The sequence below is a fragment of the Adelges cooleyi genome, unplaced genomic scaffold (genome assembly GCF_023614345.1).
Source record: "Adelges cooleyi isolate 19-005CV unplaced genomic scaffold, UGA_ACOO_1.1 ACOO_flye_CR_arks_rails_tigmint_CR_PRNA_191, whole genome shotgun sequence".
NCBI classification, from domain to species: domain Eukaryota; kingdom Metazoa; phylum Arthropoda; class Insecta; order Hemiptera; family Adelgidae; genus Adelges; species Adelges cooleyi.
The window spans coordinates 64472-208650 of NW_026095851.1; the positions used below are offsets into that span (position 1 = coordinate 64472).

Below are 144179 nucleotides of genomic sequence, written 5' to 3' on the forward strand. Positions count from 1 at the left end.
AGAATATTTTTACAGAATTGAAATTCGATCATCCGTAGTAGGCGTAACTATTTCAGGTCTTTAGATCTAAATATTGGTTTCATGTACTACTAAAATGACCAAGTCGTAGAAAAAATTTGTATTTACTAAATGCAATACTATGCAGCGTATACAAGTTACAAATGAACCTGAAAACAAATTGATATGGTCGAAATTTATTAAAACCCCTTTTTTAAATTAAATATTGCCTATATAAAACTGATGCTTAAAACCCGCCCGCTTTCAATCCCCATAATATTGTTTATGCCCGAATAAAGGCATAAGAATACAGATATCATAGTTTAATTAATTACACAAAAATATAAAACAAAATATAACCATCACAATAATCTTAGAGCATGTCATTTTTCCTTAAATTTTTGTGCAACCAATCGTCTATGGCCGCATAGGTACTGGCCGCTGTACTTTGTCATTTTAATCGGCGCATCGTGCATCTGCCCGGTTGCCAAGGGTGTACACGGATCGATCAATACAGGTGTTGAACGGTATACTGCACTTGTGCAAATGCATTCTAGGCTCTAATTCCACAACCTACCACCGTCCCGAAGGCGTCACGTTGGTACGAAACACAAAATCTTTGGCATCAGCACACAATTAACGTTACGGTAATTATAGTACAAACATTTATAATTATTAAGAAAACAGTTAGGTCAATAAAACGTTCAAATAACATAAAAAAATTATTCGATATTTTCGAATAAAAAATTATTTAATATTATGTAAAGATAACATATTTTGTTTATTTATTCGAAAACGACAAATAATCGCGGACAAAGCTACACTTTAATGGACACCCTATTTTTTTCGTTTTTTTTAAAATTATTATTCGATAGTATTTTGCATGCTGATTACGAATATGTAAACATTTTGCCCAGCTCGCACTTAGTTTGGAAGTTACGGATTAGTTTTAAAGTTCGCCGACGTCGACAGACGCGCGCGCCCGGCACCGCACGTCTACCCGCGCCCGCTGGGTACTTTGTCCGTCGATCGCCGCTCTCGACACGACGGCCGCCCGTTATACTGAATACCTCTTGAGGGGAACGGAAAGCGCTATTTATTAAGGAGCAAAGGATAGGCAATATTTGACAAAAAATGTATCTCGTAGCCATTGTTCATAAGCCTATTAATTTCAAGGTGAACGTATATTACAATTTTCTAATTACAATACTTTTAAAGTTATTTTTCTCCGTGTTATGACGAAAGTTTGATAAAAAAATTATGTGGGTCTCGGCGGGACCCGCGGCAGAAGTGAAACTTCAAAACGGTGTGTTGCTGAACTTAAAAAAATTGTGTAATAAAAGATACGCTATTGTAAAGATTTGTACATTAATTAAAATAGTATAAAGTTGGAAAAAACAAAAATGTATTTCTTAGTGGGGGCCGATCATTGACGTCTTCGCAACTTGAATGCATTTTGTACTGTTATACGGCAGATGCAGTGGACTTATATGTTTTAACGCCAACATACACTAACATAATATATCCACATACACTCATAAAATAAACGCATTCTAGACAGCGCTCTTGAATTGAAGAATTTTCACAAAATTACATACTTTGTCTATTTGTACTTCTTAATGTTTTACATTGAACGTGGTGAATTTGTTTGAATACACAATACGAGATAATCAAACTAACTCGGTGGTTACAATCTGTTACTTAATTATATTATGTTGACGCAACCAGTTAGTTAGTTTGTTAATTATTATAACAATAAGTGTTTGTTAACGAAGAGGCAAATCATTAGCTTGTACTTATATATACATTAAGCCAACAAAAATTAGTACATCAGAATAATCAAAATATGAAAAATAATAATATATTAGTCAGTCAGTGATATTAAAAAAAAAAGATTACAACTTAACTTGTACTTGTCATTATTATAAATTCGGACTTTTTTTTACGTTTTGTCGTGTCCAAACTACATTTTAATATGTTTTCTTAGCTAAAAATAACGGTTTTAATCGAAGTTAATGCGTCGTAATTATAATCTTGTATATTAACACATTTCGTTAAAGTAGTCTTGAGTTTAATTTTTAGTCTACAACACGACTAGGTCGGCTTGGACAACTTTTTAGACAAGATATTTTGCCATCCTGGGGAATTGGGTATGGTGCGGTTGTTTCCCGTTGTCTTCCGCACCGGTAAGGATAGGTTAAAAAAAAATGTTTAAATTTATTTTTTACTCGGTTTACTATGTTAAAAGCTTTTTAGTTGAAACTGTGTAGTTATTCAAAGTAAAAGCAACACAAAGTGCATCTGTAAATGAAGGCTACAGTAAAGGCCAAATCGCATTATGGCATTATTGATCTTTAGTTTTTTCCTACCGTTGGTTAGATTGTATGCGCGTACCCAAAAACAAAAGCATCTAATAGCAGATAATGTCGTGTGTAATTGTTAATAATAATTTATAACAGACGTGCTCCAGTTCAATATATCACTTTAATCATTTTTACAAACTTGATCACTTTACACTGGAAAATTAAAAAAATATATTTGAGATTATTTCAGGGTTTAATAATTAACTGCAATCGTTTTTTTTTTCTGTTAGCTTTGGCCTTAGCGACAACGACCGCCACCACACACCGAGAACACAATAACGTCCAACTGGTCCAACATGTTATCCGTCCGCGGATTGGACCTGGTCATCACGGCCACGGTGGTTCTTATCTTGGCGTCATATTTTTCATCGTCCATATCCGTCCATGCGTGAGTACAGTGTTTTTCTAAATAAAGTGGTACAAATCATTTTTACACCATTTCACAGAAAAGACAAATGCAAATCGAAAATGTATATTCAACACATTACGGGAGTGTCATTGATTGTAAATTATGTATAATAATATAGCATACAGGGCGGCCCACATTGATTTGACAAATGAAATAACTTTTGTTCTAGTGAACATTTTTTTTTTTTTTTTGATAAATAAGTAAAGGTATTTTATCTGCGCGCATTTCTCTACCGCACTCCGCCTCTTTAGTTAAAGAATTGTAAACGAAATATTATTTTCTGAAATCAAAATAACCGCCAAACTACAATAACTGAACTTTAAATAGCAATAAAAAAACGTTCAGGTACACATATGACCTTTAAATTTTATGTTATGTCTATAAAAAGCATAATAAAATTAGTAATTTATAATTTTTTCGATATTGGTTGGATATTTTAAAAAGGGACTTTTGAGCAACTAGAATTAATTTTCGGACCACTGCGACAGCAGCTTTGATTTGAAGAGTGTAATATTGGCAAAGTAAGCGCGGATCTCTCACGTAATGCCCAACTATGATATAATATTAGCACAAGACAGTGTAAAAACTGAACGTCAGAGTACTCAAAAAAAAAAAGGTACCCGAGTTTGATTGATTTAATTATTTTTGCTTATAGAAAGTGCACCAATTATGATACAGCGGATCATAACAGTCTGATAAAAAGGCTAATGTGGCAAACGGAACCTTGTCGATATAATAGTTTGACAAGGCCAATACCGGAAAGCGGACCGACGAGGGTCTGGGCCAGAGTGGACAAGTATATTATCCGAAAATCTTCTACTGCTCGACAGTTGGTTAGTTGGCGCACAGTTGCCCGTTTCCATATTTTTTACTATCATTATTCACTTACTGGAATTTCATCATAACACTCCAGACACTCCAGATAAGTATAAAACCCCGAGCGAAAAGCGCTAATCCAATATAATAATATCTCGGGCTTGTAAGACGAGTGATTTTAATCTGGTTTAAAAGTAATATAACAATGTTGCGACTTGTAGTAGGCCGAAAAAGGCGCTGGCGCGTTTTAGGATCGAACATATCTCATTTTTCAACTGTCATCCATTTTACACTAGATAGTTTTTAATCGAGAATTGTACTTATCGACCGTGTGTACTATTTGACCGTTTATTTGACGTAGAATTTAACTCCAGACGTGCTGATAAAATTTCGGTGGCGCGACAGCCGTCTGGCGCATTCTTTATCCAATTTGAACGTACGAGGAAAGGACAAACTTAAGCAGCGAATTTGGACTCCACTCGTTGACATAGTCAACTACGACACGGACTCAGATCCCCAAGACATCCTGGAGACGGTGCAACCGGACGGCACGGTTGTCTATTCGGCCAGGTGAGATATAGTGTATTATATTATTTTATTATAATTGTTAACTGTGGTGTTTGACTCTGGGAGTTTTGTCAAGACGTACGTTGGTTGCAGGTTGGAAGTGCCGTCTGAGCTGTGCACGATGAACTTGGAAAAGTTCCCGTTCGACAAGCAGAAATGTTCCCTGTTACTGCAGAGTCGTGAGTAGTGTTGTCCGGTGGATGGATTTCTGATTGAGTTATATCGCGTGTCTTGTGTTTTCTGCAGTGTTGTACAACAATACTGATTTGGAACTGTTGTGGGAACACGTTTCGCCGGAGGAGCTCAGGAGCAGCTTAGAATTTACCCAATACAGCTTGGCGTCGATTCGGACGACCGTGACGGTCAGCGACCACTACGAAGAATTGGGTACAGACTAAAAAAAAAAATTCCAGTTAGAGTGGGTTCAGGGCATAGTGGGGACGAGGAGATCACAGGTCTACAGAAATTATTATAACTGAAAGCGATAAAATCACTTTTCAATAAACGTTTCGATGCAAATCTGTAGAGAGTAGGTTCAAACCGGTACAGTCCAAACTAAGTACACTATATAAAATTAAGCACAGCAAAAAAGTATTATACGTTAGTAAGTATAGCAGTAATTGTAATTATTATTGAGTAAGTAAGGGAGTTCTAGTGTTCGCAGTTAAAAATTACAAATGTCGATAAAAACATTGAACCTAATGGCAATTACGTGCTTGAATATTAATTTTTCGTATTACAGTGGATCGATTAGGGTTGATCGTCTGTATGTTAAAATAAATGTCCATAGTTACACATTAATCATAATTAACTCACGCATAGCCACATGGAAATTTGGCGTTTTTCTCAATTTTTGAAGGGGAAAGGTGGACTTTTTAAAATGTTTGGCCCAATAAAGTACCTTTCAGGTATAATTTCTGATCTATAGAGTTGCTATATGAAGACATCGGTTCAGCGGCTTAAAAGATGTCCAGACACAAAAATTAAAAAACAATACCTTCTCAGTTCCGCATCGAAGCTAATATAACATATTTTATATAAGTAACTCACATTCGATTACAATGGTTTATTGTAGTTTTTTTTTTGTACCATTTTTTTCATCAAGCTGACAACTACAGCCAGTTGAAATTATACTATGAGCTGGGTCGCAAACTCGGCGTTCACACCGTGGCCTACTACTTCCTGGGTTTTTTTATGGTAGTCATGTCTTGGGGGTCGTTTTGGTTGGAGCCGAATGAAGCCTCCGGCCGCGTTAATATAGGTGAGACACCCTTTTAAAGTATACCTTAGAATAGATTGTATTTTTTTTTTATCTTTGTGTCTCCTACCTACTATAAAGGAATCTATCCGATGATGGCGTTAATCGTTCAGTACTTGTATTCGGAAAGACTGCAGCCAATATTGTTGAACATCAAAGAAATATGGCTCCTCGTATGCATTTCATTTATAGTCAGCTCTTTAATGGTGTCTGCGGTTGCGCACTTCATATCGCGGCAAAAGTAAGTAAAATAAAAAAAGCAATTTACTGTGCTGCAATATGTTGCTTCCTATTTGTTATTCCATGTTTCGATAAAAAAACATGTGGCAATCCACAAACGAATGTGGACACGGCTGAAAAGTTAAATTTTTTTTTATACTACGCAATATATATACAGGGTGATTTATTAAGGATAAGACACTCGTTTTCTCGGGTTATATTAATATTTTAAACAATAATTTTTTGGTACACGTTGTAATTTTTATGACATTTTTTTATAAGCTTCTATTGGCCTAATACTCTAATATAAGACCTTCATTTTTTTGAAATTTTTATTAATCATATTTACCCAAAAAATAGAGGTTTTTTATGTTTTAATTTTATTTGTAAGGCACATTTTTCACTTTTTACTCCTAAAAAATAAAAAATATCAAATTTGACCAAGACATGTTTTATATATATTTTTTTTAATAAAAAAAACTGAAATTATACATTTATTTTTTCAGATTTTGAAAATTTTATAATTAAAAAAAAAAATAGAAATAAATCTCGGCTCATTTCCGTTATTAGACCAAACGATTTGATTTGAGTCTTTGGTTTTATGATAAAAATTTCAGAATTTTAAAACAGGTCGAAATCGATTTTTTGAGAAAAATAACATTAAAAACCTCTATTTTTGGGGTAATAATGAGTGATCAAAATTTCAAAAAATGAAAGTCTTATAATAGACCAATAGAAGCTTTGACTCGGAATGCCCATGTAATAAGCCAGGGTTACTTATATTACATTAATTTACATATTAGTATAATATAATAGCTAAGCTTTTTTTTTGTATAATGGTCAGTCAGTTTATTATTGTCTAATATTCAGTCAGTTACTATGGTCAACCAGTGACTCTTAAAAGTGTTTATAATTAAACAGTTAAACTTATCTTTTAAAAAGTGTTTATTACTTCAGTGTCTATTTCATCTTCATTCTTTTTTTTATTGGCTCACGACACCCCATATATATATTATAATATATTGTAAATGTGTTAACGTACAGTATTTTTATTTCAGCAAACAATTCAAACTGACTTTAATTCCTCAAGTTCTACGAAAGTTGTTATCCATCGTTGGTAGCAAATTGGACAAATTCGAATGGAACAGGGGTGTGGACGAAAACGAAAGAAGTACTATTGGAACAGCAAACGTAGGTTCTAGTTTTATCAGTACTCTAAAAAAATGCATTAAGAGGATCGCATGCGGTCTTTGTTTAAGGAGTTTTAGTACAAGCAATATTTATAAAAATAAGGTTTTAATAACTTTTTGACCGTGTCGATTAATTTACCGGTTAATTCGTATAAGATTCGAGGTATTATTTTTATTTTAAACAATCTTTTCTATGAGTATAAGCCATTTTGGTTTATTTTAGACCAAAAAGCCAGACAAAATGTCCACTACATAGGATGGTCTGTAAAGAGATTCATTATGTATTCGAGTTCTTTGACAACTTAACTATATATTATCATGTAGGAAGCCGATTTTAATTTAAAAATTTCAGTTTCCTGTAATTAAATATAAATTAAAATGGCAATTTTTTCAATATTAAAACCCAATTTTTTATAGAACAAAAGTAATACATCAAAAATCGATTTCCTACATAATTTAGTAACCAATTGCCAAAGAACTCCCATCCTAAGTAGTCGACATTTGGTTTGGCTTTTTCGTATAAAACATAAAAAAACAGACCGCATGCAATCCCCTTAAACAAACAACACCTGCTTATCCGTGCATCTTCTAGGACCTAGGTTGTTATCGTCCTCTTCCCCTTTTCCACACACACACACACACAAATGGTGGTTTAGGCCAGGCAAAACTCCTTTTTCTCTCTCTCCACATTACTCTGTTGACTGACCACATTAACTGAACGAATTCGATAGTTGTTGCGTTACAACACAACAAAATCGCTTAAACATAAACGATTCAAATAATTTTAAATCATTAAAACCAGAGGACGATATATCAGGTTTTTTTTTTTATTATTTCGCAGAGAATAGAAATATTATTTCTCGATTATTAAGTCGATTGTTTTACCTGATTTACAGACTGTGGAGCACGTGATGACCTCACAAGAATTTGCATTATGGATGGATCGACTAAGTCGCGTCCTTTTCCCGGTGGCCTTTCTTCTATTTAATTGTATCTATTGGTTTTACGTTTATGTGTAAATCCACCTAAAAAATTGGGATTTTAACGACAAAAAGATAAACAGCCATGTTCATATTTCTTAAAATCGTATAAAAGGTAGAAAAACAATTACACATAAAGAACAACAGTATGTTTTTAACGAAAATTAGAAAATTAGTAATACAACTTTTATAACAATATATCTATCGTCGTTTTTCCCATTTAAATAATTTACTGCTTTTTTAGACTACTTATCTCATGTTTGATTACATTTTGAAATCGTTTTTTGCGAATTCATAATCATAAACATGGACGGATGTACGCTGTTAATACAGCCATAGCCGTCCGAAATCCACACTTATTCATTCATTAGTTCATTTTAATCATATTTTATATTGCATTTAACAGAAAACAGTTAGACTTAAATTTTTTAATATTAAATACTCGGTAATTATTAGCGTCTTGAATGGTTTATTCATATATTATCAGAGTATTTTTCTTAACCACATATATCTTTATGCGTTGTCCATTAAATGAAAACCGTACATCGCCGGACTGTCTAGGTTCATCATTATGGAACTTACTGGTATTATCATATAATAAGTAAAATGTGCAAACATTTTAGTAATAAGAAAAAAAGTAAACTAAATCCATGGACAATTTTTAATAAAACGAAAATGCAACAATCCATTATAATATGTAATAAAGTAGTTTATAAAGTATAGGGATTTATTGAATAAGCTAATGTATATGGCAAAAAACATATGTTATGGTACTAAAATTATTAATTCACGAAATAATTTTAAAATAGTTTGGAATCTAATCAAATATTATATTATATTATAGAAAAGTAGAAAAAAATGTTAGTGAAATAATAGATGACAGAAGGAAGACTGTTGACCTTTCTCAAACTATTGTCATGATGCCCCTTTAAATCGCATAATGCGACTAGTAAATAAAAATAATATTAATTTATTTGTTAAAAACTCGTTAGAAGATTTTGTTAATTATTTAAATAATCCAATTGTGTAAATATTGTTTATCTTTATCTATTATTTTGTGTTGTTGAAATCCATTGTATTTGTCAGCTATTATGTTAATCTGTATACTTTTATTTTTATGTAAATTCTATGTTTATGTTCCTATTCTTCTCTTATGTGTAATTGGGTTTAAAAATACAATAAATAAATAAATAAGTGTCTTTTCTTCAATGTCTAATAAGTAAGCATGCAGTTCCCAATACACGATCAATCAAGAATATCAATGTATTATTTTAACTTAAAAATATCTATTTGTATCATAACCCTTTTTTTTGACATACGAAAACCCTTAAAAATTAAAAAGTTTGTTTTTAATTAACTTTGAAATTTATAGAAAATACGTTACATTTTTTATGTAGCCTTTGCTACTAGGGAGGGTATTCTAGAGATGGGCTCTCCCTCCTTTAATTACACCTATGGATTTGTATGGAAAAAATCGCCTTCGATGATGTATCTAACCTATGTTTTCAAACAGGGTTTTGAACCCAATTTGTATTTGAACTTCACAGTGATAGTTTTCAAAACCGATTATGAGTCATTGAACAATTTACCAACACAACGTTAACCGCTATATAAACAGCTGTACAATGTATTGTACCTACGCTAGGAAATGTGTCAATATTTTTGTAATCTTCAGTATAAAAACTCTCATACATACATACATATGAATATCGTAAAAAGGCCTTTGAATAGTATGTTCTTTTTCGAATTCCAGCAAGCAAAATAATAATTTCAACCATTGCATCAGCCCCTAACCTAACCCAGCCGGTTGTTTTTTTTAATTGTTCTCAATTGGCAATGTAAAATATAAACAGATATTTTATCGAGCGTTTCAATTGAAATTCTATTAATTTGCTGATAAAACTAAATTGTTATTGTGTTTTCTGCTGTTGTTGTCGTTGTAACTGTTCTTATTTGTACACATTTTTTTATATGCGAAAATATTTCACTGAAAAACAACTTATTTTTTTTGTTCCACATAGGTCGGTACTATTAGTTTTTATAACTTTATGCGAATTGTTGTTTTCAATATTCCACAGTATTTTTTGACCCTGCATATTATTTTTCTGTTCGAATACATGTAAAAGCAATTTTCATAGATCAAATTGATTAACACAATACAGTATACCTTGGTAGCCTGTACTTTAAGTATAATTTTAATTCCTAAAACTACAAATAAAGAATAAAGATTAATTAACCCCACTATTTTTCAAAACGAATATGCTTTGCTTAAAAGTTAATTTAATATAATATAAGTTGGCGCTTAATTATCAAAATGTAATCTATAATACGTGATAATTACGAAACGATTTAAAAGTATATATATATATATATATTTTATTAATTGAATACAGGGTGATCATATTATCGTGAACTATTGTATATTGTATTTATACAATGCAATTTAAATTTTTGTAATGGATTTTTCTTAAGTATGGCTATCGACGGAGCATATCCGTCGATAGCCATACTTAAGTTTAGGCTACTATTTGTTTTACCGACTATTAAAAGCAGTAGTTGTGAATGAATAAAATATTTATGTGCGCAAATCGATATCGATATCGTAAATAGTATATCTAATTAGATAACATTTTCAAGTTTTGACTATTTGCTATGACCTTCGAATTTTCAACGTAAAAAGTAACACTAAGATGTGTACAAAAAAAAAATTTGTAATTCGAATATCGACAATTTTATATATTGTTTTTGTCGTTCGATCGATGTAATCTTCTGCTTAAAGGATGGCAAAAAAAATGACTAACACATTCTCATGTGTGCACAAGTGCCGAAATTGTATACTTTTCGAAAATATTTTCCATTTATTATAACCTTAGCATTTTTAAATTTGGTAAAAAGTTTTTACCAAATTTAGTTTTTAAAAAAACGTATGTTTTTTTTGTGCTAAACATAGTGTTTAAACTAAGGAAGAGAGGGGAAAAGAGAGGAGATATAACCTAAAGTACCACACGAATATTCGTTGTTGACGCCATCAGTCTTAATACATCATTATAATAAAAAAAAATACATTTTTTTAGAAATTAAAGAATACTCTCTGCTCGCTTCACATCGCATAAAACAAACAACAAGTCGTTTTTCGATTTATATAAGAAGTTCCCGTTTGACAGTTTAAAATTTGAGTGTTATACATTTTATTATATTAATTTTTTTTTTTTAATTCACTGTAAAATCGACAATCGTAGAAAGGAACATATTATTCGTTTTGTAGCCTAGTTAAACTTAAAACTAAATTAAATATAAAAGTGACTTGGTAATTTTCTCAATAATTGTTAGATGTTATTCATGTTTATTATTTTATTTCTAAACTATAACAAGACACCATACTTTATACTTATTACAACTACTCATTTACGTATAACACTTTCTTATTGTGCTTGCTTTATACTAAATTGGTTTTAACCTACTACCCACAGATTCAAAGTCGTAGGGATTTTAGTCTATATTTTTGAACTTAGATTTACAGCGCTCCATAACTTTATTAAAAATAGTCGAATTAGTTTCAATGATATATAGATTATTCTTAAGACATAGTACTACCGTTAAACGTTTACAACCCAAACGAATATCACAGTCCCCCTCCCGTAAAATAGATAGTATTTTTTTTCTTTCTTTCACTTTTACAAGTTTTAGGGATTTTAGTCTGAAAATTTGACAAAAGGTAGATCTAGAATTAAACTATGACTTCTCAATAAATGTTATTATTGATGTTTATTTTTTTATTTCAAAAACTATAACAAGAAACCATATTTTATACTTGCTATACCATACTTATTACAACTACTCACTTACGTATAATACTCTCTTACTGTGCTTGATTGGTTTTAATGAGAAGTGTTAATTCGAAAGTAATTTTATCACTGCTTGTCGTAATCATTTATATAGATCTGCGCGTTCCTCTCACCTCAATATGCCATGACCTTAATGTATTTGTTCAATTTATTATTAAACAAATCAAAATTGACCAATACAAAATATTATTCTATCATAAATAACTAGAAATTTATGGGATTTTTTTTAAACGTATATTTGAATTATAATAGTCAGTTAATAATTATAAAATAGAATTTTATAACTTTACAGATTTTGTAATTTTATAAAATGTATTTGACAATAGCCATTATAATAAATTGCGAATAAATGTTGCGGCTGTGGATCAGGTGTTTCGAGTTCTATGTTAGCTGGATCTTCAATTATTCTAGACTGATAATTCCTTTTACAGTATGAATTTGATTAAAATTTTTTTGGAATTCGTTACGGTACGTACGTAACACGGTCTATGGTACATACCGCATCGTCCTCGAAGCCAACAGAGGCCCAGAGTTCAATTAAGCTCGAGTTGACGTTAAAATCTATCCGATTTTTAATTCGTCGCATTACTACATTGGGCTGAAATATTCCACGCATTCTCCGGATATCCTGCCCGATTCCGGCAATTACAATGTCTTTATTAGGTCTGCAAAAATCATTATAGAACTTACCCAAGCTTCGTAAGGCGGTGTTCATATTATTTTCGGTAGCATTGATTATTGAGTCGTGGTACATTTTGTCGCGTGATGCATTATTGAAAAACAAGGTGCTGTAGAACCTCCTGAACTCTTCCATCGTTTCGGACACCGCATTGTCGTACGTTGTTATTGGGAACTCATTGTTAGTTAACGAGAGGTTGGCCAGAACGAGCACCGCCATTTCGTCGATTTTTTGGATCATTTTCCTAAACTTGGTTATACATACCGCGGTTGTGGTGGGATTTTCAATTGTTTTACACACGAGTACTGCGGCCAAAGTGTAATGGTAACAAATGTTTAGAGTGCTGGCATACTGACAGCTGAAAAACTGATGTGCTTGACGGATTTGCTTACGTAAGTGAGTAGTTGTAATGAGTATGGTATAGTAAGTATAAAGTATGGTTTTGGTAAGTTTAGAAATAAAATAATAAACATGAATAATAACAATTATTGAGAAAATTGTACACGTCATAGTTCAATTCTAGATCTAACTTTTGTCCAAAAAGTTATGAAGCGCTGTAAATCTAAGTTGAAAAATATGTGGTGAACAACGACGATCATATAGACATCGGTTAAAATTGTTTTTGATACGCTTCAATCGGGTTGGCTGTATATGAATATTTATTCTGATATTGCTTCGAGCTTGAAATAAAAAAACACGAGAAAAATTGGTGTCTAAAATGTACATTTTTTATTCTATTATAAAACGTGTAAAAAAAAAAACCATTGAAACGGCATTATTGTTTTCTTTGACGCGTGAAAGATATTTTATATTTACATGGCGTAACCCCAATGTTTGTTATGTCCGTATATTTTAGTTATAAATTGGTCACTGACTGAGTATGTAAATATTCCTCTCTTAATGTTTTTTTTTCTTCTAATAAATCCTATTTGTCGAATAGATATGGTTTCTGGTATTGTGATTGTCATACCTAATTCTCTAAATTATGAACACTAGATATAATATATTGTTTGGTATGGACAAAAACCATCAGTGAAGGTGGAATGGCCATAAATAGTTATCACCTAAAATTCTGGTGTCTGGCTGAGATTTAATTGAGTAGCTTAAAGATAAAACAACAAGCATAATTGCAAAGTATTAAAAATAATCATTTGGGAGCAGGTTTAATCTTTAAATTGAATTTCCTCAAAAACATGATTCGTACTAATTGTATGCAATAATTATTGGCTAATTTTAAGTACATTATTGCCTTCACATTGCTCTTACCAATACCTACTTCATATTTCTACTAAATAAAATATACTATCGACGACAATGTCACATTAACAACTTTATGCCTTTTTTATGAAAATCATTTTATCAACTAGCAATTGTTTTCGTCTTAACTTCTTCCGTTTATCTTTCCTTTAATCCTAATTATTTTTATTACAATTTTCGCCGATTAAATACTTTTTTAAAACACTATCGACATTTTAAAATTAACAGTATTTGCTTCGTTTGATTGTCAAACCGCAAAAAACTCCATCACACATCCTGATTCAACACACAGTGATAGTTTTTATAAATAGTTTTTCCAATATGTACTGTTTTTTTTTTAATTAGTATAACTCAGTACATTTTTAGGACACGCGGTTCTAACTACTGGCGTTTAGAATACCATGAAAAGACTTTCGAGATCGATTATAGCTATAGTAAAGTTTTTACTTATAAAACAAAAAATAGTTGTGTTTACTTAGTATACCATAAGTTTTTTCTAGAATGGGGCACATAAAATTCACTTAAAAATCTGTAGTATAGTTTTGTTTTATTAGGGAAAAACCAAGTTAAAGGGGGGAATTACGACGTTACGGTATGTAGGTATGTAGGTCGCAATGAGTAAGGGTGAATCAAAAGTCAACAGCTGGTATCTGAAATATATTTGCATTATGGTGTAGGTTTTTTCTTTGTCTGTATAGACTGCTACTTTTTTAGGGGTTTTCAAAATTGATAGGTCTATTTTATAACTTCGATATGGAGCAGCGAAGCTATTGGATTTTGCAATGATGTGAGCTTTTTTTTGTATCTGTAAAAATTGTAACTTTTTCAATACTGGACCAATTCTTTTTAGTTGCAACTCTATAATTCACAAAATGTATCTACTTGGTATTGAGTCAGATAGACTTTAAATTAGAGTTTCAACATTTACTGGCTCTAATGTTTATTTTTATTTAACAAATAAAAGATCAGAGTATGGCATAATATTCTTGAAAACTAATTGGGTTTTTTTTTTTTGTTACATCGAGATGCAAAAGTCAAATTACGGTAGCATATCACATGTGTTTTGTGTATATTTAAACAAGCCAAGGTTAGACGACGAAATGTGTTAACACCAACAGTGAAAATAAAATATAGTAGATAGTAAACCTATGTAAAAAAATATTTTACAGAAAAATACTTCAAATATTATGTTATTTGCAAAACATCCATGATGTTCACCATATTTCATCTTACTTCCATTTAAAGTATTAACCGCACGTTTTCTTGGGAAATAATGCACATTAACCATTATAACAATTTATTAAAACTAATTTTCTTCATAGCAACAGTATAAGTGATTTATTAATTAAATAAGCCGCTGTCAGATTATACTGATTTAATAGTGTACCTATGTATACAGGGTGACTGATTAATTATGACCCAATCAATATTATAAAAAATGAAACACTTTTTAATTAAATTAAATATGACTGTGGAACGCTTCCAGTATGGATTATACAATATGTTATTGATATAAAATTGACCTCTATCTTCTGTCTAATTTTCAGCTTTTAAATATTGAAGGAATTCACTTTTTTGGCTTTTAATACCTTTCTCAGGTCCTCGTGAAGCTTATGTGTATTATTTGCTATTATTAAGCTAAGCCAAGTCCGCTAAGGTTAATTTATATTTTTCATCGTCAGAAAACGAGTTATTTACCATTTTTATAAAGTTTTAATGATTTGAATATAATATTTATAAATTACACAAGTAATAAAGCAACCGATTAAAACAAAAATAACCCACACACCCATTAAAATGTTAAGAATAAATACATAAAAACTAAAAAATAAGATATCAACATAGTAAAGTGATTTTTCTTTTTTTTAAGAGACAAATTAAATACTTTAGTTTTTCTTTTTGAATTCACTGAACAACGGTAGATGTTGTAGTAAATTTGTAGCCCTGAAATATTGATATAATAATTAATTTGCAATGCGATAATAATACATTATATGAAATTATATATACAACCCTGTGGGAAACATTGACAAACCAATAAATAATCAAAAGCCGTTTACTACCAGAAAGGGTGAAAACAGTATCTATATTTCTGTTTCTGGGGGTAGAAATAAAAAGTGATTTTTTTATTTACGGTTATATTAATTCCTTAAGACCTGTGACCTCCCATATCATAACAATATGCTCCGTCTCCATTATGTCCGATCCCGCTGTACTGGCTTTTTATATTTACTATTTGTTGAACTAATAATTAACTCAAACAAGCCTAAAATATGTGGAAATCTTTATTTCTATTTATCGTATTAAAAAAAACAAATACAGCTAAAATATGTTATAAAGAAACTCAAAATGTATTATTAAAAGGGTGAAAAATATTACTTGCTCAGAGGCGGCGAATTTATAAATCCACTCTATTCATAGTAGCTTCAAACTCGTCGAATGTCATATCTTCACCAACTAGAAATCATAACAAAATTATTTATATCAAAATTTACCAAACTATATTATTGTTGACGGGTTGCAATTGCTATTATTATTATTTCGTTTTTATGTACAATAATTGGCCCTAACGGGTATAATTAAAAGTCATCAAGAAACATAATTTTGTTTGTTAACTTCTTTAGTTTTTAGGTAATCTAAAATCGTGTCTAAAAAAAATGTCACGTGGAATTACATAAAATTAATAATCCAATATTAATTACAATGAGTCAAATTGTTATAAAATTGTTTTATAACATATCTGGTAGAACAGGAAGATACGATTGGGTTTACATTGTTATATCTAACTTGTTTCTCCCAACTATTTTTACAGACGACTTCTGAATAATATTATAAGTCTCCCTCAGATAACACACTACCTAGTACCTATCGATAATAATTTTTGTACAACGTCAAAGTAATTATTAGTTATTAACATTTCACATATATATTTTACAATATCTATTACTCAATCATTATTTAACGTACTCGGCGGCAATTATTCTGTTATCGTCTCCATGCTTTCAGGTGTTAGTTGATAATTTTTATATTTTTCGTCTTGACATAAGTAAAATCTAACTTCAAATCTGTTAACTTTTCCCGTAAAATGTTCAGGAGAATCAAGATAATATAGCAGATGGAACTGTCTTAAACTAAGCGCTTTGGCGCCATAATAAATGTCATGCAATTGCTAAAATTCATTAAATTTTTGTTGTTAATATACATTTTGAACACTATTATTACAGAAATAATAATTTTTTCTAGTATATAATTCACTAGGTTTATAGAGTATTTAGTTATTGTTATTATTATTATTTTAATTTATCATACATTAAGGTATGAGATTATTTAATTACCTGATTAGTAAATCTTGCTGCGTTTGTTACTTGAAAAAAACAAAACAAGAATAATAAGATATTGACAATTTGTATTTTTTTTTTTAATCGTATTAAAAAAAAAACAACTAAAACTAAAATATGTTACAAAGAAACGCAAAATTTATTGGTAAAAGGGTGAAAATATTACTGAATACTACTACTCACATACTATATTCATAACATCTTTAAATTCCTCGAATAGGACATCTTCATCAACTAAAAATCATAACAAAATTATTCATATTGAAATTTTCCAAACTATATTATTATGTTGTAACGAGTTGACTGGTTGCAATGAGGAAACAATAATTTTTTTGTTCAATCTTTCAATTTTCAAATAATCTAAAACGGCGTCGAAAAAAAATCATGTAGAATGTCATAAAATTAATATTCTAATATTAATTACAATGAGTCAAGTTGTTATAAAATTGTTTTATAACATATTTGGTAGAACAGGAAGATACGATTGGGTTTACATTGTTATATCTAACTTGTTTCACCCAACTATTTTTACAGACGACTTCTGTTTAATATTAAAGCACCTCTCAGATAACACACTACCTATCGATAATTATTTAGGTACAACATCAAAGTAATAATTATTAGTTATTAACATTTTACATATATATTTTACAATATCTATTACTGAATCATTATTTAACGTACTCCCCGGCAATTCTTCTGTTATCGTCAGCATGCTTTTAACTGTTAGTTGATATTTTTCACATTTTTCGTCTTCATATAAGTAGGTTCTTACTTCAAACTTGTTAACTCTTCCCTTTTTCGAATTTTCAGGAACATCGAATTCTAGTGCTTGGAACCGTCTTAAACTAAGCTCATTGGTGCCATCATAAATTTATCGCAGTTGCTAAAATCATTACATTTTTCTTGTTTATATACAATTTGAACACTATTATTACAGAAATACTACTTTTTTCTACTATATTATTCACTAGGTTTTTAAAGGATTTAGTGATTATTATAATTATTTAAATTAATCATACATTTTTAGGTGTGAGATTATTTAATTACCTCATCAGTAAATCTTGCTGCGTTTGCTACTTGTAAAAAACAAAACAAGAATAAAAAGATATTACCATATTTGAAATACATGATGATTTTTTTTTTTAAAGAGAGACTTGTTGTTTAGTAGGAATTTAGAACTTTAATGGTTCTTATTATTTTGTAAAGGCTCACGTTATAGCGATTTTAGTGTAAAACTTTCTATCATATATATATATATATATATATGCTATTTGTTCAATATACATTAATGTGTACTTATAATAGTCATGGCTGTCAATCGTAAAAAATAATTATTTTACCGGTTTGACAAATACAAAAAAATTACCTACTACTTCTTTACACGACCGTCGTATGTATATACTATGTACTATATGTAATGTACTTTGATGTTATCGCTTTTGAAAACCAAACATTTTATAGAATAAATTGATTTCCATATTACTATTGTTTTGGACGTTTTATTGTTTTTATTAGGTTTCTTCGAAATAAATACACCGGTAAACTTACCAGTTATGCTGAAAATGCTTGATTTCATTCACTCTGTAGTTTTATAACCCGAATAAAGAGAGGCTTAAACGTAATACTAACAATTGGATGCGATAATAATTCAGTATATAAAATTATATCTACAACGTTGTAATATCCTTCGTTCGGGGAAGTGACTGGTCTAGATTAATAATTGTTACAACTAAAAATAACGAATTTACTCTATATAAAAAAAAACGCCTTAGAAGACAGTAATGTGCAAAAAATTGTATTTACTTTTGATGATCTACTCTAACTAAGCAACCTAAAAATTTACCCCGGTCAAAGGGTAATTTGTGTCCTTTTCTCTTTGGAGCTTATAACCCCACTCTAGATCTATCTTCAGTCAAATTGTCGGACCTCAGTCACAAAACTATAAAAGTTAAATTAAAAAAAAAAACATGATAACTCTTTTACGGCGATGTCATAGCACTTCTATTTCTGGAGGTAAAAATAAAGTGATTTTATTGTTTTCGTTTATACTGAGCGAGTCGGTTCCGGAATGCGCTGTTGTCGCGGCTATTCGTGTATATTATTCACTTTTCTAATAATTGTAGTTTATAATCATATAGATGTTGAAAATATTCACGGTAGCCCACGTGTGTTGAGTGGTTTTTCTAGTAAGTATGTTTTGTTATTGTATTAACCTACTTAGGTAATAAAAATGGCAAAAAAACATGGCGCAGGTTACCGAGTGTTTCAAACAGAAAAATGTATCTTTAAGTTCTAAGCAGTGTTGGAAAAAGATAACTAAATAATTATTATCCAGATAAGGTATTAGATTATTAATCAAAAATGTATACAGATATGGATAAAGAAAAACGAAGCTATTGTTATTACTTATAAGAAATCTTACTAACACAATATTTATAGAAAACATAAAAGTCAACACATTAAATCATCAATTATTATATAATATGTTTCAGTGATTATAAAAATCACACTTGTTTAATATTTCTATCTACGTGACAAGTGTGGTTTTCATCACCGACAAAAAAATCGGTTAAGTGGTCATAAATCAATAATTAACAAAAATAGGGATTATCCAATTTTCTTAACATTCTTCCCTGTTGGTGGATTAAAAAAATTCGGTTATTGATATAATTATTATTTGTTAAAAACTTCATTATTTCTGTGTAGTTTCATTATAAGTCTACTATAAATTGATTTTGTGTTTTTCTCATGGCCAGGAGAGGAGGGATAGGGGAGGAGAAGTCCCACCTTATACTCTCCTTTTCTCTGTAGCCTATTCCTGTATTCCACCCATCCTCCCGCCCTCTGGATATCTATATCTCTCTATTTTAATCTCTTGAAGATGCGGTGAGTCATATCAATATGAACAATACTAACCCCGTTAGGAAATTACCCATGAAATACATCTGTATATTGATATTAACAATCGCCCGAACATCTGAAAACTATAGTAGGTATTGAAATATGGCTTATGTTTGTTTTTCGCAGTTGTTGTTTTTACTAAAAAAACATGTTAGAAATACTGCAAGTACTCAACGCGAAAAACATAACGCAAAATTGTTAGAAACAGTTTTATTTCCAAGCACACCACGTACATAATAATTTATTCCACGTACATATTTTTAATTGCAGTATGTTTTTAAGTAGTTTTACAGTACTTTTGTGTTTTGCATGTTTTATTGGGGAAAATGATGCGTCAATCGAGACCAATTCAACGGAGGTACGTAAATAATATATATTATCTAAAGCTTTTAAATATGAAACAACTTGTAGTAAACGGGGTCAAAAAAATATTTTTTCTTACAACAAAACATTGATAGTAGAAGATAATAGTATACGGGTACAATGTAATTGAATTTTTACTAATAATACCAAACAATTAGCAGCACAGAAATAAACCATCGTGGAAATATTTATTTTTTCCTTCTTTTTTTTTTAAGAGTTTTTTACTAGTTATAAATGGTATATTTAGACAAAATGATAGTCTCGCAATGATATCGACGAAATGTATACAAAATGTCTTTGCACTGTTTGTTCTACACAAATTGGTCGTGTTGTTTACCACAAAATGTATTCTCATATAATACACTTAGGTTGTGATTCCGAGCGAGGATGTGAACGATGGATGGCATGAGAAATTTCATATGTACGACCAAAACAATGATGGTTTGATCTCCGCAATGGAACTACAGCAAATGTTGTTCAAAGAGTCAATAGGACTCGTTACTATTCGCCAAGCAAAAAGATATATATCTTTATTGAATAGAGACGGTAATATATTTCAGAAAAAAAAAAAAATATATATATATATTATAAACATATACACAGGATGACCAACTTATCGTGAACCACTCAATATCTCACTGGTTTTAATAAGTAATTACATTTTTTCTCTACATAATATTTTTATACGATGTGATCTTAATTGTTCACAATTTTTTTTTGGTTTCACCCTCCTCCCAACTTAGTTTTTTCGATTACAACTTTTGAAACTTAAATGGTAACGCATACATTTCATTATTTTTTTTACTTGATAATAATGTACTAGAATTTTTGTCTGGTCGATTAACAGTTTTGTGTTACTATTTTTGAAGTTATTGAAGTTTCAAGTTCAGTACAGGAGGAAATGTGGAGTGCAGTATTGTTTTTATCTGCGCGAATTTCCCATTCGCACTTCCCCCCACCCATCCTAACATTTAAACTCTATGCGTTACCATTTAAGTTTCAAAAGTTGCTATCTAAAAAACTAAGTTGGGAGGAGGGTAAAAACAAAAATAAATTGTGAATAATTGAGTTCACGTTGTATACAAATTGTATGGAAAAAAAAATTGAATTATTACCTAAACCCAGTATGATATTCAGTGGTTCACGATAAGTTGATCACCCTGTATTTTGTATTAATTTCACTCTACAATTGTAATAAATATTTTCAGGTAACGTGCAAATTAAATTAGAAAAAATCAAACCGATAGTGGATATTATGACAGAGGTTAATTCCGTTGTATTATTGTTACGCTATATTATTATTATTTTTTTTTTTTCGTAATTGTGATTTCCACATTGTGGTCTACGATATATCTGTGAGATACTTAGGACGTAACAGACATTATAAACTCTAAATGAGTACAGTGGGGTCGAGGCATAGTAGGAACGGTGATTTTTTTATCGTGTGCCACTCACTGGGTTGAATTAAAATTATTTTTTTTCATAGTGTTTTTATGTAAAATTATCTCAATTTCTCACAAATTTTCATGTTTTTATTCTCCTCCAAAATTAGTTTTTTTGATAGCAACTATTGAAACTGAAATAGTAACGTATATACCTTATTTACTTTTTAAATGGAGGATAATGTACTGAAAATTTGTCTGGTCTATAACCAGTTTTGAACAACTATTTTTTAACTTTTAAGAGTTTAAAAGTTAAAACGGGGGGAAAGTGCGCGCAGATAAAAATAATAATACCTCAAGAACATCAAAATTAGTTATCCAAAACTTGTTATGGACCACTCAACATTTGTAGTATATTCTTCTCTATTTAAAAGTTAATGAAATGTACTCACATACAGAGCAATCTAAAATTGTATAAGACGTCGTAGTCCCCTTTTAGAATTACCTTCGGTATATTTTTCAGACCTTAAGGCCTAAAATTTCATTTAAACAATAGAAATAAACAAAATGTTTCTGGCCCTTCAATTTTTATATATTCCATACAAATTTAGAAGTAATTACATTTTTATTAAAACTATAGAGCGCTACTATTTTAATTTGAAACTACGAGTATGTACATATTTTAAAAGATTTTTTAACGCATACTTTGGATCGAATATAAATATGAAATTGATTTTAAAAACTTATACGCGTCTGAAGTTTTTGTGTTTTCAGTTTTGTTGCAACTTATTAATAAGGAAGGAAAGGAAGAATGAATGAAAACTTAAAAGAGATTTTACCCTGATACTGTTTCGCTTTAATTCATAAAAATGATATAATTAAATATAATCATTGTTTTTAAACATTATTCAGATACACACAAAAACTATATATATATATATATACCGGGTGATTGGTTAACTATGGACCACTCAATATCTTAGAAGATATTAGACTTTTTTAATTATTTTTTTTTTGTACTATTATAGTTATTAGGTGGGACAAATTTAATGTATTTTTCAAAATTTTAACACCATCCCTTATGCGTTAAAACCATATCAACTTTAGATTTTTAAATGGTAACCCCCAATTTTTTTTTGATGATCGTGTTTATTTTTTTTAAATTTAATTTTAGGCGTAAAAACTAGCTAAATCGATTGAGTAGTTAACGAGCTACACAGTTTTAAAATTAAAGGGAGTGTAAAAAATAAATTAAATATCTTGGAGACGCTAACATATTATGTGACTGCTCTCTGTTATTATTTATTGACAATTAACTTTAACAATAGCTATTGTAGCGTTTAAAAAGCATAACCGTACCAAACACTATTTACTTTAGGTAAATAATTCACCGATAGTAAATAATAATGTAAAGTTCCTCGCAAGTTCGTGGCCTTTGAGTACTTGTACACAAAAGGTTGAAGATGGTATTGAAGGTTTTAAAAATGAAAAGAAACTCTCAAAGACAAAAATAAAGTAAGTATTTTGTAATTTCAACGTGTATAAGTTTAGTGTACAAAACAGTAATCGTGAATGTTATTGTTGCAGGTATCAAAATACGCAGCCAAAACACTTCTGAGGATCGCATGGCGAGGCGGCTCGTATTTACGTCAAATGGCCGTCCGATCGTCGTGGAAGGAGTCGTCCTTTGGCGGCTCGTTGACCTCTCCCAAGTGGTGCAATGGCCAATCCTCGAGTCCGGGTTGCGGGTGAATGGCTGAGCTGTTCGTTGTTAATTGTGGAACATTGTCGGATAGTTGATTTATTAAAATGGCTTATTCGTGTGTTTTTACAATCTCTTTTTGTACAAAGTATATGATTTCTATAGTGTATAAATAAATCGGTTTTTACAATTTATAATTGGAGTTTACAATTTATGCCATGGTTTTTACCCTTTGGCTAGGTACAGAGTACACGATTTCTTATAGTTGTATGAATACATTGGTTATTACAATTTATAATAGGATTTTACAATTTATTACGTTGTTTTACCCTTTGGGCTACAAAGTAGAGAAAAACCCATTTAGGTCGTGCATTATTAACGTTCGAGGAGAAATCGGTTATTTAGTTAGTTGTAGCAACCCATTACACCTTCCTTCCAAAAAGGAGGTATATTGTACATCCGTAAACGATATACCTTCTTCATCATTGATTACGTGTTTGTGTATCATTACATAACATTGAAAATTACATTCGTTATAAAAGTTATACATTTGAGTACATAATGAATATAGTAGGTTAATGGTTAGTATTACATAAATTTTTTTTTTTTTTTTTTTAAACATTTAAAATTATTGATTAGTATAGATTAGTATTTAACATCAACTACAATTTATATATCTATTATTATTTTTTTTTTTTTTCATAATTTTACAATTACAGTATATATCTTTTCATCAAGACACAATATAATATATATATAAGTTTTTTTTCAAAGTACAATCACAATATTTTTTTAAGTAATGAATTACAATATTTTTTTTTTTAAAGTACAATTACAATTTATTACCATAGATAATATCTTCAGTTAATTTAGAATCTATAACAAAAGGAACTTTACCATTTTTAATGATTGATCGTGTCACAATCTTATTAATTATTATTAATCATAATCTATTTGACGCTGGTGTGTGTCCTTGAGCTCGGTGTGAGAAAAGACAAGTCCTGCCTTCTCTTGAACTATTGCGGAACAAAACACTTTTGTCTTCATTAAACGAGGTACGAGCAATTTATTTTATCCGAGGAAAGCCAGACTCGACCAAGACAGGGCCATACCAGTTCGGTGTGAAGAGAGACAAATCCTGTCTCCCTTAGAACTTTTTAGGCACAGCCTAGTCTATGGTCTCGTCTACGGTGTAATCCATGTTGGGTAGCACCCCCGTGATTTGTGATACTAGAAAATCTTTATCTTGGATGGCTATGACAATTGCCATGCTGGTATTGTATGGTCTTAGCTTATTAAAACGATCCCTAAATGCAGCCTTAAATTGGGTTTCAGTACGTTTGAGGAAACTATCGGAAAAATCAATGGTATTTGCCTCTACCAATATGTCCCAAAGTGTGCGCCTCATTTTGTGTATAGTACAGTTTTCAAATGCTATTCTTAACACATTAGTGAAGTAATTTACTTTATCTGATGTATTTTTATATTCAAAAACCGAATCTAATAAGTTGTCCCCATCTATTGCGGAGATAACAAGTGCCATTGAAATGTTATATGGTCGTAAGGGTCCATAAAGTTCCCTCATTAATTTTGTAATATCTTTTTCTACGCTTTTTAAATAATAGTCATCAAATTTTATAATTAGATTTGAGTTTACTTCAGCTATTATTGTATGTAATGTATGTTTGGGCGCTAAAGGGTTGGTACAATTGTTTAAAGCAAGTTTTATTACTCGTTTCAAAAAGATTATCCGGGGATTGCTCGTACTCATTGTAATGTCTAATGTATTAATTCTAATGTAAGTAGGAAAGATTTCCATTACCTAAAACATTAAAACATATATTTTTAGAATCAAATGTTAGTGATACTTATATAATTACTTAATTCTATGTTAGTCACTATACTACAGTCTTTTTTTTGTTTTTTTTCTCTTATTGTTTTTCTTTTTTCTTAACCTAGGCATATCTTTAATTAAACGGTAAAATTTTATGGGTCTTAATCTATTAATTATATAATTTAAAACACAGCGGGAAGCAATTGTGTCAAAAATAGGATTATGATAGTTCATGTGGGGGGGGTGTGTTTCTATACACGTTAACTCGTGGGCTTCCCGTAAGTTCAGATCTCTTCCCCCCTTCCTTACTTCCCCCAAGAACTCATCGTAATATATCTTCCCGGTATCCATGTTTATAAGTTTTAAATGGAACCGCCCGTCATTGTTATTATCCCAGGCGGTCATATTTAGATATTTGTAGATATTAGTCACTCCAAACTGTTTCAATATTTTATAATCATGGCTACCGTTCCAAAATACCACGATAGGCTTTCGTGATCCTTTATGCAAATATTTTGTAATGGAGGGTAACGTCATTGTTGAGGGTTCTGTTTGACACAACCCCTTCTTCAACTCATTTAATAATGAGTCGAACGCTGGTTTGGTAGCTTTAAATCTATTACACTGCCTTATTAATGACTTGAGTTCCTTTTGACTAGCTGCTCTAGGCGCACAATGGGTGGTTACTACTACGGGAAATCCCGATAGTTTCACAGGAATGTTGTTTTTGTGCGTCGACAGCAAACACCCCGACACAGCGATGTACTCACTGTGTGCTTTTGGTAAGAACTCAAAGTCAGCAACAATGATTTTTACGTTGGCACTAAAACAGGTTTTATTACATTATTACAGATATTATACGTGCATTGATCGTCCTTCACCGTGGTTATTTTAATATTTAAATTACTATGCTAGACTTATAAAACTACTTTCTATCTGATTTATTACTAATATTTTACATGGGTATTTCCTCGTCGGCGTGCACAGCTGGCCCGATCCTATTGGCTCGTGCTCGCCTTAAGCGATTATACTGTAATATATCGTTTATATATAGTACTACTAAAATTATCATTAAGTTAGCTACGCTGAGACCTAATAAAACGTATTCATAAATACTTTGTATAAATGGTACATGAAAAATATCGGCTTCTGCTTCGAGCTGCCTTGTTGACTTTCCGTTAGTTAAAAGATCACTAATTGAACGAGCTTGTGTGTGAAAGGCATTTAAAAAGTGGTTATTAAACCTTGAACTCATATATGTTGGTTCAGGCATAGAGAAGTTAGCGATAAAATCATTGTATCCTTCAGAAATAATTTCTTTTCCCGGTATTAATACATCTTGATCGCTATAAGCTCTACAGGAAGCATTTAAACTTAGTATCCCATTATTTTCTAATTGTATTCGATCTGCGGGACGTTCTCCGCAAGCGATGAAAATGGTCTCACCAGATGAAATATACAACCATTTATTTTTGTTTATAAATTTATAAAATATTGTACTAGTTATCCTGTTGTAAAGGATTTTACAACTACTAGGTACTGTTCTTTGTTGTTTCAATAGTAAAAGCTCACAAACTTGCAAATTGCTGTAAGCATGGAGTGGATATAATTCATTACATAATAAGAAATTTGAGCTTCTTTTACAGTTTAGCTGATCAATTTTTTCGAATGTCGAATATCGTTCATGATTGTTTGTTACAGCTATATAGTGAAATTTTGGTTTGATATACATACAAGTCTGGTTATTACAAAATGGCAAAGGAACGATGTGGTACAAAAGTAGCCGTTCCCTTAAAATTACAGGTAAGTTTATCTTAAATACAATTTTTCCATCGGCATAATAAATGATAATTTGTGATAATTTAATTGTTTCAGCTATGTGGTCAATACTAGTATCAAATGGAAGTTGAGTGTTTGGTCCTAATTGGTTTGCGATAACGACTAGTTGTGTTTGGAGTTCCTCAATACTTATTAGGCTAGAATGAAGCTGACCTAATCGTGCTAATTGTAGTATTTCAAATATGAGATTAGATTCGTATATGTATTGGGATAATAACAATTCAATTTCGTCTACATTTCCTAGACGAAATAGCTCCATCATACCGGTGGTAAAGACATCGACTGGAGGTTTTATTTGTGGTGGCAAAGTTTGACCAGGTTTGACACTCTGTGATATTTTAAATACTCTAGTATTTTGCGGTAAAGCAGTTTCGCCCCCATCTAGGTAATTTTTAATGAGTGATTCAGATTTTTCCAAGCAAATGTCGCTACAGAGCCCAAAGATAGTTTTTGCCGTTTTGACTAGGGCACCCCATGGAATAGAACGTCTAGACTTAGAATAGCCTACAGATTTCAAACTTAGGCCTATTTTTCGCCCGACTTCCTCGCGAATAAAATCTATTTTATCTGCTATAAAAGTACATCGTTGTGATAAGGTTTTATCATTGGTAGTAACATTATTTACAGAATTCCATTCAAATGTTCGATTATCATAGTTTTTACAATATTCCCTTAACTCGGCGATACGTATTTTTAATTGATCTGCATTAGAATTATAATAACTTAAATCTAGGTATGCTGTAAGGTCGAAAGCTGTTTGTTGAACTCTCATCTCACCCAAACTTTCGTAAAGTAACCCCGCAGTGGTTAACAATCTGTCATCTTGATAAGGCGTGGTTGACTTAACAAGCCGTATGGTAATTAGTAGCGGTAGTGTTCTGAAATTTAACCGTATTCTTTTATTATTAAAGTGGTTAAAACAAAATTATGATCCAATTAGTAAAATAATTGATCTACTCTTTTCCCGTTTGTCAAAGTTATTGAAAAGAAGTGGTATAACAATGGGTTGGGAGACACTTTTAATATACGCTTGTTTTAAATTATATAAAAATATCATAATTGTTTTTGAACCGTAACCTCGACAATAAGGTTTTTTTTTTTTGTAAGGTACCCATTATACAGAAAATATCAAACGGTTATTATATTTGAATGTTACCGTTCATGGTCAGCCCATGTTATTCGTTTTATACGGTTAAAACTAGTTATAGTGATGTAACGTATGTACCTTAAAACGATCTTTAGGTAACATCACAACGTGGCAACGCTGTACAACCCCACAGGAATGTGGTTTCAGTGTCGACCTTGCGTTGTTCCATCGGATTTACCTGTGTCGAGCAGGTGATTAAAAATAATGCCGAAACAAACTGAACAGACCTACACAGGTTTTTTGGTTGTTGGCCACTGCTTAGTATATAGTTGGCCATATTCGTGTACCGTTGTCGGAATTTTATAAAACGTTTTGTGTCGATTAAACAAAAATGTTTATTATTTTTTTTCTTTTTAACTTAATATTGTTAGCGTTAATTTAAGTTTAATTTCTGAAATACATTAATACATATTTTCTTTTTAACGTTAATGTAATTGCATAATGTAAAATAACTCATATTTAAAATATGCGTCTGGCGTCATTACGTTATTATTATTTTTTTTCTTTATTACTTTTTTTTTGAATAAAAAATAAATCATAGACCTACTCGGGGAGAAAAATCGCACACCTAATTCCGGCTTTACTAAGAAAATTGTTTTAAGAGTTTATAATTACACTCATCATAGAGCTTCATCTATAATACAGGTTAGTAAAAGCTATTTTATTTATGTGTAGTGTTTTAGTGAACTAAAAGTGTTTTTTTTTTTTTTTTGTTTATTAAAATTAACTTGATTAAAAGGTGTAACAGTATAAAAATGTGACAGTCTTAGTATTACTCTTCCTCATCGGAACTAGGACTGAAATATTTTTTTACATTATTTATATGAACAGTCACGTATTTGTTGCCCCTTAATATCTGTACGTTGTGAGATCCAATCACTTCTGTGACCTTGTATGGTCCCTTCCAAAGTGGAGCTAATTTATTTCTTTGAGTATGGTCTAATAACAAAACGTCGTCCCCCACCTCTAATTCGATTGGATTAATTTTCTTATCATAGCGTTCCTTTGATTCTACTTTTTTCTTTATTAAATTTTCCCTAGCTATTTCGTGAGCTACTTGCATACGCTGCTTTAAATCAAAATAGTAATCATCATAATTATAACGAGGTTCTGGTTCGCGTTGTAATTTAAAAGGTATTTCTATGGCTCTGCCATATACCAATTGATAAGGGCTATAGTTAGTCGACGTATGCACAGTATTATTGTAAACAAAGATAGCGTACATTATATTTTTATCCCAATCATTTAAGTTCTTATTTGAATAAGCACGCAGATATTCAGCTAAGTTCCTATGGAGCCTCTCCACCGAGCCAAGGCTCATGGCGTGATTAGCCGAAGATTGAGCTTTATCTATATTTAGTAATTTACATACATCTTTAAAAGTTTTTGATAAGAAATCCGTTCCTTGATCAGTTAAAATTCGTTCTGGGAGTCCATGTAAACACACAAAATGTATTACAAGTGCTTCTGCGACCGTATTAGCTTTGTGGTCGGGTAGGGGAATTGCCAAGGCAAATTTAGTAAGGTCGTCTTTGATCGATAAAAGATAACTGTTTCCTAAGTCAGTGGTTCGCAAAGGACCGACTATATCTAATTGAATGGTCTGGAAAGCTCGTGAACTTGTACTAGTAATAGCGAGAGGTTGTTTAACGTGGTGGTTCGATATTTTGTTGCGCTGGCAAGAATCGCATTTTTTAATATATTCTTTTACCTCTTTCTTAAGCCCCTTCCAGCTAAAGTATTGCTGTATTTTTTTAAGTGTTTGACTTACGCCTGAATGACCGCCGGCAAGCTTTGAGTCGTGATATTGCGCAAAAATAGTACGTTTTTCTTCCGGTGTAAACTCTACGCGTGAACAAATAATAATTACTATGTCGGTATCACGGAAAACATACCGTATCATTGACCTTACGTGTGACCAGTCTAAATCGTCGTCATGACCTAATTTATTCATGGCTAGTTTGTTCAAGTTGTTTTCTTCACAGAATTGCCGCAATGCTACTAACGTTAGAAACAGGTTTTCACACGTCGTTACCTGCTGATCGCGTGTCTTCGTTATTAAGAATATAATGTATCGGTCGTTATTTTTTATGAAAGTCGTCCCACCAATATCGCCTGCTTGTACGTTTTGGTCGGCTCCGAATTTTTGTTTTAACTGATAGTTAATACCGGTTCTAAAATTAAATTGCTTCGCGATCTCGGACACTATGTGATATTCGTCGGGTACGTCTATTAGTTCTCCCGTTACTTCAGATACATTTTTATTAGTAATCAGCTGTGTTTCGAATTTCTCAAGGAAAACTGGGTACGTTAATTCTTTGACTTCTGTAATACTATATACTCGGCTTAGCGCGTCTACGTTCGAGTTTTGTACCCCCGGTTTATAACGTATTTCATAATCGTATTCTTCTAATAATATTCGCCAACGGGCTAATTTTGATAAAGGGTCTTTTAAGTTAAAGAGCCACTGCAAAGCTCTGTGGTCTGAATATATTGTGAACTTTCGTCCATAGAGATAAGGCCTGAACGTTTTTACCCCAAATACTATTGCTAAACATTCGAGTTCGGTTGTTGAGTAATTACTCTCACTTTTATTTAAAGTCCTAGAGGCATATGCTATAGGTTTTTCTTCTTTAGGTTCCCCCTGTGACAATATGGCTGCCAACCCTTTTAAACTAGCATCCGTAGTCAATATAAAAGGCCTAGTAAAATCTGGGTATTGCAAAACGGGTTCTGAACATAGTGCATTTTTTAGTGTATTAAATGCTTCCTGACAACTATCTGTCCATACGAATTTTACCCCCTTTCTTAATAGATTAGTTAATGGTTTCGCAATACTACTATAATTATCAATAAATTTTCTATAAAAACCTGAGAGACCAAGAAAGCTTTTAATGTCTTTTGGTGTTCTAGGGACAGGAAAATTTAAAACCGCCTGGACTTTCGATTTGTCCGGACGAATACCGTCAGCTGAAACAACGTGCCCTAGGAAAACACATTCCCTTTGAATAAAATGACATTTATCCGGTTGAATTTTTAAATTATGCTGTCTTAACCGATCGAAAACGTCACGTAACTTAGAGTTATGCTCACTAAGCGTGCTTGAATACACGATGACGTCATCCATGTACAGTAGTGCTTTAAGTCCTATTAGTCCTGATAGTACTGTAGCCATAAGACGTGAAAAGGTCAAAGGGCTTCCTTTAAGCCCCATAACTGCACGATTGAAAATCATATGACGAGCTCCGTGTCTGGAGTTCATTACGGTGAATCCAGTGAGTTCCCGTGACGCTTCTGATAAGGGAATTTGATAAAACCCCGATGCTAAATCTATGACGCTAAAAATCTGACTTCGGCCTAATTGGTCAAGTATCTCGGTAATATTAGGTATCGGATAAAATTCATCTAATGTAACAGCATTTAACCCCCGAAAATCAACTACTATACGGTACTTTTGAATCCCACTAGCGTCTAACTTTTTCTTTACTAACAAAAGTGGTGAATTCCAAGGAGAGAAGCTTTCCTGTATTATCCCGTCCTTTTCCATTTGCGATACCTGTCTACTTATTTCTTCTTGCTGCGCGAAAGGCAATCTATATGGCCTTAAGTACACGGGCTTTTGATCCGGTTTTATTCTAATTTCGTGTTCTATTGTATTAGTACAAGATAATTTATCTCCCTCTAAATAAAATATATCTGAAAAATCCCCACATATTTCTAGAATAGATTCTTTTTCTTCAGCGTTCATATGATCGCTCCTAATTAATGTTTTAATCTTATTGACCCTGTCTTCTTCGTTATTTTCTACATTAATATTATAAATACTATAATTGTTTTGTCCTTCGTAAGTTATTTTACTTAAATCGTGACTACTTAAACGTGACTCGGTTTCTGCGATATTTAATAGTCCTACTATAAACCCACCGTCCTTGACAAGAGAAATCGCGCTACTACAATATACGTCTTTAATTAATTCCTGTTTATGCACTAATATCTCCTGCCCGTCCAGATCAGTGATTGGTACCGTTATGACCGTCTCTGACCTCGGTTGTAGTATTACATCATTATTCTTGGCTACCTGCCCATTTCCCGTTTCGTTTAGTTTCATGTTACCTATGTTTCTTATTACCCTGTCATCTAAATGTAATTTATTACATATATTTTTTACCAATTCATTTACATTTATAACATTATGAGCCCCGTCTATATCGACTAAATCCTTGTTCTGTGACCCAATACATTCCAATGTCGTGTTTTCTACATTTATTTCCCTTGCGTCATTCGCATTTAAACCTATTTTACTACATTTGTCATTTATTTCATCATAACTAATATTCATATCCTTTTCGTTTCTACCTATGGCAGGGTGTTCAATAATATTCGCCGCTTGATGCGAACATGATACACTCTGACGTAACCCATTATCATTATAATTAATTTTTCCAGTTTTTTCTGCTAAGGGGAATTCAACTATATCCTCACTTAATCTATTCCTACTGGCTATATTCCCATCAACTACATTTTCATTAATTATACTCCCATTGACTAGAGTGACTATACACTCATCAATTATTTGCTCCCCACTAACCATTAAAATACTCTTAGTATCTGTTTCACCTAACATATTTTCCCCAATTACATTGCTATCCATTTTCAAGCTTTCTTCACCTAATACTTTATTATTCCCAACTATACCTAATTCTTTTTCATTTTTTAAAATATCATTTTTCCCATTTTGCTTACCATTTCTACTTAAAACATCATCATCATCATCATTATCATTTATCAAAAGAACATTATTACCCATATCTATCACCGTGTGATTTTCAGTAAGGAATTTTTCCCCCAAAATACCATCTTCCTGCATTATACAATTGTTACCTACTAAATTAAATTCTGTGTATATTTCCTTATTATTAATTATTATCGGAATAACTATAGTACCATAAGTTGGTATAATTTTTTCATGAATTCCCTTAAGATAGACTTTATTCAATTCGTTAACCATAATATCATCTTTTACCGTGCTAATTTTTAAAATATTAATCTGAGAGCCAGTATCGACTAGCAATTGAAAATTATCGTTTTTGCTAGCGTTACTATTACAAAAAATATGTTTATTAATCATTGTCGTTCGAGTGATTCTGAAACAGTCTGCGATTCCACGGCTATTTGTCTGACGACGCGCGCCCCGTGGTTCGCGGTCGGTTCTAGAAAATTTTCTGTTTTAATCGCGGCGCCTCCCATATTTGCACGTTTCGCGTCATTTTCCCTTTTATAGCAAACAGACTCCCCGTGCCCGATTTTGCCACAATAATTACAAACCATGGGACCCGCATTATTCGAATTAAAATTTCCCGATTGATAATTAGTATTTTGCCTATTTTGCTGAGGTGGAGGTCTATTATTATCATTGCCATTGTTAGTGTTTAATCTACAATTATAGGATAAATGACCTACTTGATTGCAAATCCTGCAACGTCTATTATCTACATTAGGACGATTACCATTAAAATTGTTACCCCGATTATTATTATTATTGCCATTATTCCTTGGTGACTGAAAACTCCTATTCCCGTTGTTGTTTTGACCCGTATTAAAATTATTCCCTGAGTTTTGCGATTTAAACATATCCTGTACCCCTCTGTAAGTGATCAAGTCCTTTTCAGCTAGGACTGCGGTTTGCATAGCACTATCAAGTGTAAGAGGATTTTTAGTTTTAACTTCAAATTTAAGTTGATCATTTAACCCATTAATATAACTAACCAGAGCCTGTGTTTTTACATTTTCGTTTATAATTTTCGCGTCTTCCTTCGATTTTCCTGCAGCTAAAGCGTTACATAATTTTTGATAAACTTCATCTACCCGTTCATTATAACTATTAACTGTTTCATTTTTGTTCATTCTTATTATATTTAATTGAATTTGTAAGTTAGCCGCTGCAAAAGGTGTTTCAAACGCGTCAAGCAATGATTTTTTCAACTCCTCCCAAGATGCCAAAGTTTTATATTTAGTACAATTAAACGCACGGCCCGTAAGCTTGGTGCTTATAACCATTTTTAACAAAAGCGGTATTTGATCGGCACTAACTGAATTAATTATTGCCTCACATGCATTTAAAAATTGATAAATATCCGTTTCACCGGAATATTTAGGAGTTAAATGTAACGCGTCAGTTAAACTTAACGTGGGAGTTGAAGACATCATTGATTGATTAGTTTCTATTTCTGGTGTATTAGCCGTAGCTGTTGTGTTAATTTCTTTTACCTTAGATTTTGTTTTCCAACTGGTTGTAGTTCAACATGCACTACACCTCGTGTACTCCTAGTGAGTCGCCTATCTGCTTCCCTAAATGTTCTGTTTAAAAGGTCTATCGGGTCAGTTTCAGATTCCTGATTAATAATAATAGAACTACCGTTACTTTCGTCTAAATTAATCAAATTAATTTCATCAGATTCTAACGTAACTTCAGATAAATCTAATTCTACCTTAACATGAGAAGTGCCTAACTGCTTATTATTACTCATACAATCAACTTAATTAACTTATCTTATATTCTTATATTATAGATTACTCACAATAGAGCGTTCATGATGAGTCGTCTGGTCGTGTTGAAGATCAAGAAGGCTGGAACTCTTCAATTGGTCTTCGGTGTGATGTTGAAATCAGTCCCGCTTTTGACAATCGTACCGCATCTGCGCCAGTGTAAAGTTCCTCGCAAGTTCGTGGCCTTTGAGTACTTGTACACAAAAGGTTGAAGATGGTATTGAAGGTTTTAAAAATGAAAAGAAACTCTCAAAGACAAAAATAAAGTAAGTATTTTGTAATTTCAACGTGTATAAGTTTAGTGTACAAAACAGTAATCGTGAATGTTATTGTTGCAGGTATCAAAATACGCAGCCAAAACACTTCTGAGGATCGCATGGCGAGGCGGCTCGTATTTACGTCAAATGGCCGTCCGATCGTCGTGGAAGGAGTCGTCCTTTGGCGGCTCGTTGACCTCTCCCAAGTGGTGCAATGGCCAATCCTCGAGTCCGGGTTGCGGGTGAATGGCTGAGCTGTTCGTTGTTAATTGTGGAACATTGTCGGATAGTTGATTTATTAAAATGGCTTATTCGTGTGTTTTTACAATCTCTTTTTGTACAAAGTATATGATTTCTATAGTGTATAAATAAATCGGTTTTTACAATTTATAATTGGAGTTTACAATTTATGCCATGGTTTTTACCCTTTGGCTAGGTACAGAGTACACGATTTCTTATAGTTGTATGAATACATTGGTTATTACAATTTATAATAGGATTTTACAATTTATTACGTTGTTTTACCCTTTGGGCTACAAAGTAGAGAAAAACCCATTTAGGTCGTGCATTATTAACGTTCGAGGAGAAATCGGTTATTTAGTTAGTTGTAGCAACCCATTACACCTTCCTTCCAAAAAGGAGGTATATTGTACATCCGTAAACGATATACCTTCTTCATCATTGATTACGTGTTTGTGTATCATTACATAACATTGAAAATTACATTCGAGTCTAGATCTATGAACTTGTCAACATTTATTGTGTTTTAAATAAAAACATTGATATTAAATATCCATAATCAATGTGAATACCAAGATGGAGTTTTGCTCAAGTGACAAGTCTATAAAACCTTAAACCTTACTTATAAAATGTATGCACATCAAATATCAAAATTAAAGGTACTTATAATAATAATATGTTATTTAAAATAAATATTATTATATTTTGAATTATGCTTGATGATATTTTAATTAAAACTTTTATTTTTTCAGTATTATGTCTTTGTTCTGAGAAACTTATAAATGTGTAGTTTTGTGTTTTAACATATTGGTATCTGAATTCAAAGAAAAAATATAAAATTTTTTATGAAAAAATTGAATCTTCAATCATCGTTTACTGAATCAATAATAGGTAAGATAATGTATTTATTGATATAGGTGTATTGTATAAGTACATTTTTTTATTAGAAAAATATAATTAATCTTTTTTTATTATTCATGAACATATAAAATGTTTTTACATAATACATTTTTTGGATTACTTATGTTTATCATACTTAATATGTTTAATTATAATGCGTTACCTAAAACTTAACGTTTAACTTAAAAATTATCATACTTGTATAATTATAAAAAATATATGTGTATACTGATATTTGTTGCTTAACCATATGATTATTTAAGTATCTAAGAAACTTATTTAATTTATTTTAATTATATGTTTCAGTATGTTCAATATTAATATGGACTATCTCAACTTAAATTGATATTTGTTATTGTCTACAACTACACTTCTACCAACGTCAAATTTGGTGTATTATATTATTGTAGTCAATCAGTCTAAACTAATTCCATCAATACATTGTCGAATGTTGTGGTATTCAATTTTCAGTAAATTTATAGGTGTTTTATTTTAAGGTAAAATATATAAGATCATCAGCTTGCAATAATTTAGTTAATTTCTATGAATTCATCACTAACAATTTATTATTATTATTATTTTTTTTTTTAGTTACTGTGGCACACTATTGCAGATAACGGTTTTCCATTAAGTCAGTAAGAAGAATAAGATGGATTCACAAGTTCAAATCAAATATTAGACAACTATATATATTTATTTATTCAGCTAAAAATGTAATTCAATAAAATAATTTAAAAGTACTTTATCATTTTAAAAGTGACATAAAGTTTTTAAACTCTAAGTATTTAAACACACATATACTTAACATATTTATAATTATTAATGAACGGGCCGGGGGCGGACAATAGTAGGCCACTTACCCGGTTACCAACTACTTTACACTTACCGATCAGTGCTGTGTGGGTAGTGGGGTAAATAGTCTCACTGGAAGTGTGAGGGATCGCCTACACAAGACCAGTGAGCTATGTGGTGCAAAAGTGTGTTTAGTGTGTATAGTGTGGATGTGTAGGAAACTTAAAACTATAACTAAAAACTAAATAAATAAAACTCAAACTCGATGATAATAACAATAATAATAATATTCAATAAAATGCTATAACAAATGGTAATAAATAAATAATTAGCCCTTTTGGCTCAAGATACAATTGTGAATAAAATTCACAAACACAAATAAATAATTAGTATAAAAAAAAGATTGGTAAACTAAAAAGAAATTAATTGCCCTTTTGGCACAATAATAAATTAATCTGGTCTGTGAATAATAATCACCAGGCTTTGATTGTCAAATCTTTGTATTAACCGCCTGACAACAGTTTCGTAATTGGCGTCACTAACAGGAATTGAGCGCACTAAATCCAATGCTGATCCTTCTAAACACGAACGCAGATAGAAGAACTTTTGAGCAACTGAGTATGCGTCATCATTGTGCACCATAGCTTTAAAGACGTCATAAAAGGACGACCACTTTTGAATATCGCCGTCAAACTTGGGTAAAGGAATTGGCGCTAATTGAACTCGAGCCGGAACGTATGTGCCACCGTACGATTGATTGTGGCCCGTTGTATTTAATCCCTTTTCTTGATTGATAATTTCTTGGATTTGTGATCGTATTGCAAAATATTCACTTTCAAATCTATCCCTTTCCAACTCAGCTTCTTCAGTGTCATCAGAATCAATAAGTTCAATTTCGCATTGAATACCATCAAACTTACGATTTATTTGAGGAAGCTCTTCCTGTCTGAACTCCAGTAGTGATAAAGCTTGTTCGGATGGATCGAATTTTGAAATAAATGTTCGAACGCGCGTAAGTGAAGCTTTAACAACGCCTCGTTTTCGTTTTAATTCTGTCAACAGTTTTTGTGCGTTTTCGTCTAGTACCATTTTGATGAATTAGAACGAAGCAGAATAATATCGAAAAACACAGATTTTAAATACCAAATAAGACAAAAAAATAATATAAAATAATAACGAAATTGAAGTACCCAAATTGGTTAGTTACTCAGTCTCAAATTAAATCACTCAATTTTACTATTACTTTTTTATTTACTAAAGAAATTTAATTAAAAACACTATTAAATTTGGTAACGCGTTTCCAAGAGTTTACTAAAATTCACAAAATAACTCAATAGAAATGATTCAACACACAAAATAAAATTCAAAATTGAACAACAAAACACAGAACACTAGAACGGTATAAAAAATAAAAAATATCACGTCGAGGTCACCAAAATGAACGGGCCGGGGGCGGACAATAGTAGGCCACTTACCCGGTTACCAACTACTTTACACTTACCGATCAGTGCTGTGTGGGTAGTGGGGTAAATAGTCTCACTGGAAGTGTGAGGGATCGCCTACACAAGACCAGTGAGCTATGTGGTGCAAAAGTGTGTTTAGTGTGTATAGTGTGGATGTGTAGGAAACTTAAAACTATAACTAAAAACTAAATAAATAAAACTCAAACTCGATGATAATAACAATAATAATAATATTCAATAAAATGCTATAACAAATGGTAATAAATAAATAATTAGCCCTTTTGGCTCAAGATACAATTGTGAATAAAATTCACAAACACAAATAAATAATTAGTATAAAAAAAAGATTGGTAAACTAAAAAGAAATTAATTGCCCTTTTGGCACAATAATAAATTAATCTGGTCTGTGAATAATAATTCACAAACACAAATAAATAATTAGTATAAAAAAAAGATTGGTAAACTAAAAAGAAATTAATTGCCCTTTTGGCACAATAATAAATTAATCTGGTCTGTGAATAATAATTCACAAACACAAATAAATAATTAATATAGTAATGACTAGATTAAAAGGTAAGGTTAAGTGAGTGCTTAAAGCTTATGACGTTAAAAGTATTTTGATAACTAAGGTGGTTATTAGAACAACAAAAATTATTCACAAATACAAATATTGACTAGATTGAACCCTTATGGCTAACTAGCAATATAGAAGGTACGATTAACCTTATGTCTATCGCCCTAACTTGTATTTAGTAAATGAGATCAAAATATGTTCTAATAATTCACAGTAGTTAACTAAAATACAAATAAAACAAACTCAATAAAATATGGTATAAATAAAAGGTACTCACAAACCGAAGAACTGCAAACCGCTGGCCAGGGCTGCTACCTAAACCTAAATAATACTAGACACAAAGTAAAGTGAACAACAAAACAAAAATATTAAAATAGTTTTTTTTGTCCTTATGACAACTCAATAATGCCCTTATGGCTTAAAAATACAATAAAAAACAATCTTTTGTCCTTAAGACAATAATAATAAAAAATCACAGTGCCCTTATGGCTTAAAAATACTATAATAACACTTAAAACTAAAAAACACTGAAGAAAAACACACAAAAAAGTCTAGATTAATATTATACTTTAAATTCAAGAATGCAACAAGTGCACTACTAACACTGGTAATACGGGCGTGGCACATTTGTTTACATAGTATAACCCGGTGCGTATATGTGTGTGTGTGTGTGTGTGTGAACAGCTGACCGGTAGTAATGCCAGTATAGATCGTGCGGAGTAAGGCGGAGTGGTGTGGACGGCCGCGACAACCAAGATAAGAGGGCATCTGTATCATTGGCGATAACCGGCATAGAATTGCGCTCCATTACCTGTTATAGCCTCAACATCCTCCCCCCGTTGAAACCTTAAGTTTCAACCACAATACTATTCATCTTGGTTGTCTTCTGACTCGATTGGCAGTCGACAGAGTTTTACGGCGGGCCGACGGAGTTCATTATTATTGGCAGTTTTTAATGTGACTACTCGAACTGTGCCATCTTTCCCTGGGTGTAGTTGCACTACTCGTCCTAGCTTCCACTTTGTTGGTGGAGTACAGTCCTCTTTTATAATAACCACGTCTCCAACTACTAGGTCCTTTTTCTGGTAAGTCCACTTGCCTCGCACCTGAAGTTGTGGTAGATATTCGGCATGCCATCGCCTCCAGAAGCTTTGCATTAAGCCTTGCACAAAGCGCCAACGACGTAGATGTTGAACGTCCTCTTCGGGTATGTTCGCTTCTGGTGGTATCATCATTGGGCCACCAATTAAGAAATGAGCTGGGGTGATTGCTTCCGCTTCTGAAGGGTCACTGTTAAGCGGTGTCATAGGCCGCGAGTTAACGCACGCTTCCACCTGGCACAACAACGTGGTTAACTCTCCTAAAGTTAGACGAGCATCCTTTATCACGCGTGTTAAGTGGAACTTTGTCGTCTTTACTGCGCTCTCCCACAAACCACCGAAATGAGGGGCGGATGGTGGGTTGAAATGCCACTCTACTCCCTCTTTTGCCATCTTGTCGTCGATACCAGCTAAAAAAGGACTTAGCTCTTTTTGTGCTCCCACAAAATTCGTGCCGTTGTCGCTGTAGATTTTAGTGCACTTGCCTCGACGTGCCATGAACCGTCGCAGGCTAGCAATAAATGCACTACTCGTGAGATCTTCCACAGGCTCTAAGTGGACAGCTCTTGTAGAGAAGCAAACGTACACTGCGATCCATGCTTTCCTGCCACTTACTCGGCGTACTCCACTTCTAATGATGAGCGGTCCCGCAAAATCTACGCCACTTATAGCAAACGGCCTACTGCACTGAACTCGATCCCGTGGTAATGGAGCCATAATTGGTTGTAGCATAGTTGGCTTGACGCGTATGCACCTTACACACTTATGCGCCACGGAGCGTGCCATCACCCGGCCTCTTAATGGCCAATAGCGCCTTCTCATTTCAGCCAGCATGCTTTGAGGACCACCGTGCAGCAATTCCTTGTGTGTATACTCCATTAACAATCGAGTTACCTTGTGGCTAGGTGGTAAGACAATAGGGTGTCTCTGCGTATCAGGTATGTTGGCATTCTTCAACCGTCCTCCTACCAGAATGAGTCCATCCTTCAAAAATGGGTGCAAACATCTTAGCTTACTCCGAGTCGGCAACTCCTTACCGTTTTGTAGCGCTCGAAGTTCCTCCGGAAAAGCCTCTGTCTGAACTCTTCTCAATATTGAAGACTCGGCTCTTCGCAACTCACTCACCGTTAGATAACTGGTTTCATGAACAACCTTTGAGAATCGCGGCCATTGATAGTCGATGAAGCGCCAGAGCCAAGCGGTTGCTCTTTTTAATCGGCTCCACTCCGAATGATGTTGTAGCATGTCCATTTCTGGCACTATCATGCCAGTTAAAGCTAACCGAATTGTTCGCAGTTCAGGCACGTCGTCCTCTGCCATCCTTACGTTTGCGATACGTGGCCAACCACTCTCGTCTTCCGAAAGCCAGCTCGGGCCCGTCCACCATATGTTGTTGTCGACTAAGTCCTGTGGCCTTAGACCTCTAGAGACAACGTCTGCAGGATTCTCATCGGTTCTCACATGTCGCCATTGCTCCGCAGTCGATACCTCAAGTATTTGAACGACTCTGTTAGCCACGTATGTCTTTAATCTACTAGAATCACTATTCAGCCAACCGAGTACAATCATGGAATCTGTCCAGAGTTTAAATGATTGCACCTCTATTTTCCATGACTCTGCAACCTTGTATGCTAATTGCACTAACAGTACTGCTCCATTTAGCTCCAATCTAGGAATAGTCACTCCTTTAAGTGGAGCAACTCGAGTCTTTGAACACAAAAGCTGTGCATGCCATTTCCCGTCATAGCCTAATGAACGAACATAAATGCAGGCACCATAGGCTTCCATAGATGCGTCACAGAATCCATGTAACTCAACTAAGGCGTTAGCATTGTAAATACATTTTCGGGGAATAGATAATTCCTTAAGCTTTTCTAACTCAGAGTAATAAAGGCGCCATCGTTTTTGCAATTCCTCTTGAAGTGGCGAATCCCAGTCAACCTTCAGCTGCCATAGTTGTTTGAGAAATATTTTTCCTTTAACGAGGACTGGTGAGAGAAACCCTAGAGGATCAAATATCCTATTTAACTGAGATAACAGTGTCCGCTTAGTTAGTTTAGTATCTCTAGAAATGGCAATTATATTGAATCGGAAGTCATCAATGAATGGTTTCCAACCCAGCCCTAATGATTTGACAGTATCATCATCGCTAATATCCAGTGTGAAAAGTGGGTCTTGTTCATTTTTTCCAATACCTTTTAACACGGACTCTGAGTTAGAACACCACTTACGCAATGGCATTTTTGCAGAATCCAGTATTGTGCTTACTTCTTGCTGCAATTGGAGACATTCTGCTTCAGTATCACAGCCAGTCATTAAGTCGTCCATGTAGAAGTCTTGTCTTATGACACTTGATGCTCTGGGATACGTTTGCTCATTTTGTTCTGCAAGACTGATAAGGCATTGGGTGGATAAAAATGAGGCAGGTGTTGTCCCATACGTGACAGTAGTTAAACGATAGGTCTGAAGAGTCTTACTGGGATCCGCTCTCCATAAAATTCGTTGTAGGTCCCAGTCTTGCTCTGAGATTTCAATCTGTCTGAACATCTTTTCAATGTCTGATGTTATCACGTATTGATATTTCCTAAAACGGGCCAAAATAGCAAATAACTCTTCTTGCACTGTTGGACCACGCTTAAGTACATCATTTAAAGATAACCCGGAAGAACTGTTTGCTGAAGCGTCAAACACTACGCGAAGTTTTGTTGTTAAACTGGATGTCTTCAGCACTGCATGGTGTGGTAAATAGTATGATCTGTCCGGGATTGTTGTTTCATTAGATACGCATTTCATGTGTCCCATATCCAAATATTCTTGCATGAACTTGATGTATTCCGTGCGCAAATGCTGATCGCGTTGCAGTCGTCTTTCAACACTAAAGAACCGTGATGTCGCCATTGTTATACTGTTTCCCAATTTATGCACGGTTTCCTTGACCGGTAAACGAAGAACGAAACGTCCATTTTCGTTTCGCATGGCAGTTTCGTGGTAATGCTGAACAGTCTCTGTCTCCTCTAAACTCTTCAAGTTTGACTTAGATGTCTGACCATAACCTGAATCCTCTCTTAGCAGTAATGCCTTCCAATCTTCTTCAAGGGCTTCACCCACAGAGTTGATCCCTAATAAACAAGTGGCCTCTAATTCACCAGTTACTACCCATCCAAATTGGCTCTCTTGCAAGCACAAGGCTGCAGGCAGAAGCATCCGTCGCTCAGTGCCCAAAATATCAAAGAATATGCCACCGCCTATCAGAAGATCAACTGCCCGATGTTTGTCAAAATCTGGATCTGCCAGTTGTGGAATCAGCTCTGATGGTATGTTCCATCCTCCCTGAGGTTCAGCACATGATTGTAACGCGGAGACAATATTTGGTAATACATAACAAAGTAGGTCCACTTCATAATCACTTACTCGAGATGACACCTTAATATTTATGGACGATGCTGCTTGGACTTGCTTTGCGCCTATTCCACTTATTGGTAAACAGGTCTTTCTTGCCGGTAATTGTAGCAAGGTTGCCAATCTTTTAGATATGAAATTAATTTGTGAGCCACTGTCGAGTATAACTCGACATTGGCATTTATTTCCAAATTTGTCAAGAACTATAATGACAGCGGTAGCAAGAAAAACATGAGCTCGGCCATCACCAGCTAAGAGTGCAGTGCTTTGATTTGGAGAGGAAACCGTACCATCGTCCGCCTTAGGCTTGGCCACATCTTCGGGCTTTTCAAAATGCAACAATGTGTTATGGCTTCGTTTGCAATAACGACAAGTATAAATTGACTTGCATGCATTAGATAAGTGTCTAGGTGATAGGCAATTGAAACAGAGTGATTCTTTTCGCACGAATGAGAGACGCTCAGCTAATGAAAATCCCTTGAACTTGTCACAAAAATACAGCTTGTGATTTCCAGAACAGCAATGACATGATTCTGTTGCACTGGAAACTACCAAGGACCTTTTTGGCACCAAATTGCTCTTCTTAACGTTGGAGATCGTTGACGCTCCCCCCGTAGGCTTAGATCGGGTCCTTGAAGCTTCTAATGCGACACATCGACTAGCAAGAAATGTTTCGAGGTCCGAATATTTTGGCAATTTAGTGTTTTTCTGGTGCAGCAGCCATGAATGGGCGGTCCCCTTATCCAAACGGCTAGTTACAATTAATATCAACCATGCGTCCCAATGCTCAACTGGTTGATTTAACGCCTTAAGAGCTGCAACCTGAGTACATACACAGGAGTATAATTCGTTTATTGTCTCAGAGGATGCTTCTTCGACTTGAGGACAGTCGAGTATGGACTGAATATGTGACTGTATCACCAGGCTTTGATTGTCAAATCTTTGTATTAACCGCCTGACAACAGTTTCGTAATTGGCGTCACTAACAGGAATTGAGCGCACTAAATCCAATGCTGATCCTTCTAAACACGAACGCAGATAGAAGAACTTTTGAGCAACTGAGTATGCGTCATCATTGTGCACCATAGCTTTAAAGACGTCATAAAAGGACGACCACTTTTGAATATCGCCGTCAAACTTGGGTAAAGGAATTGGCGCTAATTGAACTCGAGCCGGAACGTATGTGCCACCGTACGATTGATTGTGGCCCGTTGTATTTAATCCCTTTTCTTGATTGATAATTTCTTGGATTTGTGATCGTATTGCAAAATATTCACTTTCAAATCTATCCCTTTCCAACTCAGCTTCTTCAGTGTCATCAGAATCAATAAGTTCAATTTCGCATTGAATACCATCAAACTTACGATTTATTTGAGGAAGCTCTTCCTGTCTGAACTCCAGTAGTGATAAAGCTTGTTCGGATGGATCGAATTTTGAAATAAATGTTCGAACGCGCGTAAGTGAAGCTTTAACAACGCCTCGTTTTCGTTTTAATTCTGTCAACAGTTTTTGTGCGTTTTCGTCTAGTACCATTTTGATGAATTAGAACGAAGCAGAATAATATCGAAAAACACAGATTTTAAATACCAAATAAGACAAAAAAATAATATAAAATAATAACGAAATTGAAGTACCCAAATTGGTTAGTTACTCAGTCTCAAATTAAATCACTCAATTTTACTATTACTTTTTTATTTACTAAAGAAATTTAATTAAAAACACTATTAAATTTGGTAACGCGTTTCCAAGAGTTTACTAAAATTCACAAAATAACTCAATAGAAATGATTCAACACACAAAATAAAATTCAAAATTGAACAACAAAACACAGAACACTAGAACGGTATAAAAAATAAAAAATATCACGTCGAGGTCACCAAAATGAACGGGCCGGGGGCGGACAATAGTAGGCCACTTACCCGGTTACCAACTACTTTACACTTACCGATCAGTGCTGTGTGGGTAGTGGGGTAAATAGTCTCACTGGAAGTGTGAGGGATCGCCTACACAAGACCAGTGAGCTATGTGGTGCAAAAGTGTGTTTAGTGTGTATAGTGTGGATGTGTAGGAAACTTAAAACTATAACTAAAAACTAAATAAATAAAACTCAAACTCGATGATAATAACAATAATAATAATATTCAATAAAATGCTATAACAAATGGTAATAAATAAATAATTAGCCCTTTTGGCTCAAGATACAATTGTGAATAAAATTCACAAACACAAATAAATAATTAGTATAAAAAAAAGATTGGTAAACTAAAAAGAAATTAATTGCCCTTTTGGCACAATAATAAATTAATCTGGTCTGTGAATAATAATTCACAAACACAAATAAATAATTAGTATAAAAAAAAGATTGGTAAACTAAAAAGAAATTAATTGCCCTTTTGGCACAATAATAAATTAATCTGGTCTGTGAATAATAATTCACAAACACAAATAAATAATTAATATAGTAATGACTAGATTAAAAGGTAAGGTTAAGTGAGTGCTTAAAGCTTATGACGTTAAAAGTATTTTGATAACTAAGGTGGTTATTAGAACAACAAAAATTATTCACAAATACAAATATTGACTAGATTGAACCCTTATGGCTAACTAGCAATATAGAAGGTACGATTAACCTTATGTCTATCGCCCTAACTTGTATTTAGTAAATGAGATCAAAATATGTTCTAATAATTCACAGTAGTTAACTAAAATACAAATAAAACAAACTCAATAAAATATGGTATAAATAAAAGGTACTCACAAACCGAAGAACTGCAAACCGCTGGCCAGGGCTGCTACCTAAACCTAAATAATACTAGACACAAAGTAAAGTGAACAACAAAACAAAAATATTAAAATAGTTTTTTTTGTCCTTATGACAACTCAATAATGCCCTTATGGCTTAAAAATACAATAATAAACAATTTTTTGTCCTTATGACAACTCAATAATGCCCTTATGGCTTAAAAATACAATAAAAAACAATCTTTTGTCCTTAAGACAATAATAATAAAAAATCACAGTGCCCTTATGGCTTAAAAATACTATAATAACACTTAAAACTAAAAAACACTGAAGAAAAACACACAAAAAAGTCTAGATTAATATTATACTTTAAATTCAAGAATGCAACAAGTGCACTACTAACACTGGTAATACGGGCGTGGCACATTTGTTTACATAGTATAACCCGGTGCGTATATGTGTGTGTGTGTGTGTGTGTGAACAGCTGACCGGTAGTAATGCCAGTATAGATCGTGCGGAGTAAGGCGGAGTGGTGTGGACGGCCGCGACAACCAAGATAAGAGGGCATCTGTATCATTGGCGATAACCGGCATAGAATTGCGCTCCATTACCTGTTATAGCCTCAACAATTAAACATTATTTATTAATTATTAATGATGAATTCTTTATTTAATATTAATTTAATCTAAAATGCTGCTGAGAATGTTAATATTTCTAAAATATGTTATTGTCTTAATCCAAATCTTGAAATTATTTTCATGATGGCATAGTTTTGGCATTAGCTATTACAGAATTTATTGACAATTTTCTAGTGGTTTACGATTAAGTTTTTATAAGTAATAAAGTAAATAAAATTATAAAACACAAAATAGAAAGAAAAAAAAATGTTAACTATTGGATTAAGTGTAAAAAAGTAAATTGAATGAATATACTTATAAATATTTTTTAACTTAAATATGTAAATGGAGATGGATTTCTTCTAGTGGGAAATCATCAAACAAACTTTACCGCCCTAGGTAACTTCCTATAACTACATCACTATATACAGCAATATGTTGTACCTCTATTATTTACAAGTTAATTATAGATATGTTAATTTTATTTAGTCTTAGTTTTTTAATATGATTTAGCAAATAAAAATGTTTATTCGTATCTTATAAGCGTATTATTTATCTTGTTACTTGTTTTTTTATTTTACTATTATCATAATAAACATAACATAATATAGTATTTAAATGTTTGTTAGTAATATTATTATTGAATTTTATGCTTATGACTGTTAAAAAAGCCGTACAAAAACAAACAAAATTGTACTTTATCATTCACTCTAAATTTTTGGTTATACCTCGTACAACGAGAAAAACAACCATTTATTAAATAAGAAACATACTTTTACTGTTCATATGAACACATTAAGATAAGTAAGAATAGTCAATACTATGAAATATATACAGTATAGGCTTAAGGTGGTAATATAATAAAGAGTTAATAAATAAATACAGCTTTTAATAATTAAAAATACTGAACTAGAAATAGTTAAAATTGACGGGTTACAACTTTAAATTATAAAAATGAAAATTTATTTTAGTGCACAAGTATTGGATGAACGTATTTATCATGGAATCCTTTGTTATCTAAACATTTTAATAAGCACAATAGATGCCTTATAAAGATGTTGTTTGACATCTTATGTACCTATCATAAACCAGTTCGAACAAAAATGCTAAAATAGTTTCTGTACATATTAAATTTAGTTTTTGTTTATTTCTGTATATATTCTGTACATATTATCTATTAACTGTATGTAATACAATATTATACTAAAAAAACAAAAAATTAAATGTTATTTATTAGTTTTTTTAAAAATATTTTCACTAACAGAATTAATAATTTGACTAGTTAAGACACCAGTACAAGTAATACTTATTAAGACCAAGACGCTAAATATTTAAAGTAAAAACCAAGACGCTAAATAACCATAATAATTGAAAAATTAGAATAATGAACTTTTTGATTAGTTTTCAAGTAGTCGTATTTTTATAATAATTTGTTCTGTGTTGATATTAATCTACGCTAGTAACGAATTGTTTTGGTAGAACCACGGTATATACTCTATATAAGACCGTGATTAGACCACGGTAACCTATGGTTGAAATTGAAAAAAAACTATTTACTAGGGCTTATAATATTGTTTGTTAACAGCAGCTAATGCCTAATATTCAATACGTACAGGTACACCGCACCGCTAGGAACACTACAGAAAAAACAGATAAGAAGACATTACCCATATAATATTGTTATAGATTTATTATTAGTTCGTTTTCATTGTGACCGACGACCGTCAACTATTAACTTTAATCTACAACCGTATCGTTAATCAATCTTATTTTGTGAAACGTGAGATCCGGCGATAAACGATTTTTTTCTTTAGCTGTAAAACTTATAAAAGCATCTCATATAAGCTAATATTATAATATTGTAGTACAAAGCTATAACTTTAAAAGTACTTGTCTGATTTAGCTAGTTTTTACGCCTAAAATTAAATTTAAAAAAAATAAACACGATCATCAAAAAAAAATTGGGGGTTACCATTTAAAAATCTAAAGTTGATATGGTTTTAACGCATAAGGGATGGTGTTAAAATTTTGAAAAATACATTAAATTTGTCCCACCTAATAACTATAATAGTACAAAAAAAAAAAATTAAAAAAGTCTAATATCTTCTAAGATATTGAGTAGTCCATAGTTAACCAATCACCCGGTATATTACAATTAGAGGAGGAGTGGCCGAGTGGGTAAGGTGGCAGTGTGTTAGCGCTTACTGTCGCCGGTTTGACACCCGGTCACAGGCACTCCGTTTGCTGGGCGAGCAATCGTCCGGTAAAAAGGAACCGCCATCCCCCTCCTCCGGTGACGGATTGACGACCCGTCCCGGAAGCGAATTCGTCAAGAAACCATCTTGATGGCAGCATTGGGCCTTAAAAGGCCCGCTAAGCTTGATGGTTTTATATATTACAATTAACTAAAAAGTGTTCTACTTATTGAAACCTACTCCTAGTTTTCCGTTACAAATGTTGGTCGTTTACGGTGTTTTGTACGCGGTCATCCGACCGGTGCACTACAGTGATAATTATTATGATTATTGCGTTTGATTTTGGAAATTGGGCGCCAAAACCAAAATAGGACTCCGACCGGTCATACTACTTATTATGTAGACGATTTGAGGGGAAAAAATGAAAAAAAATTTTTCTGTCGCCAACTAATTTTGGAATAATTGAGTTAAATTAAAAAAAATAAACTCCAGTACCTCAATAAACTACAGCACCGACTAAAACGACCCAAGGGCACCGGTCTCACTACTTTTCGGTTTACCCAAGGCGGTTGTGAATCACAACACGTGTTGGCAATATAGTAACGTTTACCGAAACCGGAGACCTCCGGTTTGACGGATTGACTTGTAAGTATACCGTCTTGAAAAATAATTGACTTGAGCGACGATTGACGGCGGGTGAGCACACCGCGGCACACGTGATCCAATAACACATAATATATTTTGTCAGCCAGACACCGCGCAGACTTATATGTAGACCTGTGTATATAGTTCCAAGTATATAAGTACTTGCACAAGACCGGTGACGTGTTAACGTATACAACGATTTGTTTTTAAAAAATCGATCAGCACATAAAAAAACACCACGACGTCGTCGTGTCGGCGATGATAGCGTATAATCCTCTAAACAATATTTCCTTATAATAATATTACTATGACGTATCTTAGGACAATCTTAAGATCATGGGCCGTCGCGTACTACCGCACAGCTGAAAGAATATTGTGACCCACACTGCAAAAGCGAGTACTTTGGGTAAACAACGATTTAAAAAGTTGTTGTAACAAATCGAGTTTCGTTTGCATAGAGTTGTTTTCTATTCAAATCTTTACTACTAACCTAACCGCCACCACGTGGTATAGGTAGGGTTAAGCGGGACAAATGTAAAAGCGTTTTTTTCAAATGTCAGTAAAAGTATTGAGTTAAAAGTAATTGTCGACGGTATCTAAAAATAGCTTCACTACATATGTTCTGTTGTATAACGGTATTAATAAAAAAGATCCGATAACATGCGATATTTCTACAAAATATATTTGCATAAAAAAACAAACTAGTAAACTTGTGAAACACAAAATCATTTTATGATTGTATAAGTGTTGTATATGTGTATAAGACGGGTTACGCACCATGGCTGTGGTGTACAGCTACTTGGAGTATATACAATTATTTTGTACAAAAATAATATAAGTTATGTGAAAATTGTTAATGTATGATAACATTATATGATATGTGAACGTTTCAAATGAATAACGATATAAATTACAATGACACTGACGATTATCCATACTAGAAACAGCGGCAGAAATACCATGATGGTCAGTAGTTTCAGGAACAGTGCATAAGAAGTCAATATAAGTATCAAAGGTGCAATAGCCGTGAGTAAGAGTACCAGTATGACAATACTAGCAAAAATCAGCACAATAGCTACTGCACTGACCACAACTCCGTAACACACCTTTGCGAATAGGCCTTTGCCCATTTCTCGGATGCCAGTCAGAAAGGTCGTTCCAACAACCTGTTAAATAGATTTAAAGAATACAGCGATAGAGTAAAATTCAACAATTAATTTTAAACTTACAAGTTCTGGTCGGTGGGGTAGGTATATAACTGTTAAAAACAAAATAATATGTAAATTTCTATGAGAAGTTTATTACCTGTGTGTCGACCTGCAGGATCGGCAAATTTGGTTTTCCAAATTCAATAAGTGAAGTTCTGTCAAGGTTTTTGACTTCGGGCAACACTATGCCAAAACCCGGGTAGGAAATCATATGTGCACTGCAGTGTAAATGGCGGCTGTCCATCGTCAAATTCCAAATGACTTGTTCTTCCTTATATAACTTTTTGAGAGAGGTATTTTATATTTTAATAGATTTCGGAGAAACTTTTAAGCACAAAATATTTAAATTTCTATGAGAAGTTTATTACCCGTGTGTCGACCTGCAGGATCGGCAAATTTGGTTTTCCAAATTCAATAAGTGAAGTTCTGTCAAGGTTTTTGACTTCGGGCAACACCATGCTAAAACCCCGGTAGGAAATCATATGTGCACTGCAGTGCAAATGGCGGCTGTCCATCGTCAAATTCCAAATGACTTTATCTAGTCCTGACTGGCACGTTGTTCCAATCAACACAACGACCATCAACACAAAAACAGTAAAATACAGTTTAAACATATTGTATTAGCTGTAAGAAATTCTTTGAAACAGGAAAAATTAGCAAAAACAGTTTGGAGAAATATGTTGTTTTACACTGAAAGGGTGCGGTGAAACAAATGTAATATTAACATCAATAATAACAGTTACTATACAAACAAGCCGTTTTAATACATATGTACCTATATTAAGAGTATTTGCCAGCATATAAATAAGTATATAATGTTATTTAAACAACACATGTGCTACTTTTTCTCTTTTGAGTGCCGTATTCGTATATGTTAGACTTATCTTTTAAGACTAATTTCCAACTCATAAATTCTAAAATTGCGCATTGTTTTATTTTATAAAATATTATTTTACACCGATTCCTTATAACTATAGGTATATTGTAGGAAAATGTATTTATTATTTTATCGGGTGAGCCCAGCATTGGTTCACTCTAAAAATAATTGTAATTTTTTAGTTTTTATTTTTCTAAACATTTTTTACTACAATATTGAACAATATTTAAATTTTTATCTTTTTTTGGCATTTTCTAGAGCTTTATCGACCTTTAAAACTATATATTTATTTAGTTAACTATACAGGGCGATCCAACTAACGTAAAACGCTGATTTTCTCGGAAAATATGAATATTTTGAAAAAACATGTTTTCCTATTCTCTTATGTATAAGTCATACTTCATTTTTCAATGCTTTGAACATTAGTATTTTCATCCCTTATACGATTAAAAGGGTCTAAGTTCACGTTTTAAAATGGCAACATATGTTTTTAATTCCATAAATTTGCAGGCGAAAAATTTAAAAATATGTTATCGTTTGAATTATTAGTTTTTATCCATCTAGTCGTTAGCTATGACTTTGTAAAGATATTACATTTTCTCCTAAATATTGTTATATTTCTTTTGTTTTTCAAAGACCGGGAGCCAATAAAGTACTTATTTATGATCGCATTGTCCGATAGATGAGTATACATATAACCAAACACAATAAAATGTTTTGTGATATTTTGGTTGATCAACGATTCATATTTATTGATTACCGACTTTTCTAACACACCGTCATGACAGGTAGGTTGACGGACCTATATTGACAGCGGCTAACGAATGGCTATTTAACCACAACAATCAAAAACCGAGTTGGGGGTAGTTCTTCCAAAAAATGATAACGTGTGATAAAAAATAAATGTTACATAACCATCAAAAACAATGCCTTTAGTTAGGTTCTTATCTTTATTGCAAATTGTAGTTCACGATTAAAGATAATATAGTTGCCCAACGAGCAGACCCCCACATGTATTTTTCAAGTAAGGTACTGTAAATGAATACGGGCCCTTATTATATATTAGTATTTATAATAATTTTAATATAATTTCTAACATTTTATTTTTTATTTTTCATAAGGTACCTAAAATATTTGTTACAGAGCTTATATTGCTTTTATACAACTGTAGACAGTACTACAATTACCGCCACAACTCGTGAGATTTACGGTTGTGGTAAAAACTAATATGCATGCTATGATTGCGGGTTGTTTTGACTTTGGTCCTCGATAAAAAAATTATTATCTTCTAATGCCAAAATAGCACTAGTAGGGCAGGCGGCTGACTTATTAGTTATTTCTTTTATTGTCCCGGATTTTTCCCCTTTTATTTTTTCCAAGAAATGCTTGCACTGAACGTCCTACCCACCTACCGTCCTACCGACGCCAAGTGGCCGACCTCATAAAATAAAAATATTATACATTTCGATTGTTAAACAAAATTATGTATTATAATAAGTATTATGTATTATAGTAAAAAATACAATTATTTATATACCAATATTATATAAAGATATTATAGTGACTGGAGTGGCACGACTCATTATATTTATCTAATTTAAATTAATATATTCTGTTTTTTCCCCGGACCCCCAGAGAGCCCGGGCCCCTAGTACTCACTGCCCCCCCCCCCTTGTGGGAGCCCTATGTATATATATATATATATATGTAAAATTCTCGTGTCCGCATGATATCCCTGACTTATACTATATCCTAAGTATTGGAAAAACGTATAATAATCTAAAAATAACGTTTTTATGCGCCTTAAAAAGTATAAAATAACCCTCCGGTGGTCTTGATAACCAAATAGGACAAGTGAACTAGAAAAACGTGGGGCGAATCTTTCTACTTAGATATTAAAACCTAAGCTTTCATGCAGTGTCGGATTTAACCATTGTGCCGTTTTAAGCACTAAACAAATTGCCGCCTTTTAATATAAATATTTTTCTAGTCAAAAAAATGTTATTAAAGCATACAAATATAGTTGTTTCCTTTATTACTTAAAATTTTATTGATGTAAAATAAAAATATACCGGGTGATTGGTTAACTATGGACCACTCAATATCTTAGAAGATATTAGACTTTTTTAATTATTTTTTTTTTTTGTACTATTATAGTTATTAGGTGGGACAAATTTAATGTATTTTTCAAAATTTTAACACCATCCCTTATGCGTTAAAACCATATCAACTTTAGATTTTTAAATGGTAACCCCCAATTTTTTTTTGATGATCGTGTTTATTATTTTTTAATTTAATTTTAGGTGTAAAAACTAGCTAAATCAGACAAGTACTTTTAAAGTTATAGCTTAGTACTACACTATTATAATATTAGCTTATATGAGATGCTTTTATAAGTTTTACAGCTAAAGAAAAAAATCGTTTATCGCCGGATCTCACGTTTCACAAAATAAGATTGATTAACGACACGGTTGTAGATTAAAGTTAATAGTTGACGGTCGTCGGTCACAATGAAAACGAACTAATAATAAATCTATAATAATATTTATATAGGTAATGTCTTTCTATCTGTTTTTTCTGTAGTGTTCCTAGCGGTGCGGTGTACCTGTACGTATTGAATATTAGGCATTAGCTGCTGTTAACAAACAATATTATGAGCCCTAGTAAATAGTTTTTTTTTCAATTTCAACCATAGGTTACCGTGGTCTAATCACGGTCTTATATAGAGTATATACTGTGGTTCTACCAAAACGATTCGTTACTAGTGTAGATCACGATTTAAGATAATATGGTTGCCCAACGAGCCCTGATAATGTGACCGCCAAACTGTCTTCGCTGAGAATTGCTATGTGCAAATCACTCCTAGCGCTTTTAGCGGACAAACCACAAAACCAGCATTACCACTTTTAAGAATATTTAGCTTTTTTTTTTATTGACGCCTACAACCTGTATAACAATCACGATTTAAAATAATTATTATCATCGTTCTTAGTCCTTTAGAGATAATCTGATAATATTTCAGGATCTAAATTTTTAATTGTGTAAATACTAAAGAACAATTTTTCATTATTAGTTTTGTTGTCTTGTTTTATAAAATAAAATAATACAACCCTGTTTATAAATTATTATTATAACAAACACTAGTTGCAACGTTAAATAATATCATTTTTACATTTCTTTGTATAACAAATACACATTTTTTTTAAATTTATTATAATATCAAGTGTTTACTAATTTAGCCAGTTTCTTCTTTGTTTTATTTAATTTTTTGTTTTTCTGGTTATTAATAAATGTGTACTGGCGCATTCTCATTATAATATAATGTGTACATATATCAGTCAAAACATTTTGTTTGTGTGCTGCACATGGAAAGTCAAAGATAATTTTTTGTTTCAAAAAGTCCTCGCAAATCTCCTCAAATGCATTTGGAGAATTGATAAATTGTGATATTGACAACTCCAGAGTTTTTATAATTTTATAAATAATACTATTAGGATGTGTTAGGTATCCTCTACTTTTTGCAATTATTAAATCAGCATTAGTATCATATTCAGTTGTGTTAAGATTTTTTATACTAGAAGCACATAATTGACATTTAGTTTTAACTGTCATGCGTTTGGCATGTATCTATTACAAAAAATAAATGAAATGAAATTAATACAATTTAAAGTAATTGCCTAATTAATTCCTTGTTATAATGATAAAATGTTTACAAACTAACCCAGCTAAATAATATACTATGCAATCAAATACGGAAGAGTCAGAATAGTTGTGCTCTATAAAAATTTCATCTACATCCCAACATCGTTCTTCAGTTGTTATTCAGCTTTTCTTTTAGCTTTTCGATTTTTTCAGATCTAACGGATGAGCTATCATTTAAATTTTTTACATCTCTCAAATCTTCTAACGTAATAATAGGAGTATTATCTAAAATAAATATTTTTTTAATTTTTCACTTTTAAGTATCATGCAATATTTTACATTACCTTCAAAAATCATACAGTTTCCACTTTTTGGAGGTTTTATTAAAGAGTAAAGTGAAAGCATTCTGTATAATTGAAGAAATGATGGACATGATGGGTGGTCATTTGGACCAGCTACTTGTCTCACTATTCCGAAAAATTTCTGAAATATAATATTATTTATTTGTTGTAATAATTTAAAATGATTTCATAGATACTATATTTTAAAATGTGAAATTTAGTAAAATTAAGTAACATTACTTCCAAACAATCTTGATTAAATTTTGATGTCAGTACATAAGAAAAATGTTTTTTTTTAAGTAAGTAATTAACTGCATCTATTGTTGAGGCTATTGTTATTTTTAAACCATCAGCAGTATTTTGTGTTAAAAAATTATCTTTTTCAATTAAATTCTTTGTCAAATTAAATTCCCAACACTTAATCCACTCTAACGTTTGTTTTAACACCTGAAGTTTAATAAATAAAGTAAACATTTTTTAATGGATATTTATACAATTAAAAATAAACCAGTATAACACATGCATCCAGTTCCCAAAAAGACAATTGAAACACACAACACATAATAAAAACCTCTAAGTCTTTGCTATTCTCTCGTATTCCTTCAGCAGGAAATTTTCTGTTTAAGGCATCAAACATATTATTTACTACAATGGTAAATTTGATGGTGTCTTCTGAATCATTGAAGCAATCATACTTTTTCTTTTTATAAAATTCCATTCCATTGGCCACAGACATACTAAACAACTGAAATATAATTAATATTCTATGTATTTTATATATATAACACAAAACAGACAATATTACCTGAGCAGCATATTTTACTTTCATTTTACTTAAGTTATTTAACTCAAAATGGTTTTTTGTTAGTTTTGGGCAAACTTTTAGGAGTGAATGTTCCTCAATTTTAAAAATACTGTGGTAGTGTTCCCACTTAATAATGGCATTATTAGGGTGAATCTAAGAATTTCAGTATTAATGGATATATTTAACCTTTGAAACATGTTATATGATTACATACTCTTAGTGTTTTCTTCTCATATATACGATTTCGAATTGTTTTTATAAGATGCGGGGCATCGGAGAAAACAAATATTTTTATTGTGCTATCAAATGGATTAACAAAATAGTTTTTAAAGGACTCTGATTTGGCACTTATCTAATGGTTTTAAATAAAAGTAATAAAAAGTGATATTAAAAATATAGTACATTGCATTATATAAATGTTAATTTTATAATACCCCTAATTGGTTCCACATTGTCCTATTCGTAGAACACCGTCACATGTAAGACCAATAACTTGCCCTCCAGAATCCTCCATTAACATTATAGCTTTTAGTATAAGCTTCGCTAAATCAACACCTTCATAAAAAAAAAAATACAATACTACTTCAGCATTTATAGAAACTTTTTCTTGTAGCCAAGTATTCAGTAGTTCTACAACCAATAACTTTTTTTTTCAAAAGCATTTCTTTGAAAATGAGAAAAATTGATTTAGTTTATTAACTTAATTTTAAATTTAGCATAAAGAATAGATAAATAGTTAACCTTTGACTGTTCCATGTGAGGCAAATACAGCAATAGGCTGTGCTACATTTTCTGCTAGACTTTGCCACATTAAGACCAATGCATGATTTGCTTTATTGGAACCCTCAATATTTACTTCACCACCAAAATCTTCTAGTCCCATATAAGTCAAAGTTCGGCTATTTACACTTAAACTTTCCCTCAAAAATACTTCATCTAACACAATTACACCTTGCTTTTGCTGCTCAGATTTATTTAAGAATTTCTTCTTTAGAAGTTTAAAAAAATTTTTGTCAAATCCACATCCTATTTCAACTGCTAACAAATGTCCTCTTATTGTGTTAGTACAAGGTAATAGTAATATGTTATTATTTCTTAAAAATGAATAACCAACTAGGAGATCTAAAAATATAACATTGATTGTCAAATAAAAATTTAGAATTTTGGTTTAACTTCCAATATATAAATATAATATTATCTTAAATCGTGGTGTAGATTAATATCAACAGAACAAATTATTATAAAAATACGACTACTTGAAAACTAATCAAAAAGTTCATTATTCTAATTTTTTAATTATTATGGTTATTTAGTGTCTTGGTTTTTACTTTAAATATTTAGCGTCTTGGTCTTAATAAGTGTTACTTGTACTGGTGTCTTAACTAGTCAAATTATTAATTCTGTTAGTGAAAATATTTTTAAAAAAACTTTAATAAATAACATTCAATTTTTTTTTTTTAGTATAATATTGTATTACATACAGTTAATAGATAATATGTACAGAATATATACAGAAATAAACAAAAACTAAACTTCGAACAAAAATGCTAAAATAGTTTCTGTACATATTATGTACAGAAACTATTTTAGCATTTTTGTTCGAACTGGTTTATGATAGGTACATAAGATGTCAAACAACATCTTTATAAGGCATCTATTGTGTTTATTAAAATGTTTAGATAACAAAGGATTCCATAAGAAATACGTTCATCCAATACTTTTGCACTAAAATAAATTTTTATTTTTATAATTTAAAGTTGTAACGCGTCAATTTTAACTATTCCTAGTTCAGTATTTTTAATTATTAAAAGCTGTATTTATTTATTAACTCTTTATTATATTACCACCTTAAGCCTATACTGTATATATTTCATAGTATTGACTATTCTTACTTATTTTAATGTGTTCATATGAACAGTAAAAGTATATTTCTTATTTAATAAATGGTTGTTTTTCTCGTTGTACGAGGTATAAGCAAAAATTTAGAGTGAATGATTAAGTACAATTTTTTTTGTTTTTGTACGGCTTTTTTAACAGTCATAAGCTTAAAATTCAATAATAATATTACTAACAAACATTTAAATACTATATTATGTTATGTTTATTATGATAATAGTAAAATAAAAAAACAAGTAACAAGATAAATAATACGCTTATAAGATACGAATAAACATTTTTATTTGCTAAATCATATTAAAAAACTAAGACTAAATAAAATTAACATATCTATAATTAACTTGTAAATAATAGAGGTAAAACATATTGCTGTATATAGTGATGTAGTTATAGGAAGTTACCTAGGGCAGTAAAGTTTGTTTGATGATTTCCCACTAGAAGAAATCCATCTCCATTTACATATTTAAGTTAAAAAATATTTATAAGTATATTCATTCAATTTACTTTTTTACACTTAATCCAATAGTTAACATTTTTTTTTTCTATTTTGTGTTTTATAATTTTATTTACTTTATTACTTATAAAAACTTAATCGTAAACCACTAGAAAATTGTCAATAAATTCTGTAATAGCTAATGCCAAAACTATGCCATCATGAAAATAATTTCAAGATTTGGATTAAGACAATAACATATTTTAGAAATATTAACATTCTCAGCAGCATTTTAGATTAAATTAATATTAAATAAAGAATTCATCATTAATAATTAATAAATAATGTATAATAATTATAGATATGTTAAGTATATGTGTGTTTAAATACTTAGAGTTTAAAAACTTTATGTCACTTTTAAAATGATAAAGTACTTTTAAATTATTTTATGAATTACATTTTTAGCTGAATAACTAAATATATATAGTTGTCTAATATTTGATTTGAACTTGTGAATCCATCTTATTCTTCTTACTGACTTAATGGAAAACCGTTATCTGCAATAGTGTGCCACAGTAACTAAAAAAAAAAAATAATAATAATAATAAATTGTTAGTGATGAATTCATGGAAATTAACTAAATTATTGCAAGCTGATGATCTTATATATTTTACCTTAAAATAAAACACCTATAAATTTACTGAAAATTGAATACCACAACATTCGACAATGTATTGTTGGAATTAGTTTAGACTGATTGACTACAATAATATAATACACCAAATTTGACGTTGGTAGTAGTGTAGTTGTAGACAATAACAAATATCAATTTAAGTTGAGATAGTCCATATTAATATTGAACATACTGAAACATATAATTAAAATAAATTAAATAAGTTTCTTAGATACTTAAATAATCATATGGTTAAGCAACAAATATCAGTATACACATATATTTTTTATAATTATACAAGTATGATAATTTTTAAGTTAAACGTTAATTTTTAAGTAACGCATTATAATTAAACATATTAAGTATGATAAACATAAGTAATTCAAAAAATGTATTATGTAAAAACATTTTATATGTTCATGAATAATAAAAAAAGATTAATTATATTTTTCTAATAAAAAAATGTACTCATACAATACACCTATATCAATAAATACATTATCTTACCTATTATTGATTCAGTAAACGATGATTGAAGATTCAATTTTTTCATAAAAAATTTTATATTTTTTCTTTGAATTCAGATACCAATATGTTAAAACACAAAACTACACATTTATAAGTTTCTCAGAACAAAGACATAATACTGTAAAAATAAAAGTTTTAATTAAAATATCATCAAGCATAATTCAAATTATAATAATATTTATTTTAAATAACATATTATTATTATAAGTACCTTTAATTTTGATATTTGATGTGCATACATTTTATAAGTAAGGTTTAAGGTTTTATAGACTTGTCACTTGAGCATAACTCCATCTTGGTATTCACATTGATTATGGATATTAAATATCAATGTTATTATTTAAAACACAATAAATGTCGACAAGTTCATAGATTTATACTCTAGTAAGTTATGATACTATATTATTATAATATACTATGAAATTAAGACGTACAAATCGCATGAATAAACAAAATGTGTCAAATTAACCAAAACAAATAATTGCAAAAAGCTGGAAAAATATACACAAGATATTGATAACAAATAAAACATACCTACTATTTTACAAAATAAATGTAAAAGTGTGTAGTGGTGGTATATTTGTCAGTCGATATAGCGGTTATCATTATTATTTACTATCGGTGAATTATTTACCTAAAGTAAATAGTGTTTGGTACGGTTATGATTTTTAAACGCTACAATAGCTATTGTCAAAGTTAATTGTCAATAAATAATAACAGAGAGCAGTCGCATTAATATGTTAGCGTCTCCAAGATATTTAATTTATTTTTTACACTCCCTTTAATTTTAAAACTGTGTAGCTCGTTAACTACTCAATCGATTTAGCTAGTTTTTACGCCTAAAATTAAATTAAAAAAAAATAAACACGATCATCAAAAAAAAATTGGGGGTTACCATTTAAAAATCTTAAGTTGATATGGTTTTAACGCATAAGGGATGGTGTTAACATTTTGAAAAATACATTAAATTTGTCCCACCTAATAACTATAATAGTACAAAAAAAAAATAATTAAAAAAGTCTAATATCTTCTAAGATATTGAGTGGTCCATAGTTAACCAATCACCCGGTACAGCTGTTATAAAAATGTATACATACATTCATATGAAAAACTTAATTATAAAAAATATGATATAAAACATAATGATAAAAATTATAGTAGTAAAAAATGCTTATATAATTAATTTTTAAATTATATTCAAAATGAAATAGTTAGTGCCTAGTACTCATCGGCTTTCTGCGCGACTTTTGAGTCGCATAATCATCTACTATGACATCGAAGTCCATTTTGTTCACTAGTTCTGTTTCAATTGTCAATAAACTCAGTGAGTTTAGTTTATCCCCTTCCATACTTGCTCTCAAACAATTTTTTACGCGTTTTAACGTAGAAAAAGACCTCTCGGCTGAACAGTTAGTTATTGCCATACATAAAAGCATACGTAGAGCAATATCTACGTTAGGAAAAACTGTATATAAATTATTACCGCGTAAAAGTATTGATAACTCGTTAACTCCATCAATATTTTTATTTATACTTTGAAGATATGCTCAAAAATGAACACATTCACAAGCAAATGATTTTTCTAAATCAACGTTATACAATTCTTGAAGCTTATTAGCTTTTTGAGTTATTTCTTCAGGCGAAAGTAGTATTAAATTAGTCAAAAAGTCATATTTGTCAAATGTATTAATATAAGCAGCGCATCTCTTTTCAATTTCACTCTTCACACGATCCAGTATGGTAAAATATGTTTCTATTCTTAATTTATCACTTCCAGTCATATGGACTTCATTTTCTCTTGTCTCGCCTGCATGAAGTTTGCGTTTTTTAGTCCTTACTTTATCAAACTCGTACTCTTTATTTTTTTTGTCAAAATTACATATTCATTAAAACATTCATCATTTCGAATAGATGTTATGAAGGTAATTAAAGATTTATAAAGTTCGACTACTTTTCCCAAATCTGTGTTTACTTTTTGAAGCTCTTTACTTGTGCTATTAAAACGCTCCAAAATTGCATTCCAAAATACAGTCATAAAAACTGTTTCAAAACGGTCAAGTTTGACGTCTTAAGCCAGCTGCTTCACAACGCGTCGTCGCCTTTTCAAAATCATCTTCTTCTAATAAACTTAAACTTCTCATAACACCGTCATAGTTTTGATATAAGCTGTCACAAGCTTCATGCCAAGCAGACCACCGAGTTCCGTCTGCTCTTTTGACAACTTTCTTACCGAGCGTTAGGCTAGAATTTAAAATATCCCATCGTTTAGTAGATGCAGAAAAAAAAGAATAAATATGTTGAATAGTGTTAAAAAACGATAACCCTTCTTTCACGTATTCAGCTACACAAGTCCCAGCCAAGATTAGCGAGTGAGCAGCACATGGTACGTAATACGCGTAAGGGTTTTTTTTTACTATCCTTGCCTGTAAACCCGAGTAAATTCCAGACATATTGGCGGCGTTGTCGTACGACTGGCTTCTACAGTTGTTTATATAAATATCATTTTTAGTTAAAAAAGACATTACAACCATTTCAAGTGCTTCAGACTTATGCCCAACATTTGGTAAAAACCACATGAAGCGTTCGACAGGAAAACCGTCGTCTCTAACGTAACGAATAACGTATGCTAACTGGTCTGTGTGGCTGATATCAGGAGTTGAGTCTATCACAATCGAAAAATATTTTGCACTTTTAATTTCTTTTATAATTACATTACTAACTTGTGTTGTCATTAATGTAATTATTTCATCACATGTCGTAGAAGAAAGGTAAGATGTATGGCCACTACCCGGGTTGAACTATATGATTGCTTAGAAAAGGGTTAAATTCAGATATTAATTCCAAACACATCATAAAATTACCATTATTTTGGCTTCCAAATTTTTCCACGGAACCGCGACTTCCCAGTTTTTTATAACAGCAATAACCCGTTTCAACACATTTTTCCAATAATCTATTTCATTGTTTATTTGAACACAGAGATCACTATCTATTCTCCCAATATTATTACTCCTACGTAAAAATACTATTTGACAGTTAGTATGTTCGTTAGAGACTTCATGTTGTTTTACAACCTTAATAACATTTCTCCAGTCCGTTAAACCTTCTGTAGCAAGTTTGGTAGAACCTCCAAACATTCGACAGGGAATACAAAACAATGCATTTTTACTACGAGAATAAATAAAACATTTTCGAAGCTGTTGTTCTCCATTTAAAAGTTTCCGATAAAATACACTTTTTTTTAAGTATCGCGTTTTATTCCCAAACTTTACTTTTGTTGACGATAAATCATAGTCAATATTTTGTTTTATTTCTTTTAGTAATAAGCGATCAATTGCCAAATCATTAATTACCCATTCTGCAGGATCCTCGCTGATTAAATCGACTATTGGTACATCATCTTTCTCAATATTATTATTTGAAAAACTTTCTGAGGATGTGACGTTTTGAATATAAGTAATGTCCGTAGTACTGGTACCCGAGTTTGAACAACTAGCGAGCGTTTTTTGTGTAGTGTCAACTTCATTTAAAATAATGTTTGGTTTAAAAAAAAATCTATTTTTGGGGTTTTTTGCACTAAGTTAATTAGTTTAATTTTTTTTTCTTCCGCGATTTTTTTATACTTATAGCCACTCAAACGTGATCGACCGTGCGGACCGTCAGTTTTATTAAAAAAGTCACAAATCAAAATAAAATCAAATATTCATACAAATTAGGAGTGTGAACTTCATCTGCACTAAAAAAATTAACACCGAACACGTACGTTACTATAATACTATAGAACATGCCACATGAGCTCGTTCGCGATTGCATCGACTAATGATTGGGTTTTTATTAAATACTAGAGCTTCGCTCTAGCTGGGGGCTCCGCCCCCAGGCCCCCGAGTCGGGCGGGTAGGTCACAGATTCCCGGTACTGTACCCGGCTACGCCGGGCACGCTCACGTCCCCTCGCTGCAAAGTATTTTCGGGGAGGTCACAGATTCCGAGGGGGGTGCCCGGCTGCGCCGGCCACGGTGTCGAGCCATCGCAATACGTCTTAAAGGAATGACGTCATAATTCATGGTACCTATAGGCTGTATCTAGTAATCAGAATTCATACCTAGTTATGGACAAATATTTTGCAAGGCAAGTACTGATTAAGTGTAGAGTAAGTCTAGCTATGTATCTGTAATTTTTTTAAATTTTAAATTGAAAAGAATAGTCTAGAAGTTAGACGGTTAATAAATATCAAGTGTCCGGTGTTGCTTACTTGGGTTGTTACCACTTTTACCAATTTTTATGAACTACCAATGTCCAGTTCCTTATCAGCAGGCGGAATTCGTATTGAAAACTAATAAGGACGGCAGGTCTCCGAGTGTTTTAGCATTCGCTCGCTCGGCGCCGTCGCTTCGCTCCGCCAACTAAAAATATCCTAGGTTTGTAGGCTACAGTCTATGAGGAGGTAACAGGTTTAAAATTAAGTTTAAATTAAAATTTTAAAAAGTTAAAGAGGCTTGATAAGAAGCTGGCCATTGGGAAAAAGTGTATAATGGAAATTGTCTTTGGTAAAAGTTGTAATATTATAGACCACGTCATCAATATAGGCCGGTGTCATCCCGCTTAACTTTATGAGTTGAAAACAGATAAAAATGTCTAGAGGACAGTCAGCTAAATGTCTGTTAAGGTTTGCCTTTGTGAAACAAAATTTGTTTAAACATAGTATGTTATATGTCTGTACACAGCGGTTCCGAGGGGGGTGCCCGGCTACGCCGGCCACGGTGTCGAGTCAGCTCACTACGTTTTAAAGTATACCGTTATAATTCATCGTACCTTTATCCAGTAATCATAGTTCATACTTAGTTTCGGAAAAGTGTTTTGCAAGCTAAGTACCGGTTAACTGTAGTGCAAGTCTAGCTATCTGTCAGGTCAGAAACGTCCTACTACTAAAGCGAGTGTGCTGCTTGCTTAAAGGACAATTTTTTTTTTTTTTAATTTGAATTGTTTGAGGTGTTGTTTACTTCACGGGCTTGGTAATAGCTATGGTTCAAAATAGAAAAAAATGTTTAGAGGTCAGTCTGTATATGTCTGATATGATGTTCCTATGTGCAACAAAACTTTTTCAAACGTATACGTTATATGTCTAGATATTGGTTGAATTAAAATCCTTATTTGTTCAGAAATCACCGTCTATGCCATTATTCGGTAATGACGTACTGTACGTTTAGAATGTAACCAACAGCATAATGCATTAAATATGTATATTAAAGGTCTGGTGGTTTAACAGAAGTTCATAAGTGTTTAAGAATTCAAGAGTAAATCACATGAATGAAATGTCTAGTTTATATTAAAACTTAAAAGGGAAAGAAGTGAAGAGTGATAAATACATTATTATTGATCGACTATTTGGCAGAGCTTATAAAAATGTCCAAAGAGAGGTTAAATGAAATGTCTTGATGCAAATCTTTTAGTTTTTGGATCTGGACCTTTAATGCTAAAGGTACTTTGATACTTAAGGTCTGACGTTTGTTGGTTATTAGAAGTTTAAAAGTGTGGAAGAATGATATGTTTGTGTGACGGTTACTTGGGAACTCAAGAGTACAAAACATGAATGAAATGTCTGAAATAATTTGTAGCAAATATTTTTGATTATTCGAGTGTCCGGCGGTGATTATAAAAACGGTCAGAGTACAAAATGATAATAATAATAATATTCAGTGCATAAAATACCTAAATTATTTGATACTTATCCAGACATATTTTATACATAATAGATAAATTGATATATACATTAATACTTTTTTAAGTAAACCATGAAAGGTATAAATCCATATGTTGATATATTTTTAGATGGCTAACCAACAATTCATCCTACTAAATGATAATAATCAAAAATTTTAAAATAATTTTATTTACTATACTTTTTTAGGGTGGAGCGAATACTTATATTATACTTCTATAAATAATAAAATAGTAAATTAAATGTCGATTTTCAATATAAATTTTAACCCTTTGAAGCACAGCATTTTTATCACCGATTTTCTCTGAACATGATTATGAAGGTGGTAATAAATATATACCACTGCGCGAGAGTAGGCTATTTTTTGAAAAAGTGGTATATTACTTATACCACCATGCTTCAAAATGTTAAAATGCAATAAAATGATTTGAAATTAATATTTTATTTTTATGTTTTAATTATGCCCTATGTCTGAAATCACACCACAAAAAAAAAACAAAATAGTCAATATTAATAAGTATCTAATTTAGTTCAAGCTATATCAATAGCAGCTCAAAAAAAAAAAAATATATATATATACATACATATAATATAAAAAATTAACATTAAATAGTTAGTAAAAATAAATGTTCAGAAAATTTTTTTGATTTTTGATTACTACTCACAAAAACGGTCTAAGAACACAAAATGTTGAACGCTAAAATAATCTAAAGACAACTGTTTTAAGAATTTATTAAGATGATATAGGGACTTTTGCTGAAGCTTTTAAAAAACATACCTATAATTTTTTATAATAAGACTGTGTAAAAATGCATTTATTCGTTGGTTAAATAAGTATTATAAAGCCAGGGAGTAAAAACCGAAATGATTACAATAGCATAAGATGTTGCTATGTATAATGTGATTAAAATAAATTAGATCATGTTATACAGTTATTTCTTATTAGAGCGGAATGAACACATAGATATTTTATGTCAATAATGTATATAAATTTTAAGCACACAAAAGTAGCCCCAGGTGTATAAAACTAAAAATCGATTGTTTTTAGATCTGAACAATTTTTATTCAGTGCATCAAATATACTATTATTATTATTTAAAAAAAAAATATTTTTCATTATATAAATATATTATTATTTTAACAACAATAAACTTTTTTTTAATTAATCCATGTATTATGTTATTTTTAGATAGGTAAATAAATGTTTTTCTACTAAATAATTTACAATAATACTTCCTAAAAAAAAAATTATCTGGAAAGTGAAATCACATACATGATTTAAAAAAATAAAGTTATATGTTTGTCAATTTCAAAGAATACAAACTATATTTTCAACTTTAATGACAATTATTAGATTTTTCTTAGCTTGAATTGTTGATTTCCACATAGCTTACCTACAATATATGAATTTTCCAAAGTTAAAATATTAAAACCACAAATTAAGTCAAAAAACAATTTTAAAAACCCCAAACGGTTAGTGATAGTACTCGATAGTGATCATACATATTTATATAGGTAAATCATCCTACTAAATGAAATAATTAAAATATATTCAAGTAATGCCAATTTAACGTGAAATAATATATCATTAAAAAAAAATATATAAAAAAACTAAAATAATTTTTATTCTATGTAGTGATCATAATTGTACAGCTTTAACAAAAAAATTTGAAATAATTAATGTCTTAATTATTTGTACATTAGTATCGTATGTGTGTGCATGTTAAGAAACTAAAGCGTTAAGAGAAGTCGGTTAAGACACTGTATAATGAAAAAAAAACTGTCAATTTAAATTAGGTTTGAGTATAGAGATTAGATAGGCACTAATTATTAAAAAATACTTCATAAATAACAAAAAATGAACTTCTACGGTGTAAGTTTTCTGTTGGCCGCAGGCAAATTAATCGGTGATGGCATAGGATAACAGTCTGTAACCAATGGTAACAATAATAACTACTTATTGTATTAATTAAAGACAGAGTAGATAGAAGTAGCAATCAATCTTCTAAACGGACACGCATCGGTTATGATTTCACTATAGTATTGGCCTAAAACAAATAATTTACATATATATAAAATAAGTCAGTAAGTTATTTAGTAGTCAACAAATTTTTCAACAAAAAATATGAAATGTATCGTTATCACCACACACAGCGGTTTGAAAAAGATAAGAATTTTGTACATCTAATTAATTTGATAATTTGGTTTAAGCGAAATGTAATATACTACTATACTATATATTATTATATATATTCTAAATCTAAAAAACGTACCGACATCCAACGACGCATATTAATAGGTAATGTTTGCACACCGGGAAACACGTCGATTTCTCTTGAACGAAAACCGTGAGCGAATTACGGACAAATATGTAATTAATAATAACTATTATACGTTTAATATATAATTTTACGTATGTAATATAACAAACTACAAAGACAAACATTCACCAAAAAAAAACAAAACACGCCGTTCGCCGTTTTTAATTTTCATTATTATATATATGATAACGTTTGACACACCGGGAAACACTATTGAATAAAAAACCACGTATGACAATGAACAACAGTGTAATTAATAATAATAATAATAATTTTACGTTTAATTTAAGGAAAGTACAAACTCGGCAATAAAAACAACACACGCCGTCACCGTTATTATTTGATACGATAACGTCGTGACATGATAAAAACGCGCGCCAACGCCACGCGCTGCCCAAGCCGCCTTTATGCTTGTCTATGAGCCAGATGTATTATACGAATCCCATGGAAGAGACGATTAGGCGACTGGCGGGACGTCGGCTATTTGAATTGACATTTTATTATTATGATGATTATATTTTGTGATATAGACACAGTGTCATTTCCCAGTATACACACTTATAGAAATAGGTATATTGTATAGACTTAAAAATAAAAACTGATTTCATGATTAGATACAGATAAACACACAATCGTCAACGGTCAACCCATGTTATATTTTTCTAATTTATTACCATTAACTTATTTTACGATCGTCGTATCCACTTGTCTGTTGTCAAGTCGTATAAAAACAACATGACAACGGAAAATTTATAAATAGTGCAGCAATGCTATAATTGGGCGATAGACTCTACGATTTTGAAATTGAAAATAACCTTAACAATAAATATTATCACAATCCCGTTAGTCTAAAAATATTTTATAAAGAGTAGCATTTCTTTCAGTTCTAGTTATATATAGTAAAATATTGTAATATTAAAAATTATTTGCCGCCCTAAGCACTAGCTTATAGTGTTTACTGGGAAATACGGCACTGCATGTACAATGCAGTTATTTAGGAAAAATAATTCCTATTGGACTAATATATTCTGACAACAGTATTTTATACGAGTATTTTATAAGTTTCTGATAGTATCAACTCCTTAGGACATCTTGAAAGTTTAATATCAAAATTTCAAGAAAAATATATATGTAAAGGAGTTGATATAAAAGAATGAAATATTATACTTAAAACACAAGTTACAAATATTGATACTTTAATAATAATTGACATAATAATTGACATAATAATTGTGGTTGGACCCTGGTGTTATTCACCAGGATCACTACTGTTGCGGGCCTAGTCTGGTCATGTGTCGTTCATGATGATGGTTGATGTTGATGTCCAATATGCTGTAAAGAGATTTAGTTCGACATAAAATTAGAGAAAATAATAGAGACATTAAAGATTGACGAAGAATTATTTACAGTATACAAATATGTAAAGACGAGTTAGCCGAAATAGTTAGAAATTAATATTAAATATTCTGTTAAACTAAGAAATATTAAGAATCCTCTTAAGTGGGCTGATTTCAAGGAGTTTTATTTAGGCAATAACTAAGAATAAATTGTTTTTTAAAAAATGTACACCATGTCAATTTATTGACAGATTTATTTGTAAAAGTATTATTATTGTTGGAATGAAATCCTTATTCAAAAACGTATCAAAATAAAATTGGTTTTAATATTTTTAAAATATGAAAAAAAAAATGATATACTTACTTATGTAAATGGGCCTAACACTCGAATAGTCCTGGCCGTGGCTCTCTGATACTTCGTTTCTGAAAATTAATTTTTTTTTAAATCAGGCTCATATTTATTATACATAGTTTCCAGGAACTCTAGGGTGTAAGAACTAAGATCTGAGACACAAATGTTAAGAAGGGGATAGACAACTGTAAATAATAATATACAAATATAAATCATAATAATTGTGTTGGTTTTATGCAGACTTCCAAGCTTCTGTCAGACGAAAATATTTATAGTTTAATTGGTGGTAATTTTTTAAAAAAATGTACATGAGTTATCAGGTTTAATCTAGAGCTGAAACAGTTAAATGGCTGCAGGGAAAAAAGATCAATGTCAATTATTGTTTATTCTGAGAAAATCATGTTTTTAACTTCAAAACGTAATACATTTTGCCTGTATGTCTAAATTTCCGGCGGTCGTTACTCTCGATTAATCTGTTTTTTTCCTTGATTCGAGCGCATGAAAAATACAATACGTCAATACAAATAATTTAATACCAAAATCTTATTTTCAAAAAAAAAAATTTACATTGATCTGTTTTCCCCGTAGCCCCTTCAGTTTTCAAAATAATCAACAAATAATACAAAGGCATTTCTATAGAACAATTGTGAACTCGAATATTGCATTAGGAAAACTATATGAAATGCAGTTTAATGACGTTGTCGAGTTCATAGGGAAGTGTGACGATTTAGTAGTTGACTCTGAAGAAAAGGTACATTATTCTATTTACTAGTAAAAATACTTAATTATTTTAATGAAGGTTGTATACTTAAATACAAAATGTATATTTTAGATATTTGATTTTATCATTGGTTGGGTAAGCGTTAACACGAATGAACGAAATCACTTGTTACTAGAATTAATGAAACACAAACGGTTGCATTTAATTTCAAAAGTGGAACTTCGTCAAATTTGTAATGAACCTTTAGTGAGAAAAAAACAATATTAATTTATTTTAATGATGTCACTCTAAAACTGTACGGTATTCACATGTAGGTAATACATTTTTTTATTTATATTTTGAATATGCCCAGCAGCGTACACCTCTAATTTGTTATACATAATACTAAATGTAATAGTTGAATTATTGTTGGACCGTTTGAACGAGTTGTTGTTTGGCTCTGCTCTACTAGTAAACCATATCTTATCAAATATAGCCGGCATACAGGGCCGTACTCACCTGGATACGATCTTTAAGATGAACTAAAAATGATCTGATAACGAGGTTTCTTGAAATACTCCTATTTATCCTTTTTTTGTTCACGCCATGGTTGCCATATAATTGTTGTCTGTCCGCTTCAATTGTCCTTTGTAAATTTCTCTTTTTATCTTTAATTTCTTTATGTAACCTTGAAATTTACAAATTTTATAACATTAAAATGATGCTATACTATATTCAGAATAAGAACAGGCTTCGGCGGCCGACCAGTTTTCGTCGGGCGGCGGTCAGGCACCGCCCACTTTACATTTCGTCTGTAGCCCCCACCGGCGGCAGTGTTCGTGCCGCCGAAGCCTGTTCTTATTCTGATTAGAGTATATGTTCTAACACATTTTATTTTTTTATATTGAAAAGTATATTTGCCAAATGTATTCAAATTGAGGGGAAGTAGTCATGTGACTAACAGTTCCCCCTCATTGGTTCTGTATATTTAATAGAATGTATTTAAATGTACATTTTTTGTAAATATAAAAATAAATTTGATAATTTTTAAAAAACGAAAATTTTTGAAGCTTTTGTGGATTTTGAACATTGTTTATCATTAATTAATTTTTAAGTCAAATTGCACCCCTGTCACCCCATCGAATATTATAGATTAATTACGACGTGACGGTACTTTTGTAGATGATTATATCAAATTTAGTTGTCCAACTATATTTATGTTCAGTAACCCACCAAATGAAATCCAATGAAAAATCTTTCATAGGTTTTGAAAATTGTTTGTCAATAATGAATTTATTATGAATTATGAAACCGCTGACAAAATGTCTAAAAAAACTTACCGCTCTAATTCCATTTCTGCCGTAGACGGCAAAGCGTCCTCTGCAGTCTGAAATATATAAAAAATTAAATAATTAGTGTAAACTTAATGTGTAATAATATACTATTTTAATTACTCTATTATAATTGTACAAATCAAATTGTTTTTTTTAAATATTTTACTGCAAGTGTATAGGATCATGGTACATAAAATGTGCAACCCGGACCGCTCTTATTCTGAATAGAGTATTGAAATAGTAGAAAATATCGCAGACAAGTTGGGTATAAAATTGTCAGTAACTAAAGCTTTTCGTACGCTTTCAAACATTTTAAATAAACCAAAAAAAATCACAAGATGTCACGAGGGTGATCAATACCAAATTAACAATCCTGCGGGGTCACAACCAGCAGAGTCTACAAATGCGATCGATAAAAATCAAAATTATCTACTGGATGGCAAATATTACAAAATACTGTCGGTTGACGGATCAAAAATTACTGTTAACTGTCAAATTATTTTTATTATTTGTGTTAGATAGATATACTATTATATAAACTTTGGAAAAATATGTTAAGTGTAATATTTGTTTGCGGTTTTAAAAGTAATTCATTTGTAGCAGTTATCAAATTTTAATATTTAATTCTCTGCTAAGTATATATCACAAAAGTATATAAGTATTTATATAAAATGTTCACTCATACATTTTCGTATAACATATTTTATGAAAGTTAAAATATAATTTATCTATTTTTCATCTAGATAAAATTGTATTTATCTTTTATCTTTTAACTAGATAAATGTTAAATGAATAATTCAATATCTTATCTAGATGATATATTACTCAATTGTCCGTTATCTTATCTAGATAACTTTATAGTTTTTATAGAAAAAAAAATGACCGCAAGTCAATTATGTGTCGGCTGGACGCCTCTCGCGCAAAAAAACAGGTGCGTCGAATAGCCGACAAAACGGCCCGTGCCAAGCGAACCGAGCGTAAATGTAGCCGGCATACAGGGCCGTACTTACCTCAGGACCACTTTCCAGATCTTCTATAAAAATTTTTAAATCTTGACATTTGGACAAACACAATCTTAATTTTTTATTTCTGGCCCTTGTTAGTGGGCTATTTTCAGTTACTGCTAAAAGCCTTATTTCTTCGTAATATTGTTGACATTTGGCTATTACATGTTGCTTTTCTTCTATTAGTATGTTTTTAATCCTTTAAATTTACAAATTTCAAAACATTAAAAAGATGTACAAACACAGGTTATTAGGAAATAGATAAGCATGCAAAACCAAATAGTTAATACTAATTTCATTTAGAACTATATTCAAGCTATATAAGGTTAGTAAGTACTTATGTTCTAACATATTTTATTTTCTTATTTTGAAAAGTATATTTTCCAAATAAATTCAAATTGAGGGAAAGTAGTCATGTGGCTAACAGTTCCCCCTCATTGGTTCTTTATACTTAATATATTGTATTTAAATGTACATTTTTTATATAAAAATAAATTTGATAATTTTTTAAAAACGAAAATTTTTGAAGCTTTTGTGGATTTTGATTATTGTTTATCATTAAAGAATTTTTTTTAATTTTATATAAATAGTTATTTTTAAAGAACCTGAAATTATGAAACCGCTGACAAAATGTCTAAAAAGACTTACTGCTCTAATTCCTCGGACGCTTCAGTGGCCGTGGCCAACCGGTCATTTAACGGCAAAGCGTCCCTTGCAGTCTGAAATATATAAAAAATTAAATAATTAGTGTAAACTTAATGTGTAATAGTATACTATTTTAATTACTCTATTATAATTGTACAAACCAAATTGTTTTTTTTAAAAATATTTTACTGGAAGTTTATAGGATCATGGTACGTTCATATGTAAAAACAGATTGACAGGTAAGCCAACCTATAATGACCTCCACTCCCTAAATCTATTGAAGAAGTTCAATTAGTTCTTGACGAACGCGGTGTTCAAACAAATAGATAAGAGTTATTTGTATTAATAAACAACAAGGAGTTCAAATGTGTAGTTTTCAGTTGCGTTTCTAATTTAAATACTCTTGCAATAACAAAATTGTTTTACATGGGCGGTACATTTTCATACTACCCTAATTACTTCACACAAATGTTTACAATACATGGTTTTATCAACGGCTATTATATAACACTCGTTATATGTTTACTATCCAATAAAAGTACAATATCTTGCACTTTTTGCCTAAAATCAATTTGTGAATATGGTTTTCAAAACAATATTACGATATCACCGCCCGATGTTGTAATAGATTTCGAGAAAACTATTCAATTTTCATGTAAAACTGTTTCGCCTTTAGATAAAGTTACACGGATGTCGCTTTCATCTAACACTATCGTGGAATAAAAATATCCAGCAAAACGGCTTGAGAATTGACTACAAAGATAAGAACAGTGATATTAGAAGGTGAATAGTTCAATGCTATGGTATACCATTTCTAAGCCCAGAAAGTGTATCTGAGTATTCTGTAATTCAAGTTTTTATACTATACACCCAGAAATTGTTATGTTTATAGAAAAAATAAAATAAATACAGTTAGAAACTTACATTAAATTAAATAGTTTAATTTAAAAATTTAATATCAGTGCTCTAAGACCAAACAAAAACGAAAAAATTGCAAAATATTCAATCATTTAAATTCAATAAAACAATTCAAGATTTAAACAAATATCAAAAAAAATTATCAGATTTTATGCTATCAGCGTTTTGTTATAGAGCCTCTCATTCTGATTATAATGTAACAATAAAGAAGAAGAAGAAGAGACTTACCTTATATTCAGAAGACTGTTCCAAACTTTCTACAGAAGCTTCAGCGTAATGTGTGTTTGGTAATGTTGCCTTAGCGTTTTGGTTATCATCCTAGGTTAACATAAATAATAACACATGTATAATTAGTTGAAAAAATGTAATAAAATTGTAAGCTCAATAAGTCGCGAAGCGACCGAACAAACCTTTTAGAAAACACGACAAGGTATGTACTATATACAATATTATAACACTGTGTAATAGTAAGTCTAGAGGCAGGAAGTGAGTTCTTGTAGTAAATATACACACATACACACCCCGATTAAGAGACTAATTTATAAATATTTAAAATAGCCATTCACCGCCACTTCCCCCTTGTTTTTCTTCTATTACAAATCTATTCCAAGAATTTTCCAAAATCATTGTGGGCAGAGGCAGTTAACTTAGCAATGTTTGTGTTAAAACGCACAGGTAATTCGGGTCAAGTAAGCAAATCTCCTTATGAATTATGGTTCGAAAAATCATGTAAAATAGACAAGTACATAGAAGGTAAAATATACAAATCCTATACCTATACCTAGTTTGCTAACTATCAAATAACAAAACAAAGTAGCTCATATTGTACCGTTATTCCACTTCTAGTCCTATATTACTTCACGGTAATTATATTGATCAGTGTACCAGAAAAGTTTAGGATGTAAAAAAAATATATATAGAAATAATTTAAGTAAAATTGTATGTTGTAATTATTATGATTACTTTCTGGACGTGGTTTACGGCCGTTTACCTTGGCTGACTAAGTATAAAGAAGAAAATTAACTATCAATATTAATGTTCTTATATTCTAAGAACATCCCTGTTCGCATACATACGTTTATGAGGAAAATATACAAGTAATCGACTCCTATCAGTATAATGTGTTATTTAATTAGAAATATTGAAGTCGTAAGTATAGGTAGTACCTATAATAAAATACGTTTAGAGTTTTTTGTTACTTCTGCTAATAAAATAAAATGTGATAAACTCTTCATATTTACTTTTTAGAATTCCTATTTAAAATTAAACATAATATTTGTACTATTGTTTTATTATACCAAACAGTAGATACATTTTTTGTAATTAGATCCGAAAAATAAATCTTTAATAATATGGTCTTATCTATAATTAGCTCACTTATCTCTTATCGGCGATTGTAAACTGCGCCCAAGGCACAGGTAAACACAAAATCATACAATATGTAAACTGCGACCGAGTTTTTATCAAGTGTAAAAAGGTTACATGTAAACTGTGCCCGAGTTCTTATCGAGTGAAGTTAAGGTTCATTTATACTATTTAATTTAATGTAGGTATGTTTCTATTAAAATTGCTTTTAACTTTTCTAAAAACATAAAAATATTTGGATGAGTTGTTTAAAAACTAGAACTAAAATGGGTATGGAATGACTCGCATGCATTGATGGTTAAAAATGGCTCTTCTGATGCTTGAGCCATATTTCAGGTGGATACTGACTTCTTCACACTATAATAATCTACTAAATAATTCGCAAACGTGTCACTCTTTCGTCGTCGGGCTTAGATATCATTAAATAATTTATAAAATACTCAGATACACTGTTATGAACCCCTGAAATATTTAGTATTAATTAGAGTAGTATATAAGTTATATTAATATTTCGCAATTGGAGCAACAGAGTATCATGCGTAGACGCGGTCGGCCTAAAAGAATGTGTCTATTATTTTAAAACCGGGGAAAATCTATAGTATCTAATTACAGACCAAAAGCAAAACTCGCTCCAATTCCTAAGCTTTTAGAAAAACTCATAATGTCCACTCTCGCACAGACATTTAAAAATACCTTAGACTCCAATCGACATGGTTTTTTATCTGGCAGGTCGACCGACACTAATTAGATTTGTTTTCTATCTAACTTAATAAAATCTACGGAAATTGGCCTTCAAGTAGACGTTATATATATATACAGATTTTAGTAAGGCGTTCGACTCTGTTAACCATTCAATCCTTATTTCTAAACTTAAATCCATAGGCATCTCTGATCCTCTTCGATCCTGGTTTAGCTCTTACCTGTCAAACAGATGTCAACAAGTTAAAGTAAACGACCATCTATCCTCACGTTTTCCTACTACCTCTGGAGTTCCCCAAGGCGGTCACATTTCTCCTCTCCTATTCCTTATTTTTATTATGGACATTGTTATACACAGTTAGATTAATATAAATAATAATATTCGCTGATGTTTGTTATGAAACCCAAATTACACGAATGACAAGTTGTGCCGGTGTAGCACTCGCGTATGGTAGACAATTGCACCATATGTTGCATGGAGTTTGTTTGGTCAACACTAGGCGTGTCTGAATAATTAGAAGCAGGAGATAACTCATTTTCTTTTTGGCCGTGTGGCCATATCTGATCATTGTGCCTTAGTCAGAACCATCATTTAAAACTACTTTATGAGTATTATGACTAATATTATCAGTAATTGTACCCTTCTGCCAATTTTCACCTGTTTTTCTGTAATCTTTAACTAACACACCATCCCCCTTATCTAAATTTAAGTCTCTTTTACCCCCGTTTTTTATTTGTGTTACTTGATTATTAATAACTACTTCGTTGGTGTTTGGTATTAATAAATCAAATAGTGTTTGTGTCGAATGACCCAACATGAGTTGAGCGGGAGATTCGTGTGTTGTCGGGTGAGAAGGGACTCCTGTTAAATGCCTAATACCTAGTTTTTTACAGGCGTGAAAAGGCGTGCATTCGGACTTTACTTCAACGTCGGACTTGTTTCATGCTATAAAGAAGATGGCCGTCATATGTCTGATGTAATTTTTAAAAAATGAAATGGCACTCATTTACATATCATAAAATATTAATAAAATGTTTGTACATCTAAAATATACTGAGTTACGTCTATCTATTTTTGACCCTATTCGTTGGCAGCGGGGGCACGCTGCACCTTAACTATCGATTCATTGTTTTTCACAAACGCGTCGTACGCAAACACACGGTGAACGACACTCCACTGCGCTATAATGATAACTAAATGGCATTATCTGACGGATCGAATGAGCTTATCTAGACCTGCCTACTCCCATTCAATGTTGAGAAAAACCCATCTATTTTTGTCCCTATTTCCGTGGCCCACCCTGTATTATATTGTATTAAACTTATATATATACATTATAATAATAATGTACGATTGTGTCAAATGAAAGCGACATCCATGTATGTTTATCCGAGGCCAAATAGCGAGCGAGTGCTAAAACACTCGGATATCTGCCGTCCTCATTATCAATGCTAATTCCACATGCTGACAAGAAACCTCGTCATGGCAATTTATGCAATTTGGTAAAAGTGGTAGAAACCCTAAAATGTTAATATTCCCGTGATTTTATTGATTCGGACGCTGTTTGCATTTCATACCGATGACGAGAAGCTGGGCGCAGCTTACATGTAGGTACTAACCTTTTACCACTTGATAAAAACTCGGGCGCAGTTTACACATACGTTTTTTAAACCAAATTATAAACGGGGCGCGGTTTACGTATGCCCAAAAACTCAATAGATAATCGTTTTCTTGCACCCGGCCTTAAAGGTGCGCGTCCACAAGTCCGCATCGGACGGATTTTAGTGTGCTATAGCCAATACTGGAAAAATTGTACATCCGGTTGAAACGACCCGTCCGATGCGGACATATGGACGCTTACCTTAACACGTAAAGATTGTCAGCTGGCCCTGGACAAGCGGAGTTGTGTGTGCGACCGTTTCCCTAAGTGTGACAATGAAATATTTTTGAAATTCATACGTACGGATTGTAACCACCGAGAGCAGCAATAGTCAACCAGGTAGGCACAACCGAACCCCGCCACAAATCCGCCGGCCGCATACAATTTAAGTGACATCATGTTTCACAAAATCGAGTATGTTGCTGAGACGTGATGACGAATAACGAAAAACTGAATACTGTTATAAGAATAACGAAAAACTGAATACTGTTATAAGAATAACGTAAAACTGAATTCTGTTATATAATAATAAATAACAACCAATAATACCTAACAATGATTTAAAAAGCCAATATTATTATTTAATCTATTCGGATAGCTTTTAATCAGCTGTTAAAATTCCGAGCTTTTTAAAAACCCAAAAATGTTTTTTTTAATACATTTCATAACCAATACTCTTTAATGTCTATACAAATGACCAGGCCATTATGGGAACTACTCGTCGTTTCCTGTATGCCGACGATTTAGCGATAACTGCGCAGGGGAAAACTTTCAGTGAAGTGGAACACACACTCGCACATGCGCTGGAGAAATTGGACAGATTCTATACACAGAACTCAATAAAACCCAACCGAGCAAAAACGCAAATAAGTGTATTCCAGCAAAACCAAAATAGGTTATTTTTTGTTCGCGGCTTTTGGCGATTTAAATAAAAATTGTAACATTTGAATTTAAAAAACTAGTAAACGAGTAAAACAACATTTTTTTTTACTATGTAATAGTCATAATATGTCAGTAATATGTCATAAGTGTAATTAATCATTAACGTGTATTAATAGTCCTACAACTTTACAGGTTGAATTCTAAAATAGTGCAATTATACAAAACAAATGTGTGATTCAATCATCTGTACGAGAAGTATAATAAATGATGTAAAACATAAAAATAAATAACATTTATATTCGCAATTTGAAGAAAATCCAAATTTGCCTTTTTCCAAAGACAAAAATCCTATTTATTCGAGTCGTGTTCGGAATAGTAAAAGCAGCTAAAGTGTCTACATCCAGCCGTGTACCGGATAATAAATCCTTTTGGGGTTCTCTAATGGGATTTGTCGGGCAGCACGGGTTAGGAATTTTTTACAACAGTAATTAGGGTCGACGACGTGCCTGCTAAATCAATATTCGAAAATGTTTTCATATTATATAGTCATAATTCATATATCTATTTGAATAGGTATCGTTTGGTATGAACGACCAAAGCAAATTAGACAACGAATCAATACTGGACAATACTGCATTCCAACCCATATAACGGACATTTTTCAGTTCAGTTTTTTTTAAAAATATTATACCTAAAATATTGTCATTTTGTACGTGGAAGCAAATGAGCTGGAGAGAGAGAGAGAGAGAGGAGAAGGAGGGATAAACAGGGATATTGATAGCATCGTAAAAAAAAGAAACGATCCGGAAAATATTAAACCGGAATGGGGCGAGACCATAAAATAAAGGTCTTCAAAAGTTAGATAAGGGCAGATCATGACCGAGTCGTGCATTCGGAATACATTATAGTGTTTGTTTAATCTCTCGAATATAGAGTGCACTCTTATCTTGTCAGTGTTTTAAATATATTATATTTTGTTATTTTGTCCTATCTCATAATATTCTAGTTTAAAGCCACCTTGACCGAATTCTCTGACCTAAAGACGGCGTACCCGCGACATTTATGCATTTACTTGAAAATGAATAAGAAAAAGTTCAATTTTGTCAAATTATTTTTGTTATATTACTTGTCCACCCTCTGATTGGGGTTCGTTTTATTAGTTACCACGTTCAATCGTTCTGACTGCATTTTTTTTTTTTGACATGGACATGTCTTATGGCAGGGGTCGTTCACAGTGCTGACGTCATTAAGCATATATATATATATATATATTTCTACTGTCCGTGTGTAAGTATGCAAACTCCTCTCGATTAATGACTTCAATATTTTTTTAAAATTTTTTTATGTCAACTTTTTTTGAGTGAAGTTAAACGGTTCCACGTTAAATACCCAAACAATTACCTATTAGTATGAATATGTCTTAGTGGCGTAACGGTTAACACTTTGAACTAATAATCAAGAGGTTTCGGGTTCGAATCGAGTCAGGCAAAACTACCTATTTTGTATTTTTTTTATTTTTTAATTTATATTTCAACGGTTAGAAACATTTGAAGCCTCAAAAAAAATCAATTTAACTTGACCTATCGGCTTCTAGACAAAAAAAAAATCTATTATCGTCAGCGGATTTATATTACACAATTTTTTCTTTCTCTTTAGAAGAATAACTACAGTGATCCGATCAGCCTAATACGCCGGCAAAGATAACAGATATGGACATAGGTTTTAAGTACTCATGAGCTCGACAAAACAAAAAAAACTCCCCGTCGACCGGCACCCCGTACCGGTAAAAGGGCGTTTAACGACACCAAAGCACTGTGTACTATTATATAAAGCCGTGACAAGACGTGACAGCGTTTCTCGGTGATGTCAAAAAAAAAAAAATGAGTTGGCCGTCGAAACGACTTTGCCCTAAAAAAAAAACGTCACAAAAAACCCGTACCTATCGTCGCTCAAAATCCAAAAAACCTTCAAGTACTTAAGGGCAAAGACTACGACGGTTTTATGTTGTAAGACTTAGTGGTGATAGGGTTTTTCATTTTTTTTTTTTGAGAAAACATGTACGGTAATGGTCGATTGTACCCCATATGTTACGGCCCCACTAACAATAAACGCGATTTTTCGCCATTACCCTTTGTCTTAGGGTCACCAGCCCTTTACATTAAGGTTCTGGCGCGATTCAGACAGGTCGCCGACGTCAAAATGGCATAAAAATCCACTCCTTGACCGAAAACCCGCCAAAACCAAAAAACTTACCCGGCCGCCGGCGGCCGTTGCTATGCAAAATAACAAAGCCTGAAAATTACTAATTTTCAAATGAAAATGGGAGTTTTCCCGGATTTCTCAGCCGCTAGGGCGTATAGAAGGCCGCTCGATCCCTCGTTAGATCCACGAGATCACGGTCTGTCCGACGATGCCAGGCGCGCGAAGAAACAGCGGTTGTTAGCGCCGCGATTTGCCACTAAAACTACTGCGCTTAACCACGACGTACCCTGCTAGTTTCGCGTCTTCCGCCGGTCTCAGGGCCTCGGCCTGATGTTGCTTAATGTTGCCTACAAAATGTTGTCTTACTGGCCCCACTCGACGGTGTCGAGCCACGGACAAAGGAAAGATCTCAGGGGACGACAAATGCATGTATATGCTAGTCGAAGGGTTTGATATAATATGTGCTACAGCTTGTGTCTACGGTATGTGTCTATTTTTCCAATCGTAAATCCATCGGTTCAGCACTAATTACTCGGTCGACAGCAATATGCACCTGTGTAGGTAATAACAGCTGTTGTTAGGCTTTTAGTTATTAGGCTTTTGTGCTGGCCGATTTCAGTATTAATATTACTTGTTAGCGACCTCGAGTAAACAACCAATGTTTCACCAGACGTCGAACAGACACGCAACGCGAAAGTATTTTTTGTTGTTACGAGTCAATCCAAGTCATTTCAAGTCATTCCAAGTCATTCCAAGTCATTCCAAGTTTACCGAAGTCTTTAAAGGATGTATGAATACATTGCGGCGGCATTAGCGGGCGGCGTCGTGACCGGCGCTGGTTTTCTCTATTACAATGTAAGTATCGACAGTCCAGTAAACCTACCCTAATGCCTCGGTGCTTCTTAAATAATAATAATAATAATTATAAATATAAACAGAGGAAATGCGCCGCAAAGTACGCCGCGGAGTATGAGAGATTGCGTCGTGAGCACGCAAGAGAAATCGACAACTTAAACAACGAATGGGCGCGAGTGCTTTCAAATAGCAATGACGCAATGAGAAAGCTGCATGAAGAAAAAGATAAGCTACAGTCAAGTTACAATGATGTAGTAAACAAAATGCGAATGCTGCAGCATGAAAACGAAAAGCTCGAATCGATACGTCAAAACCTGCAGGAAAAAAAAGAAAATCTAGAATCAAGTTATGACGACGTAGTAAACCAAATTCAAATGCTACTGGCGGAAAAAGAAAAGCTAGAATCGATGTGTCAAAAGCTACAAGCGGAAAAAGAAAAGCTAGAATCGATGTGTCAAAAGCTGCAGGGAGAAAGTGATAAGCTAGAATCAAATAACGCAGACATACTAAACCAAATTCAAAAGCTGCGGGGCGAAAAAGAATTGCTAGAATCGATATTTCAAAAGCTGCAGGGAGAAAAAGAAATGTTAGAATCGATATGGCAAAAGCTGCAGGGAGCAAATGAAAAGCTACAATCCAACTACGACGAAATATTAAACAAATTGGAAAAGCTGCAGGAAGAAAAAGAGAATCTTGAGTCAAAGTACAACGACATAGTAAACAAATATCAAGTACTGCAGAAAGAAATGAAAAAACAAGAATCGGCACACTTTGGTGAGATGGAGATAAAGACAGACGAGCTAAACTATTTTAAGTACAAATTAAGGAAAAAAACCCAACGCTTAAACTGCACCCAAAAGGCATTGTACCAGCTCGAAAATGGTCCCCCCCGCCGCCGCCCTAGGAACGTGCAGATGGCCAATAAGGGCGGTAAGTGAAAATACAAATAATAGCAGTTTTTTTTTTTTCTTAGGGACTATAACACACGCCTCGCTATTAATCTAATTACTACCCCTTGATGATTTCAGTGAGCGTTCAGTTATGTAATCATGAACCAAGCAGCAATTGACAACCGGCTGTTCGCACTCGGTTGCTCGCACTCGGACGAGCACACTGCTTTTGGGCGTCGACGATGTCAACCTTTAAGTTATCCATAGTATTAATATGTTTGTGACGATTTTAACGAAATTCTTGATCTGTTTGAAAGGCCGGTTGCTTATGAAATATGACACGGTTGAAACGTCGGCCGCGGCTTCGCACGGTGGCACACAGGTGCGACAGGTGGATTTTCAACGACTCTGCCCCCGCACGGATCCGGCTGAGCTCGAGCTACGGCTTGGGTCGTGTCGACTTTGAGGGCATCCGGCGATTGCGGCGACATAGACCTGCGCATCTCCGGAAAACGTCTGGCTGGGCCGATAAACGTGACCTCTGCGAGAGATAAACACGTGCCCTCGAGCCGTTCGTGCGGAACGTCCGTCGTGGCGCCGTCATGCTGGAACCAAACGTCGTCCGCGTCCGCGTGGTTGATGAGAAAAAACTGGTTATCAATGGTCTCGACAATAGAGTGCGTAACTGATGATAAACGATTTTTTTTTCAGCCGTACGGTCGTAGACTACGTGTGGTTTCGGCGGACGCCACGGCGGAAGTTCCCGGAGTTGCGGGTGTATGCTGCCAGACATCACCGATGACCTCGCAGTCAACCCGGCCCGTGCCACCGCTCGTACAGCCGGATCTATGCGGCAGACTCGTGGAAATCCGCCCCAGCGGCGGCGGACGTTTCAACGATGACATATTTGAAGAAAAAAAACGGCCACAAGAATTTCGTTAAGATTGTGTTTTTTATTTATTCAATGTACAGCTTATAAAAATGTAAATATATTCTACAAATACCAATGTAAAAATGTGTTAAATAAACCATGTATAACTGTATATACTTGTTATTATTGAGAAGTTCTTGCACGGGGCCTACCGTACATTATAATTTATGAGTATTATTGTACAAAAAAAAAAAATATACCTAATTATCACTGCATAGCAATTAATAGGAGGTAAAATGTTAGCTCGGCGGTCGAATATGACTATTTATTATTGAAGATTTCAGTTTACATAACATGATAGATAATAAGATTAATTAATATCATAGTTAATGTGTAGGTAGATATTATATATTGTATTAATGTATTAATTATTAGATATAAACATAGGTGCAATCAAGGAGGGGAAGCTTAAAGGGTCGTACTGTTTATGTATTAACACATCTGCTTATAAAAATGTTTAACACAAAAAAACCATAAGGTTAGGTTAGACATGACAAATTTAATCAACACAAACAAAGTTATTGACACATTTGCAGAACAAGCAAAGGATAATAATATAACTCTTGTAGAGGTGTATTGTTTTTTTATCACAGCATCTTGATCCAAGTTCTCTATATTAAGTGTATTATTTTACCCTTTGAACAATAGACCTCTGGTTCCTCTAACGGATTTATTTATCGACCGTTTACCTTTTTACGGTTAACTCGGAGGGGTGCAAAGAAGAAGACATATTTTGTTCAATATATTATCCGATAGGTATCTTTTACGGTTAGAGAAAACTTCTGCTGGATTTTTATTCTACCTGCCAATATATTATAATGACAAATAAACGGCAAAGCGGTTTAAACGGTAGTGACAAACAGATAATATATAAAATTTAGATTTTTATTTCAATCAGACTAGACACAACTTTGCCTATAAGGTACTATGGTTTAGTCTGTGTTAAGAAAAAAAAAACTAATAAATATTGACAAAAAAATTGCCCAATTTTGTTGAAATCTGCACGTGGGTATAAGTTACGTTTTTTTAAACTAATTTAAACCTAATTCAATTCGATAAATGAACTGAGATTATTATTTTTTTTTTTACCACGTTTATTCCAAAAATCAACATTTACAAAAAAAAACTATACAAAAACTACTGTTTTTAAATCCTAAAAAAAAACATTGCTAACAAACAAATGGCTAACGCGAAATGTCGACTTGAAAAGTCAAATTTGTTTAGTTTTGCCTTTTTGTTAATAGCTAACTGCTAATTAATAATAATTATTAGCACTTACCTAATACCACGATGGGACTTTTTTTTTTTTTTTTGAAATTCAATTATTTAAAAGAAAAAAAATTACATATCCATATAAATACAAGATGTATCGTTGAAAAAAATATATACACCAAAAATTGTATATCGTACTCGTCCATTATAGAATATAATATGCCCATTTACCTATAAATATATATATATATATATATAGATTATATACCCATTAGGACCCGTTAAGTCGTAATCCGGCTAATGTCGACGGCCGTAGAGTGGCAATTTTCAATATTTTATCCCTTGTTGGAACTTTGCCCAGTGTCTCTTGAACCCTCATTAAACCGATGTAGCAGTTCCCGAGGGAATATCCAGGCTAGTCATCGTTTGTCTACCGACCAATGCAATTAGAAAGTCTGCGAGTCTACGGTTCAAAAATCCTACCTGAAAGGTATTACATTGAGTGAACATTTAAAAAATTTTACCCCTTCCCATTAAAAAAACCAAGAAAAAACACCAAAATAAAAATGTAAAACTGTGCACATTATTCAAATTAAAATCAACAGGTATCCTAAAAATTTATTAATTTTGAATAAAATAATTACTCAATGATTAAGCAATACTTAATGATTTTTCCAACGTTTTTGTTTCGTTGAAAATGACTGTTTGCGCCGGGGGCAGATAAAAATAAGCCGCTTTACCCGATAGCTTGGCTGACCGACCCAAATGGTCAGCTACGTGCGTGTAGTGTTGTGAATAGCTCTACTGGGACTAGGAGGTATCGCCTACGCAGAAACCAGAGAGCTATGAGGTGAGCTTTGTGTGAGTGTGTATATATGAGGGTGTGTAGGAAAACTTAAAACTAAGACAAAAAAGAAAAATGCCGGTTCATATAATAATTAATAATAATATTTTCAATAACTCACTAAATGTATAGTTGCTTCCTTGGCACATATAATATATCAACAATGAAAATAATTAATTGATAAAAAATATAAAAATTGATAATAAAAAAACTAATTATTAACTGCCCCTATGGCACAAGATAATATAATAAAATATAATTCAACCACAATGATAAAAAATAACTCAACAAAAAAAGATAATAAATAATTCAATAATAAACAAAATGACTAAAAAAAAATATTGTAAAATAGGAACTTTTAATGTGAGCAAACTATAATTAACGCCTTTAGTGGTATAAATAAGACGTGACCCATTTAGTGTCGCTTTATTTGAACTTATACAAACAGCCGCGTCTCTATTGTAAGTATTTTGGCTCAATATATAAATATATGTATTTATATGTTTTGTCTTTGTTCAAATAGCATACTACAATTATTATTATATTTTATTGCAGTGTATTTATTTCCTATACAGTAAACGAGTTATTAAACGACGTCTCGTTATTACTTGTAAATCAAATATTATGTGTATGCGATATTGTTTTCCGTTGGTCGCAAAAAATATAACCTTCGACAGCGGTAAAAATAAAATTTGTTAAAAAAAACTTTCAGGCCAAAACAATATTATTAACTCTCCCCCTTCACCCCTGCCCCACTGGAACTCAAGTCGTGTAAACTTTACTCGCTCACAGTGTGTATACACGCTTTTCAATAGCAATATTCTATTTTTATTTTTTCTAGTGCTTCCGCGTTCAAGTATAATAACGCCGCCGGACGAGGGAAAAAAAGTTTCTTTTTACGTTGTATTATATTTATCAATTCTCAACGTCCATTTCTTCGAGACCAGAAAACCGTCTATGTCTACTGAACATATCGTTAACAGCTGTGGGGTTTGTACGTTTCATTTTTTTTTCACATTATAATAATATTTTCCGGTGGCGGAAGTTGTTATGATATTATTACAACTACAACATGACTTCTGTTGATTTTATATATTTATCTATAGAACTTATAGTAATGCCATTAGGTTAGGTTACGAATGGAATGGTGAGAGAGGATTTTGATAATTCCTGAATAACTGATAAGAAATTATTGATAACAATTAAACTATATCGCTCACCAGTGATAAGATATTATGCAAAACGCCGGCAATTCAAGACGGTATTCTTTTATTAAATTCCATACGGTAGATTCTGGCGCGAAACTAAACGAGTCTTACCGGTTACCGGGTATTAAATTATGTACCTATACGGTTACCACTCTGGGTACTGTATAAAACCGCTACAGTACCGTGTAGAAATCTGGTTTCAAATGAGAAATATTTGTAGGACGAGTACCCGTTAAGAAGTCTCAAAAAAAGCGTTCTATAATAACTTCTCAAGACTATAATTTCATTGTACCAAACGATAGAAACGATACTCCAATTCTGTTTATCGAAGCGTGAATCTTTAGATTAAAGGCAACTCGTATGCCCTTTATTCGGTACATCAAATCTTATATATTAGGTATATTAAAATCTAGCTATATGTCATTAAAACAAAATCGAATGCGAAATCGAAATTAGTTTATCGCAAATCTATATGAAACTGCGAACCGTAACAAGTCTGTTGACACGTAAATTTGTATTTAAGTTCCTACCTATGTTAATTAAATATTATAATTTAAATATACTTTGCAACCTCCAAAATTCGGTCCAACTTACGCCGCTGTATGTTATAGTTATTTATTGGCTTTGTGGCGTTAAACTATTGTACCCGTTAAGAAGTCTCAAACATGATTAAGACTATTATGCTATAGTTATTTATTGGCTTTTTCACGCCAAACTATTATAACCCGTTTAGAAGTCTCGAAAAAAATGAAAAAATAAATGTAAAAAAATGCAAAAAAAAAAAATTCTCCTTCGGTTCTGTATCGCGCAACGTAGGCACTCTGATGGCTTCACTCGTCCGACCGAATGACCGAAGGTTATTTGAAATTTGTTGATTTTATGTTATTTAAACACATTATTGTATATTACTAACACGTATTTGTTTATTTAAAATATTTTGTTTGTAACCATGGTAACCACGGCCATCTATGGTTGAAGGGTTGGAATTTTCGAAAAGTACTGTGCCAGTTTAGAGACAGACAATCATAGCTGATTATAAGACATAATGACGATCGACAATGTTTTTGCTCCAAGGGAAAGATTGAATATGTTCCTATTGCATAATGCATATTTTAGAGACAAATTTTTTTCGATTATTCAACAATTTACGTTTAATGTAGAAAACTTCTCGCTAATCTGACTGATACTCGATTTGTGACATAAATTATTTGCACATTATACTCTTTCCAGTAACGGTCGTAAATGCCTAGCTATTGATATTCCAATGTAAAACCTCAATCTACCTCAGTTGGTTTAGTTTAATGGAAAATTTAGTTCTCTATGGTTTAGCTAAATTAACCGTTAAAAAATTAGTTTCCAAAATTAGTTTAATAACCTTTAATTAATTTAACTGCTCGATTTAGTGATACGATCAAGTCATGATCGATTCGTACGACTCATTCGTTGATAGCTTTTGGCAACTGTCTGTATGGTAAGACTGAATTAAATGTGCTATCTGTTAAAATTACCCTATTTTGGGCCAATGTGGGAAAACGAGAAAGGGTAGTTTAGTGAACAGGCAGTGGTGCAATTTATTACATTATACCTTATAACGGCTCGATGGATTGTGCTTAAATATTTAAACAGTCATTGAAGTAATAATTATTATTCGGGGCTCGTGTAACCTTAACAAACCAAGTGTATAATATTTAGGTTTCTGTACTAGATTTCTGTCCTGTTTGGATGTTTTATTACATGATAATTGTAATACCACAAAGGTTATAAATAATACACAATGTGCAACTTTAAATGAAGATTACAATAGATGTACACTATTTAATAAAAAAACAATTTCAACGCATGAAAAACGTAAACAACCGGTGGCTACCATGTGAATGGCGTCTGAAGAGAACTGTACCGGTTATCAATGTGAATATACATAACATAAAGGGAATAATGGTATTGTATAATTTGCAAAAACGTTATGCTATGGACAGGAGAGCAATAACGGGCAGCATTTATTGTACATTTTATAATTGTATTGTGTTGCGAGTGTCTATGTATTATACATAGACACGGGTACAGATAATACACATGGGCGCATTGTGTTTGTATAATAAATTACAATATTATCTGAGCTGTGTAATTATTTTATCAAACTGATATACTGTATCAAAAAAATATATACTCTTTCTAACCTTATTGTTTAAAACATACATGCGACATTTTTACTAAGGTTATGTTTCATACTGTAAAAACTACTTTTGTTGATGACATAAATATTATAATTGAACCGAGCTAAAATATTTAATTCGCATCTTCAATAACAAGGACAATTTTGTTTGTTTAGCAAACTGAATATAATTAATTACACAATTAAGTTAATAAAATACTCTCCATTAATGAGTTTTACGTTTTTAAGATTATCGAAATTAATTAGCATAAAGATTAAACACCGCTCGCCCATCGATTATTTTAATCAAATAAAAATAGTAGTAGCTATGGTTTGCTTGTTAAAGCTTTTACAACTCCTCGACAGGGCTCTAAAAGTTGTCAGAAAGTAAATTTTAAAAAAGTAATGCCAACTAGGCGAAAATGACGAACCGTTAAAAAATGTCTGACGCAGAGAACAATATAATCTGATCAATAAATTGTATAATTTAGCTGAAATATTTACATTAAAAAAAAAAAAAATTATAAACACTACTTTAACATGAAAAAACGTTAACGAAAAGCCGTTAAAGGAAATTATATTCACCTAACTTAATTTTGAAGCCCTTACAAGTGTTCCAACTTGCTTATAATGTTTATTTTACAATAATTATCAATAAGAAATTGTGGATCCGAGTTATGGCGAAAGTTTAATAAAAAAATAAAAGTTATTAAAGGCACTTTTTGGCATGTCTACCGAACAGATATAACTGTTTTTTTTACATTTTTTATAGTACACTTACAATTTTCTCTGTGGGGGCTGAATGGTCGATTTTTACTTTACATCTTGTGGCTCTTCAACTGTTATCAAACATTCTTATCTCTTATTATGGCTTTGTGTTTTCCGAATAAATGTTTAGTTAGAATTAGGAACGGTTGAGCGCCACGAAACACAATATATGGTTCATGAGTATTTCTAATTGGACAAGAGGAGTTTTTTTTTCCTCTTATACATCAGCACAGTCTGTAAATAAAACAAAATACCTATAGAGTACTGTAGTCGGCCGCCACTGGACTAAACTTTAATGATAATACTTCATCCAAAGCATTTTCCCCGTTTCGAAAACACATCAACAAGCTGTGCGAATATTTTGTACATTTTAACATGAACACCTTAAATCTTGGCCTTCTTGCTTCAAGCCACAGATTTTTATTATTAACTATAAGTAGGTAACCATATATATTTTTTTTTCCGCATACTATGCTAGAAATTAACCCACTGCAAGTATGAACCGTCTTTCTCTTATCTTCGTATAATATTATATATACTGACTAGTATATATAATTTGTTGAAGGATATTCAACATTATTTAAAATTTTAGTTGATTTTCGGTTGCTTTCCAAGTAATTGACATTTTAAATAAACTGTACTACAATTGATTGGTAAATTGTTCTTGTAGTGAAATTGTTATTTTTTAAGTGTTCACTTTTTTACTATTTTTTAGAAATGTTTTAAAAAAAAGTTATATAGGCAGTGTTTCTGTGCCGCCTAAGTCGACGTAAAAATGCTTATTAATTTATTCATTATTTCAGGTATAATATTATGTCGGGACGTGACTATTGGAGTGGAGTGAAAATTTTTTATGTCGATTTATAATATAGTATTCCTAGAACAAGTCGCATCAAGCACCTTTGATAATATTTTTAAAATATTTAAATCATTTTATAAGACGTGTCCCATGTGAATTGTTTATTTAATATAGAAAAAATATAAATTACTAAATAAGAAAAAATTTAACACACAGCTCCGGGATCCTCAAAACTCAAAAGATTATAGTTATCGTGCTTTATATATTTCATGTTTCAAAGCAATGTTTTACTACTACTCAATTAAAGAAATAAACAAATCACCTATATCATTTTTTGTTCCACCGCAGTAAATCCTATCTAATTAAAAAACGTAAACTGTCTTCCGACGGCCACCGCATACAAAAAGTAGATTACCAGGTTCAAATGTGCCCAATAGTTTGCCACCGAGCACGTCTCTGCCATCAGTGGTAAAGTAATTTTAGAATCCAAATTTGCAATATACATAATATATTGAATAATAATAATATTTAATGAACATATAATACATGTATTATTATTATTTTGTTCTAAAATTCAATTGAAAATATTTCATCGTCTCCTCGTCACTCATTGTCTGGAGTACTGCCGTCTGCTTCACCGCGACACATCTTCCCCGACAGACTGTCCAAGATACGGTTAGATGGGACGGTGGGCCAGCATTTCGCGCTACTGGCTTGCACCGTCACCGTCGTTCCCGAGTTGTCCCTTCGTTTCCATCGTCTGGATTACTACTTCACGTCTTCCTCAACAGGCCGGCCGGACAAGTTCGGGATGCGATTGGACGGAGACAGTGGCTGCAGCATCTCGCGCTACTACAGCACACGTGTCCGCCAACGGCTTCGCCGACTTGCCGGCCACAGTTTATCGGCTGGAGTACTATTGAAAGTTGTCCGACTCGCTTTCTTCGCTTTCTGACTGGTACGACGTTGGCCGTCTCCGCTTTGTTGACCTGGGTTGCTCATCATCAGAGTCTAAACGCGGTCTCTTCAGACCTGATGATGAGCACGGCTGCGGGTCGTCCGAGTCTGACTCAACTGGTCGGCGTTCGTTGACAGGCGGGTGAATGGCGCTAAAAGTATTACAGTATGTATTCCAGTTGTTTTCTAATACTATTTCTCGGATTAGGTTATCTAAGTCGTCATCAATGATAACAAAATATGATCACCCGGCCGGAAGGAAATAAATAATTTTTTTGATGTACACATTAATTTACAATGATAAGCTATATGGTGCACAAAATATGAAAAATGTAATACCAAGCGGTCGCACTTACTTGAAATATGCAAGCCTTGCATCGAAGCTGTATGTGGGCATGAAGTTCCGGGAATATTCGTCGTCGTCGTGGATTTTGTCGGTTTCGTCTGTCTCAATTGACTCGTCATCGTTGTCCTCTGTCTCTCTGTCGTCGGTTTCATCTGTCTCAATTGACTTGTCATCGTTGTCTTCTGTCTCTCTGTCGTCGGTTTCGTCTGTCTCAATTGACTTGTCATCGTTGTCCTCTGTCTCTGTGTCATCGTTGTCCTCTGTCTCTTTGTCATCGCTGTCTTCTGTCTCTGTGTCATCGTTGTCCTCTGTCTCTCTATCGTCGGCTTCGTCTGTCTCAATTGACATGTCATCGTTGTCTTCTGTCTCTCTGTCGTCGGTTTCGTCTGTCTCAATTGACTCGTCATCGTTGTCCTCTGTCTCTGTGTCATCGCTGTCCTCTGTCTCTCTGTCGTCGCTGTCCTCTGTCTTTCTGTCATGGTTGTTGACAAGTGGTGGAACAGCACTATTAAAGTATGTACTCCATTGTCTAATGACTTCCAATACTATTTCAGGTATATAGTTATTTAACTCGTCGGTGTTTATGTCAATCTCTTCGTCCGTGTCTCTATCTCTTGTGTCTATGTCGCTAAAACGAATTATACATAAAAAAACAATTGTATTATTAACACTAGCTGTTGTTAAACTCGACTAGCCAGCTACTATTTTGTCAAGCTTTAGTACTTGTATATAAGGCGTTCTGGAAATAACTCTTCTTCGTCGTCCGTCAAGAAGTCTTCGTTTATGTCTGTTATATGATCAAATAAGAATTTGGGTGGATCTCTTTCTAACGGTGCCATTTTAGCTAAAAAGTGACAATATTTTCTAACTTAGTCCTATGATAATATAATTCAAATACTGTGTTTAAAAAATAAGCTCCGAACGCATGTCGCGTGACTTTGATTTGAGACAACTCTAAGAATATTATATGTACATATTGAAAAACATACTTTATCTTTTAAAAAAAATGTACAAGTTTTAAAAGTGAAAATAATTAGTCATTTAGTTTATTAAATTGCTTTTGGTAAGATAAAATTATCAGCTTTTCTTTTTCAAAATTCCTTCAGTAATAAATATTATTAAAACGTCGGATCAAGAAAGCTACAATATACAGCCGACGCATGTTGTTAAATTAATTTTTTTTACTAACTAAAAATGCATTTTTTTCTAAAACAGTTTTTTAGTATCTATACTAACAACAGAACACTTAAATTTCTATGACTGTTAGAGTTTTATTAAATAAGTACATCCTAAAAATCTAAACCTAGTCGTACGAACACATATCATAAAAATGTGTATCATAGAAATAATTATTAAATATAAAAACGTAACGAGAAGAGAAAAAAAAGTATGTGGACACTATTGTACTAATTGAGAATAGTATTTTATCTTTAGTTTATAACATCATCTTAAAATAAGAACTTACCTGTAATCGGTCACCGTTGTACAAAATATCAAAAGAATGAAACTTAATAAATATATAAAAAAAACAATGAAATAAACAAAAAAACAATTAACACAAAATACAAAAGTGTTACAAGTAAATACAGAATGTAAATATACAAAAATAATAAAAAATGTAGAAAAAACTGAAAATAATTATGCAATAAAAGTGTAAATAACAAGAATAAGTAAGTATAAGTTTGATATGATAATCGAAATAAGCTTTTTGATTTAACAGAGGTTGGTTAGAATAATTCAAAGTGTTTATCCGGGCTGTCAAGATCAAAATGCGAAGAAAACCGTGTTGTTTACAAGGTACAAGACAAAAATTGCCTTGACGACCAAACGGTGAAATTATTATTAAAAATTTTAATGTTATTTTATCTAAAAAGTGACAATATTTTACTTAGTCCTAAGATATAATTAAAACACTGTGTGACTTTGATTTGAAATAACTTTAAGAATATACAAACATAGGTATTCGAAAACATATTTTACCTTTTGAAAAAAATGAACAAGTCTAGATTTTTTTTAGTACTACCAACAGTACACTTAAGGTTCTGTGACTATTTATAAACTGTCCTTTAACAATAAAGAAATACTAGCGAGAACCATTGTAAAACCCAACAATATAAGTCTTTTACTGTTTTTTTTAAAGTTAAATTAAATAAGTACGTCCTAAAAAACTTACCCTAATCGCACGAACACAAACAATCATATAAATGTGTATAGTAATAATAATTAGTGAACGTGACGAGATGTGGAAAAAAGTATATAGACACTAATATTAATTGAGAATAGTATTATACCATTAGTTTAGAATAACATCTTATATATTAAAAGTTATCTAAGATCGGGAAATGTATCGTCAAAAAAAGAAAGAAAATTAACAAATTAACACAAAAACAATTACTTACTTACCTGAATACTAATTCGGAACGCTATAGTTTTGTTGAAGACAATATCCAATATTGTTAAGTTTCAATTAATAATTTATTGTTCCAAATAACACAAAATAATTACTATGGAAAAAACACAATTTTATAAAAAGTAATTTGTAGCTTTTTTTATTAATTGTAACTTGTTTATTAGGATTTTTAAAAAAAAACATTTGTAACTTTATTTGTACTTATGTTTGATTAGATAAGTATAATTAATTATTTCTAAATGCACGACTTTTTTTTGATAATTTAAAATATATTGTAACTATTTTGTACTTATTTTATTTCATTTTTATTTTAATAATACAATATAGACCAAGGCCCAGTGACATATAAATTTATGTAACTACTATTATAACTACTTTTGTTTTATAAATAAGAAAGTTATGTTGTCTGATCTTTTAAAATTGTTTTGTAAAGCTAAATAATTTAAATGCATGTATGTAGATGAATTTACTGTGGTTTTGAAGTTATAAATGTAACTTTTCTCTATTTATAAGTAAAAACTAATGGCCCATTGGTTAAGAAATTGGACATAATTGACAATGGGAAGTAAAACAAAGTATACTTTACCATTATATGTAGGAAGAAAATTTTTTATTCAAAAAAATTGTAAAACAATTATTCAAATAGTTTTCAAAATAATAATTCGAATGATTTTTCTACTTAAATAAATTGTACACAAATTATTCATAAAACGTTTTATTCGAATAAGAATCAGCAAAACTCTGATGTATATCCTCTTTTTTCCCTTGTCAGTTTATTCATTCATTTTATAAGTCATAACACGGTCGTTTTCCGTACTGGTGTACAAAAACAACGCCGCGCCGTTCCTTATACCGACCTTAGAACATTCCGGCGTTGCAGTTTGCCTATACAAAACGCCGTAAATTCAATAATTCCACCAAAACACACATATACCATAAACAACATCATTACAGTCATAGTAAACGAATAGATTGTTGAAAATTCAAACACTACAATGTATTAAAATTGTTCGTCTACATATATTTTATGAAATTAAAACTTTTATGTTCGTATAAGGAATGAAGGCTACAATTTCAAAGTATTGAAAAATATTGATAAAAATTGATAACAAAACGAGCCGCTAAAATTAATTAAACTAATCTATTACAGTTAAATTTCTTTTTTTTGTGTTTAAAATAACGACCATATTAATAACTTATGTATGCCTATATTATTAATGATGATTTTAAATTGATTAGTGGTTTAAATTTGACAACAGAAAAATAAAAGTTGTCACAGTGTCAAACAAAGTTTTTCAGTAGCGGGATATTGTTTTAGTCAATAATAATAATAGTAAAATATTAAAATTAAAATATTAGAAACTTCGAATTTGGTCTCATAAAAAGTTAGGTAGAAAAAGGCAAGTAAAAAAAAAACCAGTACAGTGGGGTCGTGGCATAAGTGATTTTATCCGAGAGGACTAGTACAGTAGAGTATAGGCTTAATGGAATCAAAACAATGAGGAAACGGAGAGGTCACAGGTCTACAGGAACTATTATAAATAAAAGTGATAAAATTGAATAAAATCACTTTCAAATAAACGCTTTGATGCTTATTGGTAAATACAGAACCTCAGTTTAAAACTTTCTAACTTAACTGATTTATACTGTGTTTGGTTTGGATTGTACTGGCTAGAAAATACTAACTACCGATTTGCATCGAAGCGTTTTTTCGAAATTGATTTTATCACTTTCAGATTTAAAAATTCCTGTAACCGTGACCTCCCCGTCACCACTATGCCCCGACCTAACTATGCTCCGTCCCCACTATGCCCCGACCCCACTGTACTGGTTTTTTTTGCAAAAACGTAGTGGACCAAATAACACGTCATATACAATGTCTTGTTAAATTTTGTTGGAATGGTCGACGATTCATGTTTCAATTGTTTGTACTCCATAGTTTAAATAATAATTGTTTATTCTCAATAAAATTAATATTTATGTATTATATACTTCCATTAAAGCAATCTCACACAAACTATTTATACTTCACAGATTATATTATTTCAAAGTTATATTATACTTCTATTTTACTAGATGGACAATGTACAAAATAAAATGCAACTAAAAAAAACCTTTTCATACATCCTTAAAATTAAATCGTATACTGGTTCTGTGATGGACAAAACAAAAAATTTTACCTACATTTATTACTTATTAGTTACATACTACTAACGTGTATAGTCACTAGCGGTCGGCTGTTGCCTGTAATTTAACAATAACCTTTTACGGAGATTTTAAAAATTGTGTTTTTTTAATAATAGTATAGGAGCAGTATCATGATGTTAAATGTTCACGAGATTTGATCTAGTCATAAAATAAAGTACTATCATTCAACACTTTTAAATACTATTAAATCTATCTTAACTTGAACACAGTAATAAAATAATGAAATATTTTATACAAAATTAGAGCTACAAAATTATAAACTTAAAAATTAAAACTAGCACGAAGCAGATTACATATCTTATATAAGATAATTTAAACAATGAAGCGTGAATCTCTTTAAATGAATAACAGTATAACAATATGCAAAACATTAGTTTTCCTTTAAAAAAATTGTGTAATAAAAAATACATTTTGGGGCGGTATACTGCATAAAAACCAACACTTAATCTTAATCCAAAAAACAACAGTCCTCCTGACAGTTTTTAGTGTCTGTTCGTTTCTCATATCTGGTACACCGTGTTTTTTAGTTTAAAAAAAAAAAATTGAATTTGTTCAAACTTAAAGTCAAAAGTGGTACTTGAGCACAAAACTTAATAGTATCATTCTGCATAGATAAACATAAAATTCTTTTAAAGATTTGATAATTTTTTTTTAAAGATTTTAGGTGTTTTTGTTAAAATAAACGCAATTTACGATAACACAGTTTTCCGGCAATTAAAAAAAAACTGCAGTGCCGAATTTTTTTTCCGTTTATTATGTTATGGATACATATGAGTTCCAACTACTGCCAAATTTTCAACCCAAAGGTCTTAAAATTACGGCAAAAACCCCCGAAAAACAAAAAAATTGTACCCCCCCTAGGGTGGTGGGAAATGGGTATAGTTTAAATTTGATACAACTGCCGTATGCGAGCATACCAAATAAATATGTCTTATAAGTTTCAACTTGATCCGACTGGGTTTTATTGGCATAATTTATGGATTTTTTTGGTTGAAAAAATATGTAGAAAAAATATCTTAGGTTAGGTACGATTATTTAAAATAGCTAATTACAATGTTTGTCTGTCATAGTAATATGCGGTTTAGCAACATAAAATTTAAAATCGGCTGGATGATAAATAAACAATAATCATTTCTTATAACATCGACTTGAATAGTAGTTTTTCTCTTGATATAAATAAATCAATTACTACAACACGGTATAATCTACACGGGTTGAAATAAGCTTTTTAGAATCTCAACCTACAATTTTTCATAGACTATCAACATAAATATAACATGATTTAATTTTTATCATTTTAATTTAGATAGTTTGAAATTAAATAAAATTAATAATTTTGTGGGCAAAGGTTTTGTTTGCGAACCAACTAAACGGCTGTTGCTATAGGCAATGTAGTGCATATCGGTTCAGAAGACCAGTGTACTAACTGGTTAAAATCAGGCGTTTGAAACTGCGATACCATAAACGAGAATTAATACATGTTATGGGCTTAGGCTATTTTTGCATGAAGCCATTCATTAAGTTTAATGTAGAAATTGAACCCATTTCAGCTGGGTTTTCAAACCACTGACGGCCTAGCAGATGAACGCGCACAGCGCAAACGAGTGTCCGAAAAACCGCCCGTACACTTGCGACATGGTCAACACCGTCGTTTTGGTGAACACTTGGCCGTGCGCGAGCGACTCCTCGGGACGTCGCGTCGTTGTCCCGGTCACAGTACAGCTTGATTCCCGTCTAGGACAGGCGCGAAATGATGACGCCGATCCGGTGCCAAAACGGCGAGCCCTTGCGCAATAAAAACGTGGGCGATTATGACTCGACGACGTCCGTGGACGACAGCACGTGCAACCGCCTGGTGTTGTTGGACTCGTGCTTGTACCGTTTGCGCGGAACAAGAGCTCGCGCCTGAACGAAGTGGCCGGAGGTGTTCGGCCGGCACAATTTGGTACCGCCCGACTAGCGCCAGAAATCGTTGCCTGAGCCTGCCGACAAGTTGATCAGGTAGTACGTCTGTTGGCGGCCTGTCAGGCTAAGGTCGGTTTTCAGTTGTGATTGTTAGTCCTCGATTTCAGGCTAGGCTTGCAGAATGGTGATCAGGCTGCCCTGGTAAGACAGTTGGATAGAAACACCAGCAGCGGTCGTCTTTAGTGATCCTTTTCTTAATAAATAATATATTTACACATTTTATGCATAGGACCCTAGTACATTTTCTTAATAATATACTATTCTAGTGCGGTGTGTTTGTCCTTTTTATATTATATTATTCTAAAAAAATTTACAAGCAGTGACTGTTGGTTGTCGATTATGGGTTCGGCCTGCGTGATGGTGATCAGGCTGCCCAGGTACGCCTGTTGGATTGGAACACCTGCTGCGGTTTCCGCAGCCGATCAACGTGCCGAACGCAGAGAAAAACACTGACTGCCGGTCGCAGAACACGGACGGTTGGTCGTAGAACAGGAACGTCGATGGCGCTGGTCCAGACCCCAAGTGAAGCATTCCATTTGGGCTTTCTTGTTGAAGTCCACTTCGGAATCGCCGTCGAACATCTGGATGAATTGCCTGAATGCCAAGTCGGCCTTGCGGGACTTTAACCTGTTTGGCGATCATGGATATCATCGTCAAACAGCAGTGTTTCGGTGGCCATGCTCACCGCTCAGTCCCACGCGGCCATTCACAACAGACGCCGGAAACTGGTGCAGTTCATTTACTGCTGGAGGAACAGACTACGCGCAACCCGGATCTGGTCAATGCCCATCCGGTCGGCGTCTGCATCACCATAGACACCGGCAGCCTATGGACGCCCAAACACTTAACGGAAATCTCTAAATTCAATTTTATGTACAAAATAATTACACTGTGCACATTAAGGCTGGTCCATCATTTTTAACTTGACTCTATTTTTATAATAATTACTATTACAAGTATTTTAATTTGAGTGAAAACATTTCCAACTGAGAAGTCTTCTTAATAAGTTTAAAGTATTGTACAGTGTTTTTCCAAACAATGTTCCTTTTGCTGGGACTTGACAACATTATTGTGTATAGATTTTTGACATTAATTAAATTTATAATTGCAAAAATTAAATTAAATTTACAAATAAATAATTTTTTTTTTGTTAGTTATTATTTTGTAAAGACCTAAATACAGCATAATATGGGCATGACCAATGAAAAATTTTCAATATATTATTATAAGGCTTATGAAGAGTTTTAAAATATTTAAAACATTTTTTTTAAAGACATTTGAATTTTTTTGTATATTTTTTATTTAAAATTTATTCAAATAACAAATAGTTTTCCTTGATTTACTGATTTTATATATTTTATAAATTTTATAGGTATGTATTGTATTTATAAAAAGTAATGCTCTAAAAATAATTGAATAAAAAAATCTTACAAACATCTTATAATATGTAGTTGTAAATTATTTGAATTTAATCACACAATGAAATAACATGATAGAAAAGAGAGAGAAAAAAACTCCGGTCAATGAGCATCCTACAGTACTGCGTTACGCACTTGTTCATGCTTTTAATTTACAATTATAATACTTAAGTACAATGTATCAATTATACTCAACAAAAACGATTTTAATTTGTTTTGTTACGGTCTAAATGTTTTTTTTCTAACTTTGTAATCTATTTGAATATATATAGCATTTATATATAATATACCTATTATATTATAATTTTTACATTGTACTAATAATAAAATTATTAAATAAAAAAACTTTACACTTAACCCATGTCGCGTTAGGTGATGACAATATTACAAAATTGTATTGAAACAGATTTTAGCCCGTCTTATGACAATTGTTCGTGCATTTTTTATTACAGAAGTACCGCCAAAATTGGTTTTAGCGTGTTTTTCTAGTATATTACTTTACATTGTCATTTTTTCACAAGCTGTCACAAATTAATCACATCTGTCACATCAATGTTGTTGTTTCCGTCAAGGTAATATACAGATTATAAATTGTGGGTACTGCGTGGATAGAAATTTGTCGCGTGTGGTGAGGCATTGTCCGATGTGGTCACTTAACATACACCCCTAGTACTGTTGGACGTAGCACATAAAAAATTTCACTGATTTGCAGAATTGGCAGCAAAACCTTCTCGTCGCACGTTCATAGACAAAAATTTAATAATAAGGGTGCCATTTTATTCAGGGACTAAGGGTGCCAATTATCTTAATCCAGCATTTTTGGTAATTTGACATGGCTGCAAAGGCATCTTTCGGGAAACCATTGAGATTGTCATGGCACCTACTTATAGGGAAACTCACCTGTGCAAGTTCATTGTTGAGCCCGAACACCGGGTTTTCATTAATGAATACGTTGAACCCGGCGTGCCACAAGTGGATCATGATCGGCGGACCGGCTTGGTCACACCTGGACTACGAGTATGGATTGAACGCGTAGGTACACCTGTACGCTACCTTTTTGCGACGGCCATGTCCATGAGCAGATACTACTAGAAACTCTCGAATATCACTTGTATATGGTGCAGGTTCGTCCGGTCGTTGCACAGGATCGAGGAGTGGTCGCTGAGCGGCAGCTTGCTTAATACCGGTGCGTTGTCCACTGGCCTGCGCGTCCTACAAATACACTAGTTAGTTGGCCAGTGACAAGTTTTCGGGCGATATTAATAGCCTGGGGTGTGACACGACACCGTTGACTTGGTCAACGGCCGCATCGGTTTGATCTCGTCACCCTCCGCTTACCCATGCGATAACCGGTGGACGAACATCACCCCACCTGTGCGACCAGTGTCAAAGTCCGTCCACCCGGACGGATCGACCGACGGCTAACGCCGTTAGCCCGGCCTGTTCTGTTTTCGCCTCGCCCACGGAATCACGCTTCCGTCCCCCTTGTCCCACACCGTCCCATTTCCCAACAATATATATTTTATTTATTTATTTTTTATTCTCGTGTTCGTGGAGATCATTTAATAAATGGGCTTACGCCCAGTACCACGGACCAAATATTGTGTTAAATTATTTATTTATTTTTATTATTTCCCCATGTTTCTTTTTTTTTAATTTGACGTGCGATCCCTTAAACGGGTCCCTGTCAGGTGCACCAACCCTGTCAACAGTTGCTGGCCCAATATGCTGCGTACCGTCTTGTCGACGAACAGACTGAGATCCCACGTACATGTTGACGAGCTTGTTGGTGGACCGGGCGAATAACAACGAACGGTTACTTAAGACAGAAGTGACATTGACCTAGATGTTCTGCGATATATTTTGGGACGAACAGTGTCAGAGCTACAATCATGATTGTTGGTCAGTGTTAGGTTTGAATTGAAAACGGAAGGTAAATAAAAATATATATATATTTATATTCGAATAATTTAATTGCAATTTATTTGAATAAATGATGAAAAATAATCATACTATTCTAACTTAAGTTATTAGTTAAAGAATACATACATTTATATTATTATTTTACAACCTAACCCGTTAAAGATTATGTGAACTTTTAAGGAATCAATGCTACCAGATTTAGTTATACTTGATGTATACAATTTAATGAGCTCTTTTATTTGATATTGGCTTAGACCATTGCCCTAAAGTGTAAGCAAAAAGGTTAAAATATTTAAGTAAGCCGTATAAAAAATGTCAACGCATTTTATATTTTAAGCATTTGTATAATTATTAACGATTTATTAATTACAATTTAGTTAAAAAAAAATTTTTCAAATTCAATTTTTTATCCAGAAAAATTTATATGGTCAATTTTCAAAAATTACATATAGTAGGATCTTGTTTTTTTTTATTTTTTAAAATTCTGCTAAAGCCAAAATGGCTTTTACTCATAGAAAAAATTATTTAAACTAAAAATAAGACCTTGAATCATATACAAATTAACTGATAAATTAATTGACATGGTCGAAATATATTGAAATTTTTAATACTTAAATATTGGCTTTACAAAACTCCCTAATGCAGACCTCATGCAATGCCCTTAAGAAGTAATTATTTAAAACTAGTAATTTTTTTTTTAACTAAATAGTTTATCAAATATACTATGCGTTACCATTTAAATGTTTAAGGTCATAATGGCTTAATGTAAAAGTTATAGGACTAAATTACATAAGTCCCCTTGTTTAAGTATATAATTATATTTATTTTAGGAAATATTATTTTAGAGTAATTAGTATCTTACCCATACTGCTGTAAAGCAATACATCGCGCAGAGAATCACAACACTCTTAAATTGCATAATAGTTTTAAAAAAAATTGAAATCCAATGAAGTACGTGTAGAATAGAACGACTATTACCACTAAAGCCAAAATATCAAACTAACTGAAAAACAAATACATTTGTCAATGGCCATGGCTTTTACCGATTTATATATTGACTAGTTATAAACTTTGTGAGTGACGAAATTCCATACGCCTTATGTGTTTGATATTTGATTGCTTACACACGATGTACATTCACTGGAAACGTGCATGTTGAAACGACATACACAATGGTGAATTTTTTTATTGTATTTTATTTTTCTGGTTTTCGGTTATTGTAATATTTTTTTGAAACACAATCAGTAGCCAAAGCAGTATGTTGGTAGTAGATAATACATTTTAGGATATTGATCGCATCGTTTTAAACTTTATGTTAAAAAAAATTATGTATATCTATACTCTTCAAATGAAAAATAAGTTAAATAAAAAAAAATTAAAATGTTTTCCTTTTTCTCATACTTAATGCCTATTAGAATATCTATAAAAAGACGGGGAAAACAAGGGAATTGGAGTTTGGACACAACTTTCCCTTCCTGGATTATAGGCTACATTCCCTGTGTTATAATTCTCATTAGATACATATGGAACTCTAGTAAAATAGGGCTTTTGACTGTTAAAACTACTACAAGTAGACCTATTATTATTGTTACTGGCATAATTAAAGTTAATATTTCTGGTACCGTTATAGCGATTTTGGGTTGTCTTATAATTCCTATTGAATACATCTCTAACCTTATTATTATTTATTCCCTTAGGATATCTATTGTATTTATTATAATTAAAGTTACCCAAATTAATATTCTTATTAGTAATACTATTATTATTAGACCTACGAGCACTATGCATAGAGTTGTTAAAACTCGTACCGTGATTTATCCTAGTATCCTGATAATTATTTTGGTTTGTCCTATGAGTCTTATAGTTAAAGTTATATTTTCAACCTCGATAAATTGAAATAATTTTTTGGCTTGGTCTCTTAAATATAATGGAAACATAATTGTCTTTTTTTTTTGTCATCCCAGTTGTTTGCGGCAGAAATTTTCTCAAAAGTATAAAAGTAATCTACAACATCTTCAGTTATATGCCCCGAAAATATTTGGGGTTCGCATATGTTATGACCAGCCATAATGATTAATTTTCTTGTATTAAAAAATAATTACAATCGATTTTTATATTTGAATTTAGAATTTAAATGCAATTTGATACTTTATAAAAAAAGAATGTACTTTACTACAACCTGAGAGTTAAATCAAAAAAATAGCAGGTACAATTATATGGGGTCGTGTCCGTCGTCTATTCCCTTAAAAATGTTGGGTCCCTCCCTGAGGTAAGACTAACGAATATCGGCGCCTCCACCAAATTGTAACGTGTCTGCTTGGCTAGTTGGCTAGGCTAGGCCGAAACGACAGTCGATAGGGTTAAATTAGTGGACCCGAAGACGGGACGGATGGCTAGGCCGTATCTACACTTAAATATCCCTAAAGTCTCCTTTGTATATTTGCTATATCGCCTGAGGAGCTTAACAGGCGGTCGTACCTCTAAATAACTTAACTCTCAAGTGTGCAACGAAACGAAAACAGGTTTATTAAATAAGTAAAGCTATGTACATATATATTACACCTCTACCTGGATCCTAAAGCGTTCTCTGTAGTTAGTCCAGGTAATGGCGGAGTTGAACGGACACACGAGTACGGGTAAAGTTAAAAGAAATATAAAATAGTAATGTAACGTGAAATATAGGTAATGGCTTTAGAATAATTAGGTCGCGGTCCGAAGATGGTAGTATGTCAACTCGCTGGGCATCGGTGCCCCTGGCATTGTCCCGTGTGTCTGTTGTCTCCCCTACCTATAATGGCTTACATGCTAATCGGGGTAAACTGCTAATAATGCATATTTGGAGGCGAGTGGTAACGGGCGGCTAAATGTGACCGTTACAGCTTTTTTCCGAAAATCTTTTATCATTTAAAAATCAATGTTATCATGTCAGAAATATCTATGGCGTTGAGAATAGGCTATACCAATTACTATGGAAATGTCTTTTCAATTGGACCCAAGACTGAAGACCTTACAATTTTATATTAAGGTGTAAATTATAAATATAAAGCATTAATTTAATAGGTAAGTTTATTAGAGTTTAATGGGTAATTTAATACAATACGATTTCAATTAGCTTTTTTAATTTAGGTTGAATGCTTTTTTGCTGAAAAAATTTCATCTTTTAAAAACCAATGTTATCATGTAAAATTGGATTTGAGTATGACATATCAATTGCTATGGAAATGTCTTTCCAATCGGACCCAAGACCTTACATTTATATATCAAGGTGTAAATTATAAGTATAAAACATTTATTTCTAATGTGACATTTTTTCATGTGAATGTATAATATCAACACTAAGCAATTTGAATGAAAAGTGTGTTGTGTTAACTTAAAATAATTATTAATGCATGTATTTGTGTATGTGGGTTGATAATACTCATATACCTGTTTCATTTATTTTTAAAAATATCAGTAATTAATGTATGAATTTCATACTACTACATACAAGGAATCACTTCTTGATTATACCATTATTTATAATAATATGTAAGTATATTATTTTTATTTGATTAAACTTATCTAAGGTAGTTCAAATGTCTGCTTTCAGTTTAGTTATTTCTTACAATGATATAACCCATATATTGTGTGTCTGACATACATTATGGATATTTTATCATAAAGTTTTAGCTATAGCTGACACAGGTATTTGGCTATCAAAGTTAAGTTTTATATCAAATTAATTAATATACAATAATTCTCTCTTTAAAAAAGTAGTAATTCTATTAATTTGTACTTAATGAATTCAGTAAATCAAGTAAATTATTTTTTTGAACTTGCCTAAGATAATTCTTATAGTTAATTTTATTTATTGAATTTTGATTTTGTTAGATTTGTTTAATTACCAACGATTGTTAAAAGAAAAAAATTTAAATCAGTATTATAGAAGTTGAACAATTTCAAATGTATAGATATTGTTTTTGTTTAATATTTTTGATTGAATATTTTCAAAATAGTAACATTTGTAATTTTTAAATTTATTGTTGTATTAATAAATAGTTTATGAATATTTTATTAGTTAAATACTTATATTATCAGACAAAAGATTATTATTGTTCTTTAAATGTTATACTATACTATATGTTTGTCGTTGAAATTTATCAACACAATTGTTTGACTATGTGTTATCAATGTTCAAATTTTGTAAAGTACACAGTAAAAATTAATAAAAATTGTTTTTTAACTCTTTAAAGTAGGAAAATTGTCGCATACGCATTACAGCAAATATTCTTTTAACCATTATTTGCATCATTAAAGGTAAACAAATTTTATTTTTAACAACTATGCATTATAAGTTAGTATAATTGATTTTATAATTATTTGTATTTATACATAAATATAGTATACATGTATGTATGTGTATAAAATCAGACAAACTTGTTGCGTACAAATTCCATAAAATTGAAATCCTTAAAAATGTGTTTTATTACAGAATAATTGTTAAATTTAGATACTACAATTTAGCTAAGGCTATTTTTGATTTAATATTGCCACTTTTACATAATCTTAGTAAAACGTACCCGTTATAATAGTTTAATAATGTCAATACTTTAATTTGTATAGTAAACAAGGAAATATCAGATAATGGTTTTCTTTTTAAACAACTAAAATCTATTAAGCTTTTAATTTTCTAGATTTTAAATAGTGAAGAAAATAATAAAAATAAGAAAATACTGATTATACATAAAATCAAAATAAGCAGATTCAAATGTAAAAGAATTAACTTTTAAATTTGAAATTTTTGAAACAGACATATTTTATTATAAAGGCTTTAGAATCACTATTATTATAACATTGTACACCTTATAAGTTATAATAATAATTAGTAAGTACTAATAAAAAGATTAGAAACATATAAACTATTTAATTTAATAGTTATTAATAAAATAAAAAAGACAAGTTCTGATAATTTAATGTTTGCGTGACACAAACCCTAACTTTATTTCTGAAGTTTGAGTATCACTGTGTGATTTTGTGTAATTGAGTCACAAACTATTGATCCATATTTTTATTAACAGGATCTTAATAAGAAATAACTTGACTTAAAAAAAAATGAAATATCAATGATGTTGAAAAATTTACCGTTACAGAAAAATCAAATCTTTTTTACCAACAGGATGAGGAAAACAGAAAAAAAGTAAAAGTACTTTGAATCACAGTTTGGAACTACCGGCTTAAATTAAGTTGATAATTAATACAATTTCAAACTTAACTGTGATTTTGTTGTAGGTTCCTAATACACTGTTTACAAAAACATCTAGTCTTTAGACAACTTAATCATTTAAACACAGTCCACTTTATTGCATTATTTTTTATTAATAAAGTTGTTTATATAATAAAAAAAAGTTAGTTATAAATGTAAAATAAGCAACATTTTAAATATTTACTGTAGAATTAAAATAGTAAGCAAATTAAATCCAAAATTCCTTATTTAGTGTAAATTGTTTAAAACAATTATTTGAGCACAGAACATATTTTGAATAAATTGAACATAACTAAACAAATAATAGTAACGCTTCGCGACGCGTGTCCATTCAATGTATGCACTTATGAGATTGTAAGCCAAATTTTAAAGCTATTGTTTACTACCTATAAAAACTAAAAATTATAATTTTCAAATAGCATAATAATGATCTGTTGTACTGTGCTGTTACTTGCTGAATGTAGAACATAGATAGTAGAAAAATATGATAACTAATGATAATAATATTTTGTATTATCATCATAGCAGCAGTTATCAACCTACTTGTACCACGGTTTTTGATTGTTGTGGTTAAATAGCCATTCGTTAGCTGCTGTCAATATAGGTCTGTCAACCTACCTGTCATGACGGTGTGTTAGAAAAGTCGGTAATCTATAAATATGAAACGCTGGTCAAACAAAATATCACAAAACATTTTATTGTGTTTGGTTATCTGTGTACTCATCTATCGGACAATGCGATCATAAATAAGTATTTTATTGGCTCCCGGTCTTTGGAAAACCAAAGAAATATAACAATATTTAAGAGAAAATGTAATATCTTTACAAAGTCATAGCTAACGACTAGATGGATAAAAATTAATAATTCAAACGATAACATATTTTTAAATTTTTTGCCTACAAATTTATGGAATTAAAAACATATGTTGCCATTTGATAACGTGAACTTAGACCCTTTTTATCGTATAAGGGATGAAAATAAAAATTTTCGAAGCATTGAAAAATGTAGTAAAACTTATACCTAAAAGAATAGGAAAAAATGTTTTTTCAAAATATTCATATTTTCCGAGAAAATGAGTGTCTTACGTTAGTTGGATCACCCTGTATATTGTATTGAAAATCTATTCGTGTGCTTATTGTTTATTTATGTTTGTCTGACTATTGAGTCAGAACATTTATTTTTAAATTAAAAATTATGGTTTCTATAAACTGTTCAAAAAAGTGCACAAGGTATAACATGGAACCAATCATCTAAGCACTGTGTGTTTTACTAGATTTATAGACTTTAAGAAGTTACTATTCAACCTAATAAGGTTTCAGGAAGTGCTTATATGCTTGATTTATATATTTATTTTGATTTTGTTTAATACTTTTTGCATAGCTCAAACCTTTATTTGTTTATTCCAGGTGGATTGGAAAAAGTAATTAAAAACAATATTGGGAACGATAAAACTTATAGTTTAGGTAGTTATAACTGTATGAATAATGTTTATAAATTATATAAAATTTGCAACTCAAATTTATTTTATGCAAATGTATATGTAAGTGATATAAATTATATATTTTTCTTAGGAATCAAAATGGAATTTTATGGAAAAAAACCGAGTGAGCCGTGGAAATTACTCACAATAGTTATCTGTAAACATCTTATAACGGGTTCTACTGAAATAAAATTTAAAAAGAGCAGAACTTATCATGTGCATGAACTTTATTGAGATACGATTAATATTATTTTATATACTTGATATTATCGGTTTATGATAACTATAATACGATACATAAACACGAGACTGTAAGTTGTTCAATTTTCGCTGAACAACAATATACTATAACTGAATATCTATAATCTATCTCTTCGCTAAACTCGTCTCGGTCACTCAATAAAACTTGTGGCGCCTCTGTAAAAAAGAAAGATTCATTAACGTTAATGCCATAATATTTATATATTGGTGTGTCAATTAGATGGCTGAGCCAATCTTTTACTACGCGTTTCCGGACAAACCCTATTAGGTAACTTGAACGGTGAATTTTCTTTTTCTTGACGTGAACGTTGATACTATAATCATCATCCAGCTCACGATGCAGCCGGTTGACCATTGTATTTACTTCTACTGGCACGTTGATTATTTGTCATCAATATCAGTGTTGTTTCCGTCAGGGCTATATACAGATTGTAAATTGTTGGTAATAGGGTAAGATGCGCGGATAGAATATTTATAATATACAGCGATCAACCACGGGCGGCGCAGCGTGGCTCGAAGTTGTCAAAAAAGCTAGCTTAGCCTAGTCTTGCCCAGCCTAGCTATCAAATGTTGTCGGTAAAGAGTTCGTTGTACAGCCACGAGTATGGTGTGGCATTGTCCGATTTAACATACGCCCCTGGTACCTTTGGACTTATATCCGAAATGTTTACTTCCGTTTACCGGTCAAATTCACATCCGCCAGCTCTACTTCCGTTACCTACTTCCGGTATTTGCACAAATTTACTCCTACCCAAAACATCGTACCGCACGTGAAGATGTTTACACAGGGTCATCCACTTATCTAATCGGCCTGTACACTTGCGACGTAGTCAACACGGTCGTTTCGGCGAACACTTCCGGGCGCGATCACTCCTCGGGACGTCACGTCGTTGTCCCGGTCCCAGTGCAGCAAGATGCCCGTCTAGGGCAGGCGCGAAATGATGACGCCGATCCGGTGCCAAAACGGCGAGCCCTTGCGCAATAAAAACGTGGGCGATTATGACTCGACGACGTCCGTGGACGGCAGCACGTGCAACCGCCTGGTGTTGTTGGACTCGTGCTTGTACCGTTTGCGCGGAACAAGAGTTAGCGCCTGGACGAAGTGGCCGAGGTGTTCGGCTGGTACAATTTGGTACCGCCGGACTAGCGCCTAGTAATCGTTGCCTGAGTCCGCCGACGAGTTGATCAGGTAGTACGTCTGTTGGTGGCCTGTCAGGCTAAATAAAAAATAAAATTGCCCACAGCGTTACTATATAATATATAGATATCATGGTGATGAGAATTATTTTACTGAAGATTTTAAAAAAAAATTATTATTTTACTTCTATCTTGTTTTAAAACCTTATAAGAACTTTGAAGGTCTAATGTTTTAATAACTTCATATAAACAATATTCCTAAAATGTACTGAGATAACATTGTAAAAATGTTATAACGGTTACATTGGAGAAACGTTTATAAATAATATTATCTGAGCCTTATTTTTGTGGCCAAATAAGTTTGAAGGAACGTTATTGAAAAGTTAAATAATTTAAGAACAATGATTGTAAAACATTTGGAGAAGACGCACTTTATATTTAAAACGTTTTTAAAAAGTTCTGTAAAGAATTAATTGCTGTCTGGAATATTAAACATTATTGGCTTCGGAATGCTGTAATAATTATTAACTAATAAATGTTGTTAAGATTTTAATTTTTCTGCCAAACTGTTGTCGTTATTCTTTCGATATATTTTAAGACATTATTTATTGGTATTATCGTAGGGGTTGACATAAATAATCGTTTAATAGGAAATCTCTGCGCTACTTGTCTTAGTTACAAGTAAACAATCGATTATTATTGAAAGTTTGAGAGATTCAAACGGCAATATTAAAATGTAATTTTTACTACCGAGATTTTCGCAGCGTCCCTGTTTGAATTTGGACCGCAGAGACAGCAGCTGTACATCATAAACTTCATCGCCTTAATTCGTTTGAGAACAGTGTGTGTGTGTGTAATAATAACAAGGAGAACAGTGTAAGGCAGAGCGTATGGGACCGACAAGATTGCCTGTACTTAGACCCTTTGCAGTGTTAGATTTTTTTTCTGGATAACAATTATGTATATTATTTTAAAAATACTTGTAATAATACAAGTAAGTATTGAACTAAATATTGTACCATTCAGATTCCAATGACTTAGTTATTAAGAAAATATAGAAAGTACACTAGAGGTTTTCAAATGTTTTATTTAACTTTTTAATATTTAAGGACTCGAGCGTCGTTAACTTAAATATTAGATACTGGTAAAGTAAATAAATTGAATCATACAAAAATAAATAATTGATAAAAGCCCAATAAAAAAAAGGTTATATGTAGTTCTTCTGACAAAAACAAAATTGAATGAATTATAAATATATATATATATATATATATATACCTACAAAAATAAAAAATTAGCAGTTTTGAATAGGTCTTTTGCTTTTTTAATATTTAAGAAGACAAGGTGTTAAACCAAATTATATAAGTAGTGATAATAAAATATTCTTAATATTTAACGAATGTTTGTCATTGTTGAAAATAAGAATAACTTTTACAAGTTCTAAAAGTAAAATTGTGTATACGCATTTTTATTTTTCAAATAAATTTGATTGGGGACAACATTTCCAAAGGAAACCTAATATGTGTTTTGTATTATCCACGATGCATAGATCAATATGATTTAATGTAAAAATACAATTTTAAGGCCGTGTAAGTTTTTTTCTGACTGATGTTTAAAAGTTCCCTCGAAAATCTTGTTTTTTATCTCTGAAATCACTTTGACAGGCAAGGTATAATACTACATCTATTAACCAACTTGTTTGAAAGGGGTACATTTATCAACATGTTTTTGCCATTTAAAAGATCATCGACGAGATGATCTCAAATGTGTTGCACCCATAAAACAATGTATCTTAAAAAATAAGAATCAAACTCTCCCAACACTAACACATATAGCAGCTGCGTTATGAGTGTACTTGGAAATTTTGTATTTTGGCTAAGTTTGAGTGGCTTTTTTAAAAGATGTTTCTATGTAATTTGGCTGAACTAAAGTACTAGTGGTGTTGTATATAAGTCGGCGAATGTCTGGAGGTGTATTCATAGAACTATTATCCTACGGTGTGGCCATGTTTGACTTATTTACTTACCGAGACAATTTAAAAGTCAAATAGACATTAGATTTCGTTCTGTGTGTAGTGTTCATCACTACAAACTGCGCCGTTCAAATGGAAATATTTAGATGTTATATTTTGTACGGTTACAGGGTGTACCACTTAATTCATAAAAAAAAAAAAGGGTTAAATATAGTAACCGTGTTTATTTATACACACACTGGCGCACTACTTGATCGATTTGTAAATCAAGATAATATGCTGTTACTTAGGCTGAGTGTAACTTGACTGAAGTCCTTATTGAGATTGTACGTCACTCTTGGTCCAGAGATCACTGATACTCATCTTTGCTACCTATTTAGTTTATTATTATAGTCTTATTATCTCAACATCTAAATTATAAAGAAACAAATGTATGACTTTATGTATTGTAATAACTATAATATAAGATCACACATTTTGCAACATTAGACCGGAATGGTATGTTCAGCAATTTAAATATCAATCAACATGCTCTCTGTCGATTTTAATAAATGTATATTAACTTTAAATGATCAAATATTAGAAGATCTAAACAGCTTAAGTTTTAAAACATGATGTGTCCTGGCCCAGATGCAACGCCAAGTATAATATTTAGACAACAAAATACTTTTTAATATGTACTATTCGAAATTTTCCTATGATTAGAATTATGGAATTAGTCGATACATTTCATAAAATAGTACTACATTTAAATAGTTTGTGTGAAATATCCAAAGACCTACGATTAGATGTATATTTTGTATATATTTATAATTATTGTAATCGAATTATTGTCATTATTCGGATCGTCAAGGCACCGGTATCATAGAAACCACGGTTTGTTTCATTATGGAACATAGTTTGTCTTAGTTGTGTTTTCACATGTCATAATTTATTCGCATAATATATAAATTGTGTATCCATTGTTTTTTCATTTTTACCTATAATAAAAATGAGTGACTTCAAGTCCTTCGAGGGACACCTCGCTGAAGCGAAGCCAGCGTTGTCTGGAAAACGTGGAAGGTCGGTTGATGATTAACTCTGAAAATTATTATAAAAATTATTTGGTTTTTCTCATGTTTGCAGATCCGACGACGGTGGACCGGATTATTCGCTTCCGCCGCCGTTTAAAATGCATAAACCCGAAGACCCGCATGCTTCTTGCACAGCTATCATTGCTGAACTCAGAGAACAAATAGCTAAGATGCAACAAACGTCGAAGCAAAAAGATGCGCAAATTTTTATGAAAGATAAATTGGTAAGTAGAAATTTACACCGGCTCCGGTAGGGCTCGAACGAACGAAGGAGATTCCATCCTGAATTTTTCTTTTCTTTGATAGATTTTCGTTCTGAAAGCAAAACGTTTCGCCGCCGAAACTGAGCTTCGCAAAAAGATGGACTCCGAAAAAAAAGTTCATAACAGGAAAGCGGAAATGTTAACGAATAAAGTCCAAACACTACAAAACGAAGTTGACGCTTTGACCAAAAGCAACCCCAAACTGAGTGGAAAGTGCGGCGGCAAGGCGAAATAAATTCCATATGGGTAGCTACTACCAACTTTATATTTGTTTACGGCGTGGTGGTAAACGTATAATATTTGGTAACCATGTATTTATTTTGTAGTGATATTTATATATATATTAATATTTAAATATCGTAAAAAGGATTACACTTTGAATATAAATTCAATGTGTAATCCTTTTTCTTGTACACAAGTTAACCTTGTATAATATTTTGTGATATAAAAAATTTTGTGTTTTTATGTTTTGTATATAATTATTTTCAATTGTTTAATTATGTTGTACTTGTGACTGTGTGATGTTGTACTTCAAACTTTGTTAAAATGTAAAATGTATTAATATGTATTAAATGAATTTGTATTCTTATAACCTATCTAATATTGTCATGCTGTGTAAAAAAATAAATTATGTGATTTGAAAATGAAAGTTATTTTTCGGTCGTTATTAGATATCTTAGGAGAATAAGTATAGATCATTTTTTTTTTTTAATAATCGATGAAATCTTTTGATAATAGTATATTGCCGCTGCGACGGGCTGGTGAGCTTTCCGCGCGCGCCGCGGCCTGGTCGCGCCGACCGCCTGCCCCGTTCCGTTGTCCCAGCCGGGCGTCCCGCCACGTGCCGCCGCCTATGGGAACGCAAAATTACCGTATATTATTGAAAATTATTTGTAGAACGGACACACTGTGATAGCCGTTATTTACCTTAAAAAAATACTTATTTTAATTTTTGGAAAACAATTTTTTTTTTGAGAAAAAACGATCGTCTAAACGGATAACATCAAATTGAGTCCATCCTACTTTTAGTTATTTGAATTGAGTCCTGTTTATTATCTTAATATGTTTGATTTTATTACGTAGATAAGATCGTAAGCATAGTGTCCTTTGCTATTATTAGTAGGGAATTTGGACGGACTATATTGAATTGAGTCCCGAAAAATGGTGTTGGTAAAATAAAGCTGGTGGCGAAAAATTCAGAAGTTGGGTCTGTCTAAGGAACATAAGTCTAATTCGGAGAAAAGTAGATATCTCAAGTACTTTTTCGGGTTTCCATTTTCAAACGAAAATGACATAGTTGAATGTTTCACGGAAGATTTGATGGTGAACCATGTGATGTGATTTGAATTGACAGTTTCACAGATAACATTTTAGATAATTACATTGACAATGAATTTGGACAGTTTCCCCTTAAAAATTTGGTGTGATTTGTCAGCAAACACTAATCGGACAACTAACAGTTGTGAAAGTTTTCATGCAAAATTAAATGCATTGTTTCACCCAGGACATCCGAATATTTTTATTCTTGTTGACACTCTTCTGGGCATACAGTCAGATACCTACATAAAAATACGAAGCAATGCAACAAAACCATGTAAAAAAAACATTGGAAAAAGAACCATTTTTTACGGGAGCAGATTATCAAACATCAACAAAAATAATTAGCAGATTTGACTATGTGAAATCGGTTTAATTTTAATTTTTACCAGCAACTATTTAAATTTTGACATTATTTTAATTATTTTTAAAAGTTATTAAAATTGAAAAAATTTTTTTTGACCATTTATAAACAGTGTACACAAGCACACACATGTTTTGGGAGACTAATCAGTCAAACTCCATGTGTTGTCTCATGGATAACGCTAATAGACTGAAGGCTCAATTCAAAAAACCAAAAAATATATACTTTTGCTCAATGTATTTTATTTTATATTTTTTTTAGTAACTTCAGGGTTGTAAGCCGTCAAAGATCCATGCTATAAGTCTTATGGGGTGTTTATTATCTCATGTTTTTTTTTATAGTGGTTCAATTTGATGAGAACAATTTTCATTTTTGAAATGGCGGGTTTTTAGGGGTTTTTGTCGATTTTAAAATTTATTTTCTCAAAAACTTGACGTGCTATGACAATATTTTAAACACACATTTGGATTGCTCGCGAAAAAAAAATCTATCGGACAATGTTGGTGTTTCATCGTTTGCACAAAACTCACCCAAATATAACAACAACGCTTAGTTATTCACAAGTAATATTGTCCTTTATCTTTTCTATTGTAGGCGTTTTAAAATCACTTTGACAGGCAAGGTATAATACTACATCTATTAACCAACTTGTCTGAAAGGGGTTCATTTATCAATATGTTTTTGCCATTGAAAAGATCATCGACGAGATGATCTCGAATATGTAATTAACACTACAAATTGCGCCGTTCAAATGGAATAATTTAGGTGTTATATTTTGCACAGTTCAGAGTGTACCACTTAAGTCATTAAAAAAAAGGGTTAAATATAGTAACCGTGTTTATTTATACACATACCTGCACTACTTGATCGATTTGTAAATCAAAATATGATGCTAATACTTAGGCTAAGTGTAACTAGGCTAAAGTCTTTATTGAGATTGTCCGTCACTCTGGATCCAGGGATCACTGATACTCATCTTTGCTACCTATTTATTCGTGTAAATAAACAACAAAGACAATAACAGTAAAGTGTAGTATTTTTGTTTTATAAGGTAAGGCAATAAAATTGAGCAATTTAAAAAAAATATACACACAAAAGTTTCATAGAAGTTTTTATATATTCAAAAAATTACTTGTCACCTTTCAGGTGTTGATGGAGGTAAGTTTTTTAATTAAATTTTGCTAATTTTATTCCTTAATCGATATTCCAATGAATAAAGTAATAATTAACTGGCCAAGTGTCAAGTCATAATACAAATAAAAGAGCAGTGTTGCTGAACTCAGAGGTTATGGACTAAATAAAATGTTTCTGCTGTATATAATAATCATTTTTATGTCATTGGCAATCTCGTGCACTCATGTAAATTTAAAATTTGTTTTTATTAGGTGATATTATAATCTCCCATAATATTTAGTTTATAATCGCTTTGGTCCAATGCTGTTAAAATAGTTTTTTTTAGAAAATCTAAACCGCTTAAATTTTAAAACATGATGTGTCCTGGCCCAGATGCAACGCCATGTATAATATTTAGACAACAAAATACTTTTTAATATGTACTATTCGAAATTCTCCTATGATTAGAGGTATGGAATTAGTCGATACATTTCATATTGATTTATTTTCACGTTCGACTATTGATGACAGCTTTAATTTTAATAAAATAGTACTACATTTAAATAGTTTGTGTGAAATATCCAAAGACCTACCATTAGATGTATATTTTGTATATATTGATAATTATTGTGATCGAATTATTGTCATTATTCGGATCGTCAAGGCGCCGGTGTCTTAGGAACCACGATTTGTTACATATTAAGCAACTCCGTTAGTCTTGGTTGTGTTTTCACATACCATAAATTGTTCGCATAATATATAAATTGTGCATCCTTTGTTTTTTCATTTATACCTATAATAAAAATGAGTGACTTCAAGTCCTTCGACGGACACCTCGCTGAAGCGAAGCCAGCGTTGTCTGGAAAACGTGGAAGGTCGGTTGATGATTAACTATGAAAATGATTATAAAAATTATTTGGTTTTTCTCATGTTTGCAGATCCGACGACGGTGGACCTGATTACTCGCTTCCACCGCCGTTTAAAATGCACAAACCCGTCGACCTACATGCCTCTTGCACGGCTACCATTGCTGAACTAAGAGAACAATTAGCTAAGATGCAACAGTCATCAAAGCAAAAAGATGCGCAAATTTTCACCAAAAACAAATTGGTAAGTAGAAATTTACAGCGCTCCGGTTAGGGCTCGAACGAACGAGGGAGATTATTTTGTGAAATACCCTGAATTTTTTTTTGTTGATAGATTTTTGATCTGAGAGAAAAACGTTTCGCCGCCGAAACTGAGCTGCGCAAAAAGATTGACTCTGATAAAAAAGGCTACAATAGGCATGTGGAAATGTTGACGAGTAAAATCCAAACACTACAAAAGGAAGTTGACACTTTGTCAAAGATATGTCGCAAGCGGAATGCTGCTGCAAAGTCCGGCGATAAGGCGAAATAAATTTCATAGTAGGTTACTTGTACTATTATGGTAGTACCCTATTTTATAGTGTCTACCAACGTTGTATTGTTTTCTACTTAGATGTACAAGTCCACCATAGTCTGTTACGTGGCCGCCCAAGCTGTCGATATCCGGATGTCCTAGTCCTACAAACTAGGACGTAAGATTAACTTAATACAACATATTAAGTTGAATTTAAGTGTTCCCGGATCGACATTGGTGTGTCTTTTTTTTTCTTATACCAATGTTAACTTTGTATAATGGCTCGTACTATAAATAATATTTTGTATGATTTGTATTTAATATATTCAATTGTTTAATTTGTACTTAATATTTTGAATGTCAATCTTGTTGTATACCTGTACTATAAATAAAATCTTATGTTTTTATGATTTGTAATTCATATTTTCAATTGTGGGCTTTTTTTTTTGCTGTATACACTGTAACTTTTTTCCATTCTTATTTAACCCATTCAATTTTCCAGAGTATCTTCAGATAGATATTTTATTTTTATTTTCCCACTATTTTTACAATAAGAACACGTGTGGACTTTTTAAATTTTAACAATGGTACGTTATGGAAAAGAGCCACTCACTAATTATAAGTAAACATAAACGACAACTAATGTAGTGGTAAAAACTTACAATTGTTTCTTATTTAAGTCCATTTCTTATTCTACGTATACCAATGAGATTGCCAGATGTGAAGATACAGTTTTTTATATCTTGAATTAATAAAAGAGATCATTTTAACAATAGTAATTATTAAATTCGACCTTGCTGTATCTTAACTTAACTTTTATAAATACAATTAGCCAGTTTAATATGATTATTTTTATTTTTCATGCCAGTTCTAAATTAGTTGATTCGTTTAAGTCCTTTAAAAAAATTGTTTAAACCTTTTTGGCTGTGATCCTTTTTTTATTGCAAGATGTTGTAACAACCAATCACCGATGTGCCATTTTATGATACTACACTACTACAAATGTAATAGTGATGACATTTAACATTTATCGAATGATAATAGTTGCGTATTATGACAACCTCCAATTTGATTTTAATTCCTGTTTATACAACATAGTGCTATGTTGTACAATACCATATTGTCAATCGATCAATAGAACTTGTCTCGTTTGCTCGATTGTTAACTTTTGTTCCATATAACGTATACGTGAGTTTACTGGCTAATGTCGAAAGCATTCGATTTACTTTTAAGCCATATGGCAAAAACAACGACCACGGATAACGATCCGTCATTTCTGATATTATTTGTGCTGTACATTTCTCTCGTGATGCTCACTTAAAATAAACAACAAAAAGACACAAACGACAAATTGTTATTGTAAACATTTTTACACCGAGTGTAAAATAATACTTAATAACTTAACAAGTAGTCATTAAGATTTGGTTATCGACCATTTTCAGTTAAAAAAGCACTTTAATAATTTCTATAGAAAAAAAGTTTATTAAAGTTTTGTTTTTCTATGTTCCAGAAAAGTTAATTTTTATTAAAATCATAATGTACAGCTAATTAGAGAAAAAACCGAGTAGCCGTGGAAATTACTATTGTGATATAATGACGGTGATTTAGTAAACCCACGTATTGCACATATGTCCCTATAAGGGCATGTCCTCCTTTGCGTCTATGCATTGTTACTAAGACGTGACCGATGGGTGTCCCCTTCAAATAATTTAATTATACTTTTGTTTTAATTGCATTATTTTATTATATTTGAGTAGAGTGACGGCGTCGAGTAGTCAGTAGTCGATTACCAATAGTAGTGTTGCACTACGTAGTTATTATTATATTAACTTCAAATTTATTAAACATTATTATAACGCTAACGTATTGGATTACTTATTGTAATATTAACCAATTACTCTATAATACTTTTCTTATAATTATTATATATATATATATTACAATTAACTAAAAAGTGTTCTACTTATTGAAACCTACTCCTAGTTTTCCGTTACAAACGTTGGTCGTTTACGGTGATTTGTACGCGGTCATCCGACCGGTGCACTACAGTGATAATTATTATGATTATTGCGTTTGTGTTTGGAAATTGGGCGCCAAAACCAAAATAGGACTCCGACCGGTCACACTACTTATTATGTAGACATTTTGAGGGGAAAAAATGAAAAAAAATTCGCCTGTCGTCAACTAATTTTGGAATAATTGAGTTAAATTAAAAAAAATAAACACCAGTACCTCAATAAACTACAGCACCGACTAAAACGACCAAAGGGCACCGGTCTCACTACTTTTCGGTTTACCCAAGGCAGTTATGAATCACAACACGTGTTGGCAATATAGTGACGTTTACCGAAATCGGAGACCTCCAGCAAGACGTTTGACGGATTGACTTGTAAGTATACCGTCTTGAGAAATAATTGACTTGAGCGACTATTGACGGCGGATGAGCACACCGCGGCACACGTGATCCAATAATACATAATATATTTTGTCAGCCAGACACCGCGCAGACTTGTATGTAGACCTGTGTATATATTTCCAAGTATATAAGTACTTGCACAAGACCGGTGACGGGTTAACGTATGCAACGATTTGTTTTTGAAAAATCGATCAGGACATGAAAAAAAAACACCATGTCGTCGTCGTGCCGGCGATGATAGCGAAAAATCCTCTAAACAATATTTCCTTATAATAATATTACTATGACGTATCTTAAGACAATCTTAAGATCATAAGCCGTCGCGTACCACCGCACAGCTGAAAGAATATTGTGACACACACTGCAAAAGCATAACATGCGATATTACTAAAAAATATATTTGCATAAAAAAACAAACCAGTAAACTTGTGAAGTACAAAATCATTTTATTTTACAATATTGTGTAGTTTGTGTTCCAAGTTGTATAAGACGGGTTACGCGCCATGGCTGTGGCGTACAGCTGCTTGGAGTATATACAATTAGCTTATACAATAATAATATAAGTTATGTGAAAATTGTTAATGTATGATAACATTATATGATATGTGAACGTTTCAAATGAATAACAATATAAATTACAATGACACTGACGGTTATCCATACTAGAAACATCGGCAGAAATACCATGATAGTCAGAAGTTTCAGCAACAGTGCATAAGAAGTCAATACAAGTAGCAAAGGTGCAATAGCCGTGAGTAAGAGTACCAGTATGACAATACTAGAAAAAAGCAGCATAATAGCTACTGCACTGACCACAACTCCGTAACACACCTTTGCGAATAGGCCTTTGCCCATTTCTCGGATGCCAGTCAGAATGGTCATTCCATCAACCTGTTAAATACATTTGAAGATTACAGCGATAGAGTTAAATTCAAAAATTAATTTTAAACTTACAAGTTCTGGTTAGTGAGGTAAGTATATAACTATTAAAAACAAAATAATATGGAAATTTCTAGGAGAAGTTTATTACCTGTGTGTCGACCTGCAGGATCGGCAAATTTGGTTTTCCAAATTCAATAAGTGAAGTTCTGTCAAGGTTTTTGACTTCGGGCAACACTATGCCAAAACCCGGATAGGAAATCATATCTACACTGCAGTGCAAATGGCGGCTGTCCATCGTCAAATTCCAACTGACTTGTTCTTCCTTATATAACTTTTTGAGAGAGGTATTTTATGTTTTAATAGATTTCGGAGAAATTTTTAAGCGCAAAATATTTAATTTTCTATGAGAAGTTATTACCTGTGTGTCGACCTGCAAGATCGGCAAATTTGGTTTTCCAAATTCAATAAGTGAAGTTCTGTCAAGGTTTTTGACTTCGGGCAACACCATGCCAAAACCAGGGTAGGAAATCATATCTACACTGCAGTGCAAATGGCGGCTGTCCATCGTCAAATTCCAATTGACTTGTTCTTCCTTATATAACTTTTTGAGAGAGATATTTTATATTTTAATAGATTTCGGAGAAACTTTTAAGCACAAAATATTAAAATTTTTATGAGAAGTTTATTACCTGTGTGTCGACCTGCAGGATCGACAAATTTGGATTTCCAAATTCAATAAGTGAAGTTCCGTCAAGGTTTTCGACTTCAGGCAACACCATGTCAAAACCCGGGTAGGAAATCATATCTACACTGCAGTGCAAAAGGCGGCTGTCCATCGTCAAATTCCAAATGACTTTATGTAGTCCTGATTGGCTCATTGTTCCAACCAACACAACGACCATCAACACAAAAACCGTAAAATACAGTTTATACATGTTGTATTAACTGTAAGAAATCCTTCGAAACAGGACAAATTAGCAAAAACGGTTCGGAGAAATATGTTGTTTTACACTTAAATGGTGCGGTGATACAAATGTAATAACAGTTACGTTATAAACAAGCCGTTTTTAATACACATGTACCTTTATTAGTAGTATTTGCCAGCATATATAAATATATAGAAAGTTTTTTTTTTAAATAACATCTGTTCTACTTTTTACCGCGAATAGTTTCGAAGTGTATTTTACACTTGTTGTAGGTATAATATGTTAGACCTATCTTCAGACTTATAAAATCTATAGAAATCACTGTGATAGTCTGACAATCAAAAAATTATCATTACATCCTCATTACTGTACACATATTTATTAAGTATACATTAAAGTCGAAATTCTTAATTATTATTAACAATAATAATATATTTTTTTTTTTTCATAGGTCTAATATATTATGATATACTTGTTTAAATCTAACCTAACCAAATTAGTATACTAAGTATTTATATATAAAACGCAGCATTAATGAAAACACATTTATAAGTGTATATTCTACTGCACTTTAGGTACAATGTTAACATTTTTTTTAAGAATATTGTTAAGTGCATTATTATGCATATTATGTCGTTCGTGTACAGTGTATGAACTGTCAGGCTCCAAGTCTAATCTAACATGAAGATATATTATTATATATTTGCTACGGTGTATCCAACTTGATCTGTACATTGCACACTGGAATAAGACGTATAAAGATATCTCGGATGATAAAACCGAATGACACGTGGCCCATCCGTGATTGACGGGTCGTCGATTATTTACTATGGTAAACGCGAGTATAAGCAAAGACCGGTATCGGGCGCTTTACGGTACGGTTAGGTTACAGGCAGTCATAGTCATATCAGTCAATAGTGCCCAGCCTGAATAATTGTGAAAAAGTCATTAACGAATCAAAAGCTGCCTGGAATAAAATTAATCATAAAAAAAAAATTCAAATATTGACTTCCAACAATGTACAAACCGAACAATATTATGATCTCTGTACATCAATAGGTAATAGTAAAGTATAAGCAATTTTTCATAAAAATCTTAATTTATAGCTTCAACCATAGTGATTGCCATTTTTTTATTTTTAGACTATCACAGTCATTTCTTTAGGAAAATTACAAATGTTTTCCCATCAAAACTGCTTTGCAAATGAACAAGTTTGTGAGGCCAGTATTAACAGTAGATTTTCACAATGTATTGGAAAGAACTTAATAAAAAGAACAAATAAAAAAAAATGGTGTTTTTTTAGTATAAAAAATGTAACGTGTATCGTCCGGTATTGATATTGAATTAAAACAAATGCTATAAATATGGGTCGAATAACTTGTGTGAGTTAAGGTGGCTTTGAAAATCTTAGATTCTCAAATTAGCTCTCATGTTTTCCAGTCTTTACTGAGCTCTTGTATAAGAACCAATGTTGCCTGTATCTGGCAAGATGCACAATATTAAAGATAGAAAATTATACCTGTTTAAATAATACTATCACGATTTGTTGATAGCGGTGTAAGATAATTAATAAGAACAACCGTGTCTTCGATAATAACTAAACTCTGAAACTACTACACATAAGGGTTTTAAGTGACGCCATTTTGTTTATTCGACGACGACGACCTACTTGTACTTAACTTGCGGGAAGAGCCGATGATGAATCCACAATAATTGAGTCGGTACCGATTTTCAGCTTAACCGGTTGTCGGTTAAACATATTTGTGTACAATAAATATGTCATGTTTACTATTATTATATTTTACCTTTCTTCTGTTGGCTTTACAACGATAAGTTTTAAAAAAAAAGAATGTCACTCGTAGCTGATCAACACTTTTAATTAAATCATCTAATCAATTCTGCTTAAAAAAAAAAAAAAGATTCCTAATAGAGTGAAATTTGAGTGAAATCGTAGAATTTTTCATTTTGTTCATGCATTTTTTCGCGATTTCATATTTAAAAAAAAACACATATCATTACAGCTATGTTACATACCGATTTTAAATATATTTATGTAGTATGTATAATTAACATATTATTGTGCAATATTATGTTGTGTAACTGTGTTTTCCGTAGTTCGTCAGATCGCATGTTATATATTTTTGTTTGAGCTGTCAGCTAAATGTGAAGAAATTCAATGAAATGCTGTTTAATCAGAATCTTTATTCAGAAAAAAGAACACAGTTTTATTATGAATTTATTATAAAAAAATATATTTATTTTATATTTTGTCCATTGAAAAATATAGTAAATGTACTGTAAAAGTTTAGTTATCCACTTTTGTAATTTACCTACTAATCTTAAATTTTTTCACAAATATGTTTATCATAAATAACATTATACTCACATTGTTATACTGTTAATGGAAACTAGTTTTTTAATTATTTGATAAATAATTGCAATAGGAAAAATGTTCAACCCAACCTCCAAAAATTATATGCGTTGCATCACAATGGAGCTGTTGTACAAACTTTTATACAATTATAAAAAATCTACTGTACTCTTCTAAGACCTTTCCCTCGGATCGATTCTATTATAAATTATAGCTGTTACTCGAAATAAAATGTTCATTATAATTTGTTTTTCTAATAGATTGTGTATCAGTACTTGTTTATTTTTGCGGTTTACTTCGACCTTTGGCTGAGCAAATTTCTTTTTATAGTATTATTTTCAGAAATATTTGGATGAACATAAGAATAGTGATGCGATGCTCACAAATCGACCCTATCGTTTAATATTGTTTTTATTTTTGTTCAAGCGGTTATTGTCAATCAATTAAAAACTTAAACGAAACAATACCGTCTCGCTCGTCGTGTAATACTTTATTGTTTTTGCATATTTTTGCAACGTAAATCTTTAATAGTACCATGGAATAATTTTAATTTTTGCAGAAATTTCGATACAAAAATAAACGAGTGAAATACAATTTTGTTTTGCCTGTTTTGGTTGTGGTGGAATACACTTACTTCCGTTTTCGCTGGGTCGGGTTTTAGTGAGTTCTGTGTATAGAATCGGTCCAATTTCTCCAGCGCATGTGTGAGTGTCTGTTCCACTTTACTGGAAATTTTGCCCTGCGCAGTTATCGCTAAATCGTCGGCATACAGGAAACGGCGAGTAGTTTCCATAATGGGCTGGACATTTGTATAGACACATTAAAGAGTATTGGTTCGACGACACTATCTCGCAGGAGGCCATTTTTTTAATTTATCCATCGGCCTTTTTCGGTCTTGTAGTCTAACACGGCATCTTCTATTGCGACCCGTTGACTCAATTACTCTCGTTAATAGACGAAATCTATTAAAAAAAAAACATTTTTGGATATTTAAAAAGCTCGGAATTTTACCAGACGGTTTATAAGCTATCCGAATAGAATAAATAATTAAATTGGCTTTTAGAAATCATTGTTTATTATTAGGTATTGTTGTTATCTATTATTTATAACAGTATTCAGTTATTTTTTGTCAGCAAGTCTCAAGAACTTATCCGTTTGATCGACTTGAAGAATCCAACTGATTTTGCGAAAATATGGAAAAGATGGTGTTAAATTCAGCGCTAGTGGCCGGAGGGTTCGTGGCAGGAGCTGGAACTTACGGCCTGGTGCAATATGCGGTGGGTTGGTGGCGCAGCTCACGATTGACGGTACGTATGAATTAAAAAAATATTTCACTGTCGTACTTAAGGAAATGGTCGCACACACAACTCCGCTTGACAATCTTTACGTGTTAAGGTCGGGTCCGAGCCGGGATCTGTCTGGGTGCAAGAAAACGATTATCCATTGAGTTTTTTCGCCACTGCGCCCAAATTACCTTGCTTTAGGTAAACTGCGCCCCGTTTATAATTTGGTTTAAAAAAGGTTACATGTTACAAGCTGCGCCCAGCTTCTTATCGTCGGTATGAAATGCAAACAGCGCCCGAATCAATACAATCGCAGAAATATTAATATTTGGCCTCGGATGAAGATAAACGGACGTCGCTTTCATTTAACGCAATCGTGGATTAGACATATCCAACAAAATGGCTCGAGTATTGACTATAACTTATAAACAGTGATATTAAAAAGGGGGGGGGGGATTAGTTCAATGCTTAAGTGGAAATATTACTGAACCACCTTCGCCCCTGTATTTAGGTACGAATGTACGAATATATATATATATATATATATATATATATATTCATATATTTACGAGCGTTTTAGGTCGGGTTGAGAACTTTTAATCTGCAAGAGATAAGAGAGATAATTATACATAAGAAGAAATTTTTATAGATTTATTTTTCGGATCTAATTACAAAAAATGTATCTACTATTTGGTATAATAAAATAATAGGTAGTACAAATATTAAGTTTAACATTTAGAGTTTATTAAATTTTATTTTATTAGCAGAAATGCCGTGCAGAAATAATAAAAAAATCTAAACGTATTTTATTATACCTAACATTAATTGATGTTGTCGTACAAAATATCGCACGCCCGTCTATCACGTGCGTGCGCTCAAATGGCACCTTCTGATTGGCTGATTGTGTAAACGAAAAACAGCAGCCATTTTCTAACAAGGAGAATTACTTTGAAATGTACACATTTTTTCATATATCTTAAATCGACCTATTTTCTCGACTTCAGCATAATCTATATTTGGTGCGGTTGGGCGTGATCGGTCCCAAGAGTGAGGGGGTATTGGGTTCAATTCCCGTTCCTCCACTCCTAATAATACTTTTTGCATTTTTTTAAAACTTTTTTTTCAACTCTTATGGTAATTTATATTGCAAGAAGTCTAAACACTTATAAAATAGTTATATTTTACTACTACAGAGTACATTTTTACCCTTAAAAGTTACCCTCGCGCCGATACGTTTAAAATACATTTTCATCATCAGACGCTGAACTCTAACAACGCGTTAGTGAGTCCGGGGAACGTTAAGTTGGTGTCGTTCTAGCAGGGTACAGTAAAATTATATTAAATTGGTTTGTTGATTTTTAGGTTAGTCGTTAGATTTGTGTCGGTTTCAAATGTTGTTGATTCATTGTTTGAGGATTGTCGTGCCGGCCTCTAGCGTTTGTAATAATTATTCCTTGCGGAGAAAAACAGGTATGCACAGTATTGAGTCGCTACACTGCTGTTCACCCCAAAAATTGTAGTCCCTATAACTTGCAGGCCTCAGAGTGGTCGCGTGGGTAGAACTAAGCTAATACTGTGCGTATCCTGAAAGGTATATATTATTATTTATTTTATACCTGTCTTCATTTAACAACTGGTGTAGAACTGGATCAAAATCTGCTAGTAATTTACTATCACTTTCTCAGTTAGTCTTAACAGTTTTAAATACAGTAACCATGGTTTAACTACAGAGCAATCACTAATATCAGTGTTATTAGGCTGCATATCGATTTTCAGAGAACTACTATAAATATCTACTATTTTAAAATCGATAAGAACTGTTTGACAAATAGATAAATATTTAAAAAAATTTATTTTTATAACTGCTTTTGTTCTTTAATCAGGACCTAGACTGAAGGTATCTAAGTTAGAAATTGTGCCCCAAAATTCATCTTATAGTGCCCTTTTAGCAGGGCGTCGCCCTGCCCGCCCCCCGGTAGTTTCGGCACTGGTAAACAATGAAAATTATTAATTGTACTTTTGCTTTTTTTTTTACTTCAACCTAACCAAAATTACATTCTTTGGTTCTTTTTTGTTTATTCAAGGCGTTTAAACTAGGCTACACGGAGCACATAAAATTGCCAATTTTACAGCCGTTAAGGCACCTGTGTTTAATACTTCCTGTTCTGTGTCGCTAAACTGTTTTATAACATCTCTATTAAGCATCGACAAGCATTAAACAACCTTGGTCAGGCAGTAGATAAATGGGATGCAGTATTGATTGAGCTAGCGTTAAGCAAATTGGACAAGTTGACTCTACAACAATGGGAACTGTCGTTGGGCACAACTGATGTAGTTCCATTTTCCCAGTTTGAAATTTTTCTCAACTCTCGTATTAGGTTACTTGACGCGTTTGAAAGTGGTCAGCGAGGACTTGTTGTGTTTAACAGAAAATCCGACGAGCACAAATCTACCGGCTCAAAGAATAAATTGTGTTTATTACTCAAAGTTCTCCCTCACAATGTCCATTATGTCGCGGTGATCACTTGTTTCATCGATGTTACAAGTTCCGGAGTATAAAGGTTTCTGAATAATATGAAGTAGCAAAGGGATCGCGCATCTGTTTTAATTGTTTGTCACCTAACCACAATACAAAGAGTTGTTCGTCAAGCAACTGTCGCACTTGTTCAGCTCGCCATCATACTTTGCTGCATTATGATGCAATTAAGCGAACATCAAATGTTCAACCTAAAGAGAAACCAACACAATCCCTAGTTAAAGACTCAACAGAAAACTATCAACCTTCTTCGTCCTTAGTATTATTATTAGTCGACATAAAAATTAGTTGTGTACAGAAATCAGTCATACATTATAAAAATAATGAGGGCAGTAATAGCACAGTGCTGGCGTTACATTGAACTAAAAATATCCTAAATTTCCAGGTTACAGTTTAGTAGCTTTATCTATCACTTCCCTACGTGAAATAAAATTTGTTGACAATTGTACGCCCTATAAGCTGTGGTAGTCTATTACAGTTGTAATAAAAAATAACTTAATATGCCAAATCTAGAGTAGAGAAATATGCATACATTGGGTTTTTTTTTTACATATAAATATTGTATTAATTAGTTTTGTTTGCGTTTAGGGAGAGGAACATAATGTGGAACCGCACCCAAATGAACCTATATTAACAACAGAACACAGAGTAGACGAAGACGAAGCCGAAGAGGTCCCACGTGGACCAACGCCGGATTTGGTAAGTCTAAAATACTAGAAATTGACTATGGCCAAATTTTATTCCCCCTTTTTTACAATCTATAAATGCTTATAGACTAATTTCCTTAAAAGGGTTGGATAATTTTTCTTGCCACTGGCTTTCCTGGTACCACACTTCGTTCTATTGAACTAAAACTATCCTAAATTTACAACTTACAGACTAGTAGCCTTATCAATCGCTTTCCTACGTGAAATACAATTTTTTACGATTGTACTCCCCATGAGCTGTGGTAGTCTATTACAGTTGTGATAAAAAATAACTAAAAATGCCAAAACTGGAGAAGAAAAATGTTAATACCTTGGGTTTTTTTTTAACATATATTTAAATATTGTATTAATTAGTTTTGTTTGCGTTTAGGGAGAGGAACATAATGTAGAACCGCACCCAAATGAACCTATATTAACAACAGAACACAGAGTAGACGAAGACGAAGCCGAAGAGGTCCCACGTGGACCAACGCCGGATTTGGTAAGTCTAACATACTAGAAATTGACTATGGCCAAATTTTATTCCCCCTTTTTTACAATCTATAAATGCTTATAGACTAATTTCCTTAAAAGGGTTGGATAATTTTTCTTGCCACTGGCTTTCCTGGTACCACACTTCGTTCTATTGAACTAAAAATATCCTAAATTTACAACTTACAGACTAGTAGCCTTATCAATCGCTTTCCTACGTGAAATACAATTTTTTACGATTGTACTCCCCATGAGCTGTGGTAGTCTATTACAGTTGTGATAAAAAATAACTAAAAATGCCAAAACTGGAGAAGAAAAATGTTAATACCTTGGGTTTTTTTTTAACATATATTTAAATATTGTATTAATTAGTTTTGTTTGCGTTTAGGGAGAGGAACATAATGTAGAACCGCACCCAAATGAACCTATATTAACAACAGAACACAGAGTAGACGAAGACGAAGCCGAAGAGGTCCCACGTGGACCAACGCCGGATTTGGTAAGTCTAAAATACTAGAAATTGACTATGGCCAAATTTTATTCCCCCTTTTTTACAATCCATAAAGGCTTATAGACTAATTTCCTTAAAAGGGTTGGATAATTTTTCTTGCCACTGGCTTTCCTGGTACCACACTTCGTTCTATTGAACTAAAAATATCCTAAATTTACAACTTACAGACTAGTAGCCTTATCAATCGCTTTCCTACGTGAAATACAATTTTTTACGATTGTACTCCCCATGAGCTGTGGTAGTCTATTACAGTTGTGATAAAAAATAACTAAAAATGCCAAAACTGGAGAAGAAAAATGTTAATACCTTGGGTTTTTTTTTAACATATATTTAAATATTGTATTAATTAGTTTTGTTTGCGTTTAGGGAGATGAACATAATGTAGAACCGCACCCAAATGAACCAAAACCAATCACAGTAAGTCTGAAATACTAGAAATATATTGTATGAACTTAAAGCCTTATCGATTGCATCCCTACGTGGAATATAAACTTTTGGCGACTGTTCGCCTTATAAGCTGTGGTACTCACAGCTGGGTACTGTATTATAGTTGTAATATAAAAATAAATATGCCAAAACTGGAGTAGAGAAATATTATTACCTTGTGTCTTTTTTTTGCATATAGTTAAATAATGTATTAATTAGCTTTGTTTGCGTTTAGGGAGAAGAACAGAGAAGAGTTGATATGGAGGACGAAGAGGTCCCACAAGGACCAAGGCCGGATTTGGTAAGTCTAATATACTAGAAGTTTACTATAGTCAATTTTTTTCCCCCTCTTTTTACAATCCATAAATGCTTATTAACTAATTTTCTTAAAAGGGTTGGATAATTTTTCTTTATTTTGTTTTTAAATTGAAGTTTTTGGGGTTTAAAAAATCTGAAAATTAGACCACAGGTAAATTTAAAATATACAATTATATCAATTTTTTCTTTATTTTGTTTTTTCAGCGACGTTATATGGAAATGTTGGTTAGAGAAGAGGTAAGTACCAAAAATAAAAATTTGTCGTTTAATGAGATACTATGGGAATACGACCCTAGAATGCATGGACATTTAATCGACTATACTGGAAGATTCATTATGGATAAGACAATCAATTTCTATTAAACTATTTCGAATTTTGTAGTTTTTCAATTGAAAACTTTTGTTTATGTTATTTTACAATATGAGGTCGTATTCAAATATGTATCTTTCTGATTTTCTCTCAGAGCTCTATCAACTTTTAAAATTTAAATGGTAACATCTATGTATATTTTATTGGCTCTTTTAATTAGTTAAGTGCGGTAAAGTTGTAAAATTCTCCTTCCCCTCTCCATATTTATTACATATTTATTGTTATTTCAAAAATTTTTAAGCAAATTATCGCTTATCTAAAAAGTTTATCAAATATTTATACATGGAACCTGAGTTTTAAGAGTTGATTACACCCTGGTAAGTTGTTAATAAAACAATTTTTTGATAATTTTCAGAGGAGGAAGCATGCTTGTATGAGGTGCAAGGAGTTCGGGCACCTCGGGCACCAGTGCCATCTGCCCTGGGTGGAGTCCAAAGAAAGTCCCGAACATTATGCAAGAAGAACCAGGGGGCGCCGTAGGCGTTAGAGATCACTCTAGTGATCTCAGTACATGCACCGTTCTATACCCTGTTCGCTAAGAGAGCATGCCGGGCAGTGTTGGGCAAAATCGTAATCATAATTACCATTACGTTTATAATCATGAAAATTTTAAGGTGTGATTACGATTACACTTATGATTATGGTAACGATTACTATTACACTCGTAATCACAACCTTTTTCTATGATTACGGCCGTATACACAGATTTCCTCTGTGATTACAGTCGTATTTATACTTTTTTCTGTGATTACAAGTGTAATCATAATTAAATTCGGGATTATGAATGTAATCGTAATCGTAATCATATCTCCGGTATCTGTGATTGCAATCGTAATCGTAATTATATCTCCGGGCCTGTGATTATAATTGTAATCGTAATCACACCTTAAAATTTTATGATTATAATCGTAATTATGATTACGATTACGCCCAACACTGATGCCGGGTTTGCACGTGTAGACTGAAGACTAAGTAGCAAGACTAAGGCAGGCAGACAGAGCGGACTTACGGGGGAACGTTAGTCACATGCCGCAACCCAACGAAAATTGGCCGTTCTGCGCACCCCCCCGTGGCACCAAGTGTGACTAACGTTTCCCCCGAAGTCCGCCCTGTCTGCCAGGCTTAGTCTTCAGTCTACATGCGCAAACCCAGCATGCTCTCTTAGCGAACAGGGTATAAAATGGTGCATGTACTTTTTGGCCTGGCTTTGATACCGGCACATCAAAGCCGACTAGGCCCTTATTTTGGTCGCCGGGGTTCCCACTCTAGCCGCATCTTCTCCGACTTCGATACCTCCTACCACTCTACCTCTAGTCCGCCAAATGCTTTTAATCTCCAGTTCTCCGGTTTTATCGGTCCAACCACCACTGCTTATGTCCTGGGTACTTGACCCTTTAGCTCATCCGCCGTCACTCTCCTCCGGCCGCCTCTTGTTGGCGCATTGAGAAGTGGCGCAGACACTCTTGTGGCGATCTCCTATCAACCTCGCTCCATTCCACAAGTTGCTCATGAACCTTACTCGCATGTCACTGGCCGGGCCAGTGGGAAAAGCCGGCTACATTTCAGCTACCGACTACCGTTTGACAGTGTTGGGCAAATGTAATCTGTTTAATTATTACGATTAATAATAGTAATCAGCAATCATAGTGTTAGATTAATACAATCATATAAATGTAATCATGATTACATTTATGATTACATTAATCTTTCAAATGTGATCATGAAATGATTAATGATTATATTTTTTAACCGCCATAGGTTTTATGTATTACATAATACATATATAAAAAAAAATATATGGGATGTCTAAGACGATTTGACCTTTGCAATATCATCTGGACAATTATTATTATTTTGTAATAAGCCTGGGGCGGTTAAACAATTTTTTTTTATAATGTTTTCATGATTACAATTGAAAATATAATCATGATTACTGATTACTTTTACAAAATGATAAAATGATTAATGATTAATTTAATCATGATTACAATGTTGTAATCGATTACGTAATCCAATAATAAATTAATCGGTTACGCCCAACACTGCCGTTTGAAGGGCATTACTGCCAATATCATACTACAATATACATGTATTCTTTTTTTTGTCCCTTTAAGCATTTTTGTATTGTCGTACCTATTGCACCACACCTTCAGTTTTGCGCAGGCGAACCCTCCCACTTCTGATGTGATGTGGTGTAAATAGATGAATAAAAGCCATTTAAATACAAACTCCACCCCATTGAATTGTAATAACTTCAAAGTTAACATTATAATTTTTTTTTTTATAAAAATTGTTATAATATCTAATGTAAAAAAAAATGTTATGTAAAACCATCTGGTTAAAATCATATTATTCTTGATAATGTGTGTATAATAATATACAATAACCGTAATGTTAATAAATACAGTACTAATTGCTAAACAAAAAAAAATGTTTTTTATTTAACTAAAATACATTGATAATAATATACAAGGTAATGCAATGTTTAAAACCAATTGCGTAATGTAAACATTTTATAAAAAGTACAGTGTTGTTTAGGGCTTAAATTCATGTGAAATAAACACGTTGGGTATCCATCATCAGAGTGTAATTGATCTATGCGAGGACAAACAATATCTTCAAGGTTAATTATGTTAATATGTGATAAACTCATGTAAAATATCTTTTTTCTGTAGTCCATATATGGTTGTAAATGTTAAAGCATTTAAAATTATTGATAGTTCTTCCGCTTCATAATGAGGTGCCATTGAGTGAAGGTGTTTGGTTAGCCATTTGTTAACATTTTGTGTTTTAATGTTTAAAGATTGTGTAACATACATACCTACTTTTATATATATATATATATATATATATATATATATATATATATATATATATATATATAAATAAAAAATAAAAAAAGTACCAACCAACCAAGTTCATACTTACATTGGGTTCATTCGGTTTTTATCGAGAGCTCAGACAACACATCTGTCCTTTTTTTCTTGTACTTTTCGTTGGTTAAAAATGGAATACGAAGTTGTCGACGGATTTCGTAAAAATAGTAAGCTACATCATAGTAATGATGGCTTTTTTTACCGCGTAAAGAAAGTGAGGCTATCGTCTACCTCACTAAGTTGTATAAAACCCAACTGCACTGCGAGAGGTATGATTTATTGCTATATATTATTTTAGAAAATTAATCTTTTTTCTCAATATGAATTATTTGTAACCCGATTGTAAATGGAAAACTGAAGCAATTAGTAGTTAGACGTAATCGTACTTATTTTACGAATACACAATAAAGCAGTGTACCATTTAAGTATAACTCAACAGAAGATTTTTTTTAATTAGGTAATACTCCACTTAATTAGAAAAATATCTTTTAAAAGGCTTGAAATAAAAACCGTTTTATTTGATTTTTTTTAGAAAATAACACTATTTTTCAAAGAAAAAAGGCCAGCACCATGAGTTGCCCTAGTACACAATTTATAGATTTTAATATGATAATTTACAAAAATTGATCAATGGGTTAACTATCATGAATATTTTGTGGCAATTAGTATTTATATTCATAATAATTTTTTATAATCCGATTTGGTATAAAACATAACAATGATTAAAGGGATTGAAAGCGGACGGTTTTTAAGGGGTTTTATAAAAGGCAATATTTAAGAAAAAAGCAACTTTTCGAACATTTTATTTAGTTACAGGTTACTTTGTAAAAGCTAGAGGCATCATTTTTAACTTTTACAATTTATTCTCCGAGTAAATGCCATTTTGTACGTACAAGAAATTAATTAAGGGAATTGCATACGGTCGATTTTAAAGGAATTTTGTATAGGCAATATTTAGGAAAAATGGTTTTAATAAATTTTTACCATGTCAATTAATTTACCGGTTAATTTGTATAAGCTTCATGGTGTTATTTTTAATTTAAATCATTTTGTCTATGAGTAAAGCCATTTTAGTTAATATAGTATACATATTTTGTTCCATCGCACAGGCTGAACCAGTGATCCGATAATTTATCTGAAAATATATTTGAATTTGCCATGAAGTTTACTTCATCGGTCAGGGCACTTTTTTAAAATCTTATTCCTACTATGTACAAAACCCGTTTGAATATTATAAAAAATTTCAAATTTTAAAAGGGTAAAGGTAAAGGGTTTAAATTAAAAACCGAAAGTGTGCCCTGAACGATCCTAAGTAAACTTCATGACGAATTCAAATCTGTTTTTAGATTGTTTATCGGATCACCGTGTTGGCTTATGCAATTGAATAAAAATGATGTTTTGACTGAAAAAATTGACCGCATGTAATCCCCCCTTAAGACCTAAAATCTTGACAAAACTATGCCTACTTAATATGATTGAATTTTAATTCTGTATAAATATTTGGGCTCATGAGCTTTTTTCCTAGGTTACCGTGGAAGTCGGATTAATAAAACAATATAAAGGATACTAAAAACTTAAGAAATTAAAATAGGATTTAAACACAATTTTAATTGAAATATAAAATTATTTACACAATAACCTTGAAAAGAGGACGATTAACTTGACATTTTTATATAAAATTCAAATTGGACATTCTACGTAGGCGTAATTTTGTCAGGATCTTAGGTCTAAAACTTCGAAAAAACCAGTTCGCTTTTAATCCTCTTAAGGCTGAAAACAGTTTATAACATTAAACTCTTCTTAACACGATATTGTAATTTTTTTTATGTTATAAAGGACTTATCAGGAATGATAGATTTGAGGTGATCGGACTTCATAATCATGATCCTGATATGGAATATTTGTCCGTTGTACGTGTAAAAAGCCAAATTCTTCATCGTTGTTCAACAGAATTGACCAGTCTTAAAGTCATTTATGATGAAGAAATAACACAGTAATACCTACCTTTAATAATAATTTAAAAATTAATATCAATGACGGCATTATTTATTACATTATTTAAACTGAGCTGATTAATTGTATTTAAAACTTGATGTCTCACAAACACAGGCGGAGGCAACTGTGGCAGCTGAGCTGCCTCACTTCAACCTATTTTATTGCATAGTGATCTGTGATCGTTTGGTTTATCCATAAGTTATTTACATAATATATATTTGTAATTAAAAAATCTAGCGAGCGTAAAAAATTGTTTAACCTAAATAGGCGTAAATAATTGCGTAGTTAATTATAATTTAAGTATATGTTGAATCAGTAAATTGATAAAATAGGTGTACGTCTTAGTACACTTTTAAAAACTAAGTCATGCTGTAAACTACGTTCATTTAAAAATGTCCGTATATTCCTCTTAATTTAATAGAAGTAGGTTAATTTAAGCATGTTGTAAGTGTTTTAAACTACCATTATTAATTATTTACAAACTACTAAAAAGACAAGGTTTTTTTAACACGCTTATATTAGCTTCACTTGTATGTATGTATGTTTGTATGTAACTATGTAACTAAAAGAGATAGGCAACCGAACGTACATGCATGTATTCATTGTTGCACTGGGCCGATGTCACTACATTTAAAAATAACATTATATATTGCCTCCCCTGTAATTGAAGCCCGCAAACGCTTGTGGTCATTAAAATGCATATTAAAAAGTTATTTTATACATCTTATTAGTATATTTTCATAGAACACTAAATAACTGTATACCTATAAACGTATTTCGTAAGCCTTTCTGTTCAATAATAATAAAACAAAATTTGTTTTATTATTATTGAACAGAAGGTATTTAATACTTAATGAAAGTCCTACCGTTTTTAAATATAAGAACACTTAATATTAAAATTAAGTTCTCAAATCAATCACCTCAGCATAAGCATAATTATTTAGTAGTTCAAGACTTACATATTCTAAACTTAGATTAAACCATGTTAACACTCAATTGACGTACACCAGCTTCTTGCGAACTATGGAACGGGCCAGGGCCGAGACTCAGCCATCGATACCCCAGACTCTCTTGGGATATGCGGGCAATTTGTCCGACCCGAGGTACCGTCATCTATTTTTAACGTCTAGCAACGAGGAGTTGTATAGGGGCTACATAGATGGAGGTGTAGAAGCTGGCGAAGCAGTGGTTTTCATTTCGCCTGCAATGATGAAGTAATCATTTAATTAACAATGAAAAAATATGTGTTACAACGAAAACATTGCCTTTGATCCCAAAAACATATTTCTTAAGTATTTAAAAAAAATATATAACTTATTTTAAAGAAAAACGATTAAAATTTGTATAAAATAATTTCTTTCAATTAACTATTATGAATTATCTCCAACAAAAACCTAACAGAGAAAATTGGTTAAGTTCCAAGACTAAATATCAAAGTAGTGATATTTACATTTCAAAAGCTTATCTAAGAGGAATTAGAGACATGTGAGTTAGAAAAACTGGGTGAATTGGTTCGTTTAAAGATAAACTGGCATTACTGAAACTTGGCCTAGCACACTACTGTACGCTTAGATAGCTGCTTGTAATATTTTGTGGACAAGTACAGCAGCATATTTAATATCAGTCCAATAGCAAATAGTTTTAATACCAATCTTCACAAATTAGAATATATAATTGCTTACCTAGATGATTTTTTTTATAGACAATATTATAGCTTAAATGTAATTTTAGTTTATTAGGCAGTTCACATGAATTACATGTAGATGGCACGTTCAAATCGAGGCCTATTCAGCCTCAAACTGAACAAGTTTTAATTATTATGGCCATTTACATGGATCAGGTAATAGAAAATATATAATAAATTTAAAAAACGATTTTTATGAGTTTACGATTAACATTTTTATTTATACGTTTACTTAGGCTTTTCCGGTTGCATTTGTGTTGATGACAAGGAAGACCGAGATCGCGTACCGGTGCGTGCTTGAATACGTAAGGGATCTTATTCCAGGCGGTATTCAAGCAGCAAACATCATTACTGACTATGAAACCGCATTAACCAATGCACTGAGGAATACTCTGCCAGCTGCCAACCTGCAGCGCTGTTGGTTCCACATGGTGCAAGTATGAAAAATGTTTTTAATAATTCTGTCATCATTTCCGGTGCTATAAAATATAGCATCGTGTGTTGCCATTTTAAAATGTTTATGGTAATTTTTAGGCACTTTAGAAAAAAGGTAAAGAGTTTGGCATGCGGCGACGTGAATATCGTAACGACTTGGCATTGCATAACATGTTCCGCATGTCGAAGGCTCTGGCCCTTTTACCGGTCGAGCACATAGCCGAGGGTTTTAACCTGATCAAAGAAGAGAGAAGTCACGCGGTAAACGAACAAATAGCTCGTCGATATATTAATTACTTCGAGAACCAGTGGATGAACCGTAAGTGTTTAGTACTGCAAACCTTAGAAAACAGTTTTTCAAATCACTTTGTATTATTATGGATATAATATTCATTAAATTTACCTAAATTAATAAGATTCATAATTATTGTACAGAAGCCTCCCCCTCCCCCAGTTGTAATACTAACAAAAGAAAAAAACAATTTGATTTTGTTTGATTTTCTCTCAATACTAACATAAAAGTGAAATGCGTACATCTATATGAAATAAAGATGCTTGATAATAATAAATAGTTAATTATTACAAAAAATACCTAATATATCCTCAAAAATGAGAAAATAGTTATTTAAAAAATAATTAATTTACCTTTGTACATAGTGGAGAGGAAATGGCAGAGTGGGTAAGGCATTAGTGTGTTTGGCACTCACTGTTGCCGGGCAAAAAATCGTTTGGTTAAAAGAAGCCGCCATCTCTCCGGCAATCACAGCTATAAACTTTTAAAACGCTCTCGACTCCAAAATACTGAATTTATTTTTATGTATATGAAATGCTCTGGGGTTAAAAAAAACTAAGCAAAAAAATATTATTTTTTACAAAAAATTTTCTTTTATTATCTCATTGTATAATACTTACTATAGGAACCGGTGCGCAGAATTTAGCGTTACGGACAGGCCAGGAGGACAAACAATGATCAGGAGGTCTTTCACAGAATTTTAAACCAACAAATGAATACAACAAAGACCGGGAATTTGGAATTTTACAAGTAAATCGAAATACTTGCTACAAAATAGTTAATTAGTTATAGAAATAATTTTTTTTTTTTTAATTACAGAGGTACTCCTGAAAATTGAGGGTATTTATAACCAAAAATATCAACAGCAGTTGGAGCGCCCCACATTAAGGCTACGTCGTCCACTATATGTGCAGCAGGACAGAACATAAGAGCGGCGACTGAAAGGCTGGAGCAAGGCTGCCTTACTGTTAAGGAATTTCTCTCCTACACAGGCCACTTGGCCTATAACATAGGTATACCGACAATAGTACTAAATAAAGACTGCCAGGCGAGCAACCGTCCGGTAAAATACCATCCTCCTCACAGGCGACGGACTGACGATCCGTCCCGGATAGCGAATTCATCAAGAAATCATCTCATGATTGCACGTTGGGCCTTCATGGCCGTTACGCTACAATTAAAAATAAAACCTTAATAACTAAATTTTTTTAATAAGGAATATAACAGGTTATAAATAAAGTTGTTTTATTTTAACTTAAAATTTAGAATTGGGAGATGGTGAGGAGCAAAATGCTCCCGTTGTTGAAGCTGCCGATCCTGTAGTTGAGGCTGCTCCTGTAGTTGAGGCTGCTTTTGTTGTTGAGGCTGCTCCGGCTGTTCAAGCTGTCCAAGATAATAACGCCATTCTTCTCAGTAAGGCTCTGAACAGAAATATTAAAAACAATTTGTTAACAATTATAATAGTATACAACATATTTCTTAATGGCAATACATTATATTATATATAAGAAAAAGGAAATATTAAACATGCAATATTTAAATTTAAAAAAAAAACTAATAAAATGACTCGTACACCTAAATAATAAAAAAGGATACCTTGTAAAAATATATTTTGTCCATATCATATTAATAATAATTTTTATGACCATTAATATTATTGTTGATAATCCGTTTATATTTTTATTTATTTGTGTTAATAGTTAATGATGACTATCACATACCCGAGGACGACGACGAAGTTCTCGCGTTTATCGGACAAATGGAAAGACAACGTTTGAGAAGGGAGCAAGATAATATTCCATTCGTTTCGGCTAATTTAAATGAGGATATAACACCGCGACAAATAAACAGTTGTGGCATTTGCTTGGCAGCCACTAACACACATGCTTGCATTCCGTGTGGGCACAAATGTTTATGTCACGATTGCGGTGAGGATGTGAGGGGCAGAGGGCGTTGTCCCATTTGCAATTCTGACATCTATATGATTGTCAGAATTTTTGACTAACATCATATTGTGTAAATATTATTTTGTATATAAAATTAATTCTGTAAATAATAAGTGTAAATAGCGTAAATATTGTAAATTGTAAAAATAGGGGATTGTGATAGATCGCCTCCTCGTGGTACCCCCTGGGCAACGTTCATCTTCTCAAGACGAACGGCTAAAGATCTATTAACTCAGTGGCCAAACTATCATTTATAACGTTCTCCTGGCCTGATAATATGCAACCAAACCGAACACAATCGAATCGAAAGATTCTCAGGCCACCTAAGAAAGCTAGGGTCTACCCTACGCATTTGCCAAATCAATATTGAAGGTATTAGCAGATCAAAAAGTGACTACATCTCCCGAATCCTCAGGGAACAAGACATCAATATAGAGGACCCAGAATCGACTCCATATAATTTTGGAAGTGTTGTATAATGATAAATGAGTTTTTTTTTAAATGAACATTCATACTCGTAAAAATCAAATATTATGCCTATCAACGAATATAAATAGTATAGTATAAATATTAATATAAAGGGCTGCGGGAAAAAAGATCAATGTAAATTTTTTTTTGAAAATTAGATTTTGGTATCAAATTATTTGTATTGACGTATTGTATCTTTTATGCGCTCGAACTAGGGAAAAAACAGATTAGTCGAGTGAATAAAAATATATTAAATTTTTCCCAACTAATAAATATAAAAATATTAAAAAAAAAATAAATAAATAATTAAAAAAAAACCAGAATAAGCAAGTCACCGTACGGTACCACTGCAGGTAGAAGAATAAACATACCGCGGACGCGGTGGCCGGTCACCGGTGGATCGGCACTGGGCGGCAAAATTGTTCGATGAAAATATTTTCGGAACTATTATTTTCGGCGTTAATGTTTTTCAGCTATAATAATTTTCGGTAAAATTATGGTCGGACCAAATACTTTCGGCTAAAATATTTTCGGCTTTTTTATAGCCTCCCAATAAAATAATTCTTTGTATAATAGGATAATCTTGAAATATTTTACAAAATAAATAAAATATATTATATTACTTTTTATATCCACTGTACTACTGTAAATTTACTATCGGAATTTAATTCTATCAGCTTTAACGATTACGCTGTAAAGCAAAGGAAGTGTAATGGTGTATACAGTAGCTCAAAAGGGATGAATGGGGTTGCCTAGTATACCAAAGAGTTACTGTAGTGTCAATTGTGTAATGTATGTATAATGTTGATAATTTGAAAACTTTAATAATTTAAAAAAGTTCCTTTTTCGGTTATCATTAGTACTTAAACTAGAATTGCCTCACCGGTGCAACAAACAGTTAACTAAACAAAATACAATTGTGAATAAAATTCACACACAACAAATTAACTTAATTTCTGGCCAAGGGTGTAGCGAGGTCATTGTTCCCAAATCCATTCGGCCGACTGACTTTACAAAAACAAAATGTACACGCACAAGAACTAATTAGTCATTTTTTCCCCTTACTTTTTAATTTTCTCAATGTTCTTATGTTAAAATTTTAAAACTAATATATACGCAAAAATAAGAATACTTTTAAATGAATATATTTATAAAAAAAAATGCAATGGATACAAAAAGTGGTTAAATGTTATTTCATATTTTTTTTTAGAACCGCCATTGTTAAGACCATTTTTTAATAAATAATAATATAATTTTACTTAATACTAATAAAGAATAACAAATATACGAAGTAAAACAGGGCTGCGTATACTTTCGTCCCTAAGAAGGTATATTTGGCAGGTAATTCAACCGGCGCGGCAACTTTAAAACATTAACTTCCATTTTGTACCTATACACTTTGCAATACGTACTAAAAAATATATAGATTATAGGTGATACCTACACGTATTTATAAAATAAACAAAGATAACAGTTCAATAATAGGTAAACAGTTTTCTAGAGATAATAAAATATCGTTTTTTTGGTGGTGAAAAATATACGTTCGGACTTTTTGTCTCTTTCAAAATGCCATCTGGAAATATTTTTTAAAAACAGCCTCGTTTGAGTCGTTAGCTAATAATTACTCCTTAATAATATGTCATGCTGGCAGCACAACTAACACCATTAATAATCGTATATTGTATACAAGTATTGTTAGTGTTGGCATTACTGAGAGGCGGTTTTTTTAGGGGCGGCGATTTGTCCGGCGGCGTTTTGTCGATTTTTTGTCCGGCGGCGTTTTGTCGGGCGACCTTTTGTCGTTTTTCCGATACAGTGCATCCGGCACAGAAGTGTCAGCTAAAACACGTTCAGTGACATTATTTTCGGACTTATTATCGCCGTAAATAATTCGGCAGTATCATTACCCTATATTATAGGGCCTATAACATTAAAATAATAGAATCTAAATTCAAAATCGCCTCGGTTAATTGTCAGGTTTAAAGCCCAAAAATTACACCCAAAACAGTGAAATGCAAAAAACTATTAATTTCTTAAAGGTGAATGTACCTATAATAGAAGTCAAGTTATAGTTAAAAATAATAGTAATTGATATTTGTTTAAAATTACCGAGTTTGAACAATTTTTCCATTTGAGGAGTGATTTAATATATCCTTTATTTTTTTTTCATTTTGGCTAATCGCTTTTTATTTTTTGGAATACTTTCTATTTTAACATATATAAACTTAACTTATAGACTTATATATAACCTATGGTATACGCTTTACACAAAAGTTGTGACAACATAAATGTACGAACTACGACTTGTTTGTACTATTTCATGGGACTAATTGTACATATAAGTACAGAGTATATTTACATTCCCCCGGACTTTTGAGACAACTATTATTTTTAAAACTAGAGATACAGATAAAGATGTCTAGAGGTTAGTCGGCTAAATGTCTGTTATGGTTTACCTTTGTGAAACAAAATTTGTTCAAACGTAGTATGTTATATGTCAGTACACAGCGGTTCTGAGGGGGGTGCCCGGCTACGCCGGCCATGGTGTCGTGACATATTTAATAGATAAGTTAATAATACATTCATATTTTTTTGATCCATATATTTAAATCCATAAATTGATTTTTTTTTAGATGGCTAACCAACAGTTCATCCTACTAAATGATCATAATTAAAAATTTTAAAATAATTTTATTATTCATTATGTAGTATTAATTTTAAAAAATATAGCAAAATCTATAGTTTTAACTTTTTTAGAGTGGAGCGAATACTTATATTATACTTCTATAAATTATAAAATAATAAATTAAATGTTGATGTTGAATTTCAATATAAATTAAAAAATGTATTGTTCTTATTTTTGCTATTTTTATTCAGTGCTTCAGATATTATAATATTAATCATTTATTAAATGAAAAATTAGTTTCAATAAAAATGATAATATTTTATTTTTTAGATTCCGAATTCGTACGGCCCGTGACAATATTTTCCGTGACTTTACGGCCTCCCCGCGCAGACTTGTATGTAAACCTAACCTAACCTAACCTACTTAACCTAACCTTGTGTGTATATATTTCCAAAAGTACTTGCACAAGACCGGTGACGAGTTAACGTATACAACGATTTGTTTTTAAAAAATCGATCAGGACATGAAAAAAAAACACCATGTCGTCGTCGTGTCGGCGATGGTAGCATAAAATCCTCTAAACAATATTTCCTTATAATAATAATATTACTATGACGTATCTTAAGACAATCTTAAGATCATGGGTCGTCGCGTACTACCGCACAGCTGAAAGAATATTGTGACCCACACTGCAAAAGCAATTACTTTGGGTAAACAACGATTTAAAAAGTTGTTGTTACAAATCGAGTTTCGTTTGCATAGAGTTGTTTTCTACTCAAATCTTTAATATAAACAGGGCAAGATGTTTTTTAATGTACGGTATTAATACTAACCTAACCGCCACCACGTGGTACAGGTAGGGTTAAGCGGGACGAATGTAAAAGCGTTGTATTTTTCAAATGTCAGTAAAAGTATTGAGTTAAAGCTAAAAGTAATTGTCGACGGTATCTAAAAATAGCTTCACTACATATGTTCTGTTGTATGACGGTATTAATAAAAACGATCCGATAACATGCGATATTTCTACAAAATATATTTGCATAAAAAAATGA

At 32.2% G+C, this 144179-nt stretch overlaps 7 protein-coding genes, 3 long non-coding RNA genes and 1 pseudogene across 12 annotated transcripts in view; 4 read left to right on the top strand and 7 right to left on the bottom strand.

The window, feature by feature from the left end:
- LOC126833139 (pH-sensitive chloride channel 2-like) overlaps nt 1-8019 on the top strand; it is a 9268-nt gene extending 1249 nt beyond the window's left edge. The window contains exons 2-11 of one of the 3 annotated variants that reach the window (XM_050564293.1): nt 429-644; nt 2591-2748; nt 3425-3602; nt 3947-4155; nt 4246-4331; nt 4399-4539; nt 5258-5413; nt 5492-5651; nt 6688-6820; nt 7716-8008. In XM_050564293.1, coding sequence (XP_050420250.1) covers nt 2657-2748; nt 3425-3602; nt 3947-4155; nt 4246-4331; nt 4399-4539; nt 5258-5413; nt 5492-5651; nt 6688-6820; nt 7716-7838 — 1278 coding nt within the window. In that variant the 5' untranslated portion in view covers nt 429-644; nt 2591-2656 and the 3' untranslated portion in view covers nt 7839-8008. Of the gene's footprint in view, nt 1-428; nt 645-2590; nt 2749-3424; nt 3603-3946; nt 4156-4245; nt 4332-4398; nt 4540-5257; nt 5414-5491; nt 5652-6687; nt 6821-7715 lie in introns of all 3 variants that reach the window. The other 2 variants (XM_050564294.1, XM_050564292.1) reach the window with 2 other exon arrangements.
- Nucleotides 8020-35886: 27867 nt separating this feature from the next.
- Nucleotides 35887-36818, top strand: LOC126833156 (uncharacterized). Its single transcript, XR_007684898.1, has 3 exons — nt 35887-36023; nt 36339-36529; nt 36624-36818. It is a non-coding gene; the product is annotated as an uncharacterized LOC126833156 (long non-coding RNA).
- A 456-nt stretch (nt 36819-37274) lies between these two features.
- On the bottom strand, nt 37275-37913 carry LOC126833142 (uncharacterized). The gene has a single exon (XM_050564298.1). The coding sequence runs from the start codon at nt 37911-37913 to the stop codon at nt 37275-37277; it is 639 nt and encodes a 212-aa protein (XP_050420255.1).
- A 1814-nt stretch (nt 37914-39727) lies between these two features.
- LOC126833143 (uncharacterized) lies at nt 39728-44893 on the bottom strand. The gene has a single exon (XM_050564299.1). The coding sequence runs from the start codon at nt 44891-44893 to the stop codon at nt 39728-39730; it is 5166 nt and encodes a 1721-aa protein (XP_050420256.1).
- A 2793-nt stretch (nt 44894-47686) lies between these two features.
- LOC126833144 (uncharacterized) lies at nt 47687-55879 on the bottom strand (annotated as a pseudogene).
- Nucleotides 55880-58795: 2916 nt separating this feature from the next.
- On the bottom strand, nt 58796-60266 carry LOC126833150 (uncharacterized). Its single transcript, XR_007684893.1, has 4 exons — nt 60174-60266; nt 59942-60080; nt 59436-59626; nt 58796-59340 (listed from the first exon to the last, which is right to left on the bottom strand). It is a non-coding gene; the product is annotated as an uncharacterized LOC126833150 (long non-coding RNA).
- An 8990-nt stretch (nt 60267-69256) lies between these two features.
- Nucleotides 69257-76542, bottom strand: LOC126833146 (uncharacterized). The gene is made up of 8 exons (XM_050564300.1): nt 76474-76542; nt 74520-74609; nt 73377-73447; nt 72735-72927; nt 71731-71777; nt 70910-71078; nt 69703-69761; nt 69257-69333 (listed from the first exon to the last, which is right to left on the bottom strand). Exons 1-7 carry the CDS (start codon nt 76540-76542, stop codon nt 69717-69719), a joined length of 684 nt encoding a protein of 227 aa, XP_050420257.1. The 3' UTR covers nt 69257-69333; nt 69703-69716.
- A 5205-nt stretch (nt 76543-81747) lies between these two features.
- On the top strand, nt 81748-85475 carry LOC126833147 (golgin subfamily A member 6-like protein 22). The gene is made up of 3 exons (XM_050564301.1): nt 81748-81955; nt 82039-82729; nt 85381-85475. Exons 1-3 carry the CDS (start codon nt 81887-81889, stop codon nt 85473-85475), a joined length of 855 nt encoding a protein of 284 aa, XP_050420258.1. The 5' UTR covers nt 81748-81886.
- A 6200-nt stretch (nt 85476-91675) lies between these two features.
- Nucleotides 91676-99296, bottom strand: LOC126833148 (germ cell nuclear acidic protein-like). The gene is made up of 4 exons (XM_050564303.1): nt 98960-99296; nt 92786-92906; nt 92073-92690; nt 91676-91868 (listed from the first exon to the last, which is right to left on the bottom strand). Exons 1-4 carry the CDS (start codon nt 99294-99296, stop codon nt 91676-91678), a joined length of 1269 nt encoding a protein of 422 aa, XP_050420260.1.
- A 13773-nt stretch (nt 99297-113069) lies between these two features.
- LOC126833149 (uncharacterized) lies at nt 113070-113649 on the top strand. Its single transcript, XM_050564304.1, has 3 exons — nt 113070-113140; nt 113204-113375; nt 113458-113649. Exons 1-3 carry the CDS (start codon nt 113070-113072, stop codon nt 113647-113649), a joined length of 435 nt encoding a protein of 144 aa, XP_050420261.1.
- A 24182-nt stretch (nt 113650-137831) lies between these two features.
- Nucleotides 137832-138939, bottom strand: LOC126833151 (uncharacterized). Its single transcript, XR_007684894.1, has 3 exons — nt 138708-138939; nt 138441-138642; nt 137832-138331 (listed from the first exon to the last, which is right to left on the bottom strand). It is a non-coding gene; the product is annotated as an uncharacterized LOC126833151 (long non-coding RNA).
- Between the last annotated feature and the right edge of the window lie 5240 nt (nt 138940-144179).

What these genes read in the sequence shown, in the direction of transcription:
- LOC126833142 (XM_050564298.1), bottom strand. Translation starts at nt 37,913, where the DNA reads ATGGTACTAGACGAAAACGCACAAAAACTGTTGACAGAATTAAAACGA.
- LOC126833143 (XM_050564299.1), bottom strand. Translation starts at nt 44,893, where the DNA reads ATGGTACTAGACGAAAACGCACAAAAACTGTTGACAGAATTAAAACGA.
- LOC126833146 (XM_050564300.1), bottom strand. Translation starts at nt 76,542, where the DNA reads ATGCCTATGGATTTAAGTTTAGAAATAAGGATTGAATGGTTAACAGAG. An exon ending in CGAACGCCTTACTAAAATCT is followed by an intron (nt 74,610 to 76,473) that starts GTATATATATAT and finishes ATGTTAACCTAG; the next exon opens with GATGATAACCAAAACGCTAA. An exon ending in GCGTCCGAGGAATTAGAGCA is followed by an intron (nt 72,928 to 73,376) that starts GTAAGTCTTTTT and finishes GTAAATTTAAAG; the next exon opens with GATTAAAAACATACTAATAG.
- LOC126833147 (XM_050564301.1), top strand. Translation starts at nt 81,887, where the DNA reads ATGTATGAATACATTGCGGCGGCATTAGCGGGCGGCGTCGTGACCGGC. An exon ending in CTGGTTTTCTCTATTACAAT is followed by an intron (nt 81,956 to 82,038) that starts GTAAGTATCGAC and finishes AAATATAAACAG; the next exon opens with AGGAAATGCGCCGCAAAGTA. An exon ending in ACAAGAATCGGCACACTTTG is followed by an intron (nt 82,730 to 85,380) that starts GTGAGATGGAGA and finishes AAACCGATGTAG; the next exon opens with CAGTTCCCGAGGGAATATCC.
- LOC126833148 (XM_050564303.1), bottom strand. Translation starts at nt 99,296, where the DNA reads ATGATATCCATGATCGCCAAACAGGTTAAAGTCCCGCAAGGCCGACTT. An exon ending in CCAGAACGCCTTATATACAA is followed by an intron (nt 92,691 to 92,785) that starts GTACTAAAGCTT and finishes AATTCGTTTTAG; the next exon opens with CGACATAGACACAAGAGATA. An exon ending in GCAAGGCTTGCATATTTCAA is followed by an intron (nt 91,869 to 92,072) that starts GTAAGTGCGACC and finishes TAATACTTTTAG; the next exon opens with CGCCATTCACCCGCCTGTCA.
- LOC126833149 (XM_050564304.1), top strand. Translation starts at nt 113,070, where the DNA reads ATGAGTGACTTCAAGTCCTTCGAGGGACACCTCGCTGAAGCGAAGCCA. An exon ending in TTGTCTGGAAAACGTGGAAG is followed by an intron (nt 113,141 to 113,203) that starts GTCGGTTGATGA and finishes TCATGTTTGCAG; the next exon opens with ATCCGACGACGGTGGACCGG. An exon ending in TTTTTATGAAAGATAAATTG is followed by an intron (nt 113,376 to 113,457) that starts GTAAGTAGAAAT and finishes TTTCTTTGATAG; the next exon opens with ATTTTCGTTCTGAAAGCAAA.